Source organism: Podarcis bocagei (genome assembly GCF_964188305.1).
Source record: "Podarcis bocagei genome assembly, chromosome: 17".
NCBI classification, from domain to species: domain Eukaryota; kingdom Metazoa; phylum Chordata; class Lepidosauria; order Squamata; family Lacertidae; genus Podarcis; species Podarcis bocagei.
The window spans coordinates 33,172,987-33,294,882 of NC_138143.1; the positions used below are offsets into that span (position 1 = coordinate 33,172,987).

Consider the following 121,896-nt stretch of genomic DNA (forward strand, 5'->3'; position numbering starts at 1 on the left):
AATCCAGCACGCATGTCTCTTTCCCAGGCACAAGCTTCCCTTTTCCCTGTGTTTCAGGAAACCCTGGGGTTCCTTAGAAGCTTATCAGAGCTCAATTTATAACCAAAATGAGACGTTTCAAAGCTCCCTCACTACCAATGGCATCAATGGTTGTGTGGAAGCAGTCTATGTGTGTGCTAGCCTATGGGAAGGATGATAGCTTAGTGACACACAGCACACACTTTGCTTGCAAAAGCTCCTGTGTTCCATCCTGGGCAAGTTTGCTACTGTGAGTCCATGTAGGAAAGAAAACTCTGCTGGATGGAACAATGGGCCAGCTCACTTTAAGGCATGGGTAGGCAAACTAAGGCCGAGGGGCCGGATCCAGCCCAATGGCCTTCTAAATCCAGCCCGTGGGTGGTTCTGGGAATCAGTGTGTTTTTACATGAGTAGAATGTATCCTTTCACATTCATACCTCGGGATAAATGTACTTCAAGTTAAGTATTTTCAGGTTGCGCTCCACAGCGACCCGGAAGTAACGGAGCGCGTTACTTCCAGGTTTCGCCATGCGCATATGCGCAGGCAGTCAAAATGTCACACGCCTGTGCGGAAGCAGCAAAACGCGACCCACGGACGCAAGTTGCGATCGCTTCAGGATGCAAACAGGGCTCCGGAATGGATCCCGTTCGCATCCCGAGGTACCACTGTATTTAAAATGCATCTCTGGGTTATTTGTGGGGCATAGGAATTTATTCATTTATATTTTTTTCAAAATATAGTCTGGGCCTCCCCCTCCACAAGGTCTGAGGGACAGTGTGGACTGGCCCCCTGCTGAAAAAGTTTGCTGATCCCTGCTTTAAGGCAGTTTAAGGCTACAGTGGTGCCTCGCAAGACGAAAATAATCCATTCCGCTAGTCTCTTCATCTAGCGGTTTTTTCGTCTTGCGAAGCAACCCTATTAGCAGTTTAGCGGATTAGCGCTATTAGCGGTTTAGCGGCTATTAAAGGCTTAGCGGCTTAGCGGCTTAGAAAAAGGGGGAGAGCGGAAAAAACCGCAAGACTTGCAAGACGTTTTCGTCTTGCGAAGCAAGCCCCTAGGGAAATTTGTCTTGCGAAGCGCATCGAAAAACGGAAAACCCTTTCGTCTAGCGGGTTTTTCGTCTTGCGAGGCATTCGTCTTGCGGGGCACCACTGTACTCAGAGGTTCCTCAGCAGGAAGATCAGTAATGGGAGATAAACATTTCTGTGTCCATAATTACCCTTCTCCCCAATAATGCATAACCACAGCAGCATGTTGGGTTGAGTTCTGCTCATGGGGCACAAGTGGGGATTTGCCCACAGAGATGCCATGCTTAGTTTAAACTGAAATGTGACGTGCCTCTTTAACAGGAGCTCAACACTTCATTTCCCACCTGTTATGTATTCAGTGGCCTGTGTTTGCCTGAGCTTGAGTCTGGACTAAGGAATCTGAGCTCCTGTGTTCTGATTTGATACATGATATCCAATCACAGAACATTTCAGGATTTCGGCCTCTGTCATTGGCCCTTAAACTCTGAGTCATGATTTGCAGCTTGGAAGTCTAGACAGCCAATCACATAGGGAGTGGGAGTGGCCCAGGCCTTGCTTTGTCCCTGTTGTCCAGTTATGTAGTTCAATAAAGGTTCTTGCTGTTATCACTGTGTCTTGCCTCGTGGGAACCCACCTACACTTCACCACTCCCACGCCATGCCACTATTTTCATTGTGAGCTGGAGCTTGCAGAGGCTACAATTTAAGAACCCCTGCCTTTTAAGTGCTGTATTTGATATGCAGTTTGTTAGAACCTATTTCACCCACCATCAGTATCACTGAACTGAAAACGTTGCAGGAAGCACTCTAGCCAATTTGCTGTGTCTGTGTGTGTGTGTGTGTGTGTGTGAGAGAGAGAGAGAGAGAGAGAGAGAGAGAGAGAGAGAGAGAGAGAGAGATGGGGAGAGATCTCTACTGCTTTCTCATTGCCCTTTCATTCACTGAAGGTGCGTCCAAATACAGTCCTCAGTACAATCAGCATGTTTGCTTTCCTCTGGGGATATGTTCCCAGGCGTGATTACAAGCAGCAAGGCTCTGACAAGGGGCAGCCTCCCACTGGAATCAGCTGTGAAAATATATCCTGAAGAATTGCCACTAAGAGAACAACTCTATCTCATGAGGTCTCCAAATTGATTGCTCGTGCAGGAAGAGGATGGAGGAAGATTTCCAGGAGCGTGCCTGTAACAGCAAACCGCACCAGGAGTGTGCGATTGGGTGCACTGGCAATGAAAAAAGCAAATTTAAAGCCAGTGGTTTGTCAAGAAAGGGACTGAAAACAGAACAGCGAGTGCCATAACGGAAACTATGCCAATATTTGATCCAGCCCCATTCAGGGTATTATATATAAGGCTCTTCTGAACGATTTGTTTCAAAAAGGATCTTCTAGACCTAAAAAGGTAGCAAAAGAAAACCACAACTAAAGGTTCAAGCTGGTGCTAAAGGATCTGGATATTTTTAGTTGGGGGTGTAATATGGCTAAAGAGGGATTGACAGGGGTTTATAATAATTATATCTAGGTAAAAATGCATTTCTTGTAGTTTACTGGAATTTGATCCACTGGACACAAGACAGAAGAAAAGTATTTATTTGCACTTTGTAGACTTCCTGGATTTACTGCTGGTGTACACTGTTTAAATAGCTTCAGTTTTAAAAAGGGAAAGGGCAAAAAATGGATTAGCCAGATTCATGGAAGAGAGGCATACAGCAGCTTTCATCCATTATAGTTAAACAAAATTATAATAGTGAAGTTATAATAGTGAATTCAAGGTGGTGAGTGCCAACAGAACTAAAAAGGGGATACTGAGGTTGCACATTTATTTATTTTTTTGTGAAACCCAAAGTTTGGGGAAGTAAAATAAAGAAATAAAAATATTTAGGCAACCCGAACACACATGCACACAAAGAAACCACAACCCAGTGAGGACTGAGCATGCTCAGTGGCCATGGAATGCCAGAATGGAACAAAGAATCCTGGAACATGGCGTGGCTGGAAGACTCAAAAGAAGCCACACTGCAATATTTTGTTGCAGCCAGGTTACATTTGTAAATTCTAAAATTTCCAGATTCAGCAGACAAACGAGGGAGATTCATCAGCTTCATGACCTGCTTCTAGAGGCATTTGGTTGGCTATTGCTAAACAAGCAATGCTGGTGCTGCAGGTGTATCTTACATACCATATTGGCACTAGCTCAAATACAGATGATCACTTCCCAAGTGGCAGGTGTACCTAACATGGTTCATGCACAAAATGACTTAGTAATGCCTCTTTTCCCTGGCTTTCGACACCAAAGAGGTATATTTTTAGGAGCCAACCTATTTCTGTGATTGTAAGTTGCTTTAAACTGCTTTTAACATTGCCTTTTAATAGTTGTTTTATAGATAGATAGATGATAGATAGATAGATAGAGATATTTGTTTATTTGCTTTTCTGTTTTATCATATCATCAATGCATAGTATGTTACAGACACACGACTGTAAATAATAATAGTAATGTAACTTATTCCTCCGATTTAATTGATTCTTATGAGCCTTCATTTTAACTTCCCTCTACTCTTTTTCTGGTTTCCTATCTGTTGTCTTTTGGACTGTTTTCTTATTCTGCTATTTTCATTACCTTACACTGTCCCACCTTGTCACATGTACTGCTGAGTATTTTTTCCCCAGTCTGTTACTTATTTTCTTGTTATAATATTTTTCCATGTATTCTATACGTAATGTCCAGTCCTTTTTTTAAATTATCATCTTTATTTCTTAATCTATTTATCATGCTGGTCAGTTCTATATATTCTAATATTTTAAGGTGCCATTCTTCTCTTGATGGTACTGCATCTATTCTCCACTTTCATGCTACCAGAATTCGGGCAGCTGTAGTCACATACATCCATAGAGTCGTTTGATTTTTGGGGGATTTCTATTGTTATTATTCCCAGAAGAAAAGCTCCTGGGTTTTTAGGAAAGGTTCCTTTAAACATTTTTCTCAAGTTCATTATAAACCATCTCCCATAACTATTTTATTATTCTACAAGACCACCATGAGTGATAAAATGTGCCAAACATTTGCATTTTAATTGCTGAAACCCGTCCTGGTACCTTAAGGTGATGGTAATGATAATGATGATGATGATGATCTGGTCACCTGGAGCTGCCGTGTGTAGACTCCTCTGCTACAACCAGGGACTTTTATGGGAGTAAGAAACATGCATGCATCCTGCTGCATGAGAATATATGCATTGCTGTGAGTCTACGGATGCCAGACACCCCTAATCCTTGGTGTTAAAAGCTACTCAAGTAAGGCTAACTTCCTGTGTTCAAGTAATCACCTGGGTGATGGGCCATTAAGAAAGCAAAGGAGAGGGGGCTCACTGTGAGATGGCAAATGGGTGGTGCTCCTCCCCCAGCTCATAGTTAGAAGGACAAAAAACACAGTATAGAGTGGAGAGTCTATGTTATGTGAGGTAGAAAGTCTCTCTCTCTTTGGCGATCACTCGTAGCCGAGTAAGATTGTCTTCCGTAAACACGGTTTTAACAATGAGTCCGTAAGTGACTGTGGAGGCCAGTTCGAGAACCACATGTCCTTCCACAGTGGGGACATTGGTTGATCACAGTGAGGGTTTGCCAAGCGTGCCTTCCTCTTAGCACGCAAAGCAGCAAGCTGAAAAGTCAGAGAGGCAGAGCATGATATTTGATTTCTGTTTGAATCCAAGGCTGTGGCTATAGGAGAAAGAAGACCCTCTTGGTGTGTCAATGCTGTGAACCCCTTCATCATAGGCTCAGGTTGTCTATATGTGTAAATAAAGTAAATATCATAAAGACATCACAGTTGCCGTCATGCCTCATTCCCAAAAGGAAAAATGAACACTGGGTTAGCTCCTGGAACACCTGGAATCTCACACCACTCAGAGGCTGGGGTAGCGTATTTGGGTGGCACATTTTAACTATTTGCTAAAGCACCAGAGAGAGTGTGAGCGCAAAGTGTTCACAGTGTGGTGGTGAGAAAGAGAGACTGCTGGCACAGTACAGAATAAGGCATCTAATGAGGAATCTGTGAGCTGAAAGGAAACCTATAGCCTCATGTTTTGAAGGAACAGTTTATTCCATACAGAAGGATGAGAAAACCCCTACAAGTATTGGTCACTTTTACATAAAAGGGGGGGCAGGAGGGAGAGAGAGATTGCAAAGAGAGTGGTGACTATAGGGTGGGATAGGAAATTGATACACTTCTCACTTGTTGTTGTTAGTCGTTTAGTCGTGTCCGACTCTTCGTGACCCCCTGGACCAGAGCACACCAGGCCCTCCTGTCTTCCACTGCCTCCCAGAGTTTGGTCAAACTCATGCTGGTAGTTTCAAGAACACTGTCCAACCATCTCGTCCTCTGTCGTCCCCTTCTCCTTGTGCCCTCCATCTTTCCCAACATCAGGGTCTTTTCCAGGGAGTCTTCTCTTCTCATGAGGCGGCCAAAGTATTGGAGCCTCAGCTTCAGGATCTGTTCTTCCTGTGAGCACTCAGGGCTGATTTCCTTAAGAATGGAGGGGTTTGATCTTCTTGCAGTCCATGGGACTCTCTAGAGTCTCCTCCAGCGCCATAATTCAAAAGCATCGATTCTTCGGTGATCAGCCTTCTTTATGGTCCAGCTCTCACTTCCATACATCACTACTGGGAAAACCATAGCTTTAACTATATGGACCTTTGTTGGCAAGGTGATGTCTCTGCTTTTTAAGATGCTGTCTAGGTTTGTCATTTTCTCCCAAGAAGCAAGTGTCTTTTAATTTCGTGGCTGCTGTCACTTCTCACTTAAGGTTTACTTAACCTGACTTGCACTTAATGAAACCAAGCCTTATGAGGAACAGTTGAGAGAGTTGGGTATGTTTGTTTTATACCCTGCCTGGATAAAAGGAGGCTGAGTGGAGAGTTGATAGCTATCCCCAAACATCTAAAGGGCTGCCACGTGGAAGATGGAGTAAGCTTATGTTTTCTCCTGCTCTGGAGGGTACAGCCCAACCTATGGCTGGAATAACTAAACATCTGGAATAACTTTCTGACAGTAAGAGCTGTTTGACCACGAAATGGACTCCCTCAGGAGGTGGTGGACTCTCCTTCCTTTGAGGGTTGGATGGTCATGTCATGGATGCTTTAGTCGAGATTCTTGCATTGCTGGGGGTGGGACTAGATGACCCTCGGGGTCCCTCTACAGTTCTATGATTCTATGGGTAATATCTCCCTCTGCACCTTTAGAATAACTCTTGGTGACTGAAAACCTCTGTCTATGCTGTATTTTCTTTATAGGTCTGAAAAATTACAATTGTAATATTCAGCTGTTGAATGTGGACTTTTTTTTATTAGATATTTCGACTGAACTCCAAATGTGAAATTCAGCCTCGAAGTCAGTCTGTCATCATTGTATTAGTATTTGGCAGGCTTCTAAAATGAAATCTAATAAACAGCCAGCTATTAAATACTCAACTCCGTTGCATGTGAGCTTTGAAATGCAAATCAACCTCAAATAAAATCAGCTGTTAATGCTGGGCGGGGGGACGACTCCACTGTGGAGCAGGGGCTGCATATACCGCTTCTTTAATGGGGAATATTCCTTCCTCCTGTTCTGCCTTCCATGTGAACGAGAAACTGGATTAAAGGGAGTTTAAGGTCTTCGGCATGCTGAGTAATTGTTGGTATGAAAACCGCTTGGTATCTTCTCCTTTTTTTTAATCCCAGCAAGGGAAAGGAATGTGCCGAAGAGACTGAGCTGATCTCTTCCGACTGCTAAGCAGCAGAAGCTCCTGATCAAAATCTCTGGAGAAGCAACGGGAGGAGGGAGAAGGAAAGAGATCAAGTCCCGAAGCGCAGCAAAAGCGGATTCTACGTGGCCACCCTGTCAGGAGCGCAAAGCCTTCCGTCACCTCCCCATGTTGATTCCACGGTTCCTTTTTAATTGACAGGTGATGCTTGGGAGATGGAAAGCGCCCCTTCTAGTCAGTTCTCAGTCCTCGCCTCCCTCTGCTTTCAAACACACGCATCTCTCCCCCTGGAGCCCGGTGCTCAGGGGGGCAGCAGAGTCCAGACAGAAGCCTGTTTATAGGCTCCTCCATAAATATTATAATATATATATATATATATATATATATATATATATATATATATATATATATATATATATGCTTTCGTAGATTTTCACGGGTACAGGAATGCAGGTTTTGGTGTCTTCGGGTGTCTTCCCGTGTAAGAGTTGGGGTGTCTAGGCGACGTTTCGACGAGGTCTCACTCGTCATCTTCAGGCTGGTGCTTTCGGCTTCTTGTTACTGGAACAGAGCAGGATCTCAGTGTTTGAGTTCCTATAAATACTGTTGAGGGGTGTGGTGTATAGCCTCCAACGTTCTGGGCAGAGAGGAAGTTCCCAGGTTAGTGTGTCTTTTCTTCTTTTGTTCATTAATTACTTGAGGGATATCTTGAGTGATTTCTTGAGTGATATTCTGAGTACCACTTAGGAGGGTCATTAGGTGTGGATTAGTTGCTAAAGCTTTCGTGTCTTGACCTCTTGACCTTGTGAAGAGTTTTTTCTGAGAAGATGGCTGTACTGCACTTAGTTGTGCTCTGGCTTGGCTTCGTGTATAGGGGCGAGCTGTGGTTTTGTGCCCTGTGCCAGCCAGATCTGTGTAGGGATTGCAGGGGGGTGCAGCATCCGGAGGTGCCACTATGGTTTGGCTACTGGGTGGTGTCTGTAATTTATCTGTGGAGAGGGTCTGGGTTTGGGTCTGGTGTGGTTGATTGGAGATGGCGTTCTGTGTGCCTCTGGTTCTGGTGTCGGTTTTTGTGGGGAGGGCTATTTTCCACACCCCTCAACAGTATTTATAGGAACTCAAACACTGAGATCCTGCTCTGTTCCAGTAACAAGAAGCCGAAAGCACCAGCCTGAAGATGACGAGTGAGACCTCGTCGAAACGTCGCCTAGACACCCCAACTCTTACACGGGAAGACACCCGAAGACACCAAAACCTGCATATATATATATATATATATATATATATATATAGGCTCCTCCATGGGTGTTTGCTTTCTCTTGCTCGTCAAAGCCTCGCTCGCTCCTGCTCCATCCATTTCTTGCCAAACACCAGCCAGCCGGAGAGCGTGCAACAGCTATTAGCTACCGTATTTTTCGCCCTATAAGACGCACTTTTTCCCCTCCAAAAATGAAGGGGAAATGTGGGTGCGTCTTATGGGGCGAATGCAGGCTTTCGCTGAAGCCTGGAGAGCGAGAGCGGTAGGTGCGCACCGACCCCTCTCGCTCTCCAGGCTTCGCGGACCTCTCCTCAAGCAGCGGGAACGTTCCCACTGCTTGGGGAGAGTTGCCGGCATCCCGAAGCCTGCAAGCGCTGATCCCAGCACGTGCAGGCTTCGCGGATCTCTCCCCAAGCAGCGGGAACGTTCCCACTGCTTGGGGAGAGTTGCAGGCATCCCGAAGCCTGCAAGCGCTGATCCCAGCACGTGCAGGCTTCGCGGATCTCTCCCCAAGCAGCGGGAACGTTCCCACTGCTTGGGGAGAGTTGCCGGCATCCCGAAGCCTGCAAGCGCTGATCCCAGCACGTGCAGGCTTCGCGGATCTCTCCCCAAGCAGCGGGAACGTTCCCACTGCTTGGGGAGAGTTGCCGGCATCCCGAAGCCTGCAAGCGCTGATCCCAGCACGTGCAGGCTTCGCGGATCTCTCCCCAAGCAGCGGGAACGTTCCCACTGCTTGGGGAGAGTTGCCGGCATCCCGAAGCCTGCAAGCGCTGATCCCAGCACGTGCAGGCTTCGCGGATCTCTCCCCAAGCAGCGGGAACGTTCCCACTGCTTGGGGAGAGTTGCAGGCATCCCGAAGCCTGCAAGCGCTGATCCCAGCACGTGCAGGCTTCGCGGATCTCTCCCCAAGCAGCGGGAACGTTCCCACTGCTTGGGGAGAGTTGCCGGCATCCCGAAGCCTGCAAGCGCTGATCCCAGCACGTGCAGGCTTCGCGGATCTCTCCCCAAGCAGCGGGAACGTTCCCACTGCTTGGGGAGAGTTGCAGGCATCCCGAAGCCTGCAAGCGCTGATCCCAGCACGTGCAGGCTTCGCGGATCTCTCCTCAAGCAGCGGGAACCACCGCTGGGCTCCCACGGCTTGCAGAGAGCTGCCTGTTTGGGGGCTGGGGTCGGGGGAAGCTCGGGCTGCCCCAGCCCCGCGCCTGGGGGGGAAATAATTTTTTCCCTTTATTTCCCCCCCAAAAAACTAGGTGCGTCTTATGGGCCGGAGCGTCTTATGGGGCGCAAAATACGGTATAGGGAAAGAGTAAGATCATCATCATCATCATTTAAGGAAGAATGAGGGACGGTAAATAAAGCATCGTTTGGTCACCAGCAACTCCAGGGAGATGTGCACCCCGATATTATGCATGCTTACTCCGAAGAAAGACACACACCCCCCCGAGTTCAGGGGGGCTAGTGCCCCCCACCCAAGAGGAAAACTCGCAAAGAGATGCACCGCAAAGGGGAGGCGGAAGACAGCCATTGATAGCACAACCTGAGCACTAGGGGCTAATAATAAAATAATTTTAATAATAAACAATAAAATGTATTATTATTGTTGTTATTAAACTTCACCAGCACTTTCGGCCTCCGTCCCCGATTTCCCCGACGCCTCATGCCGCTCGCCAATTTCCGCTTCTTCCCAGTTGCTTAAATTACACCCCATCTCGCCCTTTTCTAAAACATCCTCCCCCGGCATGTTAGTTCGGTGCTAAAAATGACAGCGGCGCGTATCAAAATAACTGGCGACAATGCCACGAGCTCCTTCGAAGGGGCGGGAATCTTTCCTCTTCTCTCCCTCCCACCCCCCCGCCCCGCTTTACAGGTGTAGCTCTGAGGAGGCAGCGGAGATTCATCACCACGTTCCTGATGAATGAAAAGGCCCCCTTCCCCTCGCGCCCACCCACCTTTTTTTTTTTTCTCCCCCAAAGCTAACTCCGCTCCCCGGGGGCTGCCTTTCGTTGCAACCCAGCGGAAAGCCTCTCTCGCTGCGGTAACTCGGGCGCCTCCTTCCGGGCGCGAAGGACTTTGCCAGGTGCAGGAGACTTCGAAGTTCTCACCTCGGTTGGGGGTGGAAGAAGGGAGCCGGGGGGGGGGGGCGACGGACCTACCACTTTTGGGAGAGGGGGGAGAAGACGCGAAAAACGACGGCACTCGTGGTGCCCTCGAGGGAAATCTCTTCGGGCTGACCTTTCTCCAACTTTCCAGTGCGCCCCCGGCGCGCGCGCCGCTTCTGCCCACCTGCCCACCGACGCGCTCCTCCCGGTTTGGTGCGAATGGACGGCGCTACTGAGCCCTTGTGGGGGGTGGTGGGAGAGGGAGGTGGTCCGAGGTCTGCATCAGCAAAGAGGAGAAACCGAGAGAAACCTCTTTTTTTTTTTCCCATGCCATCCCAGCGCACCCCACTTGCGCCGGCCCGGCCCCTCCCCTGCCGTCGAGCGCGTGGCTGCCCCTCTCCGAGCGGGAACTTGCTGCCATCAATAATTCATTGGCTCCCAGCAGCGGCGGCGGCGGAGCGCGGGAGACGGCGGCGGCGGCAGCAGCAACAGCAGCAGCCGCCGCTTGGATAAGAGAGAGGGAGGCAGCGGGGCGGGGAGGGAGAAGCGTGCGCGCGAGCCGTGCTTGCCGGCTGCCTGCAGAGAGGCGAAGGCGGCGGCAAGCGGCAAGCAGCAGCAGTAGCGGCGGCCGCTGTGGCGGTAGCAGCGAGAGCCCGAGCAACGGCGTCGTCGTCGTCGTCGGAGCAGTTGGACAGCTCCCTTCTTGGCGCCGCCAGCAGCAGCAGCATTATGTCCCCGCAGCGCGCGGCGGCCGCCTCCCCGGCAAAGGCCGCCGGCGCCGAGGAGGACACGGGAGGATGAGGACAGGAGGGAGGCGAAGGAGGAGGAGGCGCAGGCGGTGGGAGGCGGACGAGGCGAGGCAGCGCGGAGGCGGAGGAGGAGGAGGAGGCGCAGGCGGCGGAGGAGACGCGGAGGATGAAGTGGAGTGTCCGGGGAGCCTGCGCCGCGCTCTCCAGCTGCCTCCTGCTCGCCTGCGCGCTGAGCGCCGCCGCCGTGGGCCTCAAGTGCTTCTCGCTGGGCTCCGAACTCAAGGGGGAGCCCTTCCGCCTCGGCAGCGCCGCCGGAGCCTTCTACTCGGGGCTGCTGCTGGCCACCGGCCTCTCGCTGCTGGGCTCCGCGCTCTTCTGCTGCCGCCAGCCCGACGACCACAGCGGAGCCTCGGCCGAGGGCGCGGGCGCAGCGCCCCCTCGAGGCCACGCGGGCAGCGAGGTGGTGGCCGTGCCGGTGAGCGGCGATTCCCAAGCGCCGCCTCAGGCGCCGCCCAAGGCGCCCGCCAACGGGCGCCAAAACTTCCTGCTGCTGGGGGTGCTGGTCTTCATGCTGGGCGTGCTGAGCGCCTTCGCCGGCGCCGTCATCGACGGCGACACGGTGTCGCTGGTGGAGAAGAAGTACTCGCACTACTGCCTCCTGCAGGCCGGAGTTGGAGGAGCAGCAGCGCCCGCCCGGGCCAGGCCTGCGGGCGGCAGCCCCGACGGCTCAGCGGCGGCGCTGCGCTGCCAGAAGCTGCGCGACTACCAGCGGGGCTTGGTCATCTCCACCATCTTCAACGCCCTCGAGTGCCTGCTGGGGCTGCTCAACCTGCTGCTGGTCAAGAACTACAAGGCGGCTCAGCAGCGGGGGCTGCGGCGACGGCGGCGGCGACGGCACGACCACCACGTGGCGGGCGGGCGACGGAGAAGGCGCCGGGGTCCCGGGGGCGGCGGCGGCGGTGGTGGCACCGGCGTTGGACGGCGTCCGCAGCGCCCCAGCCAAGGCTCCATCTTCTCCAGCGAAGACCCCGATGTGTCCCCCGGGGGCGATTGCGCCTTCCAGGCCGTGTCGTACATCAACGTCGGGGTCTTCCACGTGTTCGACGAGGCGGGCGTGGAGGTGCACTGCGGAGGCCACCCTTCCGTCGAGCTGCCGGGCTACTCGCCCATGGACCCCGACCTCCAGGTGTCCTACCCGTATTGCTACCCGTTGCCCAACGAGCAGCCCCCGGCCTACGAGGAAATCTATCCCAGGGAGCCCTGTGCCAACCGCATCTAGGCACCACCGGACAGCGCCCTTTGGACAATCGGCCTGCTGGACCGAAAGGGGCAGCAGGAGGCGAATTGGGGCAGAGCAAGAACACTTTATTGAGAGGATCAGTAGTAGCACAAGGTGAGGCCAAAGCCACAGGTAGTAGTAGTAGTGTGGACTCCTCCGAGAACCCTCCGTCTAAAGAGGAAGGTGCCCGTAAGATACCTAGCATGAGACAAGGCTGGTGCACGCTCTTGGGGCGGATCTGGTGGCAAGTTGAAACATTGGTCCAGACCACTTTGGCTTCGTTTTTCTGAAGACCAGGCACACTTTCTCTTCATCGCCTCTTTGATGGAGAAGTCTTGAACAGAGTTTCAGAAAGTTGCCAGTGTTTTGCAACCTGTTGGAGGTTTCTCCAATATGTCCTTGTCGAGATTTCTCTTTTCCTGCTCCTTTTGGTTCTATCACTAAAATCTATAGCTACATACTAGAGGTTTTAGCAAAGTGCATTTTTCTCTTGGGTTTCTTAAAGATGGCTGGGCCTACTTGGGGATGATGCTTTTAGTACCTTTTAATTTTACCCCTTTTTCCCCCTAGTCTGGTGGAATCTTTTCATCCGTCTCTTTGATATTGATTGAATGGCGAACATTTCAGGGTTGGTTTACACAGTCGTATTTGGCTCGGATTTGTTTTGCTTTGTTTTAATGAATCAGCCTGGCTTACCCACACACCTGCCCCCCACCCCTTCAAATGAATCTTCATGATAGCCTCTGCTTTAAGAGTTACAAAATTGTGTCGTTAGAAAGCCAGCCAGAACAAGAAAAACACACACACAAAATGTAAGGATGAATCTTTCCCTCTCAAGCAAATATATTTCTAACCATGAAGAGAGACCGAGAGCAGTTTTGATCCAAGCCTCTTAAGTTTACAGTATTCCTGGGAGATTTTATGTTTTAAGTTTAAAATTCAGTGAGAGTTAAAACCATTGTTGGTCTTGTAAGATGAACATGATAAATCTGCACTTTCAAAAAGGGGGGGGGAGAGAGAGTCAACAGCAACATTTTTGTACACTAATGTGCCTGCTTTTTGTTGATAATTTCTTACTGTAAAAGCTTTCAAAAAGTCTATAGTGAAAATGTTTGGTAAAGTCATTGCAACGTAGAATTAACAAATCAGTTCCTTTACTACAATAGAAATGCTATATTGAATAGAAGGAAAGTCCAAATTGTCTCATACATTCCTTTTTGTAAACAGGTTCTGTGTTTTTAATGCAAAAGCAGGGCTTATATTTATTTTTTATTTTGTTTTAAAACAGTCTAATCCTATTTTGTACACATGCAGCCAGTTATTCTTGTAAGTAGTTTCATTTTAATGTTACCGATTAATTAATCTGAGAAGCTTGAATAATAAGTTTTTATTTAAATATAAATACATAATATATACATATATCTATATATGCTTTAAGCAGCCTTAACTGATGGTCACAATTTTCAGCGGAGTTACCCAAACTCCTTTGAAGTATGGTTTATAAAAAAAAACATATTCTGACAGAATTCAACAGGTGAGCATTGAAAATAATAATACTGCATTAAAAAGGTTCCGATTATAGTGACTAAACTCTTGTCTAGATATTTTAATAGTTTCACCAAAAATGCTCTTTTGGAGGCAAAGCCACAAGTGACACAGGAGACCCATGATCGACTCTCATGACATTCATTTTGCTTTTAAACAGGTATGAGGGGCTCCAGCCTTGTTTTGAATAGCAGTGCTGGAAGAGGAAAGCATTTAATGTTTTCATCTTTATCATTTCTCTGATCTAAATGCCCTACGACTAGAAATGGCTTACGTAGCCCTTCTAGAATACTGGAATTTCCCTCTGTGAGGCTAAAAGCATATTCCAGGGCAATTTAAATTGGGAAACTGGCGAGAGGGGAAACAAACACACACACACACACACACACACACACACACCAGCATAGCTGCAGTTATCAAACTCAGAGCCAATTGCACCTGTTTTAAAATGAAAGAAAGGTGCATTGTGAGATCTGGTCACAAATCTCAGGCATCGTGGGTGGTTTAGCCCACAGTCTGCTAGAGAATGTCAATGAATCAGGTAGCACAGGGAAGGCAATTAATTTATTTTATTTTTTTGGAACACTGGCATAAAAAGGAAGGCTTAATTTAGAGCCGTTCAAAGGGATGAAAGAGAGACACTTCAGCTCATATCGTTCCCCTATTATTCTTGCTACTATGTATTAAGACAGAATTCCATTTAAAATTCCACCCCTTCGTTAAGCTCCTTGTAGCAGGGACCTGTCTGCTGCTTATATTACTTTGTAAAGTGCCGTGTACACTGATGGCGCTATATAAATATTAATAATAATTCATTTTATGAGACTGCTGTGGAATGTGAGCGTTATCAACAGAGACAGTGTTAAAGGAAAACAGTTTTTGTCCTATTTTTGCGATGTACAGAAGATTATTTTTTGATTAAGGATCTGAGCAAAGTCAAAATCTGCAGCCTTAGATTAAAAGTCCAACAGTGGTAAAAGCCTCTCTGCACTACTTTGTTATCTGAAGTTGTTTCGACTTGCACACTTTGTATAATCTAAAATGCAAAAAAAAATATGCCTTAGAACATTTAAAACTATATACCTTTAAAAACTAAGCAAAACCTGCGCCCTAGGTAACTGGATCAAAAGCAACTAATCCAGTTCACAAGGTAGCTTCACATTTTTTCAAAGGTTAGAGCCACTGTTATTATTATAAATTATGTAAAAGATTCTCCTTTGCTGAGAGCAAGCACAATGTTTATCAGTGCATAAGACCTAGTTTGAAGTATTGCACTTCCTTCTCTCTTCATTTCTTTACTCTCTAGACTAGTATAGATTCTATCTCCGTGGATCCTTTTGGGCCCAGTCCACAAGAAACATCTCCAACACATTTTTTTAAAAAATGAATAGGAGTTGTAGAACAGGATGGCTTTACCCGTGTACTCCTCCCATCTTCTTCACAGGGATATTTGGAAGAGAAGTTCCTAGCAAATCGTGTCCCCTTAACTACAGTGCAGACAGGCCGCATTTTGGATGTATATATGGCCAGGAATTTTGTAAGATAAACTGGTGCCTAAATTAAGTTTTGAAATCCCTATTGAAGTATCTAAATAAAAACAACCAAATTTCTTTTTTAAAAGCTCACATTGCATACTTCTTCCTACATTAAAGGGTGCGGTCAATGCGCTATTCATATTGGCATCTTTCAGTAGAACGAGAACAGGTCCAGACAAATAGCTAATCATGTGATTAAAACTGTTCCTGGGCTAGGCAGACCATAAGTACAGGGCTTTTTCCCCCACCAGAACTCAGTTCTGGCTCCTCTTAAGTGGGCGCCATTGCCATTATAAGAGAACAAGGGAGGCTTTCAGGGTGACTTCCAGCACCTCTTTTCTACAAAAATAGTACTGCTCGTGTGTGTGTGTGTGTGTGTGTGTGTGTGTGTGTGTGTGTGTTAAAAGCCCATTAGGGTGAAAATGGCTCCTAGACTAGCCATTTCTGCAGGCATGCTAACATTCTATTACGTTCCAATTTTTTATTTTATTATGGAGTGTTCAAATGTGTGATCCCATAACTGAAACCTGTAGTAGTGCAGTCCAGAAACAGTTTGGTTTGTGATGAGCAGTTTAGACCATGACAATGCTATAAATAATGACAGATTTCCTACATGGACAGCATTTATATTGGGGGCGAGCATGCAGACTGTTTGGTCCCAATCTACTTGTGCTTTACATGTTCTTTCCTACATGGAAATGCAATACACTCAAAGAAAGCTGTCTTATTTAAGTCCTATACGGTTCAGTTAGCCTGATTTCAGCATGAATGCAGTTATAGTGGCTTCCATAAGTTTTGGAACTGGCTTCTAAACAGGAGCCCTCAAACCATCTCACTGAGCCAGAGCATAAGCTGATTGAGATGCTCTGTCTGGAATCCTTTAAAAAAAGAAAGAAAACCTTAAACGAGAGAGGCCTCATTATCTCAAGCTGTGCATGAGAAGGTAAGCACGTATCTGGTCTATGCTACTTCGGAATGTAGATGCTGGCTCACATGGCTAATTGTGGCTGCAAAAGCATCTACCTACGTGCTAATCATAATCATGGTTTTCTCACTAACCAGTTTTTATGTGCTGGGGTTTTGTTTGTTTATGAGTAGGAGAACTTAGTCATATATTCCAGCATTAGCAGGCTGAAGTGGTGCGGTCTGGGCAGGGATTTTACCATCTTGTGTGAGAGCTAGGTCTAAATCCATAGATATAATGAACCCTAAGGACCCATCAGGCTAGTTTTTGCAAACTACAGCCTAAATCATTGCAGTTTACAGATCTATATCTTGGAGTTGTTGCACTGTATTCAGAATGATGGATCACAAGTTATACAGGCTTGTTTTTGTAGGTTTTTTTTAAAAAATCTTTGTTTGGGAAAATCGTAGGCAGCATGCTTCCAGATTTAAGAGGGCTCACCATAAACAAAGTTGGAGAAACTCTACACTAGAATGTATCATAAAGTCCCACCCTATCATTTGGGACTTCATGATTTCACAGAGCGCTTTTATTTTATTTATTTTATTTAGAATCACACCACCCACAGTAAAAAATAAACAAACCAAAGGCGTAATCCTCTATTGTGAAATCCATTGTTGATCTGAAGGGGATCTGCAGTCTTAAATAGTACTGTGCTCTTGAACAACTCCCATTCATTTTAATGGGAGTCCCATGAGATAATTCTCTGGTTGACTGTGCTAGGTCTATGCTTCGGAGTTTAAAACCAGGGCAGAGAAGGCTACCAGTTATGTGAATACACTGTACATGCTATCAGTCTCCCTACCCTGCCTTTAAAATAACAAATTGCATCCAGTGTTAGTTCTGCTCAGAGTAGACCCATAGAAAGTAGTGACTATGACTAAGTTGCATTCATTTCAAATGGGTCTACTCCAAGTTACTTGGATATAGCCCAGCATATATGCATAAATTTCCCTCCCCAAGCCAAAAGAACAGATGTAATCGAAAGTGTCACAGACCTATACTGTATGTCTTGTCTGTGCATGGAAATTTGCCATTATGGGTAAAGGACATTGTCCTATTTTACAGAAGTAAGCCAGGAAGCTTCTGTGCTGAATTGCATCTTTTTGTGGGAATAGTACAGTGAGAGCAATTCAGCAAACATCAGTCACAACCAAACCCTATTGAAAGGGATGTGATGGGACTTTTCTCATGTCTAACTTGAGTTCCATTTTGAATCGGATTGACTCATACCTCAGTTTGGCTGGGCTGTTGTGGCCATTAAGAAAACCAAAACGTATATTCACGTTAAGTAACCTCAAATTTGCAATGTTTATTTTTAACAACTGTTTATTCAGCTTTAATTTAAAAGAAATATTTTGAGGTGCTTGTTGGTGCACATGTGTGTGTGAGAGAGAGAGAGACAGAGAGAGAGAGAGAGTCCATCCAAAGTTATGCATTTACTGTCCTATTCATTGTGAAGGGGTTAAAACTAGTGATTTTTGTTAGTTAGTTAATTAATTAATTAATTAATTAATTAATTAATTAAGATTCTGCCTATCTGACTTGGTTGCCCCAGGCAATCTTGGCGGCTTCCAACGATTTATAAAACCACAGTAAAACATCAAGCATTAAAAACTTCCCAATACAGGGCTGCCTTCAGATGTCTTCTAAAAATCAGTTGTTTATATCCTTGACATCTGATACCGAGAAGGCCCTCTCTGCCTGGTTCCATGTAACCTCACTTCTCGCAATGAGGGAACCGCCAGAAGGCCCTCAGAGCTGGATCTCAGTGTCCGGGCTGAACCAAGGGGGTGGATACGCTCCTTCAGGTATACAGGGCAAAAGAAGTTTAGGGCTTTAAAGGTCAGCACCAGCACTTTGAATTGTGCTTGGAAACATTTCCGTTGAATTCACTGGGATTAAATGTCCTCCTCTTTAGATGGAACGGGCACCTGTATTGAAAGGACTGCTTATGCTTGATTGGACCACGTCGTCCAACACTCTTTTCCCAACAGAGCCAAGCAAGTATTTCTGGGAAGCTTCCAAACAGAGCAAGATGGCAATATTACACCCACCCACCCCGCCTCAAATGTCTCTGCTACATTAAGCATATTAAAGTGGAACACCAAACATGAAAATTTCTGTGGTAAGCATCTTTCAGTGCAGAAAAAGGCACACCTCCTCACAACCCAGCTGAAAGCTCAACACTTTTAAGTCCCATTGATTTGCACATGGAAGTTAAGCACATGCATATATCTCTCATGGTTGGGACTTTTTTTAAAAAAAAAAAAAAAGGTTTGCACCTGTCCTTTAAATAGGGAAATTAAGCAGGTTTTCTGATCAACTGTACTGTGAAAAACTTAGGCACAAACTTTAATTTTTTAAAAATGGCCATATATAAGCAAAGGGAGTTTAATTTTATTTGTACAGATGCTTTAGGTGGCTGTTTTGGAGTTTGAAATTGTCTTAAAACTCCAGTTGTTCCAAAGATTAGTGCTCAGGGGTGGGGAATGGGAAGTCACGAGAGCTGTGTGTTACACTCAAGTATTAAACTTAAGTTTAACTTAAATTCTTCTTTTTTTAAAAGAAATCATTGGATCCAGGACTCTCGCCCACCTCCCTTACGCTTGAGGCATTACACATAACTGAAGGAGCTTGTTTTAATGACAGGAGAAAAGTGAAGGAAAAATAGTCCAGTCCTGCCAAAACCATTGGGAACATGCCAACCAGTTTATTGGGGGAAAGCGAGAGAGTTGAATAGCATCTATATGCAATCATTAATGGGAAAATGTATGAGTTCCAGTTCAGCAAGGGAGATTGCCGTTGTTGCTGATGTACATCTGAGTGCCATTGATTTAATGAATGCATCTGTTGGGAGGCTCATGCATGGCCATCTGGGACTATTAATTGCATTCATCAGTATGAGGCCACTGGTTTTTCTAGTATAACTAACATGATTCCAAAAAATAAAGAAACACAAATAATTGTGGCACCTTAAAGTGTAGCAAGCTTATTGCAGAGTGAGTTTATTTCATAGACAAAAGACACTTCCTCAAATGCAAGAAGTACATCGCAGATATATGCTGCAGTGAATGGCCACACTGGTGTTGAAAAAAGAGAAAAAAAGTTGGTGGTCCACTAAGACTAAGCACGCATACAATTTTAGAAATAAAAAAATCAGGCAGGCAAATTAGATGAATGAACCTTTTTTTATTATGATTTCATTTTAAGGCACACAAATGTTCCAGGTGATTAATGTTTGTGGTGTAGTAGGTGTATTTAATAATTTCTCAATGAGAAATTTATGACTACAAAGAAAGAAGATTGCAAAATATCACTAAGGCTTCAGTTAGTCATTTCTGGCAGCTTTTGAAAATCACCACTATTCATTAAGCAATAATGTTAGAGGGTATGTGAAAAAGCTTGCTGTGATTAGACTGAAAATAGGAAAGGATGATGTCCAATTCTTCTGGCGTGCATGAAGTAGAGAGGGAATGAAATATTCCTATGAGATGGGGGTAAACACCCAAAAAACCTCAAGCCTAAGCATGTCTGTGTGGAAGTAAATCCTATGGATGTTAATGGATCCTTTCTCCAAATCAATGTGCCGAGGACTGCAGTTTGGGGCTGCAATCCTATGCACACTGATCTGAGAGTAAGCCCGACAGAAAACAAGGGGACTTCTGAGCAGACATGCATAGGATTGTACTGTTAATGTTATTGTCTAGGACTGATTCACACAACCGTGTTTTCTTATGGCATCAATATAGTAGCATGGAGCTCATCTGATGATAAAAGAACTACCTGGAATCTCCATGCCTACGCCAGACCTTTAAAAACCTGTGAGCCTTCGTAGTTTTTAGACAGCTTGGTGAGATTTTTAAGTCTACCATATTAAAGGCTTCACTAACCACATAATCTAACTCTATTAGGGCTTTTGTGTAATTAAGAGAAATCTTGGCTGATATAATTGTATGAGTTTTACTCACAGTGGCATACATTTGCATATGTAAAGAATAAGAATACTAAAGAAGAAAAGTACTTCCTTTAGTTAGATTACACGTGTGTGTGTGTGTGTGTGTGTGTGTGTGTGTGTGTGTGTGTCAACTGCAAAGAGTATCTGGGTGTCTCCAGACTGTCACATATTTAAGCACATACCACAAGTTTAGAGCTGCACACTTAAAGTTGACTAAAGCACTTTGTTGCCCTAGTGCCACATTTAAAAAGAATTTGGCCTTTTTGCAGTTTGGAAAGTGAAGGGGAAACGTATTTTGAAGTGTGGGAGGGATAAATGATTAACGGGAAGATGTATAAACAGCCCACAGGCAAATTGGGATGACTCCAGGACAAATGCTCATTAGTCATATTAAGGGTAAAGGTAAAGGGACCGCTGACCATTAGGTCCAGTGGCAGACGACTCTGGGGTTGCGGTGCTCATTTCGCTTTTCTGGCCGAGCAAGCCAGCGTACAGCTTCCAGGTCATGTGGCCAGCATGACTAAGCCACTTCTGGCAAACCAAAGCAGCGCACGGAAGCACCCTTTACCTTCCCGCCAGAGTGGTACCTGTTTATCTACTTGCACTTTGACATGCTTTCGAACTGCTAGGTTGGCAGGAGCAGGGACCGAGCAATGGGAGCTCACCCCGTCGCAGGGTTTCGAACTGCCAACCTTCTGATCAGCAAGCCTTAGGCTCTGTGGTTTAACCAACAGCGCCACCCGCATCCCTGTCATTAGTCATATACCTCCCCCATAAACAAATGGAACTAAATGCTCAATAAAGATTGGATATAATTGTCACTTCTGCTGAAGCTTTGTGCAAGCAAATGGGGATGAATGCTCAACAAATAGGTTGTCTGGAAGAGCCCAGGGGCAAGCTAGATGTGAATACCATTCATACAATTAGCAATTGCTTGAATGGCATTTTGAAAGTTAACTGCTGGTATTTAGGGACCTGATATAGTATGGGACCCTGGCATGGGGTAGGGGACTTTGCCACCACTAACACTCCCAGGAGTCCCAGCCTGGAATAGTGCCTTTCTCCCATTGCAAACCAACAGGTGCAAGGGGCTGGGTGGATTGGGACTGCAGTGGGGGGGAGTGTTTAAAGCTTCCTGTCCCTACAGGCCATGGTCCTTGTTCAGCCCCCATCCCTGACACCAGTAATATACTTTGAAAAAGCCATTTGCACAATTGCTAATTGTATAACTTGTGCCATATCTAGTTTTGCCCTTAGTATAGTCAGTCTTTGAGTGTGTATGGGGTTGGTGGGGGGAGAGGGAAACAGAGAATGAATGAATGTGAATATGACTCCTCTAACATGGTGCCATCTTCTAAATGGGAGTAACTGCTGATAGGCTGTGAAAAGATCCAATCAAAATTAGACAGCATGGAGTAGTGCTAATAAATACATTAAAAAGCCAATAATTTTGGAATAATAAAAGATTTTAAAGCATAGTATTATCCTACAAAAACACTTAGTTGTTCAGTGAAAAATCACATCCTCCCAAGGCTATTTTTCCTTTCGTAAAAAACCTCATCAGGGCATTGTTGTATATATCTCAATATAATGTGTAGTTCGGCTTCTGGAGCTAGATTTCTTAAAGCAAATAGCTAAAGAGGCAGCAAACAATACTACCTATATTAATCTTTACCTAGTTTTTAAGACTGGCAAACCTCCATAATCTTTTGCAAAATCCTTCCATGTAGAAGCAGAGCATTACATGTGGAGGAATCGACGTAGCGTAGAATTCTTGGTGTGAGCATGTTTCTTGACTGTGTGAACAAGACTGAGCTTGAGAATTGTGAGGAGACCCCATTTCCCACAATGCATTGGCGCAGGGCTTGGGGGTGAAATGGAGGAAGATGGGCCCCTTCTGGTATTGTAGGCAGACTAGGAATGACAAAGTGTGGGAAGATGAGGCAGGTGACTGTTCAGCTCCCTTCATTTCACATGCTCCCTTCAGCATAAAAAATAATCACTCCACAAACAAGACACATAAATTTAAAACATGGTTGAATTGATAACACATCTGGATTAAGAGGTATTGGATATGGTGAAATATGTGGTTATTAGGTCATCCTGTGCCATTTCGAATCTTGAGTTCTGAAATTTGATTTTTTTTGGGGGGGGGGGTATGATTTATCTTTAGTTCTGATCCCCAATACTGATATGTTCACATCAGTAGGTCTGCAAGCAAGAGATGTTGAGACTAAGGACTGCAAAAGTAACTTGCAGGTAATTCAGGCTTGCGGCTTCGTAGACTTAATAAAAGTTCATACAGCCTCTCTTTCATGGGCTATGAAACCTGAACTTTACTATTGATGCTTTCATGTATTTTGTTAATGGTTGTCATATTCTGGAAGGTTACTTATTATGCATGCCTAATATTCTTCCCATTGTCTATTTATATACACCAGATAATGACGAAAATCAGAGCAGTACTGGGGCCTGTTATAAAATCATGGTGGAGAAAAATCTGATCAGTGCAACATGACCAAGACTTGCTCCTGTCATAGTAAAAGCATGAAATTGGGCCCAAATGCATGTGTTTTTTTAAAGCAGATGAAAGCAGACCATAGGATCAATTCAAATTCATCATTGTTTGGCAATGGTGGCTGTTTTCCAAAATGGCCATTTGAGTAATGGATGGATAGCAAATATTTGAAATTGGCAAAACGAATGAAGTAAACATCCCTAATGCAGACTTAAACAGTTGTAAAATCTGATGTGGAAGAACACACCTTTTTTTTTTGTATTCCCACGGTTTCATGAGTGGACTACATACCATAATTTTACTATTTTCATTGAAATGTGCATGAACACACATGTATGCAATGTAATTCGTTCTTCCAGCAGGGACAGACTGTTTTATATCCACAGTGGTTAAGCCCATGGCATGAATCTTGAACCTGCGGGAAACGGATCCCAATGTAGTTGCCATCCTATGTTACACTGATTCTTGCCTCCTTCCTAATGGAGATGGAAATATGTTTGTCCCCCAGTGATTGCCCACACACATACACATGGGATTCATGGGGTGTAGCTGCAAGGCGTCCACTCAACTGATCTACTTGGTGAAAACACATCTCTTTCTTCATTCACTGATGTCCAATCAGTGCTGTGCTCATACCCAAGTACAGCATACATTTCAATATTGCCTAAACAACCGACTGAACTACCGTATTTTTCGCTCTATAAGACGCACCAGACCACAAGACGCACCTAGTTTTTGGAGGAGGAAAACAAGAAAAAAAATATTCTGAATCTCAGAAGCCAGAACAACAAGAGGAATCGCTGCACAGCGATCCCTCTTGCTGTTCTGGCTTCTGGGATAGCTGTGCAGCCTGCATTCACTCCATAAGACGCATACACATTTCCCCTTACTTTTTATTCGAATAATTTTTATTCGAATAATGCTTCAAATGTCATAGCATCGGCACCATTTTAGGGAAGACACTACACTTCCTTGCCCCTTTGTACCTGTGTTTTGGATCACATGTGTTAAGTTGTGGGTGAACATATCAGACACAGCAATTCTTCAAACAGCTCTTGTTTATTCACAAGCCAGGACAGAACTGAACTGAAGGGTTCAGTCAGCCTGCTTATATAGAGCTCCAGTACAACGTTACTGTAACAACTTTCTAAAACTATCCAATCACCGAATGTCACTTTCGATCCCTTATTTGCATAACTATCTACCATATCCCCCTGCTGGCCCAGGGTGAGAACTTCAGTACATAACAACATGTGATTATTGTTCAGGAGGAGCTAAATCCTTATATGTGGATTTTTTTAAAAAAAAAAATCAAATCACCAGAACCAAGTGCTGCTTTTTTGTCATTTAATCTTAAATCTGTTTGTCAATAGAACTTTGAACCATACTGAGAATCTTCTTTCACCATAAAAAACCCTGTTTCCCACCCTCTCCCAATAAAATATCTCTACCATGGTGCCACTTACAAAAAAGATGCAAAGTCAAACAAGTTATTACACTTTTACTTCCAGATAGATGATATTCTAGCTTTGCAGCATACAGCACACAATTAGGAATCATTATTCCTTCGGAGAAGAGTAACAACCGCAACACCAAACAGGCGGGCACCAATGCCTCACCCTAGCAGTTTCACTGCCCTGTGGAAGGAAGCGTCACAACCCATATTTGAAGCAAGTGTTCATCCCCTCGAGCTTAAAACACACCTAAGCCTTCCACAACATAATATTAAGTACAGGACTAAAAGAATCTAGCTCCCAGCCAGCCAGCTAGGAATCAGCACCACTGAGCTGTATCCTTCCTTCTAGCAAAAGAGCAGGAATAAAATTTGTGCTACTAAGACTCTAAAGCTGCAAACGGCTTTAGAGCTGCAAACGGATTGGTGTGGAAGTTACGGTGCCTATCCCTCCTCCCTAGTCAGCCCAATGTTCTTTGATGGCAGAGCAGTTTGGTCCACCTCTCTCCAAGTCCATAGAGTAATTAGAATGGCTTGACTCCTCTCATTGCAGCTCCCAGTAATTAGAGATTTAAGAATGCCATGACCACAGAGGGTTTTTTAGCCACCTAGGATAGTCCAATCCTCCCACTATCACCCTAGCGCTTTCCTTGAGCTCACTGTTTACTCGTTCTTTTTCCTTTGACATCACATGACGACTTCCTCAATTTAACAACACGCTTGGATGCTCCTTGTCTTAAAATAACACAATGAGTTTGATTGTCGTCAAATGAGTGGCTGCATCATCATCATCATTTAATTTGTTGTTACCAAGTCTTCAAGCAGTTTATCTTTAAAAACTTAAATACATTATAAAGCATTAAGTCATACACACACTCACAGTGGCGTAGCGTGGGTTGTCAGCACACGGGGCAAGGCAAGTAATTTGCACCCACTAACCCATGGATTTGCGCCCCCTAACCCTAACCCCCAGATGTTGCGCCCGGTGTGTCTGGCCCCCCTGCACCCCCCACGCTACACCACTGCATACTCACATCCATCCCACACCCCTTGACAGCAGCAGGAAACTTTGGTATCATACTAACATAGCTGTCAACTGTCCCTTATTAGGCGGGAAAGTCCCTTATCCCAGCGCTGTGTCCCACTGCTGTCCCTTATTGATGATGTCCCTTAAATTTCCCAGGTTTCAAAGGAAGCAGCTCCTCTCCCTCCCTCCCTGCCGGCTAGGGAGGAGAGCGGCTCCAACTGTGTTACTTGGCTGCCTTGCTCACCCAGTAAGGAGTCTAAGAACGACTGGGGGGTGGATCTTGCATGTCTTGTGCCAATCAAGTCGGCCGCGTTGCCTGGGGACTCGCCTTTGCTCAGCGCTTCCCAGCGGAGAGGTGATGGTGGTTTTCTTTGCTGCATCCCCTTTGCTGGGTTGCTGCGCTGTGGGAACCACTGCTTGAGGCTTCGTTTGGCTGCTAGCTGGACTTTCTGCCTTTGGCTCGGAGGGGCTCAGAAGTTGAACATACCTGTGTTCGGAAAATCCCTTATTTTGGCTGCTGATCCCTTATTTTCGAGGCTGCTGGTCCCTTATTTTCAAATCTAAGTTGACAGCTATGCACTAACGGTAAAACAACATTGTCTCAGTCAACCTGGGGAGAAAGGCAAGTCTTTACCCGACGCTGAAAATATGTCATTGAAGGTACCAGGTGGACATCACTGGGGAGAGCATTCCATAGCTGGGCCACTGGCCTGATCCCATAGGCTCTTCCTATGTTCTTAGCCAAAATTGAAAAGATGACATGAAAATAGTTGTGGCAATTTCCCAGTAACTTTCATGCCCCTGTAGGTCTTAGAAGCTTCTTATCCCGGGGTCAGAACAGGCAAATGGGCAACATAACTGGCAAGCCCCTGTTCCTGATCCCACTTTGAGAGATTGGGATAGCAAATCTGCCAAATGGAGTCTCTCAGTGCCTGGCTCCTGCATTGCCTAGGTTTATCTGTTGCAGATCAAGCTCACTTTTGTCTAGAGTCACTAGAAGTTAGCATATGTCACCCAACTGCTGCTTTGTTTCCCATCTGGCCTAGTGAAAAGCTCTGGAGAACCCATAGGCTTGACATTTTTCTTATGGGCCGAACATGAAATCGCTGCAGGCAAAACAACCGATTCAAAGCAGCAGGAATGTTTCCCGAATCAGTTACACGGCAGATCCCAGCTAGCTACACAGGCACTGTGCGGATGTCACTGAGACCAAACCAGGTCAATTCAGAACGAGGACCACTCTTCTTAAATACAGTGGTACCTCGGGTTACAGACGTTTCAGGTTACAGACACTTCAGGTTACAGACTCCGCTAACCCAGAAATAGTACCTCAGGTTAAGAACTTTGCTTCAGGATGAAAACAGAAATTGTGCGGTGGCAGCGGGAGGCCCCATTAGCTAAAGTGGTACCTCAGGTTAAGAACGGTTTCAGGTTAAGAGCCGTCCTCCAGAACGAATTAAGTTCTTAACCTGAGGTACCACTGTATATTTAAAGCGACCTCTACACAAAAGGTCCCTGAAGTGAGATAGGTAGCTTGACTTTCAACTCTTAACAAATACGTTCATGAAGAACAGTGAGGGTTTTCATCTCAGCCCTCTTCCTATCAACCTATGTTGGCTGCAAAATAAAAGCGAGCTAATAGTGTTAAGACATACACACTTGACTATCAATGAAAAACATAGGTGCAGAAAGAGACGTATTTATTAATTCTTGTATGGAGGTAAAATTGGACCTCAGACCTGCCAGCTGGCCTGGAGGCCAGAGCCTTGGTCTGTCCATCTGAAGGAGTCCTTCAATAAAGGAGGGTGTCTGATGCTGTCAATTAGCTTCTCATCAAAAGGCTGCAGTGCTTCACTGGTGGGGTTTTGGTTTGGTTTGGTTTTTTGTTTTTGTCTGTAAACCAGAACTTTTCCATCAAGAAAGCACCAGGCATTTTAGAGAGTTAGTCCCCAGGAGGCCGACAGGTCAGCCTTTTTCCATTTTCTCTGAGTGACCCCCTTGCCACAGAGCAAGCAAGATCAATTTAGAAGCAAATGGAATGAGATGAAGCCAGTCACCTCCCCCAGAATGAGACTGAAAAATTCAGCTGATGGCTGCACAATTACAGAGGTGAGCATCAAGCCCTGCAGAGTTGGATTCATCCACTTTGAGTTGTCCCCATTCTCCCTGGCCCAAGTCACACAGAGGCCTAGGTGAGAGTACCCAGCCACCTAAGTGTCTTCCTCTCTACACCATCACTGTATACGTACTCCCCTGGCTCTTCAAGCTCAAAGATCACAGTGAGCAGACCCATTTCTCAAGTTCTGCCACCATTTAAGAAAGACCCCTTCAGAAGCTAACATTCCTTACTGTTGTGCTATACCTTATATGGCTCTAGGCTATGACTACGGTCATAAGTACCTGATTCATGGTGGCCACAGATCCTCCAAGTCTCCCTATTTTCCAGGGACAGTCCCGGATTTACAGAAGTCACCCCAGTTTTGGATTTGATCCAGGAATGTCCCGCTTTTCCTTAGGACACCCCTATTTTCATCAGAGAAATGTTGGAGGGTGTGACACAGATTGTAAACAGTGAGGTCAGATAGAAATGATCGTAATTACCTCATTAATGGTGGACATTCATGAAAAACACTTATCTTTATATCCTGGCAATGGTAAGCCAATTGACCCATGTAGTGGGATTGAAATCCATTGTGCCCCCTTTCATTTCACAAGTGATAACACTGTGCATTTTGAAGAATTGTAATTCCAAGGTTTGACACTGCAGCCTCAACTTTGAAATTCCTCTGTGTTTATGTGTCTGCAACTCTGGATAATATTTCATTCATCTGATGAAGTGAGTTGTGGTCCATGAAACTTTATTCCATAATAAAGCTAATGCCTTAATAAATAACTGAGGTCATTTAGAGGAGTGCCGTTAGTTGCCCCTCGTGTTACAGAGGCCTGACCTGCCTTAACCAGAAATCAAGACATTTAGTGTTGCTGGTCCCAGCTGTGGGACACTGTGCTGGCAGAGATTCAGCTGGCTTCCTTACTTTCGAAATTAGGGATCACAGGAAGCTGCCTTCTACTGGGGCACAGGATTGCTCCATCTAGCTCAGTGTTGTCTTACATGGAGTGGCAGTAGCTTTCCTGGGTTTCAGGCAGGAGCCCCTCCCAGCTCTGCCTGAGTATGCCAGGAGTTGAACCTCAGACTTCCTGCATGCAAAGCAGATTCTTGGTCACTGAGCTACGGCATGGATCCCTGCACCACAGGGCGTTTGCACTACATGACCCTTGTGGTTCCCTTCCAACTGTCCAATTCTATGATTCCCTGGTGTCTCTTGAAGACTTTAAAGTGACTGTTGAGTAGTTGGCCATTCGATTATTGCATCCACTCCAACATTTCTCCAATGAAAACAGGGACATCTCCATGAGCCAGTGTGGTGTAGTGATTAAGAGCGGTAGACTCGTAATCTGGTGAACCGGGTTCGCTTCCCCGCTCCTCCACATGCAGCTACTGGGTGACCTTGGGCTAGTCACACTTCTCTGAAGTCTCTCAGCCTCACTCACCTCACAGAGTGTTTGTTGTGGGGGAGGAAGGGAAAGGAGATTGTTAGCCGCTTTGAGACTCCTTAGGGTAGTGATAAAGTGGGATATCAAATCCAAACTACTCCTCCTCCTCCCTCCTCCTCCAATGAAAACAGGGACGTCCTAAGGAAAGGCAGGGCATTCCGGGATTAAATCAGAAACTGGGACGGCTTCTATAAATCGGGGACTGTCCCCAGAAAATAGGGACACTTGGAGGGTCTGCAATTGCTTTGTATTGCTTCCAAATGTTGTCTTTCGTGAGAGAGCAGTATAGAAATATTATTATAAACACAATTTGTGATTCTTTAAAATGGGGTGGGAAATTTTTCCTCAACTCTGCATTAGGTGTGAATGGAGTATTCAGCCACAAAAAGAGACAGTGGCTCAGGGAAGGGGTCCTGTTGCATCTTTGTACGGGTCACAGTTGTGAGCTGGTTCCTTTCCACCAGGAGTGTCATTCAGAAAAGTAGTGACTCATGCAGAAACCGGACTTGGGCTCCTCTCAGAGCAAGCAATTCTCTGGTATGCTAAAAGTTTTATTTTTAGGCCATGTAAGAGCAAAGTGTGCCATTCATTTTAATTCAGAAAATCATGCTTCTTAGCATTTTTGGAAAATACAGGTGTAAGAGTTGATACAAAACATACATATCAATGGCAGCGGGTGGGCTATATGCCAATTGACATGTATACAAAAATATGCACCGTTACAAGTATTGTAAAGGCTTCACTATGCCCCAAATTCAATTTACTATGATGGATAGTAAAATTAGGTTCTCTTTAAAATAACGTCACATGCCTAGCTTTCTTTTATTTTATTTTGTAGCGAAAAACTTTTTTTATCCAGAGGTAAAGGATGTTGCAGATATTAATACTGTGTAGCTTGAAGTGACTGGAAGCATAAAAACTGACTCCTTTTGGAATAAATCTTTTTCCAGACTCATAAAAATATTGTTCAAAGTTTTACTGGCAGAAGTCTTTAAAATAAAACAGAATACATCCAATGATACACCCAAAATATCCATACAATGTCTTGTGTTGCCCAGCACAGGCTCAGCTTCTAAAAAACTATGAAATAATCCAAACAGACCTAAAAGACAAGGTCTCTCTCTCTCTCTCTCTCTCTCTCTCTCTCTCTCTCTCTCTCTTTCCACAGCCGACATTCCAGCCTCCAGGCTGTTTGCTCTGCCTTCAGGGGAGCTTCATTTTTCATCTTCACTCTACTGAGTTTGGGATAAAAGACTCAAAGGCAACTCCCTTCAAACTGGAGATTTGCAACCCAATACTTCTCACATGACCTAAGGTTACAACACTCACATGTTAGCTACCAGAGAACAACCACCCATTAAGCATTAATTTATCAAGAGCTCAAAGTGCTCTCCTTGGCTTTCAATATAGCCCCATGTCAAACGCTTTTGCAATATACCCTTAGCTAATTTTCATTTCTGTGTCAATTAGACAGTTATACTTAACAAAGGAAAAGGGCACTTATCACATTACACCTTGATTTGGTTGTATAGCTAAGATGTTTTAAAGCATACATCTATAACTTAAAGGGTAAGTGTCATAGCGCTGTACTTGCCAGGCCAATGCCATATGCCGTGGCTCCTGGTGGCTGACAAACCTGGCCTTGCCAAGGGCTCTGCAAAAAAAAGTGCAAATGGCCCTTTAAACAGACCAGCCATCTCTAAGAATGCAGAGTCCAAACTCACTACCAGCACTGTCTACAGCTCTATTTTCAAAATACTCTGGAAAGGGAAATGTGAACCAAGGGGGGAAAGAAATCAGTGCAATACATTTTTCCATTTCTTTGTTCATATCTGATGCAAAAATTCCTTCCCTCGTCAGGAAAACCGAAGAAGGAAAATCATGTTTTCAACCAAAACACAAGCCCACTAGGCTCAAATGGCAGAAACAACATAAGAAAGCAATTTGTCAGCAAACGAAGGCTGAGTTGTTGAAGACTGCTGCACATATTTGCTTATTTCACACAGGAGACTGTTTCCTCTCATACTTATTTATTTGCAATGCAGATGTTACAGTGCCTCACGATAGAGCAGACTACTAAAAACATCTACAATTAAATACCAGAACATTTAAATAAGCCTGAAAGGGTCAGGTTGAATTAATTCCACCCAGTGAACTACCCTAATCTATTCTTCAATACTCGGTCCCAATAATATGCAAAGCATTTTAATTTTTTTAATGCTACACAGCGTTTCTAAAACTGATTTTGTATACATACACATTGGATTGCATAAGGATTGTGTGCACAAGCATGCTAGTGTGTAAATTTATTTATTTCCAAGCTTGCAATATATTCATTATTTTAGGAGGCATTTGCATTATGAGCATTTCAGATTCTGGTGGAAAAGAAAGGGCATGATCCATGCAATGCTAAGTACTTTTAAATCCTATTTATTGATTTTCAACAGGAGAGCTAAGCACCTACTTAAATAAATAAGTATGAAGTACTTAAAATTTGGCTGGATTGAGCAATTTAATCATTTAAATTGTATGAATGTATGAAGACTTGATCTCAGTGGTTCAGGGACTGGTGGCTTCCAGACTAGGCTACACAAGGCTACCTTTGCACGTGTAGTTAGCAATTGGGCTGCAGCGTTTTGCAGTAATAGGAGTGAGAATTTATCAATATATTACACCTCTGCTCATAGATCTGCATTGGCTGCGATTTTACTACTGGGCTGAGGTCAAGGTATATGAAGCACTTAATGGTTTGGGACCAGTGTAGTTTAAGAAATTGCCTTATATGGGCCATCTTAAGTCACCAAGATCTGCACAACTGGCACTTCTGCAAGGGCCATGCAATGTCTGTTCCACATTTGTCAGGAAGCATTCCTTTAGCATGGCAGCACCTGTACATTAGAGGGACGCGGGTGGTGCTGTGGGTTAAACCACAGAGCCTAGGACTTGCCGATCAGAAGGTCAGCGGTTCGAATCCCCGGATAGGGTGAGCTCCCATTGCTTGGTCCCAGCTCCTGCCAACCTAGCAGTTCGAAAGCACATCAAAAGTGCAAGTAGATAAATAGGTACTGCTACAGAGGGAAGGTAAACGGCGTTTCCGTGCACTGCTCTGGTTCGCCAGAAGCGACTTAGTCATGCTGGCCACATGACTAAGAGCTGGACGCCGGCTCCCTTGGCCAGTAAAGCGAGATGAGCTCTGCAACCCCAGAGTCGTCCGTGACTGGACCTGATGGTCAGGGGTCCCTTTACCTTTACCTGTACATTATACAATGACATTCTGATTGACCTTGGGCAAGCCCCATCACAGTACAGTGGATGCTCGGGTTGCAAACGTGATCTGTGTGGAATGCACGTTCACAACCCGCAGCGTTCGCAACCTGCGTCTGCGCACACGTAGGTTGAGATTCGGCGTTTCTGCACATGCGCAAAGCACGATTTAGCACTTCTGCGCATGCACCACCGCCGAAACCCGGAAGTAACGTGTTCCGGTACTTCCAGGTTTCGGCGGTCTGCAACCCAAAAAATGCAACCGGAAGCATCTGTAACCCAAGGTATGACTGTACTCTGCTGAAAACCTTTCTGTTTCAGCAGGCCTCTGCAGGGCTGGCACATCCACATAAAGCAAAACGAAGAGCTGCCCTCGCCACAGCCACTCTGCCCCTCTCACCCTCTTGCTGGCATTGGCATCAATTTCTGGCAAGAGCTGAGATCTCGCTTGATAGAACCAATGAGTGTTGGAATGTAAAGAAAGGGGTAAATATATGAACTATTTGAAAAGTAATTGTAATGAACAGATTACACTAGTAGGACTGCAAGAAGTTTTGTAAGGAGGACTATCTGAAATATTGCAAGAAAGACTATGGGGAGAATAAGAGTAATAGAGAAATTAAGAAATGCAGAATAAGTGATAAAGAACGGAAAATCATCAGAGGTGTTGACGGAAGTCTACAACATTATATAAGATAAGAAGTTACGTTATATGAGTGTTGGAAATGATATTTTTAAAAAACCAATAAAAATGTGTGTATATATAAAAAAAGGAAATGTAAAGAAAGGGAAGATATCTTCTACCACATGTGGTGGACTTGTAAAGAGGTAAAGGTTTCTGGGAAATGGTATATAATGAGTTAAGGAAAATGTTTAAAAATACTTTTGTTAAAAAACCAGAAGCCTTTCTATTGGGGATAGTGGGTGAAGAGATGCCAAGGGAAGATAAAATACTGTTTATGTATGCCACAACTGTGGCAATAATTCTTTTAGCCCAAAAATGGAAACAAGAAGAAGTGCCAACGAAAGAAGAGTGGCAGATGAAGATGATGGACTTTGCAGAACTGGTGAAGCTGACAGGAAAAATCCAAAACCAGCATGATCAAGTATTCCAAAAGGACTGGAGTAAATTTATACAATATTAGAAAGATTATTGTGAGCAATTAACATCACTAGCGGGGTTGTCCAAAGACTTGTAATGAGAAATTTTCTACCCTTCTATATTTATTTAAATTTTGAGCCATTTTGTAATGAGTGTAATTAGAACTGGAAAACCTACAAAATGCAATGATATAAAGGTTAATTTTGGAAGCCATATCAGGCGGGAGGGAAGAAAATCGATAGGCTCTAAAGAGCCAGGGAGGTAAAGTGGATAATAATGATGTGAATGTATATATTTAAATGGAAAATAAATGAGAGAGAGAGAGAGAGAGAGAGAGAGAGAGAGAGAGAGAGAGAGAGATCTTGATAGAAATTGGGGGTCATGGGGGTACTGTCTCAGGGTCTTCCTTTTTTTACTCACTATGGGTGCTATTCCTTCTGGTCTCTTCCCTCCCCCCAACCCCTGGATCAGCCCCCACCCCACCTCCACAGTGTCAGAAAAAGTGAGAGCAGGTGGACAGCCACTTCTTTTCCACCGGGGTAAAAATCAGATCTTGTAGACGGTCTTTATATTTAAATTATAGAGAGCCAGTGTGGTGTAGTGGTTAAGAGCGGTAGTCTCGTAATCTGGTGAACTGGGTTCGCTTCCCCGCTCCTCCACATGCAGCTGCTGGGTGACCTTGGGCCAGTCACACTTCTTTGAAGTCTCTCAGCCCCCCTCACCTCAAAGAGTGTTTGTTGTGGGGAGGAAGGGAAAGGAGAATGTTAGCTGCTTTGAGACTCCTTAAAGGGAGTGATGAAGCGGGATATCAAATCCAAACTCTCTTAAATTATGACCGTTATTTCTAAATTTTACATTAATTTGTATAAATTGGAATATGCAAATGTTATGTGACTTTGTGGCCCTGTTGTTGAGCTGTCAATGTCTGTTGTCAGGTGCCTGCCAGGGAAAGCAATTGTACCCACTGCAAATTGAATACACCTGCCACATACACACCACCCAGGGAGAATCCATGTGTAACCCTCATCTCTGAAAATATTTGTGAATTACACATTTTATGAATGATGTTTGTGCCAAAACACAGTAGTGAGTTGAAAAAGGGGAACAGAGCAGCCATGATTTGCCCATACTGTACCTGGCCCTGGCAGCTATTTCTGTAGCAGGAAAATTGGAAACTCCTCAATGGATTGAATTGGTTGCCTGTCAATAGAAAGGTGAGACCTCTCAAACGGACAAGAGCAAGAAGAATGGATCTGAGAGGGAGAAGGAGACAGGATAGTTACAATACCTAAAGGGATGGTTGGGTGTGTGTCAGGAATACAGTGGTACCTTAATTTATTCTGGAGGTCCATTCTTAACCTGAAACTGTTCTTACCCTGAGGTACTACTTTAGCTAATGGGGCCTCCTGCTGCTGCTGCCGTGCGATTTCTGTTCTCATCCTGAGGTAAAGTTCTTAACCCGAGGTACTATTTCTGGGTTAGTGGAGTCTGTAACCTGAAGTGTCTGTAACCCGAGGTACCACTGTATAATGACAGAGTGAGATGGGCAATTCACAAAGTATCACAATTGACAAGTTGGGAACCATGTAAATTATGCATGCTCCTGTTTCACCGGACAACCCCTCATTCAATGACATTTTGTGACATTTTCGTGTGGTCTTTCTGTCAAGGTGGTGGTGGGGGGACTGCACCCTGTCTGAAATTTTAAAAGTTGCTCCCCACTTTGCTCAGGGCTCTTTTTGTTGGAGGGGGAGACTTGGTTACAAGAGATCAAGAAAGATCAGGCTTAGCAGCCTGCCTTCCTTCTCCTTTTATTTTTCTGTCTGAGACTGGACCTTGGGAAATCCTAAGCCCCTGCTGTGGGGATTGCTGAGCTGTAAAAGTGAACCCCGATTTCTATAACAATACAAGCACAAAACATAACCCCTCAGACAGAAAACAAGCATGCTAGGGAGATGATGAAATATACATTTATAAAGAAACCAGAGGCCTTGGAATAATAGGTTTTGAATTGCCCAAGAAAGATGCCAAGTTATTCTTGTATGCCACAACTGCTGCTCGAATTTTATTAGCCAAGAAATGGAAAACACAAGAACTACCAACTGTGGAAGAATGGCAGATGAAAATGATGGATTATATGGAGTTGGCTGACCTTACTGGAAGAATCCGCGACCAGAAAGAAGAGGAATATCAGGAAGAATGGAAGAAATTCAAATACTATTTGACTAAATACTGTGATATTAAAAATTAGAAATTACTTGAAAATACCAAACAGGCCTACGATTAAAGTAAGAGACAGTTAAATAAATGAGATCTAGAACCTTAAGGAAAGTTTTTTTTTTTTTGCTATAATTGGAATATTGTGTTTTAATAATGTTAGAAAACTGCTACATTTAAATACAAGGAAATTCAGATGGGAGGGCTCAGAGGAAGTCCAAAAACACGTTTATGAGGTTAGAAGTTTAAATAACCAATTACCGTATTTTTCGCCCTATAGGACGCACTTTTTCCCCTCCAAAAATGAAGGGGAAATGTGTGTGCGTCCTATGGGGCGAATACAGGCTTTCACTGAAACCTGGAGAGCGAGAGGGGTCGGTGCGCACCGACCCCTCTTGCTCTCCAGGCTTCAGGAAGCTCTGCGCGACCCTCGGGAGTCCGGTGCGAAGCCGCGCTGGGTTCCGGAAGGTTGCGCGGAGCTGCCTGCGTTCCCGGGCTCAGGGCAGCTCCGTGCAACCCTCCGGAGCTCGGGCTTCCCCCACCCCAGCCCCGCCCGTGCCTGGGGGTGAATAATTTTTTCCCCTTTATTCCCCCCCTCAAAAAAATCTAGGTGCGTCCTATGGGCCGGAGCGTCCAATAGGGCGAAAAATACGGTAATTTGTGTTGTTTAGGTATTTATTGTCATTTTGTTTCTTTATTTTTCGGTTTATATTTGTGACGCTGTTTCTTTTTTGTTGTAACATGCGTTATATTTGTAAGAAACTTAATAAAAAATTATTTTTTAAAAAACCCAAGCATGCTAGGGAGAAGGCTAAGATAGGATAATATTTTCCTCTAACAATATATTTCCTAAGGGTGGGGTGGGGGAGAGAGATTAATTTATTTCCTTTGCATGGAAGAGCATTCAACCCTATGAGCTCCCAACTACTACAAACTAAGGTACCACCTCAGTGAGAACTCGGCTGAACTACTCAAGTCCAGCTTTCCCCATCTACTTTTCTGCTTCCTTGAACCCACAGAACGGAACAGATTTTCATAGTATTTCATAACACTGGCCCCAGGATTTTGGAGGCTACTGGCAAAGCATTCTTTGTAGGCTCCCTTAACCCAGGAAGGGAGGAAATTGGCGCAAACTGAGGACTCTTTCATGTTGCTACACACTTTCAAAGCAAATGCGGAATCTGCTAGTTGAACTTCGCCACCATGTCTGAACCTTCCTTCTCAAGTTATTTGAAGCTAAATGCTCTCTTCTGAACTTACTTCATAATTGTGCCTTGATTTCCTTCCTCACCAAATCAATACTAGCAATTAAGGCTCATAAACATTTAAATATGCCAATTTGCTGCCATCAGAAGCAGCGGTGGGGAGGGGACTCTTTCTCCAAGGCTTCTAATTAGGAACCGCAATATATATTAAGTTGCTACTTTTTAAAAAGTTTCTGCTTTGTTCAAAGCCGAGTCCAGACATCATTTTCATTGTATATTCCTTTTTTGTCCCCATCCTTCCCAAAAGTATCTTCATATGAAAAAAATAAACAGATTGTTTAAATTCACCGTCCTTGAAAGCAAATATTACACCTCTTATGCTTAGGTTTATTGCAGCAAAGCCTGAATTGTGCTCATCATTGTCACTTTCATTCATTATTCATAAGAAATATGCTTGTCATAAATCCTCTTAATGGATATACTATGGGAAATGGATTACGGGAAACTTGGAGATCAATACCAGGAATATTGTGTGATTTATGCTCAATACTTGTTCATCTCACTTCTTTCCTCTCTCTCCCCCCCCCCTTTCCCCCCCTTATTTGTATTTTGAGAGCTCTGGCCAAGTTGGTGCTCCCCCAAATGTTTTGGATTACAAATCCCATTACCCCTAGCCAGGACAACAGACAGGAAGTTTAGGAATACTTCACACGTTAGGGTCTGTTTGTTTGTTTTCCTGGTCCACACCCAAAGACCTAAACCCAACAGCAAGTGCTCCAGCAGCCAAGGACATCAGGAGATTGGTTTAGAAACTATACGTCCAGGGACTCCTTTTCATATTGATCCATCTGTCAAGAAACAGGGCCTCAGAATATTCCATAGGATTCTGATCAGGGCCAGATTTAGGTTTGATGAGGCCCTAAACTACTGAAAGTAATGGGGCCCTTTATATGTCCAGCTGTCCTTTGTCAACAGCAAATTGTCGCTGGTTTTTTTGTGTTGAATATATGCTATACGGTAATTTATGGACCTAATAGGTATTTAAAGCCATTTGCACATAACAGTCCATGCAGAATGTAGGCACCCTATATACAGAAATGAACAAACCAGTGATATTTTAGGGAGCAGGCGAGCAGGCGGGGCCCATTACTTATATCATAGGAGCCTACACAACACAAAACACTGTTGCTGTATGTAAGCTTTATTTTATTTATTTTTTATCTTATATTTTGAAAATGTACATCCAGTTTGTTTTTTCCTTTAATTTTTTTGAGGGCCCACAAGAGAGTGGGGCCCTAAGCTATAGCTTGGTTAGCTTATACGTAAACCCGGTGCGGATTCTGAGGCATGTTCAAGGGTAGGAGTGGGAAGAAGATAGATTGGGATCTTCTAGAGATCTGTGAACACCACACAATATCACCCCCCCCCAAAAAAAAACCCCAGATTTTTTTGGCTGAGATCGCAACACAAAATCATGCGAGACTGTGGGACCCAAAATGGCTGCCACGCTCTTGAACGAAACAAACAGGGTGTAACAGTTTAACCAGGACACTTGTGGGGTATGAGTTAGGCTACTAAAACAAAGAAAACATGGGAGAGGAATAGCGGATTTGTGGGTGAATGAACAGTGGCTATGTGTAAACATTCCTGCTACTCTACATCCAGCATGTTCCCACTTCTGGTTTGGGAAGCTGTAAGGTAAAGGTAAAGGGACCCCTGACCATTAGGTCCAGTCATGACCGGCTCTGGGTTGCGGCGCTCATCTCGCTTTACTGGCCGAGGGAGCCGGCGTACAGCTTCCGGATCATGTGGCCAGCATGACTAAGCCACTTCTGGCGAACCAGAGCAGCACACGAAAACGCCGTTTACCTTCCCGCCAGGGCGGTACCTATTTATCTACTTGCACTTTGACATGCTTTTGAACTGCTAGATTGGCAGGAGCAGGGACCGAGCAATGGGAGCTCACCCCGTCGCGGGGATTCGAACCGCCGACCTTCTGATCGGCAAGTCCTAGGCTCTGTGGTTTAACCCACAGCACCACCCGCGTCCCACACACCTAATTAGCCACCCACAACTCCAAGACCGACCAGCCCGCCTACTTCCCTTTTCTAGGGCACATACTCAGTTAATGTGAATGGTGCCCTGGCCAGCGAGGCTTGCCATTGACTCATGTTAATTGCTAGCATGTCCCAAAAGCTACAGTGCTTCCTCCAACAACATGCAAGGGAATGCAGTGTTAGGATGGATCGCACCACTTTTGCACCTGGAAGGAGGGAAACTCTGTTTCTGAACATTTCTCTCTATAAAGAACAAGAACAAAAATCTCCCTGCATGAATAACGCTTGCACCATGGGAAGAAACATCGTATCTTAGCCCTTCACCAGCTGTATCGGTTTTCTCTTTACATAGAGTTTTTAAGCATGGAGGGGCATTCAAAATATACAATTCCCCCATCTGCAATCTGAAGCGACACACTCCATTCTGCATCTACATTGTGTTGCATGTGCTGGCAGGCCAAGCTCCTTGAGGAAGTCCTCAGTTTGATTCTTCGGCATGGCCGCAATGTGAAAACCTGTGCCTCAGCATGGCTATTGCAGAACGTCAATGGTTTCTGTTCCACAAAAGCAGTTCTTGAACTCCTGCCGGGAAAACGTAGCAATTGAGTGCAAAATGAAACAAAAACCCTCATCCTCAGGTAGAAATTTAAAGGTAGTGCGAGGAGGAATGGGGTGAAAGCTTATTTCCAAAAGAACAAAACGCTCAAATGGAAAGGACTGCAGGTGTATTGATTTAAGATCACCACATAGAATTGGAGGATTCCTGCTCCTTTCAGTTCAGAAACAGCAACGTGCTCGCTCTCCCCGGGATGAGAACTGACTGCAAAGGCAGAGAAGAGTGCTCTCTCTTTTTGGCATGGTTCCTATGGAATCAATATAAGGCTGGCACTGCAGAGACACTTTGCTTAAGCTCCTGGCTGGCTGATCAAGTACAGGCTTCCAAAGGTTTGTGTGTGTACAAACAGAATCCACAGAGAATACAGGGGCCAACAGGTAAAGCACAAAAAGTGGGGAAAGAACATAGATGATATTAAGTTCCTCAAATCTCCAAGGACGTACTGAAAATGATCGTTTTCTATTGTACCTTAAATCTATTTCAGCACAGAAGCCTGACTCAGGAACCGCAGAAATCTAGCGTTAATAGCTCAGGGACTGCAGGACTTGAGCACACAAATTGCCTGCGTTTTTCAGAGTCCAGTTTACCCCGAGGAACTTCTGAGCCAGGCTGAATTCAGTTGGCCTTCTGTATTTAGGCATCAAGGAGCATCTCACTATAACTCATCACAGGAGTATCTGATGATGGTAGAATCCATCATTTAAGGCAGGGCTTTCCAAACTTTTCAAGTTGATAACACATTTTGGACATGCAGCATTTCACAACACAGTAATCCGGTTTTACTAGCAAACCAGAGGTCAAATCAACCCTTTCCAGCTCCATGAGGAGCGTGGGAAACATTCGCACAACAACTACACACTGCAGCCAACACACTAACGTGTCGTGACACAGTTTGGAAAGATTCGAATGAGGGCCTCTTCCTATATATCAGGTGCCATAGGGTTCAAGGGAATGGAATGGAGTTTCCTGCAAGAAGGCAAGGCTAGCTAGCTAGAATCCTGAACAGGTGCACTCCACGCTGCAACATTTTGTTGCAGATCCCACTAGTGTCCTGTTCCCATTGCTCAATCTGGGAACAGTGTGGCCAAAACGGCAGCACTGGTGTGCAGGAGGGCATTTTTGTAATACAGTACCTGTGTGCTTACAAAAGGAGAAGTTTAGCATGGAGTGGGTGCAAGGAAGCTCACAGCCTATGAAACAGCACAAGTTGCTTCAAAAGAAAAACAGCCTCTTTTGGAGTCCTCCTGCCCTGCCCCAAAGCTCTTTCTTGCCTGCTGCAAAATCTCAAGCTTTGCTCTCTTTTTGCTGGCAGCCCTGCAACTGCCAACCTGTTTTCTTCAGCTTCCACCCAAGCAGGTGAGGCATGTGCAATAGCTAGTAGCTCTCAGCCACCGAGGCCATTCAGCAAAGTACATCCAGCTGGCTAACTATACCAAAAGCTTCTGGGTAAGGCAATTCTAGCCATTCTACAGAGTCAAAGGATGCTTGGAACAATGCATGTCAATTGATAACTTCACCAATTTTCTTGGCATCCCATTTTGACTGATATTGTCTCTCCAGCCATTAAGTAATAGGCTTGTTCCAGTTGCAGAATAGTCTAGAAGATCCTATGTTCAGGGTACTATCTTTTCAAATCCAGCAGAAAATGAAAACTCCTTCTTGGCTAAAATTCTTATTTCTGTGCAGGAAACAATTTGTGCGTGTGTGTGTGTGTGTGTGTGTGTGTGTGTGTGTGTGTGTGTGTGACAAGAGTTCAGTGTGGAATTCCCAGTGAAGAACAAGATACCCATTAAATGTTACAACTGGGGGGAAACGTATGTGATTGGAGTCCACAAAAATGCATGATTACTTTTGAGATAAACCTGAAGGATTAAACCTTTTCTATTCCAATTTACAGGCAACTTGTCAGGTTCCTTAAAGGATCTTTAAAAATACTGATAAAAGCAAGAAGCTTCGGCAAATGTTTGGCAGCTAATTAACACTCAAGGGTACAGGATAAAACGAGGGTTTCTGATCGTTTGGAAAATTCATCCTGCTGTATTTCTCACACTGCTCCAGGTAAGATTACAAGGGATCCTCTGGGGTGATTTTATACTTCCACAGAGTTTTTGCTGTTCTTGTTGTTAGTAAACAGCTTCATTGATTCACAAATAGTACACAACAATATGTTCAACACTGCTGGATTCCAAGATTTACAGCAAAATCCCCACCCCCCAGTCCCAGTATGAAAATACGTCTTTTGATGGTATCTCCCTCCTTCTGTTCCCCCTCTCAGTACAACACAATGAGTCATTTTGCAGCAGCACGTAGACCCCAAAATGTAATTTTACAAGGATTTCTCAGTGATAGTAAGCATGGTCTGGTAGGCAGGCTTTCAAAAGGAAGCATAAAAACCCATCAATGTTTGATATGGTTGACTATAAATAAGTTATGTAGCAGGCAGTTCACCAGAGACAAAAGGATGGTTTGGAAGCAGATGTAAAAATAGTGACTGTCATATAGCACAGTATTGAGAGACAGCTAAAATATTTAGGGCAGAAAGGGCAACCATTCTTAGAAAGAGCAGCTACATAAATGAGCATTTGAAACAATATTAAATCCAGGGTCACATAATTAGATCTCAAGATTACCTATATCTCCAGCCAGTTCATAGGTTCTACGATCTTGACTGTTATTATAAACAATTAACTAGGTGCATGAACCAGCATTCATGTCAGATCTTCGGGAGGGTTATTCAGATGCACAACCCATGGCTGACCCAAGACGTTTTGCTGCCCAAGGCAAGGGGCAAAAGGGCGCCGATTCCATGTACATAAGCTAGTTGGGCTGGCCGTTTGATCTTACTTCAACAATGGTGACAGGGTGCCATCCTCTATTGCACCTGAGGTAACAGACTAGGTTAGGCGATTCCTCAAGAAAGGGAATCAGTACTCCAGCATCTGCCACCTGACACAATTGTCTGTTTCTTTGAGGACTGTCCCTGCAAACACACACACACATTAAATGATCCATGAGCGGTAGTGGGATCACACCTGACAGGCATGCATTCAGTGTTACCTCCTGCTTGGACTACTGCAATGCACTCTACGTGGGGCTACCTTCAAAGGTGACTCAGAAACCACAACTAATCCAGAACGCAGCAGCTAGTCTGATGACTAGGAGCAGCCGCCAGGACCGTATAATACAGACATCCACTTATTAGTTGGTCGACTTTGTATTTTACAGCTTTTTTAGCTGCCTTTCTCTCGCTGGCATCCAAAGGCCTTTACCAAACTGGGCGTGCACAATCTGGTTGCCTCTAACAATTTGGGGCCCATTGCAGAACAGCAGCAAACAACTGGTTCTTGCAGGATGAAAAGTACTTTTCGTGATGCTGAAGGTTTGTGCGCCCCACAATCAGTATATCTGTTTCCAAACCTTAAAAAAGCTGGCACCTTATTATAACATTTGAAACAGAAGGGGTTAAATTGTGGGACAGTTCAGTGCTGAGAAGAAATCAGAGTGGTGTAGATGGTTATTACCATTCACTCACTGCATTACAAGGTAGAAAAAGTTATTTGGCTATGTAAAACACTGTTCAATAAGGGTCTTTTGACTTGTTCATTGTTTTCTGCAGTAAGCAAAGTCAGGAAACATGAAATGGTCTATTACTAGGCAACCAGTGCACAAAAGAGGCAATTGGAAGGAGCTGAAAAGGGCAAAAGAAACTCAGCTTGTAAGCGGAAAATGGGGCACGTCAACACAGCAACTAATGCTGGATAGTTTGGGGGGTGAGGCACATGGAAACTTGCAGGAGGGGAGGGATTGCACAGCAAAATATTCTCCACGATTCTCGTAGATCTCAATTTGAATTATTAAAAGAAAAGGGGGAAGAAAGAGGGGGGGAATACAATATTGCAAAATTAAATATTTCTGTAAACCACTCACAGCCCCAGCTAACAAATGATACCTTATAGTCTGCTGCCCACAAAGCTCCCTGTCCCTCACTTTAATCAACAACAACATGTCACAGCACCCCAGTTTCCCTGGGTTCTGGAACATGAGGGAAGGGAGAGCTCCCCAAACTCCCACACCCATGTACTGTTTTATAGCTACTCTGTTCCTTCAAGATAATGCAAAACAATTAAAAGCAAACAAACCAACAAATAGCAGCAGCAATGTACTAGTACATAAGAAAACACACATCTGTCCCAAACCCCTGGCCTACCTGGCAGCAAGTCAGAATATCAAGTCTCCAGTCCAGGGGCAAACCATGTGTCCAAAGTCAGCACAGTTCCACTGAGATCCTGGAGAATCCAAGCTGAGATCCATCAACAAGCTGAGATCCACATATGGGGAGTTGAGCAGACGCAGAACCTCAGCTCGGCTGCCCTTTTGTACTTTGCATGCTGATTGCAGCATGTGGGCTTGATGTGGCAAGTGACCTCACCTGCTCCAAGCCTCCTCCAGCTGAGGAATCACACACACCCCTCCCAGAGCTAGCGAGCTTCACCTGGCCAGGCAGTGAGTTGGGCTGTTGGCCCTGCCTCAGCCTCCTGGAGCATGTCACCCTCTGCTCCCTAGGCCTCAGAGCCCGCCAGACAGGGGCCCCTCTGGCTCTGGTGATGGGTCCTGTGCTCTCGTTCCTGTGCACTGACCCTCATCCTCTCATCATCCTCAGTCACCCAGTGAGTACTTCCTACACCAACCTCTCCTTCCTCAATGCCAGCTTGCCCTGGTGTCCCCCAGTCCTGGCTACAATCCATAGCTGGAATCCTCTGCCACCTCCCCATTGTCCTGGCAGTTAATGAAAACACCATAAGTTTAAAAAAAACACCACCCTTTACTTAGAACTAGGGAGAAATGTATATTTCCAGTATCCAGACATAACTCTTTTACTTCTAATTACAGTGGTGCCCCGCAAGACGAATGCCTCGCAAGACGGAAAACTCGCTTGACGAAAGGGTTTTCCGTTTTTTTGAGCTGCTTCGCAAGACGATTTTCCCTATGGGCTTGCTTCGCAAGACGAAAAACGAAAACGTCTTGCAAGTTTGTTTCCTTTTTCTTAACACTGTTAATACAGTTGCAACTTGACTTCGAGGAGCAACTCATAGAACGCGGTGTGGTAGCCTTTTTTGAGGTTTTTGAAGACTTTGGTGATTTTTGAAGCTTTTCCAAAACTTCTTTTAAACTTTTAAAACTTTTTTTTGGGGGGGGGGTTGGATTTTGGGTTGGGGTGTTTGGAATTCAAGGACTTGGTGTTGGGGAGGGGTTTGCAAGAATCTGGAAGCTTGTTTTTTCCCCCCTGCATTTTTATGATTTTCTGTGACCACTCTGCTGTTTTTTTAAAAAAAATCTGGATTTGAATTTCTGTGTGGTGGGTGGCTGGGGGAACAGTTGCGGAGGGGTTTGCAAGAATCTGGAAGCTTGTGTGGTTTTTTTCTGCATTTTTATGATTTTCTGTGACCATTGGGCCACTCTGCTGTTTTTTTAAAAAAATTCTGGATTTGAATTTCTGTGTGGTGGGTGGCTGGGGGAACAGTTGGGGAGGGGGTTCTTCAGCAAGAAGCAAAGAGTGGAAGAGGAACCTTCTTTGAGTTGTCCCCCAGAGTCTTAGAAAATGTACTGTACACTTTGTTGATTTTTAAATGTTTTTCTGTCATGTTTAGAAGCTTAATTTATTGTTCCTTCAGTTTTTAAAATGCTCTTTACAGTATGTGTGACTTTAAAGAGCACTTAATAAACTTCTTGTACCAAATTTGGCTTTGTTTGGACTTTTTTTGACCATAGGAACGCATTAATTGAATTTCAATGCATTCCTATGGGATTTCGTGCTTCGCAAGACGAAAAATCTCGCGGAACGAATTAATTTCGTCTTGCGAGGCACCACTGTATAACCATGCTGTTTAAATAACGAATATTTTCAAATAAGATTACCACCCGTTACCTTTTATCAAATGAAACAGCACACAATTTATGACTAATTCACATACTTCATATATTTCATCTTTGAATATACAGCCTCTGCTGTTCCTTTGTACATATAAAGCAAACATTGTTTCCCCCAATAAATGTGGGGTATATACACAGGCAGCTTAAACATGTAGTCATGGTGGAAACTCGCTTGGCCTTTTTGAGAATTGCTTTAAAATAGACTTCTCTGCCACCTGCCCACAGAAAACAGGATGGATGCTTCAGTAGGCTGACAGAAGGTGTTGAGCAAAGTATCTTCTAGCCATTCATGTGCTGTGTAATCAAGCATCTTTTGCTAAAGAAAAACATAACAATTGTATTCGCTTTGGTGTTGCAATATCATTTTTGTTACAACTCCCCTTATTTTCTAAATAGTTAATTATTTCTTGTAAGACAAGGTGGTTTTTTGTACACAGGTTAAGGGCTGAAATTAGTCAAAGTTCATGTAAATGGAAAACTGCTTCTCTTTAATTGGCAGTTTTACAGTATAAGGCAGGGACGTCCAACTCCCAATAGACTGTGATCTACTCACAGTATAAAAAACTGGAAGTGATCTATCCATTGTCGTTGGATGGGCCAAAGTTGTTGAGCTTTCTTTAGGAAGCCTAAGTTGTTTGTTATTGTTTTTCCTCTTGGGGGGGGTGAGGAGATCACTGTGGGGCCAAAGATCTACCAGGAACTCCCCGCAATCTACCAGTAGATCACAGTCTACCTGTTGGACATGCCTGGTATAAGGTAAAGGTAAGGGGACCCCTGACCATTAGGTCCAGTCGTGGACCATAAAGAAGGCTGATTGCCAAAGAATTGTTGCTTTTGATTTATGGTGCTGGAGGAGACTCTTGAGAGTCCCATGGACTTCAAGAAGATCAAACCTATACATTCTGAAGGAAATCAGCCCTGAGTGCTCACTGGAAGGACAGATCCTGAAGCTGAGGCTCCAATACTTTGGCTACCTCATGAGAAGAGAAGACTCCCTGGAAAAGACCCTGATGTTGGGAAAGATGGAGGGCACAAGGAGAAGGGGACGACAGAGGACGAGATGGTTGGACAGTGTTCTCGAAGCTACCAACATGAGTTTGACCAAACTGCGGGAGGCAGTGGAAGACAGGAGTGCCTGGTGTGCTCTGGTCCATGGGGTCACGAAGAGTTGGACACGACTAAACAACAAAAAAGTGTTTTGGAGGTTGTGGTGGGCTGCCTCGCATGCATCCACATTAATGTGGGAGCCACTTCCCTGTGGTGTTATCCCACATTATTCTAGAAACATATTGGTGCTCAGGAAGGAAGGAGAAACGTCCTTAGCCTTACCAGTATGGCCATTTCCAACAGCTGCACTCTTAGCAGCATGGGATTACACCACAAGGAAGCAACTGTTGTTAGCATATGCGAATCCTAAAATTGCAGCAAGATAAAAATCAATGCACCATATTGTGTCACTCTCACCAAGCTTTGGGTTCTTGCAGAGCCCTTAAAAGTTCCAAGCGTGCCGAATGCCATAAGCATTTAGCCCGTTTTCCAAACCAGCTTAGTCTATCCAGGTTGCACAAAACAAAACAAGAGCATGAGCTGGATGCTGTTGTTTTTCCTCCAGGTGTCTCAAACCTAGCAGCGAGGGCAGGGCAACAGAGCAGTGGCTTGTGAGGAAAACAGCTAAAGAAAGCTCAATCCCAGCAAGGGCTCCCTAACGAGGAGTGACTAAGCGCTGACTCAGAGGAAGCAATTGGCAGCTTGAACAGAATCACAAGGGCTGCAGTGGGAAAGAAGCTCCCTTTCAATCAGTACCTCTTGCACTGATCTCATTCCCTTCCTGCTTCATTCAGCTCCCTATTCATGCCCCCTCTTTATTCTCATCCTGTTCCAATACGGTACAAATCTTCCCACATCATATTCGCAGCAGTTAGTTGATTCACTGCATCCCGAAACCTCCTTTTCATCGGCAAACTATCTGAACTAACTTTCCATTTTTAGCATTCTGTTACCCAATGACCGGGTCCCACAGAAGGAGAAGAAAACGCACCAGCCTCTGAAAGCACATCGACAGCTGCCGCTTTCAACAAAAACAGCTCTATTTCTTACTAAACAAGTGTTCGTCGTGAGGACACACAGAGATCTGCATGGCAGGAGAAGCTGTGTGATGCAAGACGTCCCAGGCTTCCTCCTGCTGTCCCAAACAGGGTCAATACTACCGTATTTTTCGCTCTCTAAGACACACCAGGCCACAAGACGCACCTAGTTTTTGGAGGAGGAAAACAAGGGGAAAAAAATCTGAATCTCAGAAGCCAGAACAGCAAGAGGGATCGCTGTGCAGTGAAAGCAGCAATCCCTCTTGCTGTTCTGGCTTCTGGGATAGCTGTGCAGCCTGTATTTGCTCCATAAGAAGCACACACATTTCCCCTTACTTTTTAGGAGGGAAAAAGTGAGTCTTATAGAGCAGAAAATGGAGGCTACAGGAGTTGAAGTGTCACTCAATGGCTCTACCAGGAGTAGACTGAAAACCATGTCCCAATCTGCCTCTTTTACGTCCACCACCCTGGCTGCTAACTCAGTTGGTAAAGCATGAGATTCTTTATCCCAGGGTCATGGTTTTGAGCTCCATGTTGGGCAAAAGATTCCTGCACTGCAAGGGGGGCGGTTGGAATGACCTTTGCAGCCCCTTACAACTCTACAATTCTGTGATTCCTAGATTGTTGAATGGTGCTAGCAGCCAACTCTCAAGGAGCTCCCCTCTTCTTCTTTTTTAGTAATGATACATATGGAATTTTTAGGGACGCGGGTGGCGCTGTGGGTTAAACCACAGAGCCTAGGACTTGCCGATCAGAAGGTTGGCGGTTCGATCCCAGCAATGGGGTGAGCTCCCGTTGCTCGGTCCCTGCTCCTGCCAACCTAGCAGTTCAAAAGCACATCAAAGTGCAAGTAGATAAATAGGTACCACTCTGGTGGGAAGGTAAATGGCATTTCCGTGCGCTGCTCTGGTTCGCCAGAAGCGGCTTAGTCATGCTGGCCACATGACCTGGAAGCTGTCTGCGGACAAATGCAGACTCCCTTGGCCTATAGAGCGAGATGAGCGCCGCAACCCCAGAGTCGGTCACGACTGGACCTAATGGTCAGGGTTCCTTTATGTATGGAATTTAAAGAACATACAAGGGGGAGGGGGAGGATGAATGATGAATTGTGGAGAGATGATGAAAGGGTAATTAAAGTCAAAGAAGTGCTGAAAGAATTCTTTGAAATAAATGAAAAACAAGGCACAGGTAGGAAAATAATCTGGGATGCAAGCAAAGCCTATATGAGAGGCTTTGGAATACTTTGGAATACAAATTAAGATTGAACAAATCTTAATTTAGATGATTGGGGGGCTGGTTCTGAAATCTTGACAAGCCCAAAGGTTTATTCCCTTACATGCCTTCCCACTGCGTGTTTCAAAAGGGGAAACAGAAAACTCAAAGCAGGCTTAGTTCATTTTATGGTGACACAGGAACTAGTTCCTTCCTTGGATGAAATCTTCTCCAGATGCTTCTCATCCATGAGCAGCACAAATTAAGATAATCTTGTCAGGAGATGAGGAGTTCTGAGTGCAGCTATAGGCAGCCTAGTCCTGCATTTCTTTTTATGGGAGAAGGTATAGCCGGGTCCCATTGGAATGCGGGTGCTAAACCTGCAACCAAATCCCTGGGACCAGAGTTTTGGGTTTTACAGCCAATTTACTTTGCCCCTTACAACTCAGCGGGAATTGAGACAGCCCTTTCCTGCGCAGTGCTACTGATTATTCCTTTTCTCCAACAATATTACCGGGTGATGCCTGACTACGGTGTCTCAGATACCAGAAACTTGGTTTGATGTGGATTTTATGTACTTGGCTGTGTTTACAGTCCCGGTCGACGTGACTCACTCTACTGAAGTTTCCCACTCATCCCTGCTTGAAGCAATATGGAGAGAAGCTGGTGAAGTTATAGTCATTCCAAAAAAAGGTGGCATGCAGTACTGAGACTTGAAAAACAGGCTCACTTACCTATGCTTCGATCACCACCTGCTTAGACCACTACACTGCGTTGTTGCCAGTGCTGCCCTTGATGGCTCTGCAGAACTCATTCCTGCTGTAGCCGGCTGGTTTAGCCACTCAAAAACCGCCCGTTAAGGTTCTCCCCCCACTTATCATAGGTTTTTCTGCTGCCAAAAGTGCAAACATGTCAATTTCTGAGCATGTCGTTGTAGGGTGCGTCGTTTCGGGGGGGGGGTGAGGCTTAATTTGTGCAAATTTCTTCACTGAGGGGTTCTTGCGAGAAGGGAGGTTACAGGGACCCAGGTAGAGGGCCTTCTCGGTAGTGGCGCCCGCCCTGTGGAATGCCCTCCCATCAAATGTCAAGGAAATAAACAGCTATCTGACTTTTAGAAGACATCTGAAGGCAGCCCTGTATTGGGAAGTTTTTAATGTTTAATGCTGTATTGTGTTCTTAATATTCAGTTGGGAGCCGCCCAGAGTGGCTGGGGAAACCCAGCCAGATGGGTGGGATATATATATATATATATATATATATATATATATATATATGCATGCTTTTGGGTGTGAGGAATTGAAATCGCCTATTATTTTTGTGATTGGAAGTTTTGCTTGGTAAGCCTACCTTTGATGAAGAAGCACATCAACTGCTTTTGGGAAAACCAAAGAATTATAATTTTACCTTCTGAAAATGTCAGGTAATGCTAAATAATTATTATAATAAAAAGTAATATTAATATATAACAAAACTGCATGTACTTGGCAATCATTTTTAATGATTTCTCTGCAATTTTACACACATTTTACTTACCAGGCAAAACTAAATAATATTAATTCAACCAAAATATCTATTGAATTCCCAAGTTATGTTGCAACTTTTTAGCATCCCTCAGTTTTGGAATTTGAAAGTTGAAAAATTCAACATACCCTAATGCCAGACCCTCCAAGTGTCCCTCTTTTCCAGGGACGTCCCTGATTTAGAGAAGCCATCCCAGTTTCTGATTTGATCCTGAAATGTCCCACTTTTCCTTCGAATTTTCTTTTTTTTTTTCTTTTTTTAAATCATATTTATTAAAGTTTCCAGAAATATAGAAATACAAAGAAAAAAGAAAAAGAAAAAAAGATACTTAAAACCTTACTTTCATTACCTACTTTCTGGGACTCCCCCCTCCCCCTCCCAACTGTATTCCCCTTTCATTAATTTGGTTCTACAAGCTCTCACTCCCAATTTGAAACTTAATTTGTTTAACCCACTATCCAAATTGAATTATACAATCTTACCACTGTCCCACATCATTAACAAAAAAAGAAAAAAGATTTTCCCCAAGATCCACCCCAGTTCCTTCCACAAATTCCCTTTTTTAAACACGTCCAATCAAAATAAAATGGCATATGTAAGTTATATAAAGAAATAGAAAATAAAAGATATAAAAAGATTCAAAAGATGGTTACACAGCCTTTGGATTCCAAATCTCTCCCCCCCCCTTCCCCGGTTTGAATTCCCCATGTCCATCAGTCTGTATGTTATCAGCCTGGAGGTCTCAAGTCATGGCCAAATTTCTCCCCAATTCCATCTTGCCGGTTTTCTTCTAATTTATTAATTTTAATAATATTTAACTTCAAACGTCCAATCTAACAGAGGCCTTTAATTTCCTTGATCTTTACCACTCCTCCCATTGTTCTTTCCGTGTCGTAGTCAGTCCTTTGTTCTTCTTATTCCTCACTTTCTCAGGTTTCTTGTCCTGTTCAGCTGCTAAAATGTTCTAATTCAGAAATCTGGTATCTCTACAGAGGTTTGTTGTTCAGGAACAAAAACTTACGTCCAGTCCCTTCCTTTCTTCAATAGAAAATTCTATTGTCTCCTTTAATGTAAACACCTCTGTAGACAAAATACTATTTCAGTTTTGCAGCTTTCCCAGAAGATAACAAGTCCTGTGCGAATCCAGGAGTATTTTTCCACTTACGACCGTTCTTGTAATGTCCCGAAACCCCTCTAGGGGGATTGTAATAACTTTGTATCCTCTAATCCAAAAGTCAAATTGTTGTTCCTTATTTTCCGACAGTTTATATCCATATTGTAGCAAATTGTAACAAAATTAACCAGCAAAGTCCTCATAACAAAGTCCTCTTTATATTCTCCAGCTTTGACAGCTACTTTGACAGCTGTCAAAGTCTCCGTCTCTCTTAACCAGGCTCTGCGATTCGCCCCGGTTCCCAGGGGGGGTTGCATTTTCCTTCTCACCCTCCACTCTTCTCCTCCAGCACAGTTCTTATAATTTCCCATCGTGGAATTAATGATTTTTATCAAGAATATACTTCTCTTTCGACCTTGGTTACCCAGTCCTTGTTTTAGAATGTTTACAATAGGGGGGGGGATTGACTTCCTTTTTAGATCACCCCCGCTCGTGCCAAATCCGAAAAAAAATTTTTTTCTCCTTTTGAACCCGGTTTCCCAATTACTCACGGGTTGTTGTTAATAGTCCAAATTTCCAATGGAAGAAGTCAGCGCTCTCCGTCGAATGGCATGCGGCTGCGCTCGGCAGGGAAAGCAGAGGACTCAAAGCACCACGCCGCTCCCCGGCACCCGATCCGAAGCCTTTAAAAAGGCTCCTTCACGAGTCGGGAGGGCGCTAATGGTGCCAGCCGAGTCACCCATGTCCACGGGCTCCGTGCCCGTGGTTTTTAAGGGTCCCCGCATCGCCGGCACGGTAGGACCCAGCCCCTGCCGAGCAGACTCCCTCCGGAGCTCGGAGGGAGTCCGCCATTCGGCGATGGTGCCAACCCGGAAGTCCTTTATTGGAAAGTTTTTTTTAATGTTTAATTGTGTTTTATATATCTTGGAAGCCACCCAGAGTGGCTGGGGCAACCCAGTCAGATTAGTGGGGTATGCCGTATTTTTTGCTCTATAAGACTCACTTTTTCCTGGTGTGTCTTATGGTCTGGTGCGTCTTATAGAGCGAAAAATACGGTAGATAGTAAAATTATCATTGTGGAATGGGACATCCCTATTTTCATTGGGGAAATGTTGGGTGTAATGTGGTAGCTCACACTTTTTTTTTTGATGGGCTAGCAGAAGAGTACGTCCATCAGAATTCCTTGCCTGAAGGCGCATAAATCAAAATGGAATTCCAAGTGTCGCAGCAAAAGGGCAGAGGGCTTCGGTTAAACCTACTGATAAATGCTCTGTAGTCTAGTGAGAAAAGAGACAAAGTGGATTAATTGCTACACCGGTGCATTCCCAGTGGTCACCATTCAAAGGGATGGACATTACCTGTAAATGGCTTGGGACACTGGAGGACTGGCTCCCTCCCCATATGAGCCTGCTCAAACCTTGATGATGATTCTTCAACATCTTCTGAAGTTAGGCTGGTGGTCACTGTTAAGAGGGCCATCTCAGTTGTGGCACCTTGCATGTGGAATGTTTACTCCAGAGATGATCACAGGTTACCAAATCTGATGTCTTTTGGGTGCTGGGTAAAGACATCGCAATTTGCCCAGTGCTGCCAGCATGTCATCAAAGCTGGTTTAAATTGATTTTTTATTTTATTTTTTTACCAGTCCCGTTGGTTCTAATCACTCTGCTGTGCTGTTATTGCTTTTGCTAATTTAATAAAGTCATGTTGTATTTGATAGCATTTTAATGATTTTCCGGAGGCCCCTGGAAGTTTTGTAAACTGAACATTTGTAACGTTTCCAATAAATAAAATGCTTCAGAGAGTCAGAAACAGCACCCCTACGAATAAAGTTGGGGTTAGTCTCCCAATGCACTCCCCGCCTCCTCATGGTAGCAGAGGAACAAGCAAGACCTGAGCCACCAGCAGAAAGGCATGCAAAGAGAAGTGAAAGGCAAGTCATAACAAAGGTGTTTCATAGATCAGTGATGCGGGAACCAGAGGAGGCGGAGCCAACTTGGTGTAAACCAGGCTTCCTCAACCTCGGCCCTCCAGATGTTTTGAGACTACAGTTCCCATCATCCCTGACCACTGGTCCTGCTAGCTAGGGATTATGGGAGTTATATGCCAAACACATCTGGAGGGCTGAGGTTGAGGAAGCCTGGTGTAAACTATCTAAAGTAGGGCTGGAATGCAGGCAGAAGGATAGGCAAGGATGGAGGAGGGGGATATTGGAGGCTACCAACCATGATGACGATATGATCCGCCTCCACATTTGGAAGCAGTGAAGCTTCTGAATGCCAGTTGCTGGAAACCACAGTTCTGCTTCTTGGTTTCCCATCTTAGCAGATTTTGATGTCAGCTTCTTGAACCTCATCCAGCCAACCATTGCACCCAAGTGCCAATCTCGGACCTGCAGAGCCTCAGCTCAGCGCTGGGGGAGTAGAACCATACAGAAGACTAAGAAGAGAAAGTCTGTCCTTTCTTCTGCCGCTTGCCAGAGCAAGGCCTCCTACGTCATATTGCAGCTGATTCATAAAACCACAAGAAAAGCCTCGTGGAGAGCCAGTACGGTTTGGTGTGGTGGTTAGTGTGTTGGAATAGGACCTGGGAGACCAGGGTTCGAATCCCCACTCGGCCATGAAACTCACTAACTGGGTGACCTTGGGCCAATCACTCATTCTCAGCCTAACCTACCTCAGACATTCTAAATTAAATTCGAGAAGCAGGATATGGAGGGAGATAGATCAACAGCAGAACAAGCCTTTTAAAAAAAATATTTATAGTGTTGGACCTGTTCCATATCTGCTATTGGGTCCCCGGAGCACAGATTCACACAAAGTGGCAATCAACCTTGCAGGATTCAAAAGGGTTTATTTGGAATGCATATGCAGGAGAAAGACACAGCGCGATACGCTCGCAATCTGCACACCCAATTCTGAGCGTGCCAGCTTTTTATACCCCTTAGAATGCATAGACACGTGTTCACATGTATATAATAAGATATAGCTTCGTTTCTTGTGTTACCCTCCTCCTTTTCAGCCTCCCCCTGTCTGAGGTTACAATAACATCCATTCAACCTTGCTCTTACCTCTACCCGCCTAAGCCAGACATTAATGAGAGAGAGGCTTATTTTCCCTGTAACATCTAAACAAGAAAAAGCCTTGTTCTTCTGGCTGGTGTAAAAACCTCCCCCACCCCCTTAAAGGAAGGGGGTTTTGGGATAACATATGAGAGAGGAGAAAATGCCTCAAAGAGTTTTTGGGATCATATATAGAACAATATTTTAATGGCCCTTCAATAGGACATTGATCTGAAGTCTGACTTTGGCTCAGTTTTATAGCAGGCAAAGGCTAAACATTCCTCTATCTCCAACACGTCCCCCTGCAGGCAATGAGAAGGAATCGAGCACACCCTAGAATAAAACAAGCCCACAACACTCAACTTTGAGGCAGAAGAAATGAAATGTGGGTTAAAGCCCAGGTCTTCGCACTCCAAACACTTCAAAACAAGTGCATCTAATTTCTCTCCCCCTTTTACAGCGGGCAAAGGAGGCTAGGAACACAAAAGCGCACACACAAAGGCTTCCTGATTGCACAACGGCACAGAAGAAAATTAGCAATTAAAAGCAATTACGTTGCAGTATGAAGTTAGAGGTGGTTTCATTAAGAGCAATTTGGCAATTTCCATATCAGTTCATGGCATTCATTAAGATTGTAAAACATGCCTTTTCTGAGGAGCTCAAGAGACCCTAATGATTCAACCTCATTCTAACAATCACCATCAGCAAGGTGTGACTGAGCTGTTATTAGCAGAGCTAAAATTATCATGGGGGTCCTGAGGTCTGCAGGAGATTAGGAAGGCAGGGCAGGCATGTCTGCACCATATAGCTCTGTGGTGCACTAATAGGAACACACAATACTGGCCTGTGTCTAGTAAAACAATCCCACACAAAAGTAAAGGGGCGGGGAAAAGCCCAATGTAAATATTGAGATGAAGAGTTCACTGTGCAAGGAATCCCTTCATTTATCTATTTAAAAGCGAGCTTTTATGTTCTGATGGCTGAAAGCACAGAGCCAGATCTTCCTTTGCCAACCTGTGTCCATATACTGTTGCTGCCAGGAAGCAAACTCAAGCTAAGAGCCAAGCACTGCTGCTAGCTAGGATGGGTTTCCACCACACAAGTTTTAGTACATGACAACTGCAGTGTCATCAGGTTTTGACTTCTTAGTTTATTTTGCATAGTGTTCTTCATGTTACCCAGCTCTACCTCTCTTTTAAATCAGAACCAGTGAAGGCGGTGAAGGTCCTGCGTGAGTGCCTGGAGGCGGTTGGAGGATGGATGGCGGCTAACAGATTGAGGCTGAATCCTGACAAGACAGAAGTACTGTTCTTGGGGACAGGGGGTGGGTGGGGGTGGGGGACTCCCTGGTCCTGAATGGGGTAACTGTGCCCCTGAAGGACCAGGTGCGCAGCCTGGACGTCATTTTGGACTCACATCACAGCTGTCCATGGAGGCACAGGTTAATTCTGTGTCCAGGGCGGCTGTCTACCCCCTCCATCTGGTACGCAGGCTGAGACCTTACCTGCCTGCGGACTGTCTTGCCAGAGTGGTGCTGTGCTAGTCCAGGGTGGAGGTTACCGTGGGGCGAGGTCCAGGACCTGAGTCGAGGGTCAGCAGACAGTCCTCCACAGGCGAAGCGGGGTCCACAGCGAGGAGCCGGGCAAGGACAGGAACTCTGGGGGAACCGGACTGGGTGCTGGCCGAAACAGCTCTTCAACGATGTTGCTCCCACAACCTGACTGGCTGACTGGCCTTTATCTTCTCTGAGGCCAGGGGCGGTCCCGGCCCCCAGGAGACACACCTCTCCTGGCCTTAAGGCGAGCACTCCTCCTGGGAGAAACCAATTTCCTCTGCCTCTCTGCCCTGAGCCTCTGCAGTTCAGGAGAGGCTGAAGGGTTACTGGACCCAGGGGGAGACTCATCTGTAGGCACTGAGTCCTCAACCACCTCCGAGCCAGAATGGATTCACCTGGTGCCTGCTCCTGAGGATCCAGCACAGGTGCAGGCGCTTCAGAATCAAGGCCCTGCCCCAGTTCAGCTGGCCCTGGAGGCGGGGGCTCCTGTGCAAACTGGGATTCCTCCGGTTCAGCCTCTGAATCGGATTCCCAGGCCATCACAGGTGCGTGCTCTAGTTATCTCCGGTTGGACTACTGCAATGAGCTCTACGTGGGGCTACCTTTGAAGGTGACCCGGAAACTGCAATTACCGTAATCCAGAATGTGGCAGCTAGACTAGTGACTGGGAGTGGCCTCCAGAACCACATAACACCGGTCCTGAGAGATCTGCATTGGCTCCCAGTACGTTTCCGAGCACAATTCAAAGTGTTGGTGCTGACCTTGAAAGCCCTAAACGGCCTTGGTCCAGTATACCTGAAGGAGCGTCTCCACCCCCATCGTTCAGCCTGGACACTGAGATCCAGCACCAAGGGCCTTCTGGCGGTTTCCTCAGTGCCACCCTGTTGCCCTAGTATACATTCCACATAAATAAATGTACCCAAGTGCAAGGCTCCATCCAGGAGTGGCATCCATGACAAGGAGCTGTGAACTGCAGGTGTAAAGTAATTGAGAGAGACATATGTTCAAGGCAAGGCTGGATCTATGGAATCATTTTCCTTTTACTGGTCTCTTGTGTTGGCAAGAGAAGCATGATGGCACAGAAGTGTTTCCCACTCAAGACTCCAGCTGCCCAGCATTTCTTCCTTAAAACACAGCTGAGAACAGGCACAGGAAGTAATACTTCTTGCAATCAGGGCTTTTTTCAGCTGGAACTCACCTGAACTCAGTTCCAGCAGCTGTCAGGTGGGTACCGTTGCCATTCTAAGAGAACGAGGGAGGTGTCCGTGGTGAGTTCTAGCACCTCCTTGTAGAAAATTGGCACTGCTCACAAGGCATAAGAAAAAGTTGTGGAATTAAGAGATGCAAGATACAGTGAAGGACAAGCACTGAATGAGGCAGAATGAGGTCAGCTAGACAGAAAATCTGGTAGCACAAGAAATGCCCCAAAAAATATACAGTAGGGAACAAAATCCTAGAATTGCATGAACACAGTGCAATTAGAACATATAGATGTAAAGAGTAATCTGTAAGGAAAGTAACGGGTACAAAAGACAGAAAAGATGCTGGACATCTAAATGCCAAATAAACATCCAGCACATTACCAGAAATACCAAAATCTTCAGCCCAGCATGAATGTAAAGTTGCCGGAAAGTCCATTAATGCAGAGATCGCTTCATATTCTGAACAAATCCCCACGGGAGGCTGGTCCATTGATTTATTTCGGACAATCTTATTCATAGGAAAGATAGCAGCAGGAAAACATCCATTTGTAAATCAATTGCGATGTACTGGACCTTAATAGTTTATATATTGCGAAACTGCAAAATTCTGCTGGTAGAGAGGCTTTAGCATGGATCTAAGATAAACTGATGGGTTGCCTTTTGAATGAAACACACCTTCGTGCAACTAACACACAGCACAAGGTTCAAGTGGGGAGGATCTATAGAGTTGTAACTTTTGTTAGTCCTACTCAGAGTTGAGCCACTGAAATTAATGGGCATGACTAACAGGTTCATTAATTCCAACAGGGCCTACTCTGAGGAGGTCTTAGATGAATGCAAGCCTGAAATTCCCCGAGTCCAGCTACAACCAATTAGAATACAAATCACCAACATTCACAAAGGACAGAATGTCTATTTTATACAGGTGTTCCCCCCACCACTTACACACATTTGACTCATGTGCGACTGCATATATGCTCAGCACCGGGAAATAAAATAGATTTAAACCAGGAAATGGCGGAAGAGCTGGGGAGTCTATGTGGCTCATGAGGAGACCCTCTCTGGAGCTTGAAGACTTCAGTGTGGGTCGAGGAAGCCCCAAAGAGGCACAGCAGGGCTTTGTTTAGGGCCAGTGGTGTCCAAACTTTTGATGAAGTGAAGGGCCGTGAGGGCCGACCAAAGTTGTTAACCTTTTTTTTTAGGATTGAAGTTGTTGAGTTTTATGATTTTACCCCAAAGTTGTTGAGCTTTTTTAGGGTTGAAGTTGTATAGTTTTAGGATTGAAGTTGTTGGAAGTTGTTGGAAGACACAGGGGACGGATTAAACCAACCGGGGGGCCGGATTATGCCCCCAAAACGGACTTGGGACATGCCTGGTTTAGGCTGCTCAGCCTCCCTGCCTAGCAGCTGGCGCAAGCAACAGCAATGTTTCCACATATTCTCCAGCCTCCACTCAGCCCCAGAGCTTCAACTCTAGTTGAAGAAAGAGTTGTGTGGAGAGAAAGCAGGAGAGCGAGCTGGAAAGCAGGGGGGAAAGAGGCTTCCCCCCCCATCCACCCATGTACAGCCCACATCTTCAGCGCCTGCTTGGCTGGGTGTCAGGAGCACCTTCTTCGACCTTCCGATCACAGGAACGCAGGAACAGCAGAGCAGCCTTCCCGAGGAATAGGTCCTGGTGCAGTGGACTCACATTTGCTGATGTGAGCACCTCAAAAGCAGCCGAGTAACAGAAGCAAAGCTGTGGAGGTTTTGTGGCATACCTACCGTATTTTTCGCTCTATAACACGCACCTGACCATAACACGCACAGTTTTGAGAGGAGGAAAACAAGAAAAAAAATATTCTAAACGAAACAGTGGATGTATGATTTTTGTGGTTCATGCTGCAGCCACAGACATGTGATCTGACGGTGAGTTTGGGGTGGCCCAATGCAAAAATCCTGAGGATCCATGTGGATCCATGCTTTGCAACCATGTTTTTGCACCATTGTGGCCCCAGGCAACAGTGGGTGCGTGATTTTTTTGGTGCAGGCTGTAACCACGGATCCTCTGCTCACGACTGCAGCAGATCCCCCTGTCATCCGTAGGCATTCGCTCCATAACACGCACAGACATTTCCCCTTACTTTCTAGGAGGAAAAAAGTGAGTGTTATGGTGCAAAAAATACGGTAATTTATTTCTACTGATTAAACAAATAGAAGAACGTAACAAACATATACGAGAGAAGCAGCTCTCTCATACTGCCATCTTGTCTGTAGAGAGATCGAAGAAAAGCCACCACAGTACTAGGGATGCAAGTCTGGAAGAGTAGTTTCCGCCCCCTCCTTTCTCTCAGACAGAAAGTAAAACAAACATGATCTGGTGATCTTTGCAATGGGAGGGATGAAAATACTGACACACCCCACTTATATGATAATTTTCACTTATGCACATAAACGTAACCTCTGCTTAATTGTGGGGGTGAGTCTGTATATTCAGTGGGTTGCTCTTAGAAGTCATGAGACAGCAGTGCAGGTCTGCTATCAGCACAATTTTGAATAAATATGTCTGCTACACACAGCACGTTTTGGTTTTTTCTCATGCAGCTAATCATTCTTACAATGGGTAAATCCATTTGGGAGTGACGCACCAGTCTCCCAACAGGGTTTTAGGCAGAACATTAAGAGATGTCATCAGCACCGATGGTTCATGAGCAACTTTATACCCATGCTGGGCAGCGGGTGTTGATATTTCTAATCACGTCCTGCATGTATAATTTGGCTCACTTCAGCATTTTCCATCTGTCATTTGTTCAGGCTAGTTGTGGGTCCACATCACCACTGTGGTCCAATTATGCTGTGTCAATATTTGTTGCACAGTTTAGTATTAATTTTGTTGCCTTCCAGTTATTTGTTTTGGGGTAGATTTCTTTTGCTTCTATTTAAAAAAAAAAGACAAATCCACTGAGTATAGGTCTATTAAAAGCTTCTAGCTATTCCATGATCCCCTTGTATCTTCTTCACTTTCAATTATTCCCTAAAATCTTTTTCTCGTGTTTTTTTTTTCTGATGAACCGACTGTGGATTTCTGCTCCTTTGTTATCTGCATTTACCGTATTTTTCGCTCTATAAGACTCACCAGACCACAAGACGCACCTAGTTTTTGGAGGAGGAAAACAAGGGGGGAAAAATTCTGAATCCCAGAAGCCAGAACAGCAAGAGGGATCGCTGCGCAGTGAAAGCAGCAATCCCTCTTGCTGTTCTGGCTTCTGGGATAGCTGCGCAGCCTGCATTCGGTCCATAAGACGCACACACATTTCCCCTTACTTTTTAGGAGGGGAAAAGTGAGTCTTATAGAGCAAAGAATACGGTACTTCATCTGTCTCCACTTAGAAGGGTGTTTGCCTGATGAGATCTACTCCATTCTTTTCCTTCCAGCCATTAAATAAGGATTTGAATATATATGTTATTGCATATTTGGTCTGTGGGAATACAGCCTTCCCTTCCCCGTGTGCTTCTGACATGGAACAAAGATGCATTTTTGTGAGGGGAAAAGGGAAACGGAGCTGCAAATATATATACAGTACTGGCGTAGAAACTTCAAGGAGGGAAGGGTAACAAGATGGATTCCAAAAACCAGCCAAGCTGTGCTCAAGATGACAACATGCTTAAAAACAGCACAATCAAGAGCCAAATTAGTCAAAAGAAAAACAAACAAACTTTATTCAGAACAGGAGAAATAACTCGTGTACAGAACACACACAAACAGGAAATTAAAACATGGACTAATCAGAAGTCAACAGAAGCTGAAAACAAGGGAACTCTGCCAACGCTGAAATTCTCATTGTAGTGACTCTTGCAAGTGCCTTCAATTTCTGCCCAGGACTTGGAATATTTCTTTCCTCTGCCTAGACAGTCATCATTGCCCACTTCAGTCCTGAAAGCTACCCTTTCAGGCCTAGCAGTATTCCTTGTCCTTTTGGCTTCCTGACTGGAAGACTCTCCCACACCTTCCCAATTCTCAGGTTGAAATTCCATGCACAATGACCCAGAGTGAGCTCTACTGAACACAGGGGAGCTTCTGAGCAAACATTCATAGGCTTGGGCTGAAAGTCAACTCAAAGATTAACCTACGTTTCAATTTGTACAAAGTCGGTGTCTTAAGGAACAAGAATGCTTTAAAACTATTAAATGCTAATTCAGTTTGTTATCAAAAAAAACTAGAAGTAACAGTCTTCTGGCATTTCAGCCTGGAAACATCTAAACACACACTCAACTCACTCCTTCAAAGCTTGCAGATTTAGACTTTTCTCCATTACCATTAAGCTGCTACCACCACAACCACCCAAAATCAGAATTCTAAATTTCTGGATATTCTCTTCACCACTCATTCTTTCTTTCAATACCAAAGTTAATTTTGATTCCATGGTGGACTTCAAGTAAGTAATAAACTTGCAGCAAGTCCCCAAGATGCACTGCATCAGCCCCACCTCTTTCTTTAAAAAGTATTTGTTTTTAACCTCATGGTTTCCATGTCTATTTCCAGAATGCTTTGTAACAGGAAATATCATCATCATCAATCTTTATTACGGTCCAGAGACGCAACAAATCATTACAAAGCAATATACAATTCATACAGCCTACCTCCAGGTTAAACAAGCATTTTGTTCAGAATATAGGGATTATTTGTTCTTGCAACCACCGATAAAAACTTTGCTACTGCTAATGTTCTAGCATTTGTCTGGTCTTCCAATAGGAACCTGACATAGTGAGCTTCTCATTTTCCTGGGAAAGGTACCAGCAAGGGTAGTATCAGTTCAGCCCTAGCTTGCTCATATTTTGCACAATGCAACAAAATATGTTTTATTGAATCGCTGTCTTGAGCATACAAGCAAAGTCTGTCCTGGTAGGGAACTCCTCTCAACCTGCCATCCATAGCCTTCGATAGTTTGGTACTGTCAGGTTTTTAAGGTAAGATGTTAACTTAAAGACATACCCATATTGTACTCCTACTGCCAGCAGGAAATATATGATTTAGGGCTAGTTTGAATTGCTCCTCCCAAAAAAAAGGGGGGGCGGGAGGGATTATCTACGCAGAGAACTAGATTGCCACAGAATAAGGGTTCAGTTTAAGTACCATGTCTAGGAAAAGCGCTCTTTCTCTCTCTGTATATATATATATATATATATATATATATATATATATATATATATATATATATATTCCTTGGGGGAGAATGCATACAAATATGCCGTTTTCTCTCAACGCACAGATGCAAACAGCTGCACCCCGATGTTCCTGAGTCCAGAAGAAGAAAAAAACATTTGCTACATGAGTCTGATTGTACAAACTGGCCAAATCAATGGGCCTCGTATCGTACCGCAGGGAGGCAAACTTTCCCATTAAAATGAATCTTTTCAAACCAGCAGGGAATTTGAGCTACAATGCATTACCTAATTAAGCAAATGGACACCGAATAAAGGTCAATTCTTAGAACAATCTCGAGCTGAAAGATTTACATGGGATCTTGGGTTATGACCTGAAGAACTGGCACAGCTACCCGCCTGAATGTCAAGTGGCCAGGGGTTGTGTGTGTGTGTGTGTCAGAGAAGCAGTTGTGGCTCCAAACTAGTAGAAATCCTTCAGCAGAGACAATTGTATACAGTAAGCATGCCTATCTGGCTTTGCAGCAAATTCAAAGTTGCTGTTTCCTGCTTCCCAAAAGAATCTCCTTGTTAGACCAAAATCCTGACAGATGTGTTACAAACCTCTTGGGGAGCAAGCTGCTTTTGAACAGCAGCAGGTCTCATGAGCACAGAAGCTAGTTAAAACATCAACACTTCTTTTCTGACATTCATCATAAAGCAAAGCCCATCCAACAGATATGTTAGCTGAGAAGAGAGATGAATTCTAATGGAAAAAACCTAACATGCTGCACATACTGTAGTTTATACCATGGTTTGTTTTCCTTAACAATGGTTAATACTGGCCATAAACCATGGTTTCATGTGGGCATGCAGACCATAGGTAAAGAATAGGATCTACACCAAACCAACAATGATTAAGGCAGTTTCTCTGCCCCTCCAGCTTCTCTGCTTGCAACGTGGCAAGCGGCTGTCACACCCTATGGGGACAGACCTCAGCTTGACAAGCCAAACTACCATTTTACTGTATTTTTAGGGTCTCGCTCAGAATTAAGACAACAAACCACAAAGGATGGTTGAACAATACATCCACGCGTGACCTATCTGGAGAACAAAAGAAATATAACTTTCTTTGGGAGTTGTCATGGAAAGGTCACTTAGCGCTGTGCTGTCCACTACAGCCTAACAGACAGCACACAATATGCAGCAGAAAACTAGACTTGCATGAGAAGTACAGTTCATGCCTTTAAGATCTAAAGTTGGATACGCAAAGAAGCATGTATGTACGACAAAATACTTCTGCAGTGCTGTGTTAAAGCATAAAAGCCCCAGCCAATTATTTTTTTCCTGATCACTGTGGGTGTTCTCCCTTTATTTCTTGTAATTCCATCTGTACGTCAAATTATTTAGGAAAGAGACAAGCCTGTCTATGTTGCTGTGTAAAGCATCAAGTGCACAGATGCTGCTAAAGCAAAAATCATTAAAATTAGTATATGTTGGTACTTAAGTGAAATTGGCTGGGATACGCAACTGCAGCCAATTCCAGCTCCCTGCCATGTCTACTGGACTGAGATGTGCTTTTGTGAACACGTTTGTTGAATTTGCACCTTTATATTTTTTACATACTTAGAAAACATCTTAATGCATACAAATTGAAATCTACTGTGCAATGAGGCCTTAAGCAAAATAATAAGATGCCTTCACTAATTGCTTCTTAATCCATTTTTGGAGTCCTAATCTTTCCTGGCAAATGGACATAGGAGCCACTATGAAATCAAAGGTTCCTTTTTGGTTTTCTCCATACCCATGCAAAGACACGACACAAGATCATTTACTTGAAGCGCTCAAAACTTTCAGAAACAACGACTGGTCATTACTAGGCAAGAGTCCTCTATGGAGATGAAAAGGGAATGTACTAATCTGGGTATGTTTACCCTGGAGAAGAGGAGACTGAGAAGAGATATGATAGCCATTTACAAATATCTTAAGGGCTGTCACATGGAAGAGGGAACAAGCTTTTCTTCTGCTCTGGAAGGTAGGATTCGAACCAATGGCTTCAAGTTACAAGAAAGGAGATTCCGGCTAAATATATGGAAAACCTGACAGTAAGAGCTGTTCAACAGTGGAACAGTCTTCCTCAGGAAGTTGTGGAGTCTCCTTCCTTGGAGGGTTTCAAGCAGAAGTTAGATGGCCATCTGTCATCTTTAGCTGAGATTCCTGTATTACATGGGGTTGACTAGCCTTTCCAACTCCACGGTTCTATGATTCTAATAATAATGTCTTGTGCCACTCTGATAATGCTTGACCTAAGAAGTCAGATATTTTTTGCTCTAGGTCATTATGTTAGATAGAAAAGCAGTTCAATTGTTTGGTTCAACCATCACATTCCTGGATTGAGAAATGCACCATGTCCCTGTGTGGTTCCTCCCTTCCTGACATGCCCATCTTAGTACAAGAGTTAAAAGGTAAAGGGACCCCTGACCATTAGGTCCAGTCGTGACCGACTCTGGGGTTGAGGCGCTCATCTCGCTTTATTGGCCAAGCGAGCCGCCGTTTGTCCGCAGACAGCTTCCGGGCATGTGGCCAGCATGACTAGGCCGCTTCTGGTGAATCAGAGCAGCACACGGAAACGCCGTTTACCTTCCCGCTGGAGCGGTACCTATTTATCTACTTGCACTTTGACGTGTTTTCGAACTGCTAGGTTGGCAGAACCTGGGACCAAACAACGGGAGCTCACCCCGTCACAGGGATTTGAACCACCAACCTTCTAATCAGCAAGTCCTAGGCTCTGTGGTTTAACCCACAGCGCCACCCGCGTCCCTCAGTACAAGAGTTACTGGCTTGCTATAGCACCTTACTGGGAAACTGGTGTGATTCTTACAAATCATGAGGTAATCCTGGCTTGCAGTATCAGTTTGCGGGTTTCCACCTGGGATGTCAAATGGGAAGTGCAATATCTGAACTGAGTCAGTGTGTGAGATAGGCAGCCATGGCCTCCGTTTTATGAGAGGCTGTGAGGGAAGGTTGTAAAACATGTTTACACTGCATTCAAGTTGCATTTTAAACCAGGGTTATAGCCAAACTGGAGGTGATGGGGGAAGATCTGTGATCAGAGTTCTAGAATTGGATCAGGCTCCGATACGGGAGAAGGCAAAGTCAATCCTTCCAAGTCATTTTCCTCATCAAAAGCAAATGTGTAAGTTGTCATTTGCCCTGTGAAGAAAAAGATAGAGCTACCTATACAAAGGCCATCCCAGCAAAGCAAAGCAAAGGGAAACACACTGGGAATTAAAGCCTCTTCCCCAGGCCCAGTCTAGTTGAGCGTGCAAAGTTGCAGCATTGGAATAAAGCTGAAAAGCACCAGGAAATCTGTATCAGATCTCCTGCATCTCATCTAGTTTGGCCCCAAGAGACTCTTTGTTATTGAAACTAAAACAAGATTCTTATCTAACCTATTAAAAATCACTGCCTGAAAAACTGCCACCCTATCTTAAATATTAGCATATATACAAGCCAGAGTGGTTGCTCAGATAAACTCAAACTGTATTTACATGTGGCATGATGCAAATGTTTCTTATAAGCTATTTTTTCTTATTGGAAAAAGATTCAATTGTTCATTTACCCCAGAGCAGTAATTCGCCAAATTGTGCACTGGGGCACATTAGCTTGTTGCACTAGAAATATAAGTATTAAAATTTTAAAGAAACCAATCAAAGACTCCTGTAAGCCCAATGTACTTACCTACTATGTCACGGCATGCAGGTAAGCTCCAGGTGTGAGCACCCACCCCCTGCTTCCAGCAGAGGGACCTCTGACAACTGCCTCCCTCCCTGTACAGAGCAAAATTGCCTGTCCTCAGAGGAGTCTGCTCATTGCACCTCCAGTTTCTCCTCCTTCCAACTGGGGCTGTACTGGAACAGTGACTCAAACTGAGATGCGGGGAGAGAGGGCCTGCTCAAGGGAGAAAGTTCCACTTGGAAAACACCGCCTAGAAATATAGTGAGAAAATTTCTTTTTTTAAAGTAGGAAAAAATATTAGCATTGCTGTTTGCCAGAGCAGCAGCGTTATTTGCTCTGCTCCTGCTTGCTATTCCAAGAGTTTGCAATAACATGTAAATAATCAAATGCTTTCAGAACCGTGCAGCTAAAAACAATAAGAGATCAACAGCTGCAAATGCAGAGATGCTGTTTAAATCCCATTGTTAGTGCTTCTGCGGTCCTTGCTGCATCTCTGTAGGAAGGAATGAAAACACCTTGTAAATCACCGTTGCTCACAGCACAAAGCATTCTGTCCTTCCACGGCATGGGAGAAGGAAAGCACCGTATTTTTCGCTCTACAAGACGCACCAGACCACAAGACGCACCTAGTTTTTGGAGGAGGAAAACAAGAAAAAAAATATTCTGAATCTCAGAAGCAAGAACAACAAGAGGGATCGCTGTGCAGTGAAAGCAGCAATCCCTCTTGCTGTTCTGGCTTCTGGGATAGCTGCGCAGCCTGCATTCGCTCCATAAGACACACACACATTTCCCCTTACTTTTTAGGAGGTAAAAAGCGAGTCTTATAGAGCAAAAAAATATGGTATACCTCGTCTAGACGTTTAGATCTGACACCATTTCACCAAACGCAAGAAGCTTGAATAATATGGGGCTTGCTTGGATAACGTAACTTGAGAATGTGAACAAGCTTTGGCCTGACACACTATAAACAGAGAATATGAAGTTTGAGCCAGACTGTATTGTGCCTATGGGCTTTTCCTGCCTCCATGATCTGAGAATGAGTCGCAGGGTAAGTACAGGCAGATAAATGCATCATACCCCCCATCTAACATCATGTGATTAAGCACCCACAACCAGCTCCCACTCACCCCACAAGGCTGGATTCTCAGAAAGGTAGCCTCTGAACACACGCTAATACCAAAAAATAAGGTCTCACCCAGGAGAGTTAAAGTTAGCATAAATAAATATAACTCTTCTTTTTTAAAAACATAGATTTTGCATTTCTTAAGCAAAGCTTGCTCTCAGCTGCAAGTATACTGACATTCGCCGATAGCTTATTTATATAATTACATATATAACTTGTAACATTTCCATGCTACAATTCAGCTATCAAAAATAATGGAATTAGTTGCTTTTCCCTATTAAAAAACACATTCCAGTAATGCTTATAAAGAATTTCACACACATATTTACAGATATGCCAGCACTTTTAAGCCTGCCAGAGCGCTTTCATAGTCTTTGACTGCTGTTTGCAGGAAACGACAGGAAACTCTGAGAGCTACATTCATAGAACTGTGATGCGTGTGTGTATAAATGTATGTGTGTATGTCTAATCTCCAGTTCACAGCATCCTGTCACATTGTGAGCCATCACGTTCAGAGTATATCAAAGGAACAACAACAAAAATACGAGTAACTGGTTTGGAGAGAATCTTCTTCACAGTTTTAACCTTTTGAGTGAGGTCCATCAGCCAGCACTCCATGGAATTTAATAAAAACTTTACTTATTCAAGTTATGATTAACAAATGAGAAATGCAGTGCAGGAGTGGAATAAAATTTCAAAATACAGTCCCAGTGATAGAGAGAACCCTACCCCCAGCAATCGGTTAAAGCCTGGTAGATTTTCATCTAAACTCCAATATGAAGGAATGAAGACCAGTAAGAACTTCTCAAGAGATGATCCTGTTCAGATGTTCAAACCCAGGTAGTGAATACACAACTGTGGTGCAATTAAAAAATCGGGGGCAGCCTGTGACCTCTTCCAGCATCAATTGCCACTGATTACTATAACCACCATTTAACAGTCAGCAATGGGTATTAATCCTAGTTAAGTCAAGCCAAATGCCCACTTGACCAGGGCCTGCTAACCAGCTTCAAGCTCTGGTTTAGTAAGATGGAGAACAGAGCCTGGCTAGTTTCCATTGCAATCAACATCTATGCCAATGGGATGCTTAACTGTAGTTAAGGCAGGCAATGAAAACTGGCATGGAAGGGACACGATCCAACAATCCATTTATAGTCCAACCGAAATTTAGATAGTTCCCGACCGCATGGCCTGTTACGCTTGGAACAGGACTTCAAGACAGACTCTGCAATGCAACCCCCCCCCTCTCTCTCTCTCTCTCTCTCTCTCTGTGTGTGTGTGTGTGTGTGTAGATATGTATGCATGTATAAACGTGTTTGCCAAAAATAGATTACCCAGTTAACTTTTAAATATCAATCTAAAGGCAAGAATCCACATTCCATAGTAGAAATTCAGTCCGTTGCTCGAAATTATGCAAGACTCTGCCTTAATGGTTGCTTTCAGTCTTGGACTTTACGCAAGTGGTTGTGATCCATGGCTGTGAAGAAAGTGCACACTGCTGCCGTGATGAAGACGTGCACCCCCTCGTAGAGAAGCTTTGGCGAGAAAACGCTCCAGATGAAGAGGTGGTACCGCAGGCCCGTGACCAAGACGATGTACACGGCAACCGGGATGGAACGCAGCAGCGCGTAACAGAAGCAGCCGTGCCCCATGGCTGAAGGATTCCTTTAAATAAAAAAATAGCAAAACATTATCTCAGCCCGTGTCAGTGCCCTAGCCAATAATTTCCTTGGGCTGGCATAGGAAAACCTCTGTAATAAATGAAAGATGGAAGTGGATTTAGGAAACACAGGACAACCGGCGTCCAGCATTGCAGCCTGATCTGCAGAGAGCCAAAAACAACTCAAGTTGAGTTATGCCGAGTGGAGGCCTGAGTCTCAATGGATACCGTATTTTTTGCTCTATAAGACGCACCAGACCACAAGACGCACCTAGTTTTTGGAGGAGGAAAACAAGAAAAAAAATATTCTGAATCTCAGAAGCCAGAACAGCAAGAGGGATCACTGTGCAGTGAAAGCAGCGATCCCTCTTGCTGTTCTGGCTTCTGGGATAGCTGCGCAGCCTGCATTCGCTCCATAAGACGCACACACATTTCCCCTTACTTTTTAGGAGGGAAAAAGTGAGTCTTATAGAGCAAAAAATACGGTATATGGTTCTTCTCGATACCTCAGCAGGTGCTGTAACTCTCCACCCCCAAAGGTGCACTCCTTCTCCTGAGACAGACAGATGCCAACAACAATAAAGGCGTTTTATAAGGTCACAGCAACCCAACTTAGCAAAACTAAAAGGAATGCTGATGGCTTTGGCTTGTATTATTCGTAGATCATTGTATTCTTTTACTGCAGTGCACATGTTTACATACATATTACTTTCAATTTTTTTGCTAAATTGTGTTCCTGGGACTTTGTCTTTCTGTTACCTACAACTGGGGACACCCACCCACCCTTTTTTATTGTATAAGAAAAGCGATGGTTCGGAGGGGGCGTCTTGCCGCTGCTAAGTTCCAAAGCAGGCCCAAGACGATGGGAACCATCTAAGTGCCGGGCAGAAATCCAGACGTCGACTTAACAGTTCAAGAGATGGTTTGGCAGACACCACATGGCAATCACAGAGAACTAAAAAAAAAAGAAAGAAAGAAAGCCATACTGGTGGCTCCCAAGGCTGCAGATTTATTGCCCATTAACTTTGTAGAGCTATTACACATGACCTTTTGTAAGCCCTGTCATAAAGAGAAGGCTTTGTCATCATGACAGTCAGGGAATAAAGAGAAATGATGGGACTGCTCATACATGAAGACAGCTCTCGCTGAATGGGTAATTGGGAAGGAACCAAAATGAAACATGTCCAATGGGAGCTGTTGCCGCCAAGCAGTAATAGCGCTTTTGGAGCAGCAGTTCCGCCAGTGTGTTCCAGGGAGCTGTGGTTTCCTTGAAAGCATGCCAATGGCTCCTCGCAGAGGCAATCAGTAATGGCATGCAAACTTCTTGGAACGACAGCTTGCCCAGCACAACTGGCATTCCCTGGCAACATGGGGCCATGGGAAAGTGCTATGTGTTGACTATCAGTTCTCACAGAGAGCTGGGTAATTTGCAACAGGCCTGATGGGGCCCAGTGTGAACTCTGTCTATGTCCCAGAATTCCCTGCACACTGCACAGGTGTTTCAGGGCAGAGGAGCAGGGGCTCGCCAGGAGACAATTCTATTGCCTGTGTATGTATAAGAAACATGACCCATTGCATGCTGTGGCCCGTGTACTGCACAATACTGCAGATATGGCTCAACTGAAGGTCCTCATTGTTACCCCAATACTATTTTATAAGATATGAGGTGAGAAGCTGCCTGTCTGGTTCTTCAATTGGGAGAAAATTAGTCTCCCTGGTTGAGATGATGATGATGATGATGATGATTAATTGAGTTTATATACCGCTCTATACCCAGAGGTCTCAGGGCGGTTCACAGAAAAGATAATATTATTACTATTACTATTATTTCATTATTTATACCCAGACACTCTGGGCGGCTTCCAAGACATATAAAATACAAAATAATTAAAATAAAGTAATTAAATACAATATACTCCCATGGAGACTACCTTACACTGCATTTAAAACCATAATCGCGTTAGGATAGAAACTGTTTAGAGCACAGCGCCACCCGTGTCCCTTGCAGATTGATACTGAAGGCCAAATAGTAAGAGTGCAAAGAGCAGATTTTTGATTTTTGGCAAAAGACCCCACAGTCCCACTGCATCTAATGGGAGGAAAAGCCTGCTTTAAACTGTCAAAAGGTGACAGGCCAATCCCACTTCATTAATGAAGACGAAAGACTCCAGAACAGAGCCACCTAGCTGGCAGAAAGCCTATCCTTCAGCTTCCACTATTTGGCTCTGCTAGCCACTGGTCATGTGCCAATTTGATCTTCTAAGCTTGACACAATACAGGCGCAATTATTTCCATTTACTCAACGTGACAATGCGCCCCCACCCGCCAGCATCAAGGCACTCAAGATGATCGTTCTAAAGGGCCAGCAACATCAAATCTTTGATTCTATACACATCTCTAGCGCTCATCACCAATTATCAAGCTGAGAGGTCCATCTGCTATCATTAAGGTGCACGTCAAATAGCACCGAGGCACCTGAATGTCACATGCATTAGGAACTAGTTAAGATAAGCGAGGTGTGCCTATGAATGTATGGTCAACACAGGGGCAATAAATTCATTTGTTCAGCTACTCTCCACTCCTCAAACCAGACCTGTGTTTCTTCAATGTTTGATACCTATAAAGGTAAAGGGACCCCTGACCATTAGGTCCAGTCGTGACCGACTCTGGGGTTGCAGCGCTCATTTCGCTTTATTGGCCAAGGGAGCCAGCGTACAGCTTCCGGGTCATGTGGCCAGCATGACTAAGCTGCTTCTGGTGAACCAGAGCAGCGCACGGAAACACTGTTTACCTTCCTGCCAGAGTGATACCTATTTATCTACTTGCACTCTGACGTGCTTTTGAGCTGCTAGGTTGGCAGGAGCTGGGACCGAGCAACGGGAGCTCACTGCGTCGTGGGGATTCGAACCACCGACCTTCTGATCGGCAAGCCCGAGGCTCTGTGGTTTAACCCACAGCGCCACTCGCGTCCCTTGATACCTATAGGCTGGGTTTATTTTAGGAGGCAGGTGCCGCCATTGTTTATTGGAAACATTTGCCACTGTTCAGCCAAGGTTCCCAGAGGAGCTTACAGTACAGTGCATTACAGAGCCTAGTGGGTTAGAGCGTGGTGCTGATAACGTTTGCAGGTTCGATCCCCGTATTCCTGCATTGCAGGGGGGTTGGACCAAATCATCCTTTGGGTCCCTTCCAACTCTACAGTTCTACATATTTTTATTGGTCAGTGCTCAGAAGGACAATCTCCTTGCAAATTCCAGCTAGATCCCTACACTTTGGCGGGGGTGGGGGGGAGAGAGAAGAGGGAGGTTGCAGAATACAATGAAATTTGAGAACTGAAGTGAACATTGTGCTTCATCAGGAGTTTCTTCCCTCTCCAATGTTAGCCTATTGATGAACCAAGGTCAGCTAAAAGCTCTCCAGGTTCCTGTCTGCGTGAGGAGCATTAACCATACCATGAATAACACTTGTGATTCTGTGGCGGCTGTTAAGGGATTCTGACAACACAGCCTCTGCATCCTGGGAGAACGTATTTATGCAGGCTTTGCAGCCGGTGCCAGAATTGTGTACTGCACAAAAAACAGCTTATTAAGTTTAATAAAGGGTTGGAGGAGGGGTGGGGGGGATGTGCTGTAGGTTTTGTAATGCAAAACAGAATTACAGGCACACAGGCAATCTCTCTGGTGCACAGTAGGGGCTTGCTAAGTCTGTAGAGACGCAATACCAAAGCACTTGGTAAACAAAATGATGTGCCGCTGAACACACTAGCCATTGGATTCAGCAAGTAATGGTTGTCACAGGCCTAAACGCTGGTTTTTATATTGGGCAGTAGTGAGACTGATAAGCCAATCTCTACTTTGAAGTGAAAATCACAGCAACCTGGCAGTAATTCAAAGGCACGTCCTGTTCTCTTAATATAACCTCTGGCGAGTCAGGATTTTCCCAGCTTGTGTGCTAGTGAGGCAGAGAGGCTAAGTAGCTGAACTGTGGAATCAGGAAGACCTCAGTTCTCATGTCGTCCCTCCTGCCCACCCATGGAATCTGCAATATGGTGACCAACCTGGCAGGTTGCTAGGAGGATCACTGCCTTGGTCAGGCTGAACCTGTGCTGGGAAAGACACAGGGAGTTCCACCCTGTTCATTCTGGCATTTGATACTATGAACCATGGTAGCCTTTGGGTACAATCTCAGGTTGGCGTATGGAGGCGCCAACTTTGGATGGTTCTGCTCGAACCTGGAGGACCAGTTCCAGAAGGTGGGATTGGGATGCACGCCTTACAGGGCTCCTCATTCAACATTTGCATGAAGCCAGGAGTGCCAACTTGAATAAAATATGGGGAGAGGGGTTCTAGGTAAGCCCTGCCCCACATAATCAATCACAAATATTTTTTGAAGGGGGCGAAGGGACCTCAGCCCCTAGGGCATGAAGCCTACAAATGAGGTCTGAGGGTCTGGAGTTGGGTGTTATCAATATGGTGACAAAAAGCTCTCTTTTCCAGCTGAGTTCAGTAATGCAGATGACGTTGCCAAGGAAGGCAGAAGCCAAAATGTTTTAACTACAGCATTAAACCCTTCTCTGGCCATTCACCTATTTTCACATTATGACTTTCATCTTAACAGAATCATTTTAGGACTCTCAGTCTATTTCTTTGGATGGCCATGTGGCTGTTCATTTACCTCTCCTGCCCCTGGGTATATTTTTCTACTTAGCTATATAAAGGTTTTGGAATGAAAACACCTTTTAAAACAACTGGTGTTAATGTGACTGTCGCTGCAAGGATTGAATTAGCTAGTCAGTGGCAATACCTCAACAGGGGTATTTTCCTTTTAAAGGATCTGACCTACACTGCATATGGGCGAAATTCACCCATCTAGTAAGGCTTTAGGAAACTAAAGGGAACACAACCAATTAAACTAAGAATCTATTTTAAGAACATGAACAATATTTGCAGCTCTTTAATCAAGCAGTCCAGCCAGGAAAATTTGTCATTCTGATGTAATGCAATTAATCTTTTTGCCAAATTTTCCAGTTGCTGTTGTTCGTCCTAAGTTTTAATAGGAACTGTTTGCGTTGTTTTAAAAAAATGGAGATTATATACTTAAAACAAACACTTTCATCCCACTAGGGCTTGTCCAAACATTACTTCTGGAGCCGATATTAAATGATTTTAACATAGTTCAAATTAATTAAAAATACTGTAAATACGTTTCTCTTAATTGTCAAGTCATCTTAAATTAATGTTTTAAGTTGCTGTAAAAGAGATTATGAATAGTTATTAACTAAACATTTGTTTAGTTGAGTCATTTTTCCAATATGTAACTCAAAGTACTTATTTCTTTTTGGCAACTAATTTTTAAAATAATAGAAAATAATAAAATATAATAATAAAAAAACTATAAACACCCCACCAGGCATTTGCAGCTGGCTACAGGGTAGTGGCAAGTTTGGCATGGCAATGTTTATGTTGTCATTTTAAGCATGTAAGCTGCTGTTTTCATTATCTTCTAGTTTTTATTTTGGAGTTTACTAGTGCTTTTATTTGATACTTGTAACATAAGCAGCTTTGACGATCCTTATAGGGGAGGAAGGTGATTTTATTTATTATTGTATTTTATATATAAATATATATATAAATAATATGAACTACCATATTTTAAAAAGGAGAAAGGCGGACAAGGTCTCCTGAGTTAGCAATTCTCCTGAGCTTTTACCAGGAAGCCCCGCCAACGGCTTCAAATTAGCTTACATATAATGAGAAAGCTTCAAAACCAGTGCTCAATATTAAAAAGCTGATACACATTCAGCCGCAAGCCCTTTACAGAGGTACCTCAGGTTACATACCCTTCAGGTTACAGACTCCGTTAACCCAGAAATAGTGCTTCAGGTTAAGAACTTTGCTTCAGGATGAGAACAGAAATCGTGCTCCGGAGGCACGGAAGCAGCAGGAGGCCTCATTAGCTAAAGTGGTGCTTCAGGTGAAGAACGGTTTCAGGTTAGGAACAGACCTCCGGAACGAATTAAGTACTTAACCCGAGGTACCACTGTATATTGTGAATATATACATTCACTCTATAGGGGGGGGGTCTGCAATTTTTGGATGGCCTTGTTGGCCAGGCCGAAAACCCTAGTCACCACCCCCAAAGGGAAGGGTAGGAGGAGACACGAGGGTGATGCTGCTTGAAGGTACATCGAGTGCCCTCAGGCTATGGCATCCCACTCCTTGCTCCCCATCATTCCTACTCTGACTCAGGAAAAGTCAACAGGTGTGGAGACTGTCAGTTTGGATCTTTGTAACCAAGGCTCTCCAGTGCTTTTGACCACATAGCCATATCCCAAGCATAGGCAAACTTGGCCCTCCAGATGTTTTGGAACTACAACTCCCATCATCCCTAGCTAACAGGACCAGTGGTCAGGGATGATGGGAGCTGTAGTCCCAAAACATCTGGAGGGCCGAGTTTGCCTATGCCTGCCGTATCCCATTTGTGTTATTCTGAGCCAAAGCAGAAAAAGAAAGCACACCTTTTCCAACCCTCAGGATCAGACTTCTGACACTAAACCTTCGCTGCCCTCTTCAGGAGAAGGAAAGGCTAAGGAGTAAACCCTTCACAAAACCAGAGTGGAGTCCCTAAGACAGTTGGATGGTGTCTTGTACGCCTCCTTCCAGCAACTCCTGCAGCTAACTGTAGGGGTGATCGCGGAGTGGGGTCCGGAGGGAGCACAGTCCCCACCCGCAGGCAGCCTCAGCCTGCCTGCACGCGTGACCTTGGGGTGCAGGGCACACACACACCCCCCGGACAAGCCACAGCTGTCTGAACATCGTTGCCTCTGTCTAACCTTTTGCAGTCTCAGTAGTCTGCGGTGTCCTGTCTGTAACCTTTGTCTCTGAGACCTATTGTCTCCTTCATCATACACTGTGCAAGGGGGAAATGACACGGTGGAAACAGGTGCCAAAATAACTTTGTACCACCCCACGATCTCGGGACCGGACGATGTGTAAAGGTCACAGCCCAAAATGTATCTGCCTGGTTTGCATATTTGTGTCAATAAAAGGAGGCTCCACAGGGCTGGCCGGCAGCTCGCTTTCAGCTCACCTGTGCGCAGCTCACCTGCATTATCAACTCCTGCCTCATGTCCCTCACTTCAGCTAAGCTGGTGCCAAACGTATTGCTCTGCTTTCCTTTGGACCACATCAGCGAGGCCGGGGTGGGAGTGGGGTCTTGTCGCCTGGGTAGCCCAGGACCTCCATACACAAAGCCTAGGACTGCATCCCAGGAAGGTCACTTTGGTGCTGCCAGCGCAGCAGTTTGACTCCATTGTCAGCACTCCATTGTCTCTTGAGACAGACAGATGCCAGCAAAGCCTTTTTGAAATGCTAATATGGGGGGAAATGTGGACAATTGCAAGGCAGAATCTGCAGGCAGGTATGTTTATCCCCCCTGCCCAGGAATTCTCTCCCCACCCACCAGTAGTTTTTCACTTCTTTTCTCTAGCCAGACTCTAAAAACCCAATTGCTGGATCAGTGGGCAGAACAAAAAAGAGCCTCCTGCTTGCCTGCCAGTCCTGCCCTCTTAAACGTTCCATTATCTCGGCCCACGCAAGTTTGAGAACACGCATTTGCCAAAACGTCTCCAGCTCGCCCCTTAGGCTTGCGAACTTCGCTGGAGCATGGACTGTGACATTCAGCACACAGCCAGAAAGAAATTAAACATTTAGCAGTATTTATAAAGCTGCGGTCAGTGCAAAAAACCCCAAACACACAGATTACCTGCTCACATCGGAGCTCAAATAGCATAGCAAGTGAACGGCCCACAATAAAGGTCCAGAGTACGTCGCAAATCCAGTTAGGAAGATGGCCGGGATTTCCACGTAGTTATCAAGCCCGACAAAGCCGGCCGAAACGTCCACAGAAGCAATGCTGTTTGAGTTGCCCTAGAAGAAAAGGAAAATACTGAGCAGCTAGATCCACACAGTGAAAATTTGAAAGCTATTCTGCGAGGTAAAGGTATCCAAGATACATCTCGAGGTCATAAGGGGTAGAAGGCTTGTCAGAACTCTGTCTTTACACCTTTCCCCCAGGCCAGGGGCAGGGAATACTTTTAGCCCAAAGGGCAACACTCCGACTAGTGGGCAACTGTCCAGAGGCTGTGATTCAGCCACAGAGAAGTCAGAGGTTTCTACATGTACATATCTCCATCCAATAAGAGGCATTACTGGCACCTCTAGGGCCCCTTACACAAGACTGGAAGATGGAGATGGAGGAGGAGATGGAGTCTCTGTTGGGCTTTCTTAACCACCTGGGCTGTATTGATTTTCCAAGTAAGGTCTTCACTTCTTCACTGAGATAAACTCCTAGGAATTTAAAGGAAAAGACTCTCTCCACACAGCACTCCCCGACGTACAGCGGGGCTAGTTCTCCTCTCTTCCTCCGAAAGTCCAACACCATCTCCTTTGTCTTGCTGATATTAAGGTGCAAGTTGTTCCCTAGGCCAGTGTTTCCCAACCACTGTTGCCTGGTGTGCCGCGAGATGTTGCCTGGAGGGAGGCGGGCAAGTCGGGCAGCGAGAGGCGGGGCGGCGGCGAGGAGAGGCCGCCCAGCGCGGGGCTCTCGCCGTCTGCCTGCCTGGCTGCCTGCGAGCTTGGCGGGCAGCACCTCCGTCCGCAGCGCCCGCCTCGCGGCTCTCATTCCCTGCCCCTGCCAAAGCTCACCCAGCCAAGCCGCGCTCTCCTTCCTGCCTCGCTTTGCTGCCTCCTCCCCCCCCACCCCCAAAGCTTGGAGGTTCCCCGGCAGGAAGGAGGGAACTTAATCCTCTCCAAGGGCTGCGGAAAACAGACATGCAAATGGGGGCTTGCCAGCTCTTCAAGCGCCGCCGGCTTTCTTCGGGAATTACCGCCCGCCGAGCCCGGTAACGCTGACAGGCCGAGCTGCAGGGCTTGGCAGCGCAGCCGGCAGAGTGTGGGAAAGGGCGGCCGCCACGCACCGGGCAAGGCGAGACTCGACGGGGAGGACACCGGCAGCAGCGCCCCCCCCCCCAGAAACCCGCTCAGGGCAGGTAATTCACAGAGAGTGGACAGAAGGAAGCCTTAAAGGGCTTCAGCCTCCCAGAGTGGCGGGGAATAATAATAATAATAATAATAATAATAATAATAATAATGATGATGATGATGATGATGATGATGATGATGATGATGATAATAAAATTGACAGGTGGTGTTTTTCTAGGTGAGGGGGTGGGGACTGTAATAACAAAAAAATCAGCTGTATATCAACCGCTGTTTTGCAATGAGGAATTGCAAATAAGGAAGATCAAAAGGAGAATGTTTTTTTGGGGGGGGACTCTCTTCCTCTTCCTCCTCCTCCTCTCGTTCTTGCTCCTCTTCCTGGCAAAAGGGCTGCTGAGACCCCTTCTCTCTTGGGTGCCGGTGGGTGCTGTGACGTTGACGCTGCTGTGGCAAGTGCCTTTACTTAGCAGAGTGCATTCCCCTTTACACAGGAGGGGAGGGGAAAAAATTGAAACTTACACTTTCGTGCGTCCCTCCCGGCGTGACGCTGCGCGCTGACGTCACGGGGCTGTAATGGTGGTGTGCCTCGAGATTTTTTTCATCAAACAAGTGTGCCTTTGCCCAAAAAAGGTTGGGAAACACTGCCCTAGGCACCATGTAGATATTATGCACTTCACTCAATTTCTTAAACAGACATAAGCAAAGAGCCCTTGAAGTCTCAGGCCTCAGGTGTGGGCACCAAGAGGAGGCCTTCAAAGGCCAAACCATTTGTATCAGGAAATGTATTACCCATATGGAAGGTGTGTGTGGAGAAGGTGGTGCTGATTATGGACACAGTGCTGCAAAAGGTGAGGTTTTAACCCTTTCTTCCAGTTTTCCCCAATCAAAAGCCCCTCTCACATTTGCTATTTACCAGGGGTAGGGGGAAGAGACAATAAATGTATGATCACGAGTACCTGAATACTTTGCCATGTGGAGTACACAGCAGCTTGGAGAGGGGAGAATTTGGATCTGATCTCTGCAACTGTCACATCTAAGCCTTCTAGAGTCCTCCATCATGCTCTTCATTCCTATTTGCTAGGTTCCTAGCTCACACAGTGAACCGACTGTTGCTCTTCATATTAGGGACTATGGGATTAAAACAGGCATAGGGAAACTCAGCCCTCCAGATGTTTTGGGACAACTCCCATCATCCCTGACCACTGGTCCTGTTAGCTAGGGATGATGGGAGTTGTAGTCCCAAAACACCTGGAGGGCCAAGTTTGCCTACACCTGGATTAAACAGTTCATGGATCCCATCAGTTTGCCGGGAGAGTCGGTCAGTGGCGGGAGACCATGTGCTGGTGTTTCAGCGCCCATGTGGCTTAAAATATGTCCCGTGTGGATAATCCAGTGCTATTTTTCTAGAAAAAGAGGTAATGGAAGTCACCATGAACACCTCTCTTGTTTTCTTAGAATGGCAATGGTGCCTACCTGAGAGGTGCTGGAACTGAGTTCCAGTTGAAAAAACCCCTGGGATAATCCAGTGTTGTTGTTGTTGTCAACTCAGGGATATAAAGGACAATATGAGATCCCTCCAGTGTTTAAAAGAGGCATTCGAACCACTTCTGTATAAATCACAAACAAGTGGCTTATTTATTTTTAGTTTTCTTTATATAAAGATTTTATATACTCCCCAGGCTCGAAGCGAATCTGTTCTTCGTTCCTTATTTGATTCTGCAGTTTAGAGCGTGGCATACCTTGAGGTAAAGTGTACTGTGCAGATATTACATTTTAAATATTTACACTGTGCTACGCGAATTCTGTTCCCAAGAGGATGCCAGCTTCACAAAGCCATTGCCCGGTGCTCAGAGGCGTATACAAATTTGTATTCGGGAGAGGACAAACCGTCAGAATGGAAGCATTGTGCGGAGGAAGCAGCCACACAATATCTATCTACTGCAACGGGAGGCCTAAGTGGCCAGACAAATGTTCTCTTTTGTTCGTTATAAATTTTTGAACATGCATTAGAAACAAAATGAACAGAACAGTAATTTTTAATGGGGACTAGGTTCTATATCAAGAGGTAGACAGAAATGGGCGAAAAGCAAAACACAACAATGTTTATACGGTAACAAAACTCAACGTCTACTTTCGTGTTACTTTTTGAGAGGAAGCCCACAAAGGACCCAGTAGGAACGAAGACAAATCTGTGGCTTCCTAGCTTGTGCAAACACTAAGGATAGGCGATATCTGGTTTTCAACTTCATGACATATCACCAGCTAAACATCGCAACAAACCAATATATCACAATGTCTGAAATAAGGACAGAACTATGAAGAGACATTGGCTGGCTTCACGTTTCCCCCCACATTATGATTTTTGCATAGTGCACACACACATCATGATTCGCAGTATATTGCCGGGTCAAAAACTATGAAACCGATATCATGATATGTACTTCAAACCAGTTTTGGATGATATATTGCCCAGCCCTGGCACACGCCCATGCCAATATCAGTCACGATTAGAGCCTGAGATGTGGCCTACAAACCAACCCTTTGGGCCTTGTTTCAGCATTCATTCACCCTTTGCCTTATAAGCACAAGCATGTACACACTGGGTCCATGTCAACCAGTACCAGCACAATTCAAAGTGTTGGTGCTGACCTTTAAAGCCCTAAACGGCCTCGGCCCAGTATACCTGAAGGAGCATCTCCACCCCCATCGTTCAGCTCCACTGAGGTCCAGCTCCAAGGGCCTTCTGACGGTTCCCTCACTGCGAGAAGCAAAGTTATAGGGAACCAGGCAGAGGGCCTTCTCAGTAGTGGCGCCCGTCCTGTGGAACACCCTCTCATCAGATGTCAAGGAAAGAAACAACTATCTGACTTTTATAAGACATCTGAAGGCAGCCCTGTTAGGGAAGATTTTAATGTTTGAAGTTTTATTCTTTTTTTAATATTCTGTTGGGTGGCTGGGGAAGCCCAGCCAGATGGGCAGGGCAGAAATAAATTATTATTATTATTATTATTATTATTATTATTATTATTATTATTATTATGCTCCACAGCATAAATGAGGCATCTGCAGGCCCACAGGTTCTCCATTCCTCCTCTACACACAGTGGATGTGGCACTAGAAAGAGGTTTGTTCTGGCACATAACCACACGAAAAGCATGTACAGAAGGTCGCAGGCTGAATCCCTGGCACCTCCAATTAAAACACTAAGGTCACAGGTGACGGGAAGGGCCTCTACCTGAGAATCCTGGAAAGCTGCTGCCAGTCAGAGTAGACAATAGTGGGCTAGGTGGGCATACAGTCCAACAAGCTGCGAGTCAGTTTCCTATGATCAACAGTGCGAGCACAGGCATTGGTTAGTTTTCAGAAGGCAGAGCCAGAGATGGCGTGTTTTTGGTACGGAAGGCAGCAAATCCAAATGGTGCTTCCCATGGTGGCAATATAACAGTACACTAAAAAAAATAAATCTTAAAAAGTAGAGACATCACCTTGCCAACAAAGGTTCATATAGTAAAAGCTATGGTTTTCCCAGTAGTGATGTATGGAAGTGAGAGCTGGACCATAAAGAAGGCTGATCGCCAAAGAATTGATGCTTTTGAATTATGGTGCTGGAGGACACTCTTGAGAGTCCCATGGACTGCAAGAAGATCAAACCTATCCATTCTGAAGGAAATTAGCCCTAAGTGCTCACTGGAAGGACAGATCGTGAAGCTGAGGCTCCAATACTTTGGCCACCTCATGAGAAGAGAAGACTCCCTGGAAAAGACCCTGATGTTGGGAAAGATGGAGGGCACAAGGAGAAGGGGACGACAGAGGACGAGATGGTTGGACAGTGTTCTCGAATCTACCAGCATGAGTTTGACCAAACTGTGGGGGGGCAGTGGAAGACAGGAGTGCCTGGCATGCTCTGGTCCATGGGGTCACGAAGAGTCAGACATGACTACTAAACGACTAAACTTTAAAAAAAACTTTAAAAAAAACAACTTCTCTAAATAAATAGTTCACCCTACCCCGCTAATATATATGTGTGTGTTTATTATTTACATACAGCTTTTATACCCTGCCTTTTAATTGAAAATGGCTCTCATAGCAGCTTACAAAAATCAGTTCTAAGACAGTCTTTGCCCTCGGACTTGCCCCGGTAGCAAAGAATTTCAAAAGACAGAAGTGGAAAAAAGGAATGGAAGGGTGATTTGTTCCAATCGTAGAAGGGAATATTCTTTGCATATCCCTACAAGCCACTGTCCCAATTCACACACCCCAGAAGCGATGAACTTCACTTGTTCTTCCCCAATACAAAATGGTGGCCTGGCCAGCTGGGAAAACAGAGATAAACACTTCAACGGACTATCAGTGCTAAGCATCTACGAAAGGGTTAAGTGAGAGTGGCAGTTAAAGCGTTCTTCAACCTAGGGCAAACCCTCCTGTATCTCCTTGCCTGGAGAGCAAAACAAAAGAAATGAAGGAATACAAAGCCATTCTACAGCCCTTAAAAAAAAGTTAAGGTAGAGAACTTGTTAGGTTGTGGGTGAACATATCAGACAACACAACGATTCTTCAAACAGCTCTTGTTTATTCACAGGCCAGAACAGAACTGAACTGAAGGGTTCAGCCAGCCTGCTTATATAGAGCTCCACTAGAACGCAACAGTAACCACTTTCTGTAAGTATCCAATCACTGAACGTCACTTTCGATCCCTTATTTGCATATGTGGACCTGAGTGAAAACTATCTACGGTATCCCCCTGCTGGCCCACGGTGAGAACCTCAGTACATAACAGAACTGCTATCTATTTCTGAGACATGTATTTCCAAGCCTGGTGGTAAAGCTTCAGATCAAGCAATGAAATAGGCTCCAATTTCTTATGGGAGTTCTTGCAACCAGGTCACCATGCAAAACAATTTAAATGACAGTGCAGAAAGTGCAGTCTCAGGCACAAGAACCAGAATCATGGGACTTGAAGGCGAAGTATCTTTCAAACGACATTTCAGGGAATTCAGAGTTAACTCTGCTGGAGGGCCAAATGCTTGAAATATCAGTTGCTAAGCGCTGTTGGGCTCAGGATCTCCTTGCGGAAATCCCAGAGACATCTGCCTGGCCTCTGTGAGAACAGGCTGACTAGATGGGCCTTTGGCCTGAACAACAGGCTCATCTTATGTCCTTATGTTTAACTCGGAATTCCTCAGACGCTCATCGGGGCTCCTCAAAGAAGATTAATAACACTGGGCAATCTTTCCTGAAACACCGGTTGCCAACAGCTATTATTAATCTTCCCTTGCAATGTGCAGCCACAGGGAAATGTTAAGCACATTGTAGCACACTCTCACTTCATCTGGGGCTCTGCGGAGGCCCAGCAGATTGTAGTAATGTAGGACCTGAAATAATGCCCTGAAACACACCGGAGTGTTCCAGGGCTCTATGGCCGATACCAGAGGATTCCCTGGCAAATAAGTGTATCTTGGAAGGTTCTCTGCAGCCAGGAAAAGCTTTAATCTCTTAAATCAGATTTCTCCTCAGATTTACCCATTTTAGGACTACGGCATGCCCCAATAATAGGAATAATTTACTATTTATACCCTGCCCATCTGGCTGGGTTTCCCCAGCCACTCTGGCAGGCTCCCGACAAAATATTAATAATAAAAAGCGGGAAAAAAACAAACATTAAAAACTTCCCTAAACAGGGCTGCCTTCAGGTGTCTTCTAAAAGTCAGATCGTTGTTTATTTCCTTGCCATGTGATGGGAGGGCATTCCACAGGGCAGGTGCCACTACCAAGAAGGCCCTCTGCCTGGTTCCCTGTAACTTGGCTTCTCACAGTGAGGTGAACTGCCAAAAGGCCCTCGGAGCATAGACAAGCTACACACCCAAGTCCGTTAGGTCCGCAGAGGAAGCACCTTGTGATATTCTGAGACATTACATATGCTTCCTTGAGGGGCCTTGAAGGGAATCGTAGAATGCAATGCAGGAATCTCAACTAAAGCATCCATGACAGATGGCCAACCAACTTATGCTTAAAAACATGGGTCGGCAACGTGCATCCCATGGGCTGGATGCGGCCCACGAAGACTGTTTTACCGGCCCACGAGCCGCCCCTGAACCAAGCCTCCCACTCGGCGAGTCCCCCACGCGCTGCGCTAAACTGGTGAAGCCCAGTGCTGGGACTCGAAGAGTGGCGCCAGAAATCAAGTCTGCGCACGCGCAGATACCATAAATCATGTTTGCGTATGCCCAGACGCCGAAAATCGCTTCTGTGCAAGCGCAGTTTTTGGCATCTGGCCATGCACAGACGCTCTTCCTGGCACCGCAGACATGTGCAGACACGCTTTCCGGTGTTGCACTGTGCCAGTCTGGCCCACAGATGATCTCTGTGGGAGTGATCTGGCCCATGGCCGGTAAACCTTGCCGACCCCTGCTTAAGAACCTCCAAGGAAGGAGAGTCCACCACCGCCATGTTCAAATATATAAAAGGATGTCACATAGAGGAGGGAGAAAGGTTGTTTTCTGCTGCTCCAGAGAAGCGGACACGGAGCAATGGATTCAAACTACAAGAAAGAAGATTCCACCTAAACATTAGGAAGAACTTCCTGACAGTAAGAGCTGTTCGACAGTGGAATTTGCTGCCAAGGAGTGTGGTGGAGTCTCCTCCTTTGGAGGTCTTTAAGCAGAGGCTTGACAACCATATGTCAGGAGTGCTCTGATGGGGTTTCCTGCTTGGCAGGGGGTTGGACTCGATGGCCCTTGTGGTCTCTTCCAACTCTATGATTCTATGATTCTATGACCTCCTGAGGGAGTTCATTCCACTGTCAAACAGCTCTTACCCTCAGAAAGTTCTTCCTGATGTTTAGCCAGAATCTCCATGCTTGTAACTTGAATCCATTGGTTTGGGTCCTGCTGTAAACAATCCCTAAGAGCTAACAGTATCCTGTTAAGCTTGCGTTAAACAAGTACAGGGAGATGGAGGGAAGTATATAAGCAGTACTTTTCATTAGGTTTTAATGGGATCTTTTAAAAGCTATTCGTACTTGCTGCCTCAGAACTTCAGGATCATTAGCCAATCTGTCGCAGGAGGGGTGCATGGATGGATAATTCAATTAAACCAAAGTATGAACCAAGACTCAACCAATATACTGTAGCCTCTAATGCAACAGAAAGTCTGCAAAGAAACCATATGCATCTCACCAGCATTGCTTAATTGCCAGCAGTTCTACACAAGAACACAGCTAAGAGAAAATGGCAACACAGAGTTTAATTTAAGAGTATTCCAAAAATAGTAATCCTGAGGCTTCTAAAAGCGTTTCCAATTTCAGATACAGGGTTGATCACATGAACTATTTTATGAAGACCGACTGCCTGTTAATCGCTCAAGCTTCTTTTAACATGGAGGCGGGGGGGGGGGCAGTGTTTAATGACTTTTCTGGGTGCAGGGCTTGCAGTTCTATTAATAGTGAAGCAAAGCCAAAAGAGAATGTATGCCTAGCAGTGTGTCAGTAAGAAACAGGAGAGGTTTTAAAGAACAAGTATTGGGTGTGAAAAAATAAAGTGGTGTCTTTCCGTTGCCAGAACCGCTAATCCTGCACCAAGTATTCTGAATTGGCTTGAACGTGTATTTTATTAGAAGGTGTTCTGAATGCCCCGGCGGACAGGTGGAGGGGATGTAAATCCCCATTTCCTCTTTTAAAAACTTGAGTGGTGAATTTGCATGCAAGAAATTCACCAGAGAGTGTTTCCTCATGCTGTTGTTGGCATCCATCTGTCTCAAGAAGACAATGGAGTGCGCCTCTGGGGGGCAAAGTCAAACGACTGGAGAATCACAGCGCCGGCTGTGGCTGCAGAGACCGGTAACAACTGCTGCCTTCTGTGTTGTTTTTGCTGTGTTAGCAGCACCAAAGCGATCTCCCTGCAGTGCAAGCCTGGGCAGTGTCTATGGAAGTCCTGGGTTGCCTTCCTCAGAAGTCCCTTCTCAACCGTGTTGATGTGATCCAAAGGAAAGGAAAGCAATACATCTGGCACCAGCTTGGCCGCAGGAGTCACTGGAAGAAGGCATACGAGACACCATCCAACTGCCTTAGGGACTCCACTCTGGATTTGTGTAGTGTTAACTCCTAGGGATGCGGGTGGCGCTGTGGGTTAAACCACAGAGCCTAGGACTTGCCGATCAGAAGGTTGGCGGTTCAAATCCCCGTGACGGGGTGAGCTCCCTTTGCTCGGTCCCTGCTCGTGCCAACCTAGCATTTTGAAAGCACGCAGTGCAAGAAGATAGCGGGAAGGTAAACGCCGTTTCCGTGCGCTGCTCTGTTTCGCCAGAAGCAGCTTAGTCATGCTGGCCACATGACCCGGAAGCTGTACGCCGGCTCCCTCGGCCAATAAAGCGAGATGAGCGCCGCAAATCCAGAGTCATCCGCAACTAGACTCAATGGTCAGGGGTCCCTTTACCTTTACCTTAACTCCTTTGCCTTTTCTTCTCCTGAAGATGTCCCACAAGGTAGTGGGTACAGATTTTTCCTCAGGGTTTACTCCTGAAGCTGATCTCATGAATGAGTATAGACACAGGGCAGCAGAGGTTGGGGATCAGTTTTCCTTCTCCTAAATGGGCTACCCTTCCAACTTGACAAGCCCCATCTGCCCCTTACAAGTGTAGAAACCACTTTCTTGACCATTAGACCCACACCTTTGATCTAGTCTGTTCAATCTGCCGGGCCTGTCTTTGCATCCCTAAATCATCAAATGTTTGAGACCCATCAGCTACCCTCATCTGGTTTAACAAGCCGGTCAAAGCCATTTCCCAGTGTGTGGCCACTGCCATATGCTGACAGTTTCTGGCAGCCGCAGGTGAAATATGAGTGCAGGGTTGGGATCAAAGGTGGAAGAACTATCCCAGAAGGAGCACAATATGTCCTCCACCAGAGGAACTGCTCCTCCCCTAACACCACATACACTTCATGTATTCCACACACATTAGCATGTTCTCCACTATAAAGGAGGATCATCTGTATTTTGGGACTTTCAGTTCTTCAAAACTTAATTGCCAGTCTCCACAGGCAAACATTTTTGTAGTACAAAGGTACAATAGCCACTACAGAAATTCTTCATGCCACTTCTCTCCCTTCCATATGAAGGTTGCATTTAAGCAGAACTACAATTAACCTTTGAAAAGGACTCAATCTGAATTTTCATAAATTGAATTAAAGCTGGCAAGATCTGGCCATTGTTGCCATTGCTGAAATTTCTTGGTAAGTGCCTTTAAGTCTCTTTAGAAGCAAGAGGTCTTTTTAAATGCTTTGAATGAAAACAGAGCTTGCCTAGAAACCCAAGGCTGCCACAATGCTACACAAAACACCCAGTAATTCATTTCCATAGACCAGTGTTTTTCAACCTTTTGGGGGCAAAGGCACACTTGTTTCATGAAAAAAATCACAAGGCACACCACCACTGTGTGCGGAGAGGGAGATGTCAGAGCCCCGCTGCTCTCTATGGGGAATCGGATGAGAGCGGACCGCCTGTCCGCTCTCATCCAATCCCATCTGATCTGATCCCCACCCAGGATGGATGGAAAATAGGGTGGACACAGTCCGGCGCCCGCCTAGTGGGCGAAAATTTGATTATTTTTTTTAATCTTTCGAATTTTTCAATTTTTCCCACGGCACACCAGGCAACATCTCGCGGCACACTAGTGTGCCGCGGAACAGTGGTTGAAAAACACTGCCATAGACTGCCTTTCGGTCCAGCAAATGAAAAACAAAAATTTAATTCTGATGAGAATTAATTGGTAAACAAAATATAAATATGAACCATCGATCAGCATGCTAAAATATTAAAAACAAAAAACATGAAGAGGAAGGTGTTAAATGCTCTCTTGAAGTCCAAAAAGGACAACCACATGGGTTTCTTTCAAGCCAAAGACTTGCATGGAAAAGAACCTGATGATTCTGGTCTCCCTCAAGCAAATTTCTTAAGGTCCACCACCACATAAACAGCTGCAGCAATGGGCCCTGTGTCCACGTTCCATTCTCAATGTAGCCCTAGTTCCTGGTCAAGAGTTTATCGCCAAAGAGGCAAGCATTTGAACTGAAACAAGAAACTGGCTACAACCAAGGAGATACAGTGGTACCTCAGGTTAAGAACTTAATTCATTCTGGAGGTCCATTCTTAACCTGAAACTGTTCTTAACCTGAGGTACCACTTTAGCTAATAGGGCCTTCCGCTGCCTCCAAACCGCCGCTGCGCAATTTCTGTTCTCATCCTGAAGCAAAGTTCTAACCTGAGGGTACTATTTCTGGGTTAGCAGAGCCTGTAACCTGAAGCGTCTGTAACCTGAGGTACCACTGTATGTTCCTTCTAAAGACAATATGCTCTTACCTGGAAAAAGAAGAACGCTTGTCCAAACCAGTAATGCATGATGGTTACTTGAGCTGCATCAAACTCCAGCGGCTTCCAGACATACTTTGTCATCATGGCTTGGATGAGAAGACAGAAGACCAACACGGGCAAGTTGTGGGGCCTGAGTAAGAGCGCAGCCAGCAGGACCAACCCACTGTAGATTTCCCACAATCCTATAAACTTTGTCTTGGCGTCTGTCGAAAGAACCTGAGATTTCAGCAAGTCTTTGGTGCCTGTGAAGACGATGCCAAGAACAAAGACATAGACGAAACGTGCTTCAATTATGCCCCTAAAATGAGAGAGAGAATATAGAACAAATTCAGCGTCTGATGGGTCTAAAAATCTGCTTCTGTTGAAACTAGAATAAATATTCCTAGAGGAATGAAGAGTCTAAAGTAGGCCCATCCATGAAGCAAAGTAAGGCAATGGGTTTTGGGTTGCCATTACCAATGGAACAAGACATTAACAAGAAGTGACTGGAATAAATCAAAGAGTTCTGTGTGGAAATCTTCCTGGTGGATTGTACCCCCATGGGATGCAGTGTTAGAAATTGGGATAGAAAAGCTAGGAGCCAAATGGCTTCTGGGACCTGGGTTGTGGGCACCCAAACAGAATGTCTAGTCGTCACGGGGTGGGGCGGTCAGGAACACTTTTTATTTATTATTTTGATAAGCAAGAATTAATATGCAATTCATGTAAGTGACACATTGTTAACATCACATCTTTAACAGAAATTGTTAATACATGTTTAATTTGGTGCTTACAATAAAAAACATTGGTACCATACTTCAGTTTTCAAAACACGCTACACTCTATTGTTAACACTCCTTAATATATTGTCTATCCTTAACGTATACTTTAAGGCTTCAAAGCACATACATTTCAGTAATCCTTGAGTGTCAGCCAGGTGCAAAAAATGGCACCCAGACTCTGTGAGGTGCTCACAAATCTTTAGGCACAAGATGTGCCTAGCGCCCTGCTGATTTTGAACCCTGATGGGATGCTGAGTAAAATTTGCCCTCAGAACTTCCTGTTCTGCAAGTCTCAATCATAACCCTGTACGTTTATTCAGCTATGAAAATCTGGAGCCTTTATACCCATTATGGGGATGTTATTCCCATGACGAAACCTAATGCTGCAATCCTGTGCACATTTACCAAAGAACAAAGGACACTGAACTCAGCAGGAATTATTTCCGAGTAAACCCCAAATCTTTTGAACACCCACTCTTTCAAAGTCTCAACAGCTCCGTCCAAAGTCTGTTCAAACTTTGAAAGATTTGGGGTCATTTCACCTCTTATTTCATAACCTGTCATCACATCTCCATTGATAACGACTAGAAATTTATAGTGCAATCCTAACCATTCCTACTCACAGTGCAAAAAGTATTGGCACATGCCACCCCACTATCCAAGCGAGTAGTGCGAGATTCCAGGGGCTCCAGCACTTAGCCAGGGTCTGTGTTTCCTTTGGAATGAGGCACAGCGGAGACTGTGGCATCTTTCTGTTATATTGTTCACAGCATTCGCACCCAAGAGGGCCTTGCTTCCCCCAAAGCCACAGCTGTCTCTCTCTCAGTTCCCAGTTTGCTGCTTTGCTTCTAAGCTCACATCACTGACAACTCTTTGTTCTCATCCCCAGCTTTATCTTTCCAACTACCTACAAACTGGGGTAAGGTACCTGCACCAAGCACAGAGCCCCATTCCTTTGATCCCCTTAATCATGGACCATCGCCCAGGCAATCGCCTCAACAGGAAGCTAGCCTGACTTATAGCTTAACACCTGCTGGATCCAGGGGTTTGGGGGGAGGCCTACCCCCTACCCCTCATAGCAGTATATTGGGATATTGGACCCCCGACCCAAGGAACGCTAATCACAAGCAATTCATAGAAACAATATTAGAGGTAAAGAGTACTAGTCTTAGCATCAAATCTCTATAAAAACATGTGATTTAGCAGTTAAACCCAAAACATAGTGCATGGAATAACAATTCCTGCATCCGAGGACCATGTTCTCAGTGGTGTCTTTCATTGGAGTTGGCGCCCAGCACCCAGGCAAAGAAATGAACAGCTGACTCAAGCTCACAGGGCCTTTATCTCTCTTTCTTTCTCTGGAAATCACTTTGAAGGAGGATGTTGAATTTGAAGGCAATCAGACCCCTGCTGAACTCCTTCAAATACCTCAAGAGGGATGGGAGGGCTAAAAATAAGGGGAAGGTGTTGACGGGCTGATTTCCACTATTCACATGCCTTTTGAACATCAGCAGGGATTGGATTTTTGTACACAACCAGGGTGCATAAACGACCTGTTATTCTGTAAACCACCATTACCTGATGAATTGCACTTTCTAATGGTTTTGGGGAATCGGAGCAAGAAAAGGCGAGAGAAGCCGGAGCTTCAAACAACTAGACTTAAAATCACACGCCGGTTTCAACGATGGCTGCAGCCAAACCCATTATACCCAGGGGCTTCCAAACTTTTTATTGCCAAGAAAAACCTGTATATCTGCCATGGAGCTGCCAGCATGTTCTAGGCTCCCATTGCACCCATGAGGAGCACTGAAGAGGCCTGGTACGCCTCAGTGTGCCATGTCCAGAACTCACCTGCGCACCGTCCTGTACCTGCACACTGAAAGGAAATAGAAGTAATGCTAACATTCAAAGCATCTCGTCCGCCACTAGGGCTGTGCGATAAATTGCCATACCTTTGAATTGTAATCAGGGACGGATTTAGGTTTGATGAGGCCCTAAGCTACTGAAGGTAATGGGGCCCTTTATATGTCCAGCTGTCCTTTGTCAGCAACAAATTGTCACTGTTTTTTGTGTTGAATATATGCTATATGGTAATTTATGGACCTAATAGGTATCTAAAGCCATTTGCACATAACAAAATATGTATTTTATCAAAGTAAGTGTTGAACTGAAATACAGTTAAGTAGATGATTAATAGTGAAATACTTATTAAGCTCTAACTGTATGTAGGTTCTATTCTGTTTGTTTTTTATCTTATATTTTGGAAATGTACATCCAGGTTTGTTTTTTCTTTAAAAAAATTTGGGGGCCCCCAGAGATTGGGCCCTAAGCTATAGCTTGTTTAGCTTATACGTAAATCCAGCACTGATTATAATAACCTTGTGATAAGTGTTTCAACAAGGCAACATACTGGTGAACAAAAGCTGGACAGCTTCGCGGGGGTAAGCACAGCTGAACTTTACAGATACAGTGGTACCTGGTTTTGAGTCTGGGATCCATTCCGGAGCCCCGGACGCTTGACGAAAGGGACACTCTGCGCACACACGCAGAGCGGTTTGTGCTTCTGCGCATGCGGCAAACCCAGAAGTAACCCGTTCCAGTACTTCCGGGTTTGCTGCAGATGTTCACCAAAATGGACGCTCAACTACTGTACTTTGAAGAGTTTGCAGGCTTTGTTTGCTCTCTCCTTCCACCTTCCTAAAACATACACACTGATAAATAAGGATAGAAGCCTGAGGCTCCAGCCAATTTTAACCCCTCGCAAGCACACAAACCAACTCTTTCAGAAGAACATCCTGCTCTCAAAAACTCTCAAGAGCTCAGCTAATTATGCAGAGGCTGCTAACAGGCAAAGTAAACAGGGAATGTAAACAAAAAACTGGAAAGCGCTTCCTACCGGTAAAAAATAAAGGGAGTAAGTGTTTTTGTTTTTATTTCCCTCCCTAAATAGCTTTCCTCCATGTTAAAAAGGAAGGTTCCTTTGTTTGGTTGGTTGGCTTTAATGGATTTTAGTATTGTCTTTTTACACTATGGCAATTCCCCCTGGGACGTTGGTGGTGAAGGGCGGGTAGGGAATATATATATATATATATGTATATGCATATATATGTGTGTGTGTGTGTATCCCGAATCTTGCTCAGTTAGCAAGCTCCATTATCTTTAAGGCACCTTCACAGCTCCAGTTGATAGCATAACATTTCTCTGGCATTATCGCAAGAGATCTTGAAAACCACTGTATTACCAAAGACCGGCAATTTAAGCAAATTACAAAAAGGTCCCTTTCCAACTGTACAATTCTATGATAAGAGATTTTTTTTAAAAAAAAAATCAACAACATTATATTTCAGTCTATGATAATTGGAATTAAAATGCTGATTGCACTTAAGCTGTCAGAAGCAGGTTTTTGGTAGGCATTTCAAAAAGAAGTTATTCACTACTCTAATTGCATTAAAAATACCCTCTCTTTTCAATTGAAGCAGTTATAACATTTCTGTTCTGTTTCAAGAAAGAAAGAAAACATTTGACCCTAAGGAACATCCACCAGAAAGTTAAAGTAAACTATGCCACTAGTAAATCAATCCATATAAACAAATGTGTCATTTAAATGAAGGGTTGCATCCAACTAAGTCTTACTCAGAGTAGACCAACTGGAATTAATTGGCCTATTTTTATGAGTTTACTCAGAGTATGACTTATATTGGATACAATCCTATATTAAACAGCTAAATGAGTTCCACTTTCTATTATCAGTGTTGAACACCTTTTATATCAATATGCTGCAAATCTTACATAACAGAGACTTAAACTTTCTGAAAATGTTGAAGTCATTATTTTTTTAAAAGGACCTATTGGTTTCTCTCTCCTCTTCATCCATCCCTGCCAAAACAAGTTTGGGAGAGGAACTGAAATATATGCAACATTTAACGTTCTCATAAACCCTACCTTTATTTTATGGCCTTATCAGTATAAAATGCATTATTTATAAAGTATACCATTTGCTGTGTTTATGAAATTCACAAAGCAGTCCTATGCATGCTTGCTAGGAAGTAAAATCCATTCTGTTTAGTGAAGTTCTCCCATGATAAGCACACAAAGAATTGCAGCCTCAAAAAGTATGCTTCTGTTCTGTAGAAGCAAAATTACTAATATATGATCAAATACTAGAGAAAGCTGCAAAGTGCTTTGCCCTATGGTACCTTAAGTACACGTATCTTAAGCGCTTGTCATCTGATAAGCTGAATGCCCTGAGATCTATGGATGAAGGGGCTGTACACCAATTTAATAAGTAATCATAATGCTAATAAGTAGGGGAAAATAAATGTTGAAAACAGAAAGTATAAATTTTGTTATTAACAAAAGAAAGTGTACTATTTGGAAGAATGGTCTCACACAGTCATAATGTTGATGACTTGCTGCATATTTAGATAGTTAAACTTTTGCAGTACTGTACAGTCGTACAGTAGGGATGCGGGTGGCGCTGTGGGTTAAACCACAGAGCCTAGGACCTGCCGATCGAAAGGTCGGCGGTTCGAATCCCCGCGGCGGGGTGAGCTCCCATCGTTCGGTCCCAGCTCCTGCCTACCTAGCAGTTCGAAAGCACCCCTAAGGGCAAGTAGATAAATAGGGACCGCTTTCTAGCGGGAAGGTAAACGGCGTTTCCGTGTGCGGTGCTGGCTTGGCAGATGCAGCTTCGTCACGCTGGCCACGTGACCCGGAAGTGTCTTCGGACAGTGCCGGCTCCCGGCCTCTTGAGCAAGATGAGCGCGCAACCCTAGAGTCGGTCACGACTGGCCCTGATGGGCAGGGGTACCTTTACAGTCATACCTTGAATCCCGAATGCCCTGGAACTTGGATGTTTTGGCTCCCGAATGCCGCAAAGCCGGAAGTGATTGTTCCAGTTTGTGAATGTTCTTTTGGAACCCAAATGTATGACGTGGCTTCCATGGCTTCTGATTGGCTGCAGGAGCTTCCTGCAGCCAATCAGAAGCCACAATTTGGTTTTCGAACATTTTGGAAGTGGAATGGACTTCCGGAAGGGATTCATTCTACTTCCAAGGTACAACTGTATTATATTTGAGGGGTGTATATGTCATTACAGCAAACACAGAAATCATCACTTTCTAATGTTGTTGTAGATCATTTTACATAAAACTCTCCATAGTATACATTTTAAAGCAAGTAAAACCTTGTATTAAAAAAAGCATGTTATTCATTTCAAAAGAGAAAATATTTCATAGCAATTCTTTTTCTGTATTCTCCCAACTGAAAATAAAATTCAGAGGGGAAATGGCATGTACCCAAATAACAGTCACCCACCCAACTCCCAGGTCTTCACACCTTTGTATACCCATATTCTTCGCCTGGTCCAAACCCCACCTGTCTTCCCCACAAACTACCTGAGCACAACTATGCTGGTTTTATGAATCAAGCAAAATCAGGCAAAAGGACAGGGAAATGCTGTACATGCAAGTGGTCTAAATGACTTACTGGGGATGACAAAAGGCTACATTTGGCCGTGTCATCAGAGACAAGGACCTCCACAAACCACAAGTCCAAGTTACTTTTAAAAATCTTACTTGCTTCATAAATGAAGAGACCACCAATTAGTTGCAGGGAAAACATCAATTCAACCACCTCTCCTTAAAAGTTACAGGAATGCATCCTAGTGTTCCAGTTCGTACATGTAGCTACAAACACTCTCAAGATTTCTAGCTATTAAAATGAGTGCTCTCATTGACGTTCAGAAGCAGAAGAATTTAATGAACTTATTTATAGGCCAACTTTTGGGGCGTAGTCCAGTCAAGGAGGCATACATTTTATTATATATATATATATATATATATATATATATATATATATGCGCACGCACGCGTGTATGTATATATGTGGGTGGGTGGGTGTGTACGTGGGTGGGTGGGTGTATATATATACAGTGGTACCTCAGGTTAAGTACTTAATATGTTCCGGAGGTCCATTCTTAACCTGAAACTGTTCTTCCCCTGAAGCACCACTTTAGCTAATGGGGCCTCCTGCTGCTGCCGCACCACCAGAGCACGATTTCTGTTCTCATCCTGAAGCAAAATTCTTAACCTGAAGCACTATTTCTTGGTTAGCAGAGTCTGTAACCTGAAGCGTATGTAACCTGAGGTACCACTGTATTTGTATGTGTATGTATATATATGTGTGAGTGTGTGTGTGTGTGTATATATATATATATGTTTGTACATATGTGTGTGTGTGTGTATATATAAAAAACACTAGACAATTTTAAATGACAACAGTACAAAATGATTATAATATATCAACCCAGTTAAAGATGCATTTAAAAAAAAGAGCTGTTGTACTTCAAAAGCCTCAGATCACATGCCTCTAAACTGCTCTTCACACTGTAATGGCGATATTAAGCCATCAGCTTTAAGGGAGGAAGAGTCACACACGGAACCTGCAGCTTTGAAAGTTCAGTGGATTATGCTTCTGGCTTAGAAGCCCCCAAAGACATTTGTGAAAGAGCAGGTGGTTGCAACTAGGAAACGGAGAGATCTGCAGAACCTTGCTGTCAAACTGATCCCCAACTATCCCTCGCGTTGTCGTTTAACACTCAGCTGGTCGCCTGCAATGAGCCAACCATGTATCTCCAAGCTGACTAGGTGTCTCCTCATTCCCACAGTGCATTATAGAATCACAGAATTGTAGAGTTGGAAGGGACCTGATGTTTACTCCTTCCTTGTAACATGAAGCTATTGGTTCGAGTCCTACCCTCCAGAGCAGGAGAAAACAAACTTAGCTCCATCTTCCATGTGACAGCCCTTGAGATATCTGAAGATGGCTATCTCCTCTAATTATGAATTATAATAATTCATTTATTATAATTATTTGAATTATTTGAATAATTATTTGAATTATAATAATTCTAATTCTAATTTGAATTATGGTGCTGGAGGAGACTCTTGAGAGTCCCATGGACTGCAAGAAGATCAAACCTCTCCATTCTGAAGGAAATCAGCCCTGAGTGCTCACTGGAAGGACGGATCCTGAAGCTGAGGCTCCAATACTTTGGCCACCTCATGAGAAGAGAAGACTCCCTGGAAAAGACCCTGATGTTGGGAAAGATGGAGGGCACAAGGAGAAGGGGAAGACAGAGGATGAGATGGTGGGACAGTGTTCTCGAAGCTACCAGCATGAGTTTGACCAAACTGCGGGAGGCAGTGGAATACAGGAGTGCCTGGCGTGCTCTGGTCCATGGGGTCACGAAGAGTCGGACACGACTAAACAACAACAACATCTCCTCTAAACATAACCAAGTTCCTCAACTACTGGTCATAAGGCTTGGTTTCCAGACCCTTGATCATCTTGGTTGTCGTCCTCTGCACACGTTCCAGCTTGTCAATTTCCTTCTTAAATTGCGGTGCCCAGAACCGGACACAGTATTGCAGGTGTGGTCTGACCAAGGCAGAACAGTCTTACAGAGGCTTCCCATTTTGCAATGGTCCCTGGCAACCTGCAGAAACTCTTGAGGCTCATGCCCAAACCAACACACTGCTCGCTCGTATAACATTTCCTTTTAGACCTCGCAGTGTTAAGTACATTTACATAGCTGCTAATGAACTTACTTTGAAATATCTTTGCTGTCTCGTTGCCATGGAAATTCCACATTTCCAATGGCTGCCCGGTAACTGTACACTCCCAAGAGTCCAAGTGCCATTGCTATTTTTGAAACCAGAGAACATCTCTGCTGCACAAGAATAAAAATCATAACTAGAGATACAGATGCCACGAGAGAAAGTTCAGCTTTATGTTCAGAACTGCAAAAACAAGAATAATTTCAATTAGATCCATTTTAACAGATTCAGCTACTGCAAGTTCATTTTTTGAAATTGTTGGTTGGTTGGACCTGTATTAAAGTTGTTTATTGGGAAGGAGGCTGAAGAGTTAACTAGTTTCAACCTAAAAACAGCAAATCTCATACCTTGATATATATACTTTTGTCTAAATTGCATATTACTTCATTTTGTCACATTGTTCCAGACACTTTTTATTATTAAAAAATGGAATTGCCTCTTGATTACAGCAGAGGAATTATCCCTATCCTAAACCTTAGATACAGATAGATACAGATATAGATAATTATAACTAGATATATTTGCCCCAGCCAGTGTAAATTATTGGGATTTATTGCCCCATTGGGGGTTTTCCCAACAAAAGGTAATCCAAGGAAGAATTACAGCACAAACCTAACCATGTCTACTCAGAAGTAAGCCCTACTAAATTCAATAGGGTTTACTCACAGGTAAGTGGGTTCAGGATTGCAGCCTTAATACATTTCTTCTGATATCACACACATGGATCTGCTTGGGGACAATTTTACTACCCTGAGAAAATTGGAATTGTGCTTGGGGTAGTCAAATGTTCCAAGCACCATTTGTAAAAGGGCTTTGCTTCCTCCTCCCCCCCCCCCCCGAAATCTCTGCTCCAGCAAAAGAGCAGCTTTCTAGCCATTAGGGTTGCAAATATATTCTTCAAAGTGCAGTGCCAACACCTGGTGAAATTTCAGAAGTCACGAGTTCCAGCTCCTTGCCCCTCATCACAATTTGCGGAAGCAGAATATCCAATGCAAAAATACAGTGGTGCCCCGCAAGACGAAATTAATTCGTTCCGCAATTTTTGCTGTCTAGCGAATTTTTCTTCTTGCGAAGCACTGTTTAAACGGTTTAACAAAGTCGCAAGACGTTTTCGTCTTGCGAAGCAAGCCCATAGGAAAATTCGTCTTGCGAGGCAAATCGCGAATGAAAAAACCTTTCGTCTAGCGAGTTTTTTGTCTTGCGAGGCGTTCGTCTTGCGGGGCACCACTGTAAATAAATTAAAATAGTATCAAGCACAGCGTTATGCAAAACTAGAGAAATCTCACAAACTTGCCTAATTTATACAAGCGACATAATTCGGCTTTTTTTTGCATCACAGAATTTGGATTGCCTTGGAGCAGAGTTTTCACTGTATTTTTAGCACGGAGCACAGAGAACTATTTCTGCCATGGCATTCATTCTGGGTGCCTGGCACCTTCCTCCCCCCTACCTTATTTTTGCACATGAATATAACAAGGAAGTGTCATAGCTCAGTGATAGAACATCTCCCTGACGTTCAGAGGTCCCAATCCTGGTGTCTCTAGGTAGGGCTGGGATAGACCTTGCCCAAAAACCTGGAGAGCCAGAGTGAGGTTGTGTGAACCAATGGTCAGACTCGGTATAAGGCAGCTTCACTGCAGATTTAGGGTGGGCTGCTACACAACGGCAGCTGACACTTAAGCCTTCATTTTTAGGCTTCCTTTAAAAATCTTATTTCACAGGCCAAGCGATTCTGTTGGAAAGAAGTTAAGGATCGGCAAGTTATCTCAGAAAGCATCATTTTCCCACCCAAGAGCAGGTAACTGTTTCCTAGATGGAAAAGGAAACTTTCTTTTTAAAAAGAAAGCAAGCAGATGCAAAGGAAGATTGTTCCAGTCTTTTGCAAAGCATCAAATAGATACAACTGCACTGCAGGGGGCTGAACTAGATCAGGGTTTCTCAAACTTGGATCTCCAGTGGTTTTTGGACTACAACTCCCATCATCCCTAGCTAGTAGGACACATGATCAGGGATGGTGGGAATTGTAGTTCAAAAACAGCTGGTGATCCAAGTTTGGGAAATACTGGCCTAGATGATCCTTTGGGTTGCTTTGAACTCTACAATTCTATGAATCTAACTACCAAGTAGAGCTAGAGCAGCTTCATGATTAAACAGTGAACCAGGAAGCCGCCAGTTCAAATCTGGCCTCTGTCATGAACTCATTTAGTGGCCTTAAGTAATACACCGCACTATTGAGGCTCAGCACCCCATTGGCTAACTGGAGATAGAAAGGCAAGTCGTGGGGAAGACTAGCCTGGCCCAGAGTTTCTCAAATTTGGGGTCCTCAGCTGTTGTTGGACTAGCCGTTGCTAGGCCATGAACGTCATCCACTCATTCATTCTAGAGCAGCCTTTCTCGACCTGTGGGTCCCCAGATGTTGTTGAACTACAACTCCCATCACCCCTAGCTAGCAGAGCTTAGGGATGATGGGAGTTGTAGTCCAACAACATATGGGTACCCACAGGTTGAGAACCGCTGTAGAGACTGGCACAGAGGCTGCTTTGACCATGAGCGGGCTGGCACCACCCTGGCCTAGGCGCCAGGATTTTCATAAGATGGCGCTTGTTCTGACTGTGACACTGGTGGTGAAGCTGTGCCTTGATTTGTAGAACAAAAGCACTTTGAGTGGTCAGACAAAACCCGCAGCAATTTCCAAAGTGGTCTGTAGAGTGCGGGGTGGAGGGGTGGGATGAAGTAACAGTGCTCCAGCGCCAAAGTCTGTTGCTCCGTGGCTTCAGAGGTAAGGGAACCTCCAGCCATATTCCAAATGGTACATCCCATCTTTCTCCATCCGCATTGTCATTAACCGAGAAAACTATGGGGTTGCCATCTTCCTCCCTGGAAAAGTGCACAGAGGAAGAACATTCCACTGCCAAATTTTCAAAAACTGCATAGCCTTTTCAGAGCCTTTGAGTGACGCAGGGTAGATGGCTGACCTACGTTCCACTGTTTTGGAGGTTACCAAGAAAATATGAGGAAACCTTCCAAGGCATGGCATGAAACACAAACTCTTACAAATACTAGCTAATAAAGCCGCAAGATCCATAAAGTATCAATAGCTTGTTGCCCAAAAGAAAGACCTTTTGTTATGCTTCCCTACATAATAGTAGTTTTTTTTTTAATACCCTGCCTATCTGGTGGGGTTTTCCCAGCCACTCTACACCTCCCTGCAGGTGAACTACCAAGTACAAGCCTTAATCCATCACCCATCCTGCCAAAAACAAATACAGAGCAATTCAAATACGCACCTTGTCAACCAGTGGCCAAAATCTGGCTTGTGAGCCCACTGAACCCCAGTCTGATTTAGCGAGCGAAGCAGACGGCAGCAAACGAGGACAACCCATGGAGTGGCCAACACCATCCACTTCTCGGAGCGCCTCGTGCTCTCGGAGTTGGCAGCCTTGCCCGTTTTCGGGGCATCCTGCAGGTAGCCAGCATCATCCCTGTGGTGGTGGGCTGCTTTGACTTCTTCAGGGTTTGCTTTGGCTGAAGAGGGAAGCTGAAGATCGCAGTCTTTAGCCAGGAAATAGTGCCTGCAGGTCTCCTGGCAGAGGGCGAGGCAGAGGGTACTGACGAGGAAGTACCAAGTTTGGTGCTCCTCTTCAATGAAGCTGCTGGCGCCCAGACTTGACACATGGCCAACAGTGCCTGCCAGGATGAGCACGTCAAATTCAGACCAGCTGGAAGTAGCGGCAGCTGGATTCTGTGAAGAGGGGAGGGAGAAAAATGTGTTGGCGATATAATTTGGAAAGAATCCAACGCATCATTAGAGCCCGCCAGCATATAAAATTGCATGCATTGGCTTCTTCAACAACAACGGTATTTTTGTTATGTTTATGTAATTCTCCTACATTCCTAGCCCAAAACAAGGTTAATTTCAGCGTAATTCAGAGCTGCTGTCAACATTCGGTTAATTGTGCCATTGAAACGGCTGCGCATTCTCTTTCAAGGAGTGTGCAGGGCTCCTCTCTGAATAACCGGCATTACCATGTAAAGTTTGCGTTGTCTCTCTAGCCACGCGACTGAGTATGAAGTGCCTCGATGTGGAACTAAAAATAGAAAATCTTTTCGCAATCAGAAAATTCTAAAGGAGGTAAGTAAGGAGCCGTTTCTCTGATCTCTTTAAATCTGCCCATTTTCCAGCGTGTTGCAATGCAAGGGAAAAAACCCAACCATCTACAGTTGTTCATTTAGCTTCGCAGCTGCAGCAAGAATAATATTGATCCACTGGTTATTACATTGCTCATACTAAAGCTATGGGTTTATTTCCTAAGAAGCAGCCAGGCAAGGCTACCTCGGAAATGGCTATTTTATATGTTAATTGCTGCAGAGTAACCCGGTTTAAGGATAGCTCTTCAGAAATCCTTGAGTACACCCTTTTTTAGCAAACTGAAGTTCACTTAGCTCAGTGTTTCTCAAATTTGGGTCCCCAGTGGTTGTTGGACTACAACTCCTATTGTTCCTGACTAGCTAGGGATGATGGGAGTTGTAGTCCCAAGTTTGAGAAACACTGGCTTAGCTCTACAAAAAACAAAATGACTCTGGAAAAGTGCAGTCAAGTAAAATAAATAGTTATCATCTGAACACTAATAAGACATGCAGAGAGAAATATATAAAAAATATCCAGCCATTCAGTTGACCAAAGCCATAGGCTTCAATACTGTATGTTAGGCCTCTCAGTGCTTGAAAGGATCTTGATGTATATATGAGAAATAGAAAGACTGACTTGCTTATTCAGTTACAGCTCTAGTCTATGCATTCAATGTAATCAGTTTTGACTGCCAGAAGGTATCAGGAATAATAACTCTTTAACTACGGGTATATCAAAGAATATTTGCCACCTACGCTCAGACTTCTACGCAAGAAGATCAAACCTCTCCATTCTGAAGGAAATCAGCCCTGAGTGCTCACTGGAAGGACAGATCCTGAAGCTGAGGCTCCAATACTTTGGCCACCTCATGAGAAGAGAAGACTCCTTGGAAAAGACCCTGATGTTGGGAAAGACTGAGGGCACAAGGAGACGGGGATGACAGAGGACGATATGGTTGGACAGTGTTCTCGAAGCAACCAGCATGAGTTTGACCAAACTGCGGGAGGCAGTGGAAGACAGGAGTGCCTGGCTTGCTCTGGTCCATGGGGTCACGAAGTGTCGGACATGACTAAACGACTAAACAACTAAACAACAATAGTTTTCTATGCATAAGCAGTATAGAAAGGTTTTCAGCAGATGCATAAATATCAGGGCACGGAAGAAGTCTGCTGAATTTCTATTGGCAGAGCGTTGCACAGGGCAGGCAGGGCCAATGACACTAAAGGCTAAGTTTCCTTTTGCTGTCAGATAAGCCTTGCCAACTCAGGAGATGACGGACAATGCTCCTGCAGATGAACTAGGCAGCTGAGCTGGAAGGTAAGGTTTGAGACAGTTCCTACCCTGGACCTAAGTTGTTCAGGGCTTTGTAAATTAATACTAAGCCCTTGAGCATGACTCTGGAGTCAATGGGCAGCCAAGTGCAGATGTTTTAACCGGGGTGTCATGTCATGGCCATGTGCCCCCCCATCAGCAATCTGGCCATCAGATTCGCCACCAACTGGAGATTCCAAGCTAGGCCCCCAAGGCAGCCCCACATGGAGAGCATTGCAGTAATTCAGCACATGGATTACAGTGGTCAGACAGAGCCAAATCAACCAATTCAATGTACAGTAAGATGCTTGTATGCCCTTTTTCCTATTCAATTTCCATACAGTGGTACCTCTAGTTGCGGACTTAATCCGTTTCAGGGTGCCATTTGCACCCCGAAAAGTCCGCAACTAGAGCGCCTCTTCTGCGCATGTGCACAGCACGATTGAGCACTTCTGTGCGTGCACCAAGCACGCAGATTGCTTCTGCGCATGTGTGGGCAGCGAACCCGGAAGTAAACACTTCCAGGTTTGCCACATTCGTAAACTGAAAGTCCGTAACAAGAGCGGAACACAACACGAGGTATGACTGTATTATCAAAACCTCAATGTTAAAATTCTGAAGAAGTGCACAAGGTTAACCTACAAGTCAAGGGAAGTTACCACTGTTAACCTAAAGGTAATCTTTAATGCTTTCTTTTCAATCTCTCATACAGCGACACCACCGGAACCAAAGTAGCTTTAAAAGGTTTGCTCATAAACTCACAGCTGTACTGATTTTGGTGCTCACCAATTCCATCATCCTCACCAATTCCAAGCTAAGGTTTCCCATAGCTTGCACACTTCTGCCCACGTACATAAACTGGTCAAAAAAAGGGGTTTGAGTCAAAGGGAGGGGCTTAATTTCCTCCCCCTTTTTCTGTGCTAGTTTTTCCCCGTCACAATTTTATGCCACTTTTATACAAAACTACTGTATTCCCAGAGCGCTTTTGCAAGAAACTGCTTGTTAAAAAGCAGTTAAACTGAAATCTATCGACGTGACTTCAAAACTAGGGTTTTCATTACCGCTCCGGTATAAAAATCGGATAACATGGATTACTGGGAGAAGCAGCTTTCATGCAAAGACTAAAAGATGCTTGTTAAAGCTCTGCAGAAGAGCCGAGCCAGCAGCTCCACCACCACTAATCTCCCTGAACTCTGCTCTTAGGCACTGGTAATTTAGTCATTATAACTGAGAGCAGCTTACCTTTCAGGCAGCAATATCACCACTGTGGCAAATCGATGTTCGCAATTCGCCACGCTAAGATCATTTGTAACAGCCTTGGACTGCAAGACCTCACCAACCTAGCATGTTGAGGAGCAGTAGGTGGGTTTAAAAAAATAAAATTAAACAGGCAACGGAAAAGCAAAGAAGTGGGAGTCGTTTAATGTCCAATTCCAGCCTGGGGTTGGTCTGGGGAGAGAGACCATCCTATTTAGAATTCCAGGGCAGTATGCAACTAACTGTATAGCAGTACAAATACAGTAACAACACCAATGCAATTGTTAGCACGCTTTCTACAAGCTAAAATGCCTGGGACTAAAAGAAACGCTTTTGCTTAGCATGGAAAAGATTGCGACGTAGGTGCCAGGTCAGTCTCATTAAGGAGAACATTGTGGGCTCGTCTGCCTATCAGGGGCTACCGACAGGCAGAAGTGGTGGTGCTGAACATAAATGTGCAGCATGCTGGTGCACAATGTATGCTTTTCCTTGCAAAGCTTTAAAGCAGTGTTCCCTAACCTTGGGTCTCCAGCTGTTTTTGGACTACAACTCCCATCATCCCTCGCTAGCAAGGATGATGGGAATTGTAGTCCGAAAACAGCTGGAGACCCGTGTTTGGGAAACACTGGTTTAAGTTACCATGTGAAAGGTGTAGTGGTTTTCCGAAGCAACGAGGCACAAGAAAAGTACAGATCCACATTCCCCGGCAGCTTAAATTACATTCCTGTATCTATTACCTTTGCCATTTGTTTGGGGTTCACAAACACCTTTTCCAGGGCAGAGAGAATGACACAGAGAAGCCCGGAAATCAGCATGATCACTCCAATGGCTGTTAGCCAGGAGATGCTGCAGAAATAGCACGAGCTCTCCGTCGAAGTGCACACGACAACATGAACCGCACAGAGCATCAGGCATGTCAGGTAGAACAGCAGAGAGCACAATGGGGAGAGGGGCACTTCCAGTTCCGCCCTGCTGCTTAGAGCTTTTGCGGTACTCAAGAGTAGCAGCACCAGCACCTAGGAGGAGAAAACAAGCAAGAACACCCCATGAGAGTCTAGAACTCAAAACTGGTGAAAGGAGCAGTTTTTTGGGTTTTTTGACCATTACGTTTCCATCCTGCCTTTCCTCCAATGGCCTCAAGGGTCCTCCCCACTGCACACCTCCATTTTGTCCTTTCAACAACCCTGTGAGCTGGGCTAGGCTGAGAGATGGTGACTGGCTGAGTGGGGATTTGAACTCTGGTCTCCCAGGTCTTAGCCCAACACTCTCGTGCCCCTATACCACTCTGGCTCTTTTTTATATTTAGTTAGGGTCCTGCATTATTTCACATTGTGCCTGGCACAAGGGACAGACCAGACCGGCTGACTTCTCAAACTATCCAGCATGCCAAGCAAGACAGCGTTTCTCTGCATCTACTGCTCGTGAGAATTTTGGGAGCAAAGGCAAGACTTGCTCTTTTACCCAATGCTATAGCGTTTGCGCTATGGGTTAAACCACAGAGCCTAGGACTTGCTGATCAGAAGGTCGGCGGTTCGAATCCCCACGACGGGGTGAGCTCCCGTTGCTCGGTCCCTGCTCCTGCCAACCTAACAGTTCGAAAGCACCTCAAGGTGCAAGTAGATAAATAGGTACCGCTCCGGCGGGAAGGTAAACGGCATTTCCGTGCGCTGCTCTGGTTCGCCAGAAGTGGCTTAGTCATGCTGGCCACATGACCCGGAAGCTGTATGCCGGCTCCCTCGGCCAATAAAGCGAGATGAGCGCCACAACCCCAGAGTCGGCCACGACTGGACCTAATGGTCAGGGGTCCCTTTACCTTTACCTATAGCGTTTGAGCTGCAGACTCTATGGCCAGCATCCGACAGGAAAAACACACACAAAATATTTCCCCACGCTCATAAGAGTTTCAGGCTTGGGTCTCTCAAATAGCAGCCCCTTCCCAATGCCATGTAGGAAAACAAAACTTTGGAAACTGCGGAGAAAGTCTGCAATCCAGCATGGGGCGTCTTGCACGTACAAGATTTTTGACGCAAATATAGGCAGTGTGGATCAAGATAGTGAAGCTTTCGCTACTGTCAGAAAAACAGTATTTTTATAAAGGTAAAGGGACCCCTGACCATTAGGTCCAGTCGTGACCAACTCTGGGGTTGCGGCGCTCAACTCGCTTTATTGGCCGAGGGAGCCGGTGTACAGCTTCTGGGTCATGTGGCCAGCATGACTAAGCCGCTTCTGGCGAACCAGAGCAGTGCACGGAAACACCGTTTACCTTCCCGCCAGATCTACTTGCACTTTGATATGCTTTCGAACTGCTAGGCTGGCAGGAGCAGGGACCGAGCAACGGGAGCTCACCCCGTCACGGGGATTCGAACTGCCGACCTTCTGATCAGCAAGTCCTAGGCTCTGTGGTTTAACCCACAGTGCCACCCGCATCCCAGTATTTTTATACTGCCCATATGAAATCCAGAGACAACACATGTAAGGTGCAAGGCCAGGTAAGCGACTTTTGAAGAAAGATCCCACTGCCCCTTGCCAATATGTTGCCACCTAAATTTGAGTCAAGAGGCTGGTGCTGTGTCAGCTTGTTTCAGAGCATGTACAAAGTACTTTCTAAGTAGGTGAACCACCCACCTTGAAAAAGAGATAATGTAAGTGACTTATTGACTGAACTGAAAATTTGGATGGCTTCAGTAGACTCAACTGTACCTCCAGAACAATGATGGTTCCCACTATCATTGAATACGTATCATATTGTGCCACTTGCTTGCTCAAGGAAGAGCTCAGGACCCTGATGGCCTCTAAATACTGCCTGAGAACTTTTTTGCCAAGGTTTCTGAGGACTTCCGAGGTATTCCCTTCCAAATACAGCTTGATCCAACTTCCGTGGGATTTTTCCGCCATCTTAAACTGCTGGAATCCAAGATCTAGTCACAAGAGACATTAAAGCAGACGGAAAGTTATTTGAGGGATCTGCAGAAAGGATTCTTCTTACTTGCATTGAGACATAAAGGTCTGCAATGGTTCCCTCGCAACCACTGAGTTGCAAACTCGCTTTTAAAAACAGAATCCGAAACACAGTGTGCAAAGAAACCCAAGTAAGTGTTTATGAGCACTTTAAACCACAGTTAAAGCTAACAACCCATTTGTTTTATACACTGTTCAAACTAAATTAAAATAAGGATTAATAACAGATAAATTAATAGGATATGAATTTGCTGAATTAATTTTTAAAAGGGATACAAGAACGGGAGACGTGAGGAAGTTGGGAAAATAAGTTAATTGAAGATGAGAAACTAAGAAAGAGGGAATTTTTGTTTTTTGTTATTATATGTGTTTTTATCTCCTTTTTCTTTTTCTTTTGATGTGTTCAATGTTTGTATTTTTGTATTGTATTGCTTTATGTGATTTTGTATTTTCTTTGTCTTGGTATATTTTCTTGAATGCTTTTCTATTGTGAAAACTTAATAAAATATTTATAAAAAAACCAAACAAACTAAATTAAAATAAATAAGGGAGAGGAGCTACCATTTCCCTCTGCAGGCAGGATTTAAATGAGAAAATTACAAAATGCCTCAGCCTGATGTCCACACTGTAGCAGAAACTGACCATCGCAGGTTCTGCCTTAAGAGGAGGGAACCATCCCTGACTGTTGAGTCACAAGAACAAGAGTTGCTTTTGATCCTGTCTCTCTCCTGTCATGCTACAAAAATCATATTTCAATCCCCTAACAATCAGAATACAGTGGTACCTCGGGTTACATATGCTTCAGGTTACAGACTCTGCTAACCCAGAAATATTACCTCGGGTTAAGAACTTTGCTTCAGGATGAGAACAGAAATCGCAAGGTGGCAGCAGGAGGCCCCATTAGCTAAAGTGGTGCTTCAGGTTAAGAACAGTTTCAGGTTAAGAAAGGACCTCCAGAACAAATTAAGTTCTTAACCCGAGCTACCACTGTATTGTTATTTCTTCAAAGCCGGTTTCCTGTGGGTTAAGAATGTTTCGACAGCTATCATAAAAAGCGCAGACATTAACTTACTTGCCTTTTTCATAGGTAGCCATGTTCTCCTGGAGGAGTCTGCTAAGCTGGAACCCATTTAAATGCAAGTACCGCAGCTGTTCTCTCACCGTCTTCTGCTGCACGACAGGCAACAAAAGCTGCCCGACGCTGTTCCGTGAGATGGGCAAGCCAAGGCCTATGGCCAGCGTGACGGCTAGGTCAGTCTGCTGAACAAGCTCTGGAGGTTTCAGGAGACCTGAGAGGAGAAAGACGCCAGCTAAGACTTCCCCGGCTTGCCTTCCCAAAAATATGATAAATGCAAAGAGGTATTTGCTACACAGTCATGTTCCTTCTGATCACAGAATCGTAGAGTTGGAAGGGACACCAAAGGATCATCTAGTCCAACCCCCTGAAATGCAGGGATATGCAGCTGTCCCATAGGGGGCTTGAACCTGCAACCTTGGCATTATCAGTGTCACGTTTTAACCAAAACAGATCAAGATTCTCCCCATTATTACCTTCCTAAGAGAGTAAAGTGCTGGAGCCGTTCATAGCTGTAATAATAATAATAAGAGGAGTAATAATAATAATAATAATAATAATAATAATAATAATATGACACCCTCCTCTAACCTGGTGCCCTGCAGATATTTTAATCACTACACCCAGAAGTTTGATACCTAAGGCTGAGGGGAGTGGTAGTCCGGGGGGAAAAGAAAAGAAAAAGCCAACAGTGGGAAGGGTGATTCCTGACATTTTTTATTTTTTATTATTTTGACAAAGTAATAATCATAAATAAATAAGGAAAAAAATGTGCACCCCAGCACCGAGGCCATTCCAGTGTAACTATCCAACCTCCCAAAATTTCAACACCTCTCGCGATGGTTTGACCCCTTTCCATTTTAACAGTACAAATTCTACAAATACCTTCCCTATCTCCTCAAAATCATTTCTCCTGCATATTCCTTGTCTTACCTTAATGGCACATGTTAATTGATCATTAATAGCTATATACCACAGTTCTTAGTACCATTCTTCCATTTTATATTCAACCTTGCCCCTTCCACTTCCTAGCTATAATAATTTGTGCAGCTGTCCTGGCGTTATTAATGCTAGGGCTGCCACAGACCTGAGACATTTTTAACTCTCTTTTTTTCTGAAAGAAGACTGTCTGTCTACCAGGACACATTAAGCAGGCCTTTCTAAAATTGCGTCATTTCACAAGCATTTCGCAAGGGAGCAGCTACTCCTCTGCGGCACTTTTTAATAAAAGTAGCTGGATCTCTTTATTGAAATAAGAGCACCGGCAAGAGGAATCCAGCCCTTACCCCCGGCCCTGTCGAAAGCAGAGCTGACGAAAAGCAGGGGCGTTCGCACTTCACCCTCCGAGGATCCCCCGTGGCTTCCTGTTTCGGACATCCCATGGTCGCCGCACACAACAAGCAGGTGGGGTGAAGTCACCTCTCCCTCCTCCTGCAAAGGAAGGAAATTGCAGAGGGCTTAGTGGGGCGATTGACATACTCCTTTGACCATTTCGTTTCCTTAACTCACAACATCTAAGCTCAGAAAACACAGGCGGTCGTAGTCAAAACCATTTGAGCAGGAACAGGGCACCCATGGCGCTGTAGAAGCTGTTGAGAGGTCCAGCTCCCCATGCTGGCTGGGGCAGATGGGAAGTGGAGGCCAACAATGTGTGGAGGGCAGGCCTGGTTCCCCATCTGCAGTTTGAGGAATGGCTGCCATTCAGCCAATTGTTTGTTTTTTATTTATCTATTGGATTTATATACTGCCCTTTGTCATAAGACCTCAGGGCAGTTCGCAGAATTAAATACAGGATAAAAACAAGTAAATACGTAGAACAAAACAGCAAAGCAATACTCCCCCATTCCCACAGACACATTTAAAAGGCTGTAGAATATTAAGCAGCCAAAGGGCCAGTTGAAGAGGAATGTTTTTGCCTGGTGCCTAAAAGTATATAATGAAGGTGGCAGGCGAACATCCCTGGGGAGAGCATTTCACAAACGGAGGACCACTACAGTGGTACCTTGGAAGTCGAGCGGAATCCGTTCCGGAAGTCCGTTCAACTTCCAAAATGTTCAGAAACCACGGCGCGGCTTCCTATTGGCTGCAGGAAGCTGCTGCAGCCAATCGGAAGCCGCAGAAGCCACGTCGGACGTTTGGGTTCCAAAGAATGTTCACAAACCGGAATACTCACTTCCAGGTTTGCGGCGTTTGGGAACCAAAATGTTTGAGTCGCAAGGTGTCTGGCAACCAAGGTACGACTGTACTGTTCACCCAAAAGAAAAAGGCAGAGAGCAGCACCATGGCACATGTAGTTTGTGCCACACAGCACAGACAGGACTCCCCCCGCCTCCAAAAAGGCACCTATTTCTCCTCAAACACTAGAGCAGTTTCAGAGGGCATTTCCTTAATGGCTTCGGAAGTACAGAGAGTCCCCCAACGCATCGGGGATTGAGGGAGGATGGAATAATTTCCAGATCAGGTGGCATTCTCAGATGTGAGCATCACTTTTTCAAGTAACTAAGCCACAAACTTTTTTCCCCCTTTTCACACACCCTGGTAAAAGTTGGCAGTTGGTTCTTTTCCCTTATGGAGCTTTAAGGTCACTCAACACATTTCACTGGAAAAAGGTGCAATCTGAGTTGTGTGTATTACACACAGGTGCCCTTGCCGAGAGAGCTGCCATTGGATGCAGCTTCATGTTGAGTTGTCAGGTGGTGGCAAACATGGATTTGCCTTTGCATAACGCCTGAAATAGCCATGAACGCCTGAAAACAGCCTTTGCATAATGCCTGAAATTGTGCCACATGCATTGATGAAGTTTTTAATTGTTAGGATTACTCGTATCCTTAACACATTGGCCAAGATTTTCAAGGGCATCAGGTTAACTTGCCCCAAACGTCAAAGGCGACAGCACCATGAAGGCAGTAAACCTATGTACATTTGCCTGAGAGTAAGCCTCACTACATTTTGTGGGACTTTCTTGCAAGTAAGCATGCATTGGGACAGGCTGATAAGTGTATAAATGACATTGGATAAAAACCTAAGGCTTCATATGCTGTTCCTACTCTCATGATTAAATTTACATCAATATATATATGCATGCCACCTTGGAGAGGAGAGAAGTATGAATCTTCTTGATGATGTTATCCATTTCAGAAAGCTTTGGCCCTATTAAAGGGCTGTGCGGTCCACTCAGATGACCAATATGGTCCAGCCCCAAGTAGTGAAGGATGAGCAAATCCCAGTCTTCTCTTTTCATCACATTATCCAAGTGTCTGGTAACATTATCATCAACCTTAAGAGGGAAAGGAAAAGGAAAGGCCGGTTGAAACTCCTACGCCATCTTAATTTTTCAAGCTTGCAGTTTATACAGTCTGCAGAATCCAAGGGGAAAAGCTGTTCCTGGACTTTATCACACTGCAATGATTCCGATCATTTCCTACACAAGAGGGGAAATTGCACACTAAAGAGAGAAGTCAAGGCTGAATGTCTCTCACGGACACGCTCATTTTCTACATACAATGAGCTGTTTTCAACTGGGGAGCGTTCAAACATGATGCCCCTCTCCTCTGGAGTGTTGGAGTCCAAGAAACACTATAGAACAGTGTTTCCCAAACTTGGGTCGCCTGCTGTTTTTGGACTACAACTCCCATCATCCCTAGCTAGCGAGACCAATAATCAGGGATGATGGGAATTGTAGTCCAAAAAAAACCATCTGGAAACCCAAGTTTGGATACACTGGTATAGAAGGATCTTTAGGCAGATGGCCAGTTAATAAGAATTAAGTAACCATGTGGACCTAACTGAATTTCTAAGCCTCTAAGCACAGCATGTTGCAGGTTAACTGGTTCTCTGAATCAGAGCACACTCAGCCGCAATCCACAAGACCAGGCTGCCAATCCTCATGCTACCAAAGCAGTGGCAGAAGTTTTAAACTCCTACAACAGACGCAGAGACTATACCTTTCAAAACATTGTTTTAATAATAATAATAATAATAATGTCAAGTGCATCAACTTGGGAAGAGCCAGAGATCATGGCACGGTTTTCACAGAGGGAACTCAATCTTTGGCATCTCCAGTTAGAAGGCTCTTGTAAAAACCCTTCCAGGAACACTTGAAAAAGCTAGGCTCTCCCCATTGGCTCAGCTAGGACAAAGCGCCAATTTGTTTCTTCCCTGCCAGAACCATCTCTTGAAGAGACTTCTCTGCCTGGTCATTAACATAACCGTATGAAAAAGGCAATATTCAAGTAAGTTATTTTCCTCTTCTCCCTAGCTTCCTTGTATCTCATGTATCCGTTGTTTTAAAATAAATAAATAGTATTGAGTTCTTTGGTAGAAAAGGAAACATATAAAACATAGTAAATACAAAATTAAAAGGGACCGGAAAGAGCCCTGCCTGAAGTTCTAGAGAACCATTCCAAGTGGACGAGTTGTAAAAAAGGTAAAGGTAAGGGACCCCTGACAGTTAAGTCCAGTCGCAGACGACTCTGGGGTTGCGGCGCTCACCTCGCTTTAGAGGCCGAGGGAGCCGGCGTTTGTCTGCAGACAGTTCTTCCGGCTCATGTGGCCAGCATGACTAAGCCACTTCTGGTGAACCAGAGCAGTGCACAGAAATACCATTTACCTTCCTGCCAGAACGGTATCTATTTATCTATTTCCACTTTTGGCGTGCTTTCGAACTGCTAGGTTGGCAGGAGCTGGGGCAGAGCAACGGGAGCTCACCCCGTTGTGGGGATTCAAACCGCCAAGCTTCTGATCAGCAAGCCCAAGAGGCTCAGTGGTTTAGACCACAGTGCCATCCGCGTCCTTTTGGACCAGTTGTACTTGCTGCAAACAGTAATTCCAAAGCCTTCAAGGGTTTGTGCAGGCCAGGGCAGGGCTGAGGAATCAGTAGTCCTCAAGATGATGTTAAACTCCAACCACCATCAGCTGCAGCCAATGCTCAGCAATGATGGGAGCTGGAGTTTGGAATCTTCTGGAGGGCTACAAGCTCTCCATTCCTGAGCTAAAGTAAGGAATGCCATCCTGCAATTTTGTGACGACAACATATGGAGCTTTTAGTAGTTTGTCACAATGGGAAGGCAGGGCCTGTCAATTATTTGACTGCCTCCAATTGCAAAAGAAACCACCAAAAACAACAACGCAGACATGAAAAACATACCCATTTTAGAAATGTGGCAACTAAAACATGCTTTAGAATATCACAGATCAATCCAGCTTTTTTTACTAGGAGCTAATACACAGATCTTTAAGAACACATAGGCAAAAATAAATCAAATTTTCACACAGTAATCATTTGCACACAAACCTAACAATGCAATTTCTTACATCACTGTACCGGAGCATTTTCTTACCTCAGTATAGTCCGAGACAAAAAAAGATGTTGTTCCATCATATTCCACAAACTGCTTTGGAAATAATCGGACCCAAGTATCATCACCATAGAAGATTATCCTTTTCCCAGCTGCTTTGGCCTGCTGTATCAAGTTGTCTTCCAGCAAGGCTGGAGAATTGAGATTCATGATGACATCGATGAAACCCGGGATGCTCCCCGTTGTCAGTGCCTGCAAACAGATGCCCCAAAAGCAGAGGGGAAAACATCTTGATAGGGTTTGAGAAAAGGACGAGACTGCCTTAGGACAAGGGTACATGGACAGGAAAAAATGTTATTACAATCATCTGTAACAGGCTTGATGAACCAACTCTGAGACACTTTAAAAAAAAAAAACCCAGAGAGAACACATCTACACAACTGCCAAGGAAGTCTCTGTTAGATATGTACACAAGGCTAGCCAATGTGGTATCCTCCAATTGTTGCTGGATTCCTCCCTCCCATCACCCCACAGTCAGCATGGCTGAGGTTCAAGGGTGATGGGAATCTTAGCCTAGCATTATGTGCAAACCCAGAAACAACGCGTTCATTATTCAGTTGTAAGCCAGGATTCCCAGTTCACACACAATGCAAAGCTGAGATTATTTATAACATTTTCCTTCAGTCCATAGTCCAAATTAACCAGAGGAACAGAGCTTTTCAATGGCATTCTCACTAACCAGTTGAGAGGGGTTTTCAATTAATTTGCTAAAATGAACTGAGCCTGTTGGATCAACTGAGTTTTGGCCACATAATTACCTATAGAAAAGAACATCTTGACATTTTTAAAAATGTGAGAGAAACCAAATGTTATCAAGTCTCATCTGTCTTGTTGTTGTTTAGTCGTTTAGTCGTGTCCGACTCTTCGTGACCCCATGGACCAGAACACGCCAGGCACTCCTCTGTCTTCACTGCTTCCCGCAGTTTGGTCAAACTCATGCTGGTAGCTTCGAGAACACTATCCAACCATCTCGTCCACTGTCATCCCCTTCTCCTTGTGCCCTCCATCTTTCCCAACATCAGGGTCTTTTCCAAGGGGTCTTCTCTTCTCATGAGGTGGCCAAAGTATTGGAGCCTCAGCTTCAGGATCTGTCCTTCCAGTGAGCACTCAAGGCTGATTTCCTTCAGAATGGAGAGGTTTGATCTTCTTGCAGTCCATGGGACTCTCAAGAGTCTCCTCCAGCACCATAATTCAAAAGCAACAATTCTTCGGTGATCAGCCTTCTTTATGGTCCAGCTCTCACTTCCATACATCACTACTGGGAAAACCATGGCTTTAACTATACGGACCTTTGTTGGTAAGGTGATGTCTCTGCTTTTTAAGATGCTGTCTAGGTTTGTCATTGCTTTTTTCCCAAGAAGCAGGCGTCTTTTAATTTTGTGACTGCTGTCACCATCTGCAGTGATCATGGAGCCCAAGAAAGTAAAATCTCTCAATGGGGGCTAGCACCCTACAACTCCGCTCTAGTTGCTCCCGTCACTTTATGACCCTCTGTATGCGTGGAGACAGTGGAAGCGAGGACCAAAGGCAAGACTCTCCCTGGGACCGGCACAGCCCCTTCTGCCTCTGAGACTCCCTGAATCTCTCCTCCCACCTGCTTTCCCCTTATCTCTGGGTGCCCAGTCTCTTCCCCTTGGCTCTCCTTGGCACCTGCCACACGGGTTCCACAAAACCCCACATATCACTGGTCCCTTCCCCCGGATCATCATCCAACTCCCCTGCCTCCTCTGCTCACACATCCATCCCCTCTCCTCAGACTTCTACCCATCCCCAATATTAAACTTGGAAAGATTCCAGCTGTACAGCAAAAACGAGACAAGGAAAAGACACGACAAGCACCGAGTGCCATTTCACAACACACAAAATTAAAAAGTTGATCAACTGAGATGTAGCTGTTGTGCATCATTTACAGAATCCATTCACCAAAATTAAAAGAAACCGATACTTAAGACAAATTGTGATGACGGCCACTTTCCGAAGCAGACAATCAATCCTCACAGGAATCTATTTTGGGACAGAGATTGCAATGTCTTTTTTTGGAAACTTCACAGTAAGTTTTAAGGGCACAAGATGAATTAATTGCAACGGCTCATTAAGTTCTAATAACACAGTTCTTGATGTTGTCAGAGTATTTAATTAAAACTCATTTAATATTAGTACTGAGGAATTATTATCCTGATGCACAAAATAGTATAGTCGTACCTTGGGAGTCAAACAGAATCCATTCCGGAAGTCTGTTTGACTTCCAAAGCTTTCGACTTCCAAATCGCGGCTTCTGATTGGCTGCAGGAAGCTCCTGCAGCCAATCGGAAGCCCCGCTGGATGTTCGGCTTCCAAAAGAACATTAAAAAACCGGAACAGTCACTTCCGTGTTTCGTTTGTTCAGGAGCCAAAACGTTCGGGAACTAGGCTGTTTGAAAACCAAGGTATGGCTGTAGTATGCGTTCCTTGCTATAGAGATTCCTGAGGGTTGCATGTTTTATTTTGTCTTTAGAACAGAAAAGTTCATTTTATTTTGCCCATTCCTACGTTTCTCACAGCTCAATAAGGCCCCCATCAAGGTCAACGTACTACTGAATTTGACTTTCAGTCTTTAAGCTGTAATTGGATACAAAAATAGGTGCAAGACTTTCTCTAAATTATTCCTTAACAATTTCCGATTGTGTCCTTTACATTTTGTGTCTATATTTAATGTAAATTGCTGTATGGTACAGTTTACACATCACCAACAGCCAAACTGTGGCTTACTGGGATTGCGCAAACCTGCAGGCTCCAAGACAGGAACTTGCAGTCCCTTTGCTCCTCCCTGGTCTTCTTCATTCCTGTGCCACACTGAGCCAACCTAAGACCAAAGCTGGGCTGCTTCTTGCAGTTAGTGATGGGAAAGCTTAATTATGTCCCTGGGTTCAGTCAACACACTAAACACAGCCCAGAGTGGTGCATGAGTAAAAAAAGAGGGGGGGGAGGCATTTCAAAATCTTTTGTGAGATTAAAAAGTAGCACAGGCACTTTTATATCTGAAGGAGTGCTACTTCCCCTACAGACCAGCCTGGGATTCAGACAATTGGAAGGCAACCTCATGGTGGTTTGAGGAGGAGCAGTGAACTCTTGAGGGGGGCTTCTCGGTGGTAGCCCCAAGAATGTAGAACTCCCTCCTCAAAGAGGTGCATTGGTCACCATGTTTCTACAGCTTCCATTGTTTGCTGAAGTTTTTATCCTGGTTTGGGAAAATGAAGAATTGGTTTTAGTATCCTCCCTCTATTGATTATTGATTTTAGAGCGATGGATGAGTATGTTTTACGGTTGCTTCAATATGCTGAGGCCTACCTTGGGCACTTCTGACAAAGGAAAGGAAGTTCAAGCAACAAACAAGAAGAGGTAGTAACACCAGCAATAATTCTCTTCTATACATTTAGCTCAGTTTATCACATCACCCAGCTGAAACTTCCCAAGTGGTCGTGCTCCTAAGTGGGAGCCTGCCTTTTCATGTCTTATTTTGGGCAGGGTTTTATCTTTTTGGATGCAAACTAGAGATTTGAAGGTCTGTAAAAAAAAAAATGAGGAAGGGGGAAACTGGAGGGGAAACTGGGGGTGGGGTGGGGGTTCACATGGGCTTTCACATCTCCAGCCAACACCTGATAAAGGAGCCCTTGCCTCCTTACTCTCATTTAAGATACAGCAAAAAAAACATATTAGTTATTGCTGCCCCTCAACAATCATATCACCACAATGACACATGTAGATATTGGAGATCTGAGCCTTTAAAACAAACAGGCCACCATTAACTCCAACAGGAAAACTCTTAATGCATAGGACCAGATCAGTTCTTTAAAGTACTGGGTTGTGTCCAAGGTAGCACTAAATTATTTTTATTTATTTTTTTAAATTTTAAGATCTTTATTGAAACTTAACTTACATACATAATAACCAAAATTCCCAATGATTCCCTCACGTAAAATATAATATCTAAATTACAACAGCTGCATAATTATATACTTAATTATAAAACCCACCCCCCACCCTCTACAAATTGGAGCCAATTTGATTCCCTCCCTCTCTTTCTTTTTTCCTTTCCTTCTCCTCCTGCGATGAGGCTACATTTTAATATTTTAATGTTGTATTTTAATTTTGTTTTTAAGTTGTAATCATTCAACTTGTTTTTATTATTGCTTGTAAGCCGCTCTGAGCCCGGCCTTGGCTGGGGAGGGCGGGGTATAAATAAAAATTATTATTATTATTACTACTACTTCCCTCCACAGCAATTCGGCTTCTTTATATTTCTTTCTACCTTTTCTTCCTTGCATTCTATAATAAACTGTTTTTGTTAAATTCTGATTTCCCCCCTTTCTTTATTGGCTTTGTTATTGCTTGCACTTTTTATTCTAAGCCTCTTAGCATGTCATTTTTAGAACAATATTTTGACATATAATCTTCGAAATACTTCCACTCCATTCTTAACTTTTGATTTGATTGATATCTTATAACTGAAGTTTATTTTGCCAGTTCTATATACTCACTTAATTTGCAAATCCACTCTTCCTTTGTTGGTGTGTCCATTTAGTGGCAATCACTACCCTGGCAGCTGTCGTTGCATATAAAAAGGTAGCACTAAATTATGCACCCCCTGCATCTGTTCTAGGAGTTCCACTAACACTCCAGAACAGATTAGGGGAGGGCACAGGGTACACACATGGGAGGATGGGGTAGCGTCCCACCATGCAAGCAGAAATCCTTGGGCTAATGGGACGTGTTGGTTGCCTGCAACCCATTAAAGCATACAGTGGACACTCGGATTGCAATTCGGTGCTTCTGCGCATGTGCCGAAACCCAGAAGTAACCCATTCCAGTACTTCCGGGTTTGGCACTGTGTGCAACCCAAAAATGTGCAACCTGAAGCATCTGTAACCCGAGGTATGACTGTATTTCCATCCTTAATGTCAGCAGCTTTTGTTGATTTGCCTAAGCAAGCTCATGGAGGTCTTACATGCAACCAATTGCACTGTAGAAACACAATTTAGCACCTTTCCTGCTCTGGATCCATGTGTTGTTTTTTTAAAAAAATCTGCAACAACTAGTAGTAATATGTTGCTTCCTAAAATGTACTGACACAATTAAATCTTAAAGGTCAGTCTTCAGTCTTCATTTGTTCATATTTGTGATATAAAGGTGTTTTATATAACTGGTTTATACTCTTCTGTTTTGTGGAATTTGGATGTCCAGATCCCAATTTGTTTGTAGGTACTTTGTTGGGCTGGAGCTACATACAGCAGCCCAAGAAAGCCACAGGATACATCACATAATTCAGATTAAACAATCTGTTTCCCTTTTTAAAAAAAATGTTAGTTTCTAGTCCTCATAGTTGTGAACATGTGTATGTTTGCATGTCTTTGGGGAAATGTAGATATAATCTCAGAAAACAAAGGAGTTGCTAAGCAAATTTCCCTGGGGCAAAGAATATAGATAAAATTATACCCTGATCTCATGAACACTTAGCAGAAGTCATTACTGGTTCCGCTCAAGAAACATTTTTTCAAAAACTTTTATAAACCATCCACCCTCAATGTGACAACAGGAGATTTTTCATTGTCTGCCCTTCAGTATAACAACAAAGCCAATGGCCAGGATCAAAAGAAGGAACATAAATGTATGAGGACCACAAACACATGCAAAGTTTTGCTAGTTTCCTCTCAGTAGTTGCTGCCGTTGAAGAGACAAGCCTCTGCTCTGTTCAAAAGCAGGGTGCCTCTTAAGCAGTGGAAAGTTCTAAGGGGAAGAAACAGCTAGCAAGACTCTGTCCTCCACAAAGATACCCGACGCTTGAAATTCTGTCCTACACCTACAGTGCTGGCTAACCTGGAAGTCCTCTCAAAAAAGTACAAGCAATTCTGAATCAGTATTAGAAACTCATATATGTAAGCTAATCACCAAATGGCACCTTAAACCTAGGTTACGGACACAACAATGGAATATTTAGGGGCCATTTTTAAATGAGATGTATTAATATTTTTATGATTATTAATTTCATTTCTATATAGCTTTGTATTTTAAAGAAAAAAAATCTCAAAGGACATTATACCACATTGAAACATTAAATAAAACCCAGAATAAAAGAAATTCAAGCTTCAAAGAAAGATTTCAGATCCTTCTCTAAGTGACATTCTGCTTTCCCCATATTTATTTACTTGCTTAACTTACATAGCTGTCCCATAGCAGAAGTGCTCTAGGAAGGCAGGGTGGTGCAGTGGTTAGAGTGTCAGACTGGGACCGGTGAGATCAGGGTTCAAATCCCCACAAAGCCGTGAAGCTCACTGGGTGACCTTGGGCCACTCACAGCCTCCTAAACCTCCCTCACAGGCTTGTTGTAGGGATTAACTGAGGAGGTGGTAAACCATGTACTCCTTGGAGAAAAAGGTGGGATATAAATGTAATAAATAAGTTCTTCTGCTTACCTGCTTTAGAAAGCTGGAGAGGCCAGCCAGATGGTGATGTCGGTCGTCAACATGGCAGCCAGAGATCTCCACATGGCCGCAATAAGACCCGCACTGGTTGCAAAACACACCTGACACCCGGCTAATTTCTAACATTGTTCTGAAGCACATGTCCAAATATCACAACTCACCTTAATTCGAGGCATGGTGACTGTAGGTGGCTTGGCTTCCGCTACAAAACTATGAGATGTTCCTCTTTCCACCAGCTGGGTTGTGTAGGGCATGAACCGTTTGCCTTTCGAGCCAAACACAAAGTCATCTCTCAAGGCATCAATCAGTACTATGACAGCTTTTTTAAAGAGAGGGGATGGCACCTTTGTCCAGTTGGAAGAGAATCCTAAAATATATTTAAGACATGTATGAGTCACCAAGTCAAGTCAAGGGTTGGTTTTCAATGTAAATACTATCCCCAGCAGTCTGCCTTGCTGCAGAAAGTGGGCAACCTGCCAGCTCACTCCCTACTCACTTGCCCTCCCTCTCTCCTGGGCTACGTGATGGGTGGTGGTTGTGCAGAAACAAAGGAAACTGCCTTATACAGACGTACCTCGGGTTACAGACGCTTCAGGTCGTGTGTTTTTGGGTTGTGCACCGCACTAAACCCGGAAGTACCGGAACGGGTTACTTCCAGGTTTCGGCGCTTGCACAAAAGCGCCGAATAGCAATCCACATTTGTGCAGATGCTGCAGGTTGCGAACACTGCAGGTTGCGAACGTGCCTCCTGCACAGATCACGTTCGCAACCAGAGCGTCCACTGTAGTGGGTCAAACCACTGGGTGCATCTAACTCAGTACTCCCTACTCTGACTGGCAGTGGCTCTCCTGGGTTTCAGAAAAGGCTTAATCCCAGGGCTCCTTGGAGGTTACTCCTGGGACTTTCTGCATGCAAGGCAGAGCCTCTTTCCATGGGTGTAGACAGGATTTATGCTGGGAAGGGAGAGGACGCTCACCTGTCATCACCGTCTCTCTGGCTCTGTCTAGCAGATTCAGAATCAAATGTCTCAACAACAGTTTGACACGGCAGGTCTAAAACTGAAGGCTTGATTTACATGTTTCATGTGTTTTCATCTTATGCTGTTCTTCTGTAACTGTGAGCATGAGTAAGTGTACCCTCTACTTTGGCAGTTTGCGGGACACGAGTGGAGCTATGGTCTAAACCAATGAGACTTGAGGGCTTGCCAAATGGAAGGTCAGGGGTTCGAATCCCCGCAACAGAGAGAGCTCCCGTTGCTCTGTCCCAGCTCCTGTCAACCTAGCAACAAAAGCACACCAGTGCAAGTAGATAAATAGGTACCGCTGTGGCGGGAAGGTACACAGCGTTTCCGCGCGCTCTGGTTTCCGTCACAGTGTCCCGTTGCGCCAGAAGTGGTTTAGTCATGCTGGCCACACAACCCGGAAAGCTGTCTGTGGACAAATGCCAGCTCCCTCAGCCTGAAAGCGATATGAGAACTGCAACCCCATAGTCGCCTTTGACTGGACTTAATTGTCCAGGGGTCCTTTACCTTTACACTTCAGCAGTTACGCTATTGCCTATTTAGCGTGTTACATTTATGTATGGAGGCACTTTTATCTTATGCTGGCCCCTGACCGTAGTAAGGACTTGGTTTAGATTGGACAACAGTTGTTTTAAATCCCTTTCTTTTCTTTTTTTTATAAAATTTTTATTGGGTTTTCCGCTTTTATAAAGACAATACAAACACAACAATAACACAAGACACAAACATGTATAAATTCAGCAGATCCTCTTCTCATATTTAAATCCCTTTCTTTTTACCCCAAGTGCTCAGGAAAACCTGTCAAAATCTTTTTACTTATTTCTACTTGTAAGCTATTTTCAATTACAGTGGTACCTCGGGTTAAGTACTTAATTCGTTCCAGAGGTCCGTTCTTAACCTGAAACTGTTCTTAACCTGAAGCACCACTTTAGCTAATGGGGCCTCCTGCTGCCGCCGTGCTGCTGGAGCACAATTTCTATTCTCATCCTGAAGCAAAGTTCTTAACCCGAGGTAATATTTCTGGGTTAACAGAGTCTGTAACCTGAAGCGTATGTAACCTGAGGTACCACTGTATTTACTTGATTTAGGGGTGGAACAGCTACCCCGCCCACGCCTCTTTCCCATGAAAAGGGTGTGGAGGGGCGAACTCACGGGTTGAGCGATGAGAAAGAGGCCGACCCCCGTTGTTTTCAAGCGTGCAACCCCCCACAAGGCCTGGAAGAAACGCTCCCCACACCTTTCCCGCCCCCCCACGCCGCCAGGTAGGAGGCAAAGCGCTTACCTGTGGGAGGCGGCTCCGCCGGCGGCCCGGCAAGCGCCCCGCTCCTGGGCAGCGACCTCACCGGCACCGGGAAGAAGCCCCTGAGGAAGAGCCCGACGCCCAGCGCCTGCACTAGCAGGCAGGCGGAGGCGAAGACCCCCGAGCGCAGCCGCATCCTCCGGCTCCAGCGCGGACAGGTAGAGCCGGAAGACAGGTGAGTTCGCGAGGCGCGCCTGCGCACACCTGCGCCGCTTCCGACGGGCCACAACAATCGGGGAAGCCCGGAGGGAACTCTCGGCAGCTATTGGCTGCCGGCTGACCAATGGCTGGCCTGGCCTCTACGCAAGACGCCTCCTATAAGAAAGGCGTTGAGGCAAGAGCCAATCCCGAGAGGGCGGTGGGGAAGACTACATTTCCCAGAAAGCCACTGCGGCGGAGCTTTTACGTGCCTTAAAGTGCGTCTTACCACATATATTCCAGTGCGGGCCAAGCTCTCAGGCAAAGTAGGCCGCGAGGGGCCACACACTGAATTAAATTTCGGCACCGCAAATTAAAGTGTTTGCAATACAGTTCATATTAGTTAACCTACACAATATGCGTAATTGAATAGATGAAATTAAATAGGCAAATAACAGCATCAGTAGCTTTATTGATTTAAACAAAATGAATACACAAGCGGATTACAGAATATACAAGCCTGACTTTGCTCCTTCTTGTGATGTATACGGTATTATGGGACCCCTGAAACTTCTCAACACTTGGGAGACTGAGGAGGGGAACAGATAACAGTATATTTGTTATTAAATAAATCATCCAGAAAGG

The 121,896-nt window shown here is 44.6% G+C and overlaps 2 protein-coding genes across 4 annotated transcripts; one reads left to right on the forward strand and one right to left on the reverse strand.

Annotated features, from left to right (window-relative positions):
• Positions 1-10,195: 10,195 nt before the first annotated feature.
• Positions 10,196-14,691, forward strand: TMEM271 (transmembrane protein 271). Its single transcript, XM_081176806.1, has one exon. The coding sequence runs from the start codon at positions 11,055-11,057 to the stop codon at positions 12,165-12,167; it is 1,113 nt and encodes a 370-aa protein (XP_081032932.1). The 5' UTR covers positions 10,196-11,054; the 3' UTR covers positions 12,168-14,691.
• A 45,842-nt stretch (positions 14,692-60,533) lies between these two features.
• PIGG (phosphatidylinositol glycan anchor biosynthesis class G (EMM blood group)) lies at positions 60,534-121,344 on the reverse strand. Of its 3 annotated transcripts, XM_081176514.1 has the most exons (13): positions 121,096-121,341; positions 118,954-119,159; positions 112,317-112,526; positions 110,066-110,254; positions 108,264-108,408; positions 106,979-107,191; positions 105,645-105,862; positions 103,682-103,960; positions 99,535-99,989; positions 96,239-96,430; positions 87,856-88,165; positions 76,269-76,432; positions 60,534-68,509 (listed from the first exon to the last, which is right to left on the reverse strand). In XM_081176514.1, exons 1-13 carry the CDS (start codon positions 121,247-121,249, stop codon positions 68,284-68,286), a joined length of 2,961 nt encoding a protein of 986 aa, XP_081032640.1. In that variant the 5' UTR covers positions 121,250-121,341; the 3' UTR covers positions 60,534-68,283. The 3 variants fall into 3 exon arrangements, 2 of the variants coding, with proteins under 2 accessions (XP_081032640.1, XP_081032639.1); XR_014003289.1 differs by lacking the exons at positions 106,979-107,191; positions 108,264-108,408; positions 110,066-110,254; ... (1 more) ...; positions 118,954-119,159; positions 121,096-121,341 and having other exon boundaries at positions 60,534-66,271; positions 66,503-68,509; positions 105,645-105,842; XM_081176513.1 differs by lacking the exons at positions 60,534-68,509; positions 76,269-76,432; positions 87,856-88,165; ... (1 more) ...; positions 99,535-99,989; positions 103,682-103,960 and having other exon boundaries at positions 105,763-105,862; positions 106,975-107,191; positions 121,096-121,344.
• Positions 121,345-121,896: the final 552 nt, after the last annotated feature.

Bases quoted from the DNA above. Each gene is read 5' to 3' on its own strand.
- TMEM271 (XM_081176806.1), top strand. From the start codon at position 11,055: ATGAAGTGGAGTGTCCGGGGAGCCTGCGCCGCGCTCTCCAGCTGCCTC.
- PIGG (XM_081176514.1), bottom strand. From the start codon at position 121,249: ATGCGGCTGCGCTCGGGGGTCTTCGCCTCCGCCTGCCTGCTAGTGCAG. The intron at 103,961-105,644 runs GTACAGTTGAGT...TTCTCCTCCTAG, and splicing joins GAACCATCATTGTTCTGGAG to GTGCTGGTGCTGCTACTCTT. The intron at 96,431-99,534 runs GTGCGTATTTGA...TTGTTTTTGCAG, and splicing joins TTTGGCCACTGGTTGACAAG to TTCTGAACATAAAGCTGAAC.